The 143,014-nt window shown below is 42.8% G+C and overlaps 2 protein-coding genes and 1 pseudogene across 3 annotated transcripts in view; 1 reads left to right on the top strand and 2 right to left on the bottom strand.

The window, feature by feature from the left end:
• Positions 1-9,469: 9,469 nt before the first annotated feature.
• Positions 9,470-80,304, bottom strand: DPYS (dihydropyrimidinase; the record flags this gene model as incomplete). Its single annotated transcript, XM_079796505.1, has 9 exons — positions 9,470-9,532; positions 14,471-14,678; positions 45,004-45,146; positions 47,128-47,269; positions 48,503-48,659; positions 58,105-58,294; positions 59,787-59,966; positions 63,517-63,675; positions 80,041-80,304. 9 exons carry the CDS (start codon positions 80,302-80,304, stop codon positions 9,470-9,472), a joined length of 1,506 nt encoding a protein of 501 aa, XP_079652631.1.
• Positions 80,305-89,868: 9,564 nt separating this feature from the next.
• The window catches only part of LRP12 (LDL receptor related protein 12), a gene marked incomplete at its 5' end in the record, with an annotated part of 183,804 nt that continues 130,658 nt past the window's right edge, over positions 89,869-143,014 (bottom strand). Inside the window, 6 exons of the mRNA XM_079796305.1 lie at positions 89,869-92,587; positions 94,701-94,833; positions 96,739-97,843; positions 99,313-99,515; positions 103,590-103,725; positions 117,942-118,022. Coding sequence (XP_079652431.1) covers positions 91,721-92,587; positions 94,701-94,833; positions 96,739-97,843; positions 99,313-99,515; positions 103,590-103,725; positions 117,942-118,022 — 2,525 coding nt within the window. The 3' untranslated portion in view covers positions 89,869-91,720. The remainder of the gene's footprint in view (positions 92,588-94,700; positions 94,834-96,738; positions 97,844-99,312; positions 99,516-103,589; positions 103,726-117,941; positions 118,023-143,014) is intronic.
• Positions 115,955-116,541, top strand: LOC307113850 (large ribosomal subunit protein uL23-like; annotated as a pseudogene). Its single transcript has one exon. The product of its transcript is annotated as a large ribosomal subunit protein uL23-like (transcript).

Below are 143,014 nucleotides of genomic sequence, written 5' to 3' on the forward strand. Positions count from 1 at the left end.
GAGGCAGGACAAAGGAGCAGAGATTCAAACCGCTCACCCTTACCTAGCGTTCCAGTCGCGAATGTATTGGTCTCCCAGGACAGCTCTAACAAGTGACCACACCCTGGGTGCCTTCAAGCAACTGGAAGAGATGCTGTCACGGCTGTAAGGGTTAGAAGCGGAATTCAAGGTGTCGGGAGGGCTGGGCTCCTTCCAAAGTCTCTAGGGAAGAATCCTTCCTTGTCTCTTCTCCCTTCTGGTGATTGCCGGCGAGCCTTTGCATTCTGTGGCTTATGGCAACATCACTCCAACTTCTGCCTTCGTCTTCACATGCCAGGCTTCGTTCCTCCGGTGTCAGTATTCTCTCTTCGGGTAAGAACAGCAGTGGTTGGATTAGGCCCACCCCAATCCAGTATGACCTCATCTTTACTTAGTTACACTTGCAAAGACCCTCTTTCCAAATAAGATCACCTTTGCTGGTACTGAGGATTAGGACTTGGGCATATTATTGGAGGGAACACAATTCAACCCAGTATAGTGAACGACCAGCAAGATGAATTTCCCCACACGAATTCCCCCATGTAAAGTATGCAGACTCTTTTTTTTTTTTTTGGTTAATCCTCAGCCAAGAATATTTTTCCATTGATTTTTAGAGAGAGGGGAAGAGAGAGGGAAAGACAGAAAGAAACTTTGATGTGAGAGAAACACATCGATTGGTTGCCTCCTGCATGAGCCCTGACCAAGGCCCGGGCTGGCGAGGAGCCTGCAACCAAGGTATGTGCCCTTGACCGGAATCAAACCCAGGACCCTTTGATCTGCAGGCCGGTGCTCTATCCACTGAGCCAAACCAGCTAGGGCCAGACTAACACTTTAGAAAACATTTTTTAGTCATGGTATAGCTGCACAGATAGGATGAGCTTTCCATATCCTCTAGTGCAGTGGTCAGCAAGCTCGTTAGTCAATAGAGCCAAATATCAACAGTACAACGATTGAAATTTCTTTTGAGAGCCAAATTTTTTAAACTTAAACTTCTTCTAATGTCACTTCTTCAAAATAGACTCGCCCAGGCCGTGGTATTTTGTGGAAGAGCCACACTCCAGGGGCCAAAGAGCCGCATGTGGCTCGCGAGCCGCAGTTTGCCGACCATGGCTCTAGTGCATGTTAGCTCTAAATGCAGGTATGAAAAGGGCAGCAAAATCAAAATTGGATTTTTGATGCACAGTCAGAGGGAAGCCGTTCTAAGGAACTTGGCGTTATACCTCAGCCACAATAAATGGTCGCTATGTAGAAGCTCTCTGAGCACTGAGGGAAGGATCTAGCCAGGACACCTCAGCAGTACACTGAATTGAGCCGTGAGAGGCCTTATAAGTGAGAGATACCAAATGCCTGGACCAACGTGGTGTTTCACTGGAAGGCAAGGGTGGTCGGTGGTGAAGGGCCTCAAGTGATAGACAGGTCTGGTTGCTGGACCAAGGACAAGCCTATCCACAGCTGGCCACAAGGGGCGTGGTAGAGAGTTCTGGGAGCTGATGTGAATGTCCATCTTGAGAAGAAAGACGAGATGACCCTCAACCGGCATTAGCTGGCCCTTTCTGAGTACTTTCCTAAAAGTCTCACAAAGTATTATCGCTGAGGAAGAGACCATGGTCAAGATGCACTCAAGGAGTGGAGCAAGATGAGTCCCAAGGATGGGTCAGATGGGTCCTTCTTCAGTAAAGTGATGAAAACCACGTTGGGAGCCCTAAAAGCACAAATGGACCAGACTAACAAAGCTGACAGTAAAATTGAATGTGTGTCACGACTCTTGTGCCTACAGTTTTTGGAGATGGTTCAGATCTTCAGCATCGAAGGTGAGACTGCCGGCAGTGTGACCGTGACAGTGGCCAGCAGGGGGTGGAGTCCACGGGAGTAGGTGAAAGTTTGAGAGCCAAATTATTTTGGGAGCCAAATGCTTCTCCTAAAGGCTGGCTTTCAATACGTGTGGAGAAAAAAAGTTTTGAAAAGAGTCGATGAAAACAGCTGACAAGGAAACTTGTTTCTTGGCAAGGAAGTGGTGGAGAAATTTTTTACTTCTAGTTGAAAAAAACACTCAACATGCCATAATCTGTTTAATTACATTTTTAAAGTTAATTTCTGAAAAGATGATGTTCCCTTAATGGAAGATGTTCGGCATCAGGACAGGATGTAAGCAAGGCTGGGAACTGAATAAGGTACAGTAGGCAATGCCTGGGAACTAGACGGTAGGAAGGAACAAGTTGTCATGGAAACAAGCCACTAAATGGAGCACAGCCATCTTGAGAACATACACAATATAAAGAGCAGGGACGGAGACCTGAGACGTGGTCAATGACCAGGAGGACGCAGGAGGGACAATCAGGTGCTGTCTACATTAGCTATCTGGCACTAGAAATAAGCCCAAAGTCTGCCAAAAATCACCAAAAAGGGAAATAAAGTTCAAAACATGTTGGTATTTTGAACGTGGCCTTATTCATTTGCCATCCATTTGTTGATTCATTCCAAGGCACACTGACTGAGTACCCTCTGAACATCAGGCTCTGTGCTGGGCAGCAAGGCTACAGAGAGGAATGAGGCATAGCTCCAGGTCACAAGGAGCCTGCTGTCCCTAACTGCTCTCCGGAGGAGCAAGACCAAGACACAATCCAGGTGTCTCACGCCTGGGAATCAGCCCTCCCTTTGCCCTGCAGCTCTGACGCTATGCCAGGGGCCTGGCAGGTTCCCTTCCTGGCTGAGGAGCATCCTCACCGCCCTACCATGGATTTCAGTTCCTTCCAAACTTCTTGCTCTTTCTGGCCTCCAACCCCATCCTTGGGGCGGGTCCTTACCCAGACAGCTGAGTGCTCATTCTGACCTCCTCCATGGCCTCTCGCTGGGCTTTCTCTGAACTTGCCTGGAGTGTCCAACTCATTTCACCATCCTCCTGGGCCAGCGCATCTTCTCCACAGGTTCTTGGACACAGTCCTAGCCTCGGCTGGCATGCTTGTTCCTGGCTCTGGCTTTTGCATGTGACCTTCAATATGGATGGTACAATGACTCACAGAAAACACATCATGGACTGTTCCCCAACCCCATGACTCAGCACATCAGTGAACAAAGCCCCCAGCTTCCTTCAGGGGGGCCTGATGGCTTCCCCCCGCCCCCGTCACTACTTGTTGAGGTCCCAGCTCTTCTCTCTGTTTCTTGGCACCCTCCCCTCAAAAACGCCCTTCTGTTAGTACCATGATCTCATCAATCTATTTTAAAACCTCCTATGGCCTTTATACGTTCTTTCATTCTGAAGTTCCTACTACAAATTAACTTTCCAGAGTAACTAACGTTTTGAGCATGACATTGATATAATCATCTTCTACTCATTACGTGCACATTGTTTTATTGTTCACAAACTTCATTTGGTTCTTTTGACAATGCAGTAAACAGGGTGGGTATTACCGTTTTCATTTCACGGATTAAGAAACGGAGGTTCAGAGAGGCTGCGTGACTTTCCCCAGGCCACACAGCCTGGGAGAAGCGATGGAGCCTCTTTTCACGCCAGGCTCCGGGCTCCCTGCCCGTGTCCTGTGCCCTGTGGTGCAGGAGGCACTGCCTTTTGGGCTTTGACCTTTGCCCACACCACGCCTCACTCCTACTCTGCGGTGCTTCCTTTTTCCGTGTAAAGCCAGTGGCCTTCAAAGAATTCCATTTCCCCCTTTCCCAGTAGATCCAGGGGCATAATGGTAGATTCTAGGATCCTACAGTTAAGATTCAAGAGGCTCCATTTTCCCTTCATTACCTACCAAAAAAAAAAAAAAAAAATTAAAAAAAATTAAAAAAAAAAAAAGGAAGGAAGGAAAAAACCAAACACCCACAACCAGAAAAAGCTTTCATTCAGGACCTCCTGAAATCCCAGCGCTTCCTGCACCCCTCATTCTGCAGCCTGGGGTGCTCAGCTTTGGGGGAAGAGGGGGGCGCAGTCGCTGAGCCTGAGTCTGCGACAGGCCCAGCTGGAATCTTGCTCAACAGGACAGGGACGGGCAGGAACACGGGTGTGTGGGAGGCTGCGCTGACTGGCGTTCCTTCCCGAAGTCCCTTTCCGAGGGCCGGCAGTGACGCAGGGAAATGGAGCTGACTTCAAACCTGTCATTTACCGACCGCTCACTCCTTCCAGCTCGGTGCTGGCTGCTTCCTCTGTGTGTCCCCTCCTCCTCCTCCTCGGAACCTCACCACAAGCTGATGACGGTGCTACGGTCCCCATTTACCCAGGAGGCGCCTGAGGCTTAGAGTGGTTAAGCCTCTGGACTCTGGCCTCCTGGCTGGAGAATCTGAAGCCTAGCCCTTTAATCCGCTCTGGAAGTGAGCTGTCTCTTACCTGTGTCTGGCATCTGACAGGCTTCACCCCAATGTCAGCGACTTATCTCGGGTGTGCCTCACCATAGCTCTGCGAATGATAAGACTGCGTGAATGTTATCACTTCCAGATGGGGAAACTGCAGCTCAGAGAGGTTGAGTGACTTGCCCAAGGTCACACAGCTGGAAAGGAACAGAGGACAGTGGAGAGGACAGGCTCTTGGGCAGGATCTCAGGAGCCTAGTCAACACACAACTCTGCATGTACCATGACCCTGAGCAAACTCACTTCCTGAAGGTTCCCAGGCCCCAGGGTTTCAGTGTGAGGAGTGGGCGGAGTGGGAAAGTGGGTGACTCCAGAGGCAGTAAAGACAGAGCACCTGCCCTAACCGGTTTGGCTCAGTGGATAGAGCGTCGGCCTGCGGACTGAAAGGTCCCAGGTTCGATTCCGGTCAAGGGCATGTACCTTGGTTGCAGGCACATCCCCAGTAGGGAGTGTGCAGGAGGCAGCTGATCAATGTTTCTCTCTCATCGATGTTTCTAACTCTCTATCCCTCTCCCTTCCTCTCTGTAAAAAAATCAATGAAATATATTTTAAAAGACAGAGCACCTGCCCATGTCCTGTGCCCTATGGTGCAGGAGGCATTGCCCTTTGGGCTTTGACCTTTGCCCACACCACGCCTCACTCCTACTCTGCCGTGCTTCCTTTTTCGTGTAAAGCCAGTGGCCTTCAAAGAATTCCATTTCCCCCTTTCCCAGTAGATCCAGGGAAGGGGGTGGGGTGAAGTCTGTTATAACTACTCAGAATAACGAAACTGGTTCCATAACCAGCTAGCACTTTTCCACAGTGACTATTGCTGAGTCATAATCTCTGACCATTTCTCAGTCCGTCTCTGATCATCGGAAGGACTTGGTTTTTAAGCTCGGAGAGGGGAGCGGAGGGGCTGCAGCTGGGCTCCTCAGAGTGTGGCATTGCACTAGGAGATATCTGCTTTTCAGCTCTGCTCTCTCCACCTTTCCTTCAAATTTTCCAACCACCTCAACTCCTGAATCCCTCACATTAGCCAACTTATTTGAAAATGGTTATATGTGCCCATCCTTTTTGTTCTGTTTTGGTTTTTATTGTGGTAAAATACACATAACATTTACCGGTGTAACCATTTTAAAGTGGCTTTTCATAAATTCACAGTGTTGTGCAACTGTCGCCACTCTCTAATTTCCCAACATTCTTATCATCCCCCAAAGCAGTCACCCTCTGTTCTTCCCTTGCTCCCAGCCCCTGGCAACCACTAATCTGCCTTTTGTCTCTATGGATTTACTGACTCTGGATATTTCCTCTAAATGGAAGCACACAATATGTGGTTTTTGTGTCTGGCTGCCTTTACTTAACATTTGGTTTGCTTCCATATTTTTGCTGTTATGAATCATGCTATTCTAAGCATTTGTGAACACCTATTGTCCATTATATGACCTAGGAATAGAATTGGTAAGTCCTAGGATGATTCCATTAACTTATTAAGGACCTGCAAACTGTCTCCCACAGCTGTGCCTGCTCATGGCCTGGCCTCATGTGAGGCGCTGGAGATATAAAGATGAATAAGACATGGTATCTGGGTGGAGGAATTCAGAGCCCAGGTAGGGGGACTGGCACGTGGCAGGGGCAATAATAGGGGTGTGTGACTGATGACTTTATTTGCTCAAACTCAACCCTGTCAGAGGCTCTGTATACCAGAGGCAATCCTGGAAAAGATATTAATAGCTTAAATCATGCTCTCCTTTTGCCTTACATTGTTATTTAGACTACGTTTCTGCAAAATATTTGTGACAAAGCCTAATAAAAGCGCTAAAGGGATCCTCATAATCATTTCAGATGACTCTGTTAGCACAGAATCCTATAGCTACTTCATCCTCCCAAATAGATCTATCAAACTGATAATGAATCTGTATTCTTCATTTAGAGCTTGCTTACACCAAAATGCTCCACAACGTTTGTATCCATTTTTGTCAAGAATGTTTACTAACGTCATCTATACCAATCTAGGAGCTTAGTAGGAACTCCTCCACCTCCTCCTCTATTTAAAAATGAAGTACCCATTGAATGCCAATCAATCGCCAGACCCTCAGCTACCTGCTGGGGGAATAACAGTGAACCAGACAGGCCCTGCCCTGCATGAGCTGTCAGTTCCCAGGAGGAGACAGACAGTAAAGCAGGTCATTGTTATGCAATGAGATGATGGTGCTGTGATGGGGTGTTGGCAGGGCCCTGCTATGGAGAACATAAAAGTGGGACATAGCCGTCCTGTTGGAGCCAGAGAAGCCTCGGAGAGGGGCTGATATTTCAGCTGAATAAAAAAGGATGAGTGAGAAGTGGCTTCTAAATAAGAAAGCAATTGAATTATTTTTTCCTTGAGGATTCAGTCATCTTCTTGCAGTGTTTCTATTGTCAACCAAAGCAGAGAGAAAAGGAATCAAGTATTTTAAGGTATTTCGTCCCCGAGAAAAAAAGAGCCACGGTTCTCCCTTAGGTGTAGTTCAGTGTCCTTTCTCCCGTGTGCTCAGTACAAATTACAAGTGAGTAGCTGGATTCTTACTACCCTATTCCTAGTCCCCTTTGGCCAATGTGCCGATGTACCCTGATCTCAGTGAGTGAGGCAGGGGCAGATGGGCCTGCAATGAGAGCATAATTGCCCTGAGTTTTCCCTGATCCACATTTCTAAAAAATCCCTCTTGCTTGGCCAGTGTGGCTCAGTGGTTGAGCATCAACCTATGAATCAGGAGGTCACAGGTCAATTCCGGGTCAGGGCACATGCCTGGGATGCAGGCTTGCTCCACATTGTGGGGTGTGCAGGAGGCAGCTGATCAATGATCCTCTCTCATCATTGATGTTTCTATTTCTCACTCCCTCTCCCTTCCTCTCTGAAATCAATAGAAATATATATTTAAAAATAAAAATAAATAAATAAAAATAAATAAATATATATAAAAATAATAAATAATAATTATTTATTATTCTCTTGACCAGCTCACTTAGGCCCTAGGAGAAGAAATACAGCTCACCTTCTCTGCACACACAGAAGGGTCCCAGTGCAGACCAGGGAGCAGAGGGGAGACAGGGCATCGTTAGGCCATTCTGATTCCGCCGAATTCTCTCAGATCCTGCCTTCGTCGGTGTGAATGGATCATTTACCTTGGGGTTATCCTCAGGTTGAGTATCCAGTTTGATTACGTGGTGTTTGCTGAGGGACCCGATTTCCAGGCGTTGCTGAAGCAAATGTTACACAGGAAATTATGCCTCTGAATCAAAACCAACCTCCCAGAGTCCCCAGGCTACTAGTTAGGAAAGGACACACATACCGCAGACCACAGGATATAAAATGAAGAGCTAAATGTTTATTAGTGACAACAGAAGGTAAGATCACAGTGTGCTATTTTTAAACAAATGCCTCCATTGAAAAACAACTTGAAACACAAAAAAGGGATCTTTAGAAATTCGCAGTAAGAAATCTGGTACAAGCGAAGATGACATTTTGAAGTATCATCAGTGAATTTTCACACAGACTTTCCATCACAATAATATTCATTTATGTCTTCCGTCTCACACAGCAGCAAAGTCACAGGGAGAGCCACCGTGATTGCTTCTGAAAGGAAACCAAAGAGGCCTAGAGCGATTATTCTTTCAAAAGGCTCTCGGGGAGCTGAGATGAGGCTGGCTTCTCCATGGCCGACAGCGGTTAACTGTGATGGGAACAGCAGCATCCTTTTCTCTGATTTCGCTTTTGAACCGAATAAAAGGAGCTCAGCGTAACGTTCCCTCTCACAAACAGACGCGGAGCTCAGGCCGAACCCTCCAGAAATGCTGTCATAAAAGTAAACACCAACCCTGCTCCTGCCAATGCTGCAAAAGCAGGTCACAGCACTCAATACAATTGCTTCCTCCTGCTAAATCTTCCTCCGAATTTTTGACACCGTCTTCCCGGATTGCCAGGACAATTTCAATAGTTAGGGAATGACAACAAAGCTGAAATGCTTGGCTACATCGCATCGGGAAAGACTCAGGACCCTCAGTAATGCGATGACAGCCCTGAGTGCACAAAGCCGCGTTGCTCCAGTCACGGGTTTGGTGGAAGAAAGCAGAGGTTATCATCATGTGCAAATGTGCAGGCTAACACTACTCCTGACAAAGTGTCCCTAATGAATACAAACATCTATCCATCATGTCAACCTTTTATGTAAGAGTTTTGCAGATTGTGCTGTTCTGAGACATCTGAAAATGTATCACAAGCTTTAACGATTCAGTCTAGTGAAATTGCAAAACTGAGGAAACAATGGAGATTTCATGAAGTCAGTGGAAGATATGTTAGAGAGATGCTTAAGTCATAGCAAAGCCACTGTCAGATAGATACCTGGCTTTGCAAGACCAGGAAACTACTAAAAAGAGAGAGAGAGAGAAAGAAAATGTGCAAGGTACTTTAAAAAAGAAAGTTCTGGATGTCAAACTACTAAGAGAAAAATTGATGAAGCACTAAAATTTTTCCCCCAAAAATGACCATATCTATAATATTATTCCCAAAACTACGTGTGAAATAAAATATATCGAATACTATCAAATAATTTTCCTGAAAAATTATACCCCGCAAAGCCACATGATTCATTTTTCATTCACTTTAAGTTCTAGAATATATTTGCCTTCACAATATGAAGATTTATCTTTCCAGATAAAGTCTTAAATAATAAATTTTGACCATGAAATTGTCCTCCCTGTTTTAAGTGGTGCCAACTTTCCTCAATGACAGGTCTACTGTGTCATGTGTTATTGTGCTTCTTGCTCACGTTTGATTCTCCATGGCTCTGGTGACTACTTCCTAACATCTCGGAGAATAAATCTCTAGCTGGCCCAGGGCCTCCTTCAATCTGGAGGCTTATCTCAGTGTTCTGCGTCAGGAGGTCTGTTATTCTTCCGTTGGCTAAACTGTCCTTGAGTCTCATGTCCCTTTGAAGCCTTTGACCGTGACCATGAACTCTTCAAATGGTTATAAAGAGAGAGATGCTAATTTCATCTGTTGTCATGCTGGAATACTTTCCTTGTTCCTTACCAACAGCACACAGTGAGGGTAGGTTTGTTTGCTGGTCCCAGCGGTGGAGTCTTTTTGTCTATTTCAGTAGGACAACTTCCCCCTTATAGGGTTCACGCTCCACGGGGGTAGGTGTGCAAGTCTGAAAAAAAAAAAAAAACCAAAAACCACATTTCATTTTTCTCTTGTGAGTTGTTTATTGACTTCTTGAATTCAGAGCCAAGTGCAGCTCCCTTAATAAATTGTTAGACCGAAAAGAAATCTCATGAACTTATCGTGTCTCCCAAGCCCTGCCCTTTCACAGAAATGCCCAGCAGCCTCCAGCACCTGTGTCGCCCACTCTTTGCCGGCGTTAGTCTGCGTCAGACAAAGGCCCAGGGAGCACTTTGTAATGATCATTCTTCCCACTGCAGCTTTCCCCGGGGCCTCTGCCGTATCCTCACACCCTTCTGAGTTCTAGTCCCAGCTTGTCCTTTCGGTTGTTCTTGACATCAGAATTCCTCTCCTAAGACTCTCAACATTTCGGTTCAGATTCTAGCAATTTTAATGTTTGTTTTTTTTTCCTCCTCATTTTCCCAATCGCCACCGTGTGTAACAGGCCTCCCACAGAATCTCACATCTCCAGTGACCAACTGTGCAGCAGAACCCTGGCTGGGCCAGCTAGAATTCATTCAGTGCGTGAGGAGAGCTGAAGTATTGGCTTTATATACACAGGAGCTCATGAGAAGCGACCAAACCATACTGTTGATAAACATGCACACAAATTCACTGACAGGTCAAGAAGTAGCAAATCACCGTGATCAAGGGCGTGGGCTCAGAACCAGACAGCCTGGGCACATGACTCAACGCTGCGCTCCAGTGCCATGAGTTGTAAAATGGGGATAACAAGAGCACCTACTCTATAGGGTGGTTGTGAGGATTCCATGTGGAGAGAATTAAATATAAATAGCAGTTAGAATAATGCCTGTATATAGGCTCTTTACAACTAAATACATGTGTTTGTACATGTAAATCATATGGATGTAAACCATAACAAATTCCTATAGGTCTTATTTTGACCACTCAAATTAATATGTTGTAGGGATCAATAATGTGAGCTTTGGATCAGGACAGACCTAAGTTTGAATTCTAGCCTTGCCATTCACTAGCTGTAGGAAACTGGCAGGCTAATAAATCTCCCCTCTTCCCCCCTTCCCTCCTCTCTGCCCTCCCACCCCCGCCCCTAGCCTACTCACTCATCTATGAAATGGAGGGAATAAAACCCCTCTCCCAGATGCATGAGATTTCTCAGATACAAAGCACTTCCCTCACTCATTCAATAGATATTTAATGCACATACACAGCCCCAGGCACAGAGGATAAAGCAAAGAAAAAAACAGAGACTGTCTCTACAGCTGTGGATCTTGACACATAGTGTTGCGTGCACTGCCACCACTCGCACTCTGTGGGAGGACCCCTGCCCTTCCCTCACCAGTCTGAGCCCCGGTCCCCTTTCTGTGCTGCTTAGACGCTTTGTGGGACTTCCATGTTGGCTCACTGCTGACTCAGGGCTTTTCTTCAGCCTGGATCCTGCCATCACCTTGAGGGTATATTGATAAGGGGAAATGAAGGCCAGCCTTCCGTTTCTGCTCCCCAGCGCCTGGACATTGTGGTCACTGGGAGCCCATCCACCCCCGAAACTTGAAATGCATTTAGTGCCCCATTCTCTGTCCACATCCTCCCTTTCAGGTCCTTGGTCTCTGTGTTTTTCTCTCTCCTGGTTAGCTTTTCAAGCCTGACTACATGATGTATCTTTCAACCTAGCATGGACGTATAATTTATCATCCAAACCGGTTAACAATGAGCATTAACTGTTAACTGGTTAACAATGCGGATTAATAGTTAACCGGTTAAAGATGCATATTAACTATTAACTGGTTGATAATGCGAATTAACTTTAACTGGTTACTAATGTGGATTGAGTATTAACCTGTTAGTAGTTCAGATCAAATATTAACTGGTTAATAATGCAGATTAATTATTAACCAGTTAGTAGTGCGGACTAATTATTAACCTGTTGAAAATGCAGATTAACTACTAACCGGTTAATAATACGAATTTTGTAATCCAAAGAAAACACAATAATTTCAAGAGAAACATCAAAAGTGATTTATTGAAAGTAATGTTCATCGCTAGCTACACATTTCCCCCATCTTTTAGGTAATTTGTGGATACCGTCCCAATAGAACTTTTCTTGTTTTGAGGCAAACCATTCAAAGACCCAATTTTCCACTTCTTCGTACGTTTTGAAGTGCTGCTCAGAAGGTGCGTGTGCCATCGATCAGACAAGAGGTCATCTGAAGGAGCAAGGTCTGGTGAATACGGCGGGTGGGTTAATACTTCCCAGGCAAGATCTTTTAACGTGTCTTTAACCGGTTTTGAAGTGTGTGATGGTGCATCATCATGAAACAAAATTACTTTGCCGTGTCTTCTGGCCCATTCTGATAGTGTTACGATCAAAGCGTGGTTCAAATTGATTATTTGTTGTTGGTAGCGATCAGTATTAACGGGTTTCATCTGGTTTTAGAAGCTCATAATACAATACCCCTTCCTGATCCCACCAAACACAGAGCATTGTCTTCTTTCCGAAGCAATTTGGCCTTTCAGTTGATGTTGATGGTTGACCTGGATCAACCCATGATTTTCTGTGTTTGGGATTCTCAAAATAAATTGACTTTTCATAGCCAGTCACAATTCCCTGCAAAAAGGACTTTCTTTTGTGACGTTGAAGCAACATTTTACTGATGACTTTTCGGTTTTCCATTTGTCTCTCATTCAGTTGATATGGCACCCATTTTCCTTCCTTTTAAATCTTTCCCGTTGCTTGTAAATGATCAGAAATTGTTTGTTGAGCTATGTTTAATCTTTCTGCAAGTTGTTTTTGAGTTTGACACGCATCTTCACCCAATAATGGTTGTAATTGTTGGTCTTCAAACTTTTTCGGTTGATCCGGACGTTCTTTGTCTTTCACATCGAAATCATCACTTTTAAAGCGTTTAAACCAGCGTTCACAAGTATCTTGAGATGGAGCATGTTCACCATAAGCTTCCCGAAGTATATGATAACTTTCAGCAGCACTTTTCTTCAAAATAATGAATTAAAACTTCCCGCAAATGCTCTTTTTATTGGCATGAAATTCGACATTTTTAAGCATAAAAATATCTATGATGTTAACACCTTCAGAAAATTTGACATATGCCCTAACTGATTTGGCTCAGTAGATAGACCATAGGCTTGCGGACTGAAGGGTTCCTGGTTCGATTCTGGTCAAGGGCATGTACCTTAGTTGCGGGCACATCCCCAGTAGGGGGTGTGCAATAGGCAGCTGATCGATGTTTCTCTCTCATCGATGTTTCTAACTCTCTATTCCTCTCCCTTCCTCTCTGTAAAAAATCAAATATATATATATATATATATATTTTTTTTTTTTTAAAGAAAATTTGACATATGAAGTTTTGAAGCTTGTTGTCAATACAACAAAATAGCATACATATCCAATGGCATATATATCAACATATGTGTAGCGCCATCTACTGAAAAAAATCCGCATTATTAACTGGTACATCTAGTAAGATGCTGCCCTCAGGGAACTAACACTCTCGCCCAAGACCAGCCAAGTCCTGGAGTGGGAAACACTAGATAGAGTCTGTGCTTGGTAGTCCGGGATGGTAAGTGATGAATATTCTTTAGAAGACAGCAGGTGAACAGGAAAAATGATATGAGCTGTTCTGCTTGCCTTCAAACACGTGTATCCTCATTCACCAGGAAATCTGAATATTTTACATGAAAACCAAAGCAAGGGTTCTAAGACCCTCATGTGAATTTAAAATCAAGAATTTTTAACAACTATTTTTTCTTAATCTTAACATGTTATTTTTCTTCTATATATAATATTATCTTTGCCTAATGAAGAGAAAAATGTCTTCAGACAATACCCAAACCTCATTTCACCCATTTTTTGATACTATTTCCACTCCAACATTTTAAAAAACAATGACTTTCCCCCCTTTTTTTAGTTTCACAATAACTTTCTTCTCTTGCTTTACAGAGACCTCATGATACAGTGGGAATGAGAAAGGCCCTCTCACAAATCCTAGCTCATATGTTTACTTAGTGCTTAGCCCTGGGAATAATATTTTATCTTGCTGAGACTCAGATTTCTATGTAAGATGGGGACATTAATATCTACTCATGGTTTGTTGTACAAAGTAAGTAAAATAATGAATATAAACTACCTAGTACAGTGCCTGGTAGATAGCAAGTGCTCAGAACAAGAGTTAGTAATAATGATGAACTATTATTATTGCAAAACCATTAATGCACTAGCATGCCTAAAATAGTGTAGATCTACCTGACCCCAAACTCCACCATTGCTCTGGTGGTCTGACATTCACCTACAGGGAGCATAATTTTTCAAGGGGCCATTGCTAAACTCTGAACTCCATTCCCTTGTTTGAAGGGAGGCCACGCCTCCCACAGCTTCTCCAAGCCAATGACATCATGCCATGCAGCTGATTGACAGAAGACTTGGTTCAATTGCTGCCTGAAGACCTTGTTCAGTCTGTCTCAGACTGTGTGGCAGTCTAGGATGCTTGTACCCCTTTTACTCTCCTTCGTTCTCTGACTGGATTCAAAATTGAATTGTACTCTGAGGCCCTCCCAGACTTTCCTGGCTTCCTCCTGTGTTCTCTCACAAGTGTCTTCCCTAATAAAAAAAAGTCAGACCTTTATTCATGGGGAGTCTGCTTCTGAGAATACCCTGACTAACCCAATAGACAAAGGCCCCCAGAGGTCCTGAACTTGCCTGGGAAAACCTGACATGGTCCATCAGGAAACCCTGAATAGACATCAATCCATAAGGGAAAATGCAACCATCCCATAATGATTCCTTCTTTGAAAATTGGTATTTGTTTGGAACCTTTCCTATCAGTTCTGATGTCCCAGGGATGTATTAAATTGAGTGTATGTAACAACAACACCAACAACATCCAGGAGCAGGTGAGAGCCCCGCCCCGAGTAACAGTGACTCAGGCACACTCACCTGATCCCGCTGCTTGATCCTTTGGTAAACATATTCAGCAAATGGTTTGCGAGGAATATACTTCCCGTCTCCTGCTGTGACATGGAAAACTCCAGCTTCATACACCACTTTGCCCCTGGAAATGGTCACTAGGGGCACCCCGTGGCAAACCATGCCCTCGAAGATGTTGAAGTTCACAGCCTGATGGTGAGTTTTTGCCGAGATAGTCCTGTTTGTAAAAAACAAAGAAGCCCCAGCTCATCACCAGCTCATCTGGCGAATATAAAATATTAAAAGAATGACTTACAAGAAAATTTAGCAACTCTATTAGGACATAGCTTTGTCACTGGAACAAGTGCCTTTAAGAATAGAACAGAGCATTAACATTTCATTGCAAAGTAATTACATTTTCTGAGTGAAAAACCCAATAACTCATGCTTTATGGTGATTGATGAGGACAGAGTGGGTGGAGGGAAGGCGCTGGCTCTCACATTTAAATTTTAAAATTAGTATTTATGTGTTTAAAGAACAAAGTACTAATTATAAAACATTTCCAACACTGATGAGTCTGATGAATACACTGACCCAATACCCAGATGCCTGTAAGACTGCCTCAATACCTTTCCCCAAATACCATTCCTGCTCCCCCCTTCACAGAGGTACGCGCTAATTGGTAGTTATCAAATGGAATTTGGTATTTATCAAGGCAAAATTATATCTTGAATTTCTTTCCCTTGTCTGAGGCAAAACTGGAAAATTGAGGATGATAAAAAATAACAAAATACAGCCTGACCAGTGTGGCCCAGTGGTTGAGCATCCACTTATGAACCAGGAGGTCACAGTTCGATTCCTGGTCAGGGCACATGCCTGGGCTGTGGGCTAGATATCCGGTAGGGGGTGTTCAGGAGGCAGCCAACCGATAGATGTTTCTCTCTCTCCCTCCTCCTTCCTCTCTCTCTAAAAATCAATAAAAACATATTTTAAAAAAACAGACAGAGAGATGATAATAACCAAAAAGAATCTGCTCCCAGTGAGAAATATCACCATGGGAAAGAAAAAGAGGAGCCACCTGTATGTCAGGTACATGCTTTATAACATCTCATTTCATCTTCATAACACCACTTCAAGACGAAGAGTGCTTTCTACACTTTACAAGTAAATAAATCGAGATTTGGAGAGGTTAAGTAACTTGTCAAAGACACATGACCACATAGTTTGATAAAACTGGGCTATTTTTTATATTTTTAAAATTAACATTAATTTTTAAATCTGTTCTGTATCTCCGTAGCTTTCTCTTTTCAAGAATGTTGTGAAAAACGGAATCATAGTGTAGGAAACCTTTTGACACTGACTTTTTTCATTGAGCATAACTATTTTGAGGTTTACCCAAGTTGTTGTGGTGTGTTAACAGGCCGTTCCTTTTCCATTGCTGCGTAATATTCCATGATGTCAAGCACCACAGAGGACCCATTCACCTACTGAAGGACATGTGGGTGTGTCCCGTTTTTGATGGTTATGATAACGCTCTTATAAACATTCACGTCCATGTTTTGTGCGAGCACTTCTCTAAATACCCTGGACTGAAATCACTGGGCCATATGGCTGGTGTATGCTGAGACTAAAAGAGCTCTCCGTGTCCTTAGGAACCAACTTACTGATATAAAGAAAAGTTTAAAAAATTAGTAATGAATAGGAGATAGATACAAATACAACAATAATTTAAACACTAAGAAGGAAAGGTCTGCTCAAATAGTAAGACATATCACTAAAGTAGGAAAAGTGAATAAAATATATAAGAGATGACTAAGTATAGAATGAGTTATGAGCCGGTGATGACAGATGCAAACTCAAAGAACATCTAGGACATAATATAGAGGAACCTCAGACCCTCAGGTTCAAGTGCCTTTTTCTGACCGTTCCACTCTCTCGGTGACAGTATTTCCATAGTCTGGGCTGTTGCTTTCCTACATGTCACAGTGACAGTCATGGCAGGAACCTTGGGGCTTGAATGGTAGAACGTTACATAAACGTGTCTGGACTGACACATTCATAAGTCTGCTATACAGAGAAAGTAGGATGCATAAAAATTCATGCTAAAGTAGTTATTGCCATGCAAGAATGAGAGGCAAAACCCCTAAAGCATAAAACCCTGTTTTTCCTAATGGGAAGCTGGGTTAGTGGCACTCGTAGGAAAATAATCTAACAGGAGAAATAAGCTCCATACACAAAAATTGTCATCATAACACTGCGTAAAGTACTGAAAAGCCGATGCATGACAATTTCCCAAGGATTATTCAATGGAATGCCGGGCATCTATGAACAGCTAGAATTTAAGAATATGCTAGAGAAGCGAAGAAAGCAACAATTGTGTAACATCAAATAAAAAAGTGATGGAGAGTATGTACACTATATCTACAAGGAGAATACATATACACGTGGACAAATGCCAAAGGAACTATACAATGTCAATTGTTTTTTGTGGACTAGGGAAAAATAAATATGCAAAAAGATATGACAGCGAAGGTCTGTGACAATAAAATGTCCTATCAGATTTCTCTGCCTCGGCCAAATAAAGGTCACTCATTACCTTGGCACTCTCAGCCTCCCAGGAAGCAAGAGGAAGAAGATAATTAGGCAACATCTAAGCGATTCTTTATAATAAGGCATTATGTAAATGAGGTCAAATTAACATAACATGTAAATTCCGGGCATTATCGCCAGCAGCAAAAAAAAAAAAAAAAAGCGGGGGGCGGGGGGGTGGTGGGGGGCTTCTAATTTCACCTTCTTAGGTGTCTGACAGGGTGTCATCGCTCCCCAGCTTTTTCCTCCCAGCCAGAGCTGCAATCCTCCAACTCTTTAGCGTTCACACTTTGATTTTACCCCTGAATACACTTCTCCTTATCAGGTCTGCCCTCTCCCTTTCCTATAACTCTGCTCAAGAAACCTAGTCTCATGTCAATTATGTCTCAGTAAAGTTGGAAAAAGAAAAAGAAAAGGAAAACATCCTTTGATCCAAGAAGCCGACCCTGAAGAAAAAAGTGAGCACCTTTGCTCTGTGGGTCAGCATGAGCTGGATCTTCTGCAATGGTCTCTGGCTAAGTCCCTCTTCTAGTTGCTGTCACTTGGTTACACGCTGCCTTGTAACAGAGGGGAGTGTATCTCCCCTGGCAGAATCCTTGCAATAACTTAGGGTACTGGCCTCCAAAAGACAAATCTAAGCTGGGGGAAAAAATTATTACCTCCAAAAATTTGAACATGTATTTTTGAGAAGGATTGTATTTGCTCCCTATGCTGTATATAGTAAAACTAAAACAAATGGAGAGAAATTACAAAGAAACCAATTTAACTTCAATATATTATAGTCTTCGAAAAAATTAATAATGAATGAACCGCATCTTGAGTGCTTGTTTTACATTTTAGAATAAATAAAACCCACCTATTAAAAAAAGGAGGCCAAGTTATTTTATCCCCAGCACACAGTAGGTGCTTAATAAATATTTATGAAATGAACAAAAGAAGAATCACACTATTTTCCTCCTGTCAGTTTTATTTCTTGCCTCCGCTGTCCTCAGGCTCATAACTGTGTTTTGGAAATAGAGCCCTGAATTAAATGGGATGTAAGCATCCAATTCCAAAGTTCTGCTGTGTACTTAACATTTCTGGTGAGCTGCACAAGTTCATTAGTAATCCTATATAATAAAAGGTTAATATGAAAATTGACCGAACGGCAGAACGACCAGTCGCTATGATGTGCACTGACCACCAGGGGGCAGATGCTCAACGCAGGAGCTGCCCGTTGGTGGTCAGTGCACTCCCATAGGGGGAGCGCCACTCAGCCAGAAGCCAGGCTCTCCTGCCTCCGTGGCAGCGCTAAGGATGAGTGAGTGGCGGGCCTAACCTGTCAGTCAGACATCCCCCGAGGGCTCCCGGACTGCAAGAGGGTGCAGGCCTGGCTGAGGGACCCCCCCCCCCCCCGCCAACCCCTGAGTGCACGAATTTCGTGCACCAGGCCTCTAGTAAATAAATAAGGTAAAATTGTTATTATCATTCTTATTTGTATCTTATCAAATTACAGGAAACACTTGTTCATCAGTATCTAGCCATACTTGGAAACACTAAGATTATCAGCGCTAATAAGTACACAGCTGAGCCTGCCCAAGGATCACGCAGTTTGATATTGAATGAACCTCAGAGAGGTCAGGATCACTTTCACCTTTTGAGAATACTCATATATTTGTAACCCTGACATAAGAAGATGAAAAAACTGCCTAGAATGGATTTCACTTGGGTGTAACTAAGAACCCTGCCTGATATACCTTTTTCTTTTAATACTTGCACTGTATCTCTGAAACTTTTTGAAAAATCTCCTTTTGTGATAACCTCAAAATATAACTTTTGAGGTTTTTCCTCAGCATGAAGCCTGAGCCTAGCTGCCCTCCAAGCCTCACTCCTCTGTCAAGCCCTGGACGAGGTGAGCGTTCAGCACCAGCGTTGGACGAGGGCCACTGTCACAGCTCACGGGAGCAGCCCATCCCTCTTAGAGCCTTATGGGAAAATAACAAAACATCCTCCAGCTTTTCATACGTTGCTCCCAGGGGCTCCCTCTGATGCAGCACAGGTCCATGTGTGAAGGCCAAAGTCAGACTAACGTTCCCTCTTCTCGGAGCTGATGGGCCTCGTGTCATCTGGGGAGCAGGCCGTGCTGTGAACGCTGGGAGACAGGGTTGGGAGGCAGCAAGAGGCTCTCACCAAAAGGGAGGGTCAGTGAATGGACTAACACAATGGTCGGCAAACTCATTAGCCAACAGAGCCAAATATCAACAGTACAATGATTGAGATTTCTTTTGAGAGCCGAATTTTTTAAACTTAAACTTCTTCTAACGCCACTTCTTCAAAATAGACTCGCCCAGGCCGTGGTATTTTGTGGAAGAGCCACACTCAAGGGGCCAAAGAGCCGCATGTGGCTCGCGAGCCGCAGTTTGCCGACCACTGGACTAACACATCATCGCTGGGAGGTTCAGCGGCACCGGGAGGTAAATGGGGGCAGGTGTCATGGATTTTTGCAGTTGTATTCCAGCTTGTAAATGAGCCACATGCAAGATCCCACCCTGCAGGGTAGCGAGTGCTATAGTTTTGTTTTTGTTTTAATTGACTTAAAATTTCTTATTTATTTTTATTTTAAATCATTTTAAATTTTCAATGATAGTTGCCATACAATATTATATTAATTTCAGGTATACAACCAAGTGATTAGACATTATATAGTTTACTAACTGATCATCCTGATAAATCTAGTCAGTACCCATCTGGCACCATAGTTATTACATTATTATTGGCTATATTCCCTATGCTGTACTTTATTTTTTTTTTTAGTATATTTTTATAAGTACTGTAGTTTTGTCCCTTGGCACTCATTCTCCCTTCCTCTGGTGTCACACCCATATTTTGATTTTTAAGAAACTTCTCTCCCCCATTGGAGGTGATCTGGCAAGACTGCTAGGCATGTGCCCTGCTCTTCCCTAACCAAGAGATGGGCAATTGCATTCTGTTTCCCAGGAATTTGAATTTTCGGCAGAGTGACCCCAAAAATTACAAGTGATGGGAGGGCGCATCCCTGAACACAGAGCAGCTCCTGCTGTGGGCGGCCCCGGACTATGCTGGCCTCTGGGGTGCTGACGGCTCTTTTGACCGGTGAGATTCCCAGGGCCTTCATAGAGCCTGTTTCTGCTTAATAACCTTTTGCACTCGGTTGTCGAGTGTGACTCGACACGGTTAGCATTAGAATAAAGGAATCGAGAAAAAAGCAAGCGAGTGCAAAGAGTTAAGTGAGAGCCAGTTGGTTACTATGACTTGTAGTCAAAGTCCCTGACTGACAATGACTTTGCCCTTGGAGAGTAGTAACTCCCATGCATGTCTCTGAGGCAGAGTTCAAAAGGTCTGACTCAAAACACACACACACACACACAAACAAAAAAACCCCAAATCTAAAAGCTATTTTCAACCAAATCTGTCTGCAGAACAGATGCAAATGAGGAGTGATGCTCTGATTTCATTTGTAAGCAAAACCCAAGAGCTGTGAGATTCACTATCCAATAGTTTTCAAAGCTAACACTATGCAAGTCACTTCAGGAGAGTAGCATTTATAAAAAAAAAAAAAAAACAACCTTCTCTCTAATTCTTTTTCTAAATTTACAAATTAGGCCATTGATTTATTTTTCCCTTTTAAATTAAATGTGTTGGGTGGCATTGGTTAATATGATCTTATAGGTTTCAGGTGTGGATTTCTATGTTACAAGATCTGTAGATTGCACCATGTGCCCACCCCTCACAGTCAAATCTTCTCCCATCATCATATATTAGAATCTCTTTCACCTCCCACCCCCTACCCTCTGGCAACCACCACATTGCGGTTTGTGTTCATGAGTTTCAGTTTTATGAGTGAAATCATATGGTTCTGAGCTTTTTCTGACTTTTTCTCTCTTCTTCCCTCCTCTCTGAAATCAATCTATCTATCTATCTATCTATCTATCTATCTATCTATCTATCTATCTATCTTATCTCTCTACATTGTGATTGGATGGCTAGGCCTGTCCTGGTGGTGACAGGAGGGATAGGACTGATTAAAACCTTCTCATCTGTGACTGAGGCTGGAGTCTGGGCCACTGGCTCTCATTAGCACCTTCACAGGAAGGGTGTCCTCAGTGGTCACTCTGCCCCAGGGAGACGCTGCTCTTTGTCGAGCTCTCTGTGAGCCTGTATCGAACGGCACATCTCTCTGCAGAGGGTGTCAAGGCTGTCTCACTGAGTCCCAATTACACACACGTCCAAGGCTCAGGCTGTCAGGGAAGCAGGAGCCCCGAAGAGAACATGAAGCTGTTTTCCAACAGAGTCCATCACTTTGATCCCACTCACATCACAGCTGCAGAAAAACCCATCCCATTCCTTTGCAAATAGCTTCCTGTCAAAGAGCCGCGTGCTCTTACAGATGAGAAAACTCACTGAAGCGAAGCCTGCAAGAGACAGCGTCGCCGCCCATGCGCACTCAGGGAGAACACTGGGCAGGAGGAGAATGTCTGAGAGCAGCGTGGGTCTTCCTGACCCCAGGGAAATGATGTGTTTAAGAATTTGTTACGCTTTCTCCAACTCAGCCAATTTGTCCATGGCACAGCTAGATTCTTATCAGGTTGTCAGGAGAACAACAAAAATAAGTGAGAAGGATTATGTCAGGGCTACTCATGGCATCTTTAGAAATAGAACCTATCTCTCTACATTGCGTTATAAGACACCTTGTGTTCAACGCAAAAGAAAAATAATCATTAAGTCTTCCCAACAACCCTATGGGGTAGGTACTATTATTATTCCCATGATATAGATGAAGATGATGAGACACCAAAAATTACTAACTCACCCCCATGTTTCAGAGCTAATATGTTCATGTTGCTCAGGGGAGACAGAGGTTAGGCTCTTAACCACTAGACAATATTGCCGCTTAAAAGCTCTCGAGGAAGCTATCAGGAAAGCATTCAATCAATGGAAACATTCTTCATCCACCAGAAAACACACAGACGACAGCTCGTTCCATATTTCCTGATGTTTCCTAGGCTGTTTTTCTGTTTGGCAGTAAGGGGTATAGGGTGTTATTAAAAATTCCTTAAACCAAAATTGGTCATTCTCAATGTGATCACAAGAGAAGAGATTTCTTTTGACATGTGCTCCAACTGTCTTATTTCAAACCACCCCTCTTGTCATTTCTTGGACGTGACAAGTTATATAAATGGGGAGCAAAGCAGCCACATCTCTGGAAATGCTAAATGGTGCTACTTCAAGTACACTGTCATTACTAAGCAAAGTTGCTACTCACTGCACCCATCAATCTTCCGCCCTCTGTTCAGACTCTACCCCCACCTCCTCCCACAGAAGAGAAAATGGGAGCGGCTTCAGCCATGTCAGTAAATCTACATCAGACAATAATGTGGGAACTCGACTGGTGCTCAGAGTATGACAAGACACTTAACGCAGGTTCATAAAAAGGCTGCCCAAACATTGACTTCAAGAAATTAACCCATCAGGTAACCCTGCTGTTTTGTCCTTGGAGCTGTGTCATGTAGGTCATGGGTGGTGGTGCAGCTCATGGTTAAACACTAGAAAGTTAACCTTGGAAGTAGGTACCACTGTCTTCATCTCCTGTGCCTCACACAGCACCGAGCAAATAGAAGGCATTTTATATACATACTAGAGGCCCGATGCACGAAATTCGTGCAAGAGTAGGCCTTCCTTCCCCCCCGCTGCCGGTACTGGCTTCCCTCTAGCACTGGGACCCAGGCTTCCCTTGCAGCTCTGGCTTCATCCGCAAGGTTGTCCAGAAGGACGTCCAGTCCAATTAGCATATTATGCTTTTATTATTCTAGACTAGAGGCCCGGTGCATGAAACTTGTGCACAGGTAGGGTCTTTAGGCCTGGCTGACGTTCCAGGGCTAATCAGGTTCCCCACCTCCCCGCCTCCTCCTTCCCTTGCACCCTCAGCACCCCGCCACTGCTGATTGCCCGCCATGTTCTACGCCACCCTGTCATGGTCAGTGCACATCATAGAAAGCAATCAAACTCCCGTTCTCCCAGTCGAACTCCCGAGGGGATACTTTGCGTATTAGCCTTTTATATATATATATAGATTTGTTTCTTTGAAACTAAGTTATTAGCAAGTTTCTGAATTACTACTTCACATAAATATTGCATGTTCTATATACTAGTTTTCAGAAAGTGGGGAACTAAAAATAATTTAGTGTCTTGCAGGAGCAAGAACTGAATATGAATCAGCAAAAGCTAGCATGACACCAGGATGTAGGTCCTATGAATATAAAACACGTATGTGCTTGTAGGTGAGGAAGGATTATTAGCTTTCAGAAGGCGAGCTGTTAGCCTGACATATTAGTAGAATTCACTGTATAGTGAGGATTCACTTTCTGGAGTAGAGTGTGGACTTGGTCTTGTAATAATTATATTGTTACCTTCCCTGGGAAGCTGCCTTGCCCTTGGCAAGATGGCATTGTTTGACAGACTATCTGTGGGTGCAACTTGGGCAGAAAGAGATGTCAGTTTTCTGCCCAGGAATACCGTGGGTAAGTGCCCTGAGAGTTCAGAGAGGCCAGGTACTTATTATTATGTTCAGTTCTGATGCCATATTTAAAGAAGAGAAAGGAATGACTGGAATATGAAGGGAAGACCAAAGGATTCTCAACTAACAGGATGGAAAAAAAGAAAGTTTTGGATATCAGAAATATCTAGGGGACTTTTAACTTGCCTCTTTTTTTTTAAAGAAGATGACCTATTTTCCCTCCATCCCCACTGAGGGGAAGAAAAAGAGGCGGTAAGCAGAAATGCTGGCAGGTGAAATGCAGTTTGACACTGGAAAATAACTTCTTGACAAGCAGGGAGTGGGGTGTGTGAGTGAAGGAGAGAAGCAAAGACTGTGGCCAGGGGAGAGAACTAGGAATGCAGACCGCTGCAGAACTGTGGGCCATCCAGAGATGGGCCGAAACACCCATCAAAAGTCAGAACTCCCAGCTCTGGAATCCTAAGAGTGGAAGCTGGCCTCCAGCTTTCCTGAGGGGGTGACCAGCAAGCCTCGCGCTGCATGATTCTACTCCTGTCACAGTTGAAAGGGTTCTTAGAAAGTCCAAGATTGACAAAAACATTTTCCTATAAAAACCCAGCCCATGTGCTCAGTGGTTAAGCATCGACCTATCCACCAGGAGGTCATGGTTCGATTCCTGGTCAGGGCACATGCGCAGGTTGCCGGCTCAATCCCCAGTAGGGGGTGTGCAGGAGGCAGCCAATCAACAATTGATGTTTCCATCCTTCTCTTCCTCTCCTTTCCTCTCTCTGAAAATCAATAAATCATATTTAAAAAACAGAACCCCTAACAAACACAGGCTGCCTTGCTCTGCAACTGGCATTAAAAGCGTCATCTCATTTAACCCTTTGAATAAGCCTATGAGATCGATATTCTTATTATCCCTGTTTTATGGGTAAGGAAACGGAGGCTGAAAGAGGTTAAATTGCCTAGGACACATCTAACACATGGCAAAGCTAGATCTTGAACTTGGGTCTATGAAGTAAAAAGGCTTTTCCCTTTAACGATGAAAAGCAACTTGTTTTAACCACAGCACAGGGTACAAGCTCTTTCAGAAGAGGGCTGAGACAACCAGTCGGTAACTATGCAAAGAGCACAGTACTGACACCAAGCTGATGATAGTTTTCCACCACGACTGGCAAGCTTTACCGAATGCCGACTGCTCAGACACCACCCAGCAGTTTTGAATGCATGGAGTCATTATGATCCAAGTGTCTAAATAGAATTTCTTTAGGGTCTTCTACACTTGAACGTATTCCATTATGATTCACAAAGCAACCTTCGCCTGTCGTTCTTGACTCGCTGCCTAAAGAGTGAGCGGTGGGAAAATGTGGGACAAGAGCCACTGAGCAACCAAAGGGAAGCTCCCTCAGTGCATGCTGGGAACTAGAGGCCCAGGATGTGCATCAGGGGAGTGGACTTTAGATGTTCAACGAGAAGAGTCTGTAATCCCCAAAACTCTAAATCATTGGAGAACAATGGCTCGCAGGTCAAATCTGGCCCACAGCCTGTCTGGGGCAATAAAGTTTTATTGGAACATAGCCATGTGTATTCATTGATGACTGTCGGTAGCTGCCTTTGTAATACTGAGGCAGAGTTGAATAGTGGCAGTAGGGACCCTATGGCCCATGAAGCCCCCAACATGTACCTGCCCCTTCACAAAACGAGTTTGTTGACCCTGCTCTCCGTGTCCTGGTGTGACAAAAGCAAGGCTCCTGGGAGGACTGGAAGACCTACAACCTTACAAGGAAAGAGCCACAAAAAGAAAAAAACAAAAGACCCGGAGAGACAGAGAGACAGAAAAGGTGGAGGATGCCGTAGCCGGTTTGGCTCAATGGATAGAGCATCAGCCTACGGACTGCAGGGTCCCGAGTTTGATTCTGGTCAAGGGCATGTACCTTGGTTGCAGGCTCAATCCCCAGCCCTGGTTGGAGCACGGGTGGGAGGCAGCTAATCGATGTGTCTCTCTCACATCGATGTTTCTCTCTGTCTCTCCCTCTCCCTTCCACTTTCTCTAAAAAATCAATGGAAAAGTATCCTCGAGTGAGGACTAACAACAACAACAAAAAAAGGTGGCGGTGTAAAGAAAAACGAAGAAACAATAAAAAGAGTGCAAAGGAGGACAAGGACGGTAACGGGAAAGTAACGAGGCAGAGGGACACCCGTGACCATCCCAGCACATTCCAGCGGCGGCCACTGTCCACTCAGCTTCTCCTGTATCCCACTCACGTAATCGCTCAACAATTCATGTTCGCATCTCCGCTTAACCGAGGAGGAAACGGAGACGGAGGGAGATGAGGGAACCTGTCAAGTTGCCCAGCAAGTCAACGGCAGGGTCAGAAATAAAACCCGAGCAGGCTGACGCCCACCCCATTCCCCTTCCACCACCCCCAGCCGTCAGTGACCATCCCTGCTCAAGGGCTGAGCGCGCTGGGTGCTCCGGGCAGTAAAAAGGTTCCCAGACTTGGGATTTTAATAGCAATTATCTTCTTTCCGTCTGGGCGGGCACTCGGTGACAGCCCATCATCTATTTCAGCCGCGGCGCCCTGCACGGACCCTCCTGAAATAGAGCGTTTGGGAGGTTCTGTCAGAGTTAGCAGCACAGCCCCAGAGTCCCAATTAGCGATGAAGTTGTAGCGCCCCAACCAGCCCAGCCCCAAAAGGCACCTGCTCCAGGGAAGCACTGCTGGGTCACAGAGGCCGGTGGTGGCCGGGGCTATCGGAGTCACAGCGACATCACCTCTGTCTGCGGAGCCGGCACGAGGCCTGGGATCCAAGGCGGTGATGCTGAAAAGCTGCAGGAAACCAGGAAACCCACTCAGCTCCCCCACAAGCCCGCCTTAGGGCAGACTCATCCCTGACAGAGGCAGGGAACGGGAGCGGCGCCCAGGGGCGCCCGACAAGCTGACAAGGGATCCGCCACCGCAGAGAGGCGGGCAGGCGGGCGGCAGAAACCTGCTGACCTGAGCAAACTGGGGCGCTGACTGCCAACAGGCGCTCCGTGCCCTGGGCGCGGTGACACAGCACGCACACGTCTCCACAGCCTGACCCTGACCCTACATAGCAACCTTTGACCTTGGGAATTGGAATCCTGCCCGTTTGACAGATGAGGAAATTGAGGCAAACCAAGGTAAATTGCCTGTCCCGGGTGGGTTACACTGTCCGTAAGTGGAGAGGCCAGAGTACAAAGCCAGGAGGTCTGAATCCCCCCACGCCCTTGCCTCCTTCCCTGCCCTTTGGGGAGGCTGTAGCTTTGCAGGGTTTAAGAGATTAGACAATAGAGTCAACCCGGCCTGCTCTGAATCCCAGCTCTGCCCTATCCAGCCGTGGGATTTGGGGGCGAATGACTAACCTCTCTGAACCTCAGTGTTGTCATCCTTAAAATGGATCCCCACATGGTAATGGCATCTACTCCTTGGAGGATGGAAGAAAAATAGCAACTCATTGGCAGCTCAATTGATCTGCAGGCTCATCTCCTGGTGTGAGGCGCCCTAGCCACACCTGCTCTGCCCTCCCCTGACCCTCCTTCGCTGCTCTGACTCCCGGGCCGGGTGTGTGTGTTTGGCCCAATGACCAAGGCAGATACCAAGGGCAGAAGCGACAAGAACCAGCACGGGTTCCCCTCCATCTCTGTGGGGCTCCAGCTCCTGCTTGGGGTTCCACCTGGTCCTTGCTCTCCCCACTTGACCCCCATCTTCACTTCTCGAAGGCCTGCCCGCTGGACTTCAGGCTCCAGCATTAGATGCAGAAGCAGCAAGCCTTGCCGATAACTGCTTAACCAGCTCCTACAACCAGGGAAGGTCGAATCATATGTGTGTATGTGAATGTCTATATGCATGTACATCTATGTGTGCATTCATACACATGCACATGCCATGTATAACACATATAGAAACATGCATGTGCATTATATGAACACAAATTATGTGTGTATATGAATACCTATAGCTATATCTATGTATATCCATATCTGTCTCCAAGTGGTTCCACTTCTCTGTTCATATCCCAGCTGGGTTACTTCCAGGATAGTTTCTTGCAGGGATCTCTCCTCATCGTTTGCTATCCAAAAGTGTTCACCTTTGCCATGTTCACTTGCTTTTCTTACATTTACTAATAGCAGCTCGGTGGCTGAAAGTCATGGTCAGGTCATCTATGATCAACATGATGACAGTAAATAATAATATTCAGTCGCAGCTTGTATTTACTGCATGCTTTTATGTCAAGCTCTAGGCTAAAATCTCTTGTTATTATTTTTATTTAATTCTCCTCACTACTCTACGGAAGCAGGGTTTTTAAAGAATACCTATTTTATAGGTGTTTTAAATGAAGACATTGAGGATTAGGGAAGCTGAGTAACCAACGTAGGATCATAATTAATAGTCTACATGACTCAAATACTAAGTGTTAACCACTATATATTGCCTCCCACTATACGTAATCCACCCAGAACACAATTCTGGAGTGAAACTCACATTTATATGAAATTTTATGTCAACTTTTCCCAGAAATACGAAGGCACCTTAACAGGAAAACATAATGCAAGGTAGGATAATTAGGGACAAAAACCGAACAGAAAAACTTTCAAAAAGAAGATGGTGCCAAGTACCCATTGGTAGTTGAATTTAGGTCTTTACAGGAGATTTTACTTATCAGTATAACGTTCTATGCAAAACCTTTCCCCTAAAAGAGTCAATCAATGAGTCCATTTTAAGGCATATTGTCATGTTTTCTTTTATACTTTGTGTACAATTTATTCTCCTCGGTGCTAGAAAACATCAATGAGGCACGGAGGACCAGGAGGTTTGCCGTGTATCCAGCAGTTAAAATACTGGACTAGTAAAAACAAAACAACAACTTGGGTCTTTCATCATATTGCAGAAAGCCATGCTTGCATCATTAAACTCTTCTTGTCTCCGATTTATCACTTAAATAAATGAGGTAGAATAACTAATTCAGTCTACAGTGTTTCCAGGAAGAAAGTTAGGTTCTGAGAAATGAGATTCCTAAGTTCAGGATATTAAGACCATTATTTCACAGCTCTGGCCTCCCAGCCATATACACCTCTGTTCACTGCTGGCTTGAGGCAGACAGGAACATGAACTGAAGAAGTCACCTTGATGGAATGCTTAGAAAATCCCCACTCACCTATGGGTTTATCAGATACTCATTCACTCATGCACTGTGCTAAACACTGAGGATGCAGCATCAATAAAACAGACAAAAATCCCTTCCCAGATTCAGCTCACACTCCAGTCAGACCTATTCCTGAATCTGCAAGGACCTCTGCATTATAACATGATTAGAACATATGAGCAAAGTCAATGTTTCAATAGTAATCACATGCAAAGCAGTGTCAGATAACTATGGCATTATTCTTCAAAATAACCTTGAGGAGTTTGCAAGAAATATGACAGACCATTTAAATAAAGAGACAAACAATATTATATTACCAAAAGAAAAATGAACAAAGGGAATAATCAGATATCCTATCTAATAAAGACGGAATATGCAAATTGACCATAACTCCGTGACAAAAGGTGGCGGCGCCCACAGCCAATAAGGAGGGAATATGCAAATTGACGGGACAAGGCGAGAGGCGGAAGGCGGCTCTGGCTGGAGTGAAGGCGGTGCCAGCAGCCAGGGGAAGGAAGGCCTGTTTTTGCACGAATCTTCGGGCATCGGGCCTCTAGTTTCTGTATAAGAAAAAACCCCAACGATTAATAAACATGAAAAGGTATTCAACTTCCTTAGCGCTCAAACGTATGAAATTTGTAGCTGAAAGGTAAAAACTGTTACCTGCGAAAGTAACAAAAGTCAAAGGGGGAAAACAGATTGTAGCAGAGCTGGTAAGGAGCCCGGAGGTGGTGACCACACAGGCAGAGAGCCCCGGAATGCACACACCCTTAGATACAGCAATTCCTTTTAGTATCCACCCAATGGAAATCAGCAGAAATTTGGATTTAAAAAGGCAAAAAACAAAAAACAAAAAAAAAAACCCACAAAACTAAACTAAAAACTGTAGAAGTTACTCATTACTATGAAACCTAGATGAAAGGCCTAACACAAAGAAATTATATGGAGAGCCTTCCCTGGAAACTAACTGTCACAGGCTGTCAGACGTCCAACATGTCTGAACAGCCCTGTTCGATGGAATGTCTAAGGGACCTTTTACTTAAATTTCAGTTACAGTTGTGTCCTATGAGCAAGCCAACTACAAGCTAAATGTGCAGAAAAGGACATGTAGGGGGTGGGGCAAAAGTAGGTTTACAGTTGAGAGTAGGTGAAACACAAAGTTTCTTTTTTAAAAAAATACATATATATATATTTATTGTTGATAGTATGACAGATATCTCTCAGTTCCCCCTTTCCCCTTCCCCTATTCCCAAGGTTTATTCTTGTATTATTATTTATTAATTACTCTATTATTTTCCACACGAACAACACTGATTGAACTGTGATTGACAAAAACAAACTGGAATTCTGGGACTTGTTGATTGATCGATCTAAGCTTTCCTCTCTAGGATCCCACAATATTAAAGTCACTTCCTTTGATACCCTCTAGTTTGTAAATCCCTAGAGTCTTACTTTATCTGAGATAATGATAATATTGGTATTCATGTTTCTTAAGGTTTCACTGTATGCCATGCAGCGTGCTGAGCCCTCAGAGGCTGGTACTATTATTAACACATCTCTATTTTTCACTGAGAAGAAACTGAGCCTCAGAGAGGTGAGTAGCTTGCCCAAGGTCACGTAGTAGCTCGTATGTATGGGTGCAGTTGGGGTTTGAATCCAGTGACTCAGTTCTGCCCTAAATCCCATGCTCCTTAACCACTGGACCACACACCCAGATCGTCCACCTCATTTTATAGTTATTTTAACTATTTGGAGTGTTTATCTGTCCAATCAGATCCTAAGCTACTTTAGAGGAAGATATTTCTCACTGAACTTTGAGTACAATGTTCAGTGAGAAATTGCGCTCAGTTGACACTCAATAAATGCTTGGGTCATAAATGAACAAAGCTGCTGTTGTTTTAAAGCTGATCCTGACTCCTCTCCCTCACCAAATGGTCAAGGAGGGGTTTTTCTTGCCAGAAGAGAAAAAAATCTCCTAAATCAAATTTTTTGATGCTATTAACTTGCCAGCGCCCTCATCCCCTTAAGCCTCCTGACCATTCTCCCTGATCCAATCCATCCTGCACACTGATCACCCTACAGTACTATTTAATCAGTTTCCAACTAGATTAGTATTAGATCTCAACTAATGAGCCCATATACGAGATCCAAATACTCAGACCCCAGGGTGACCAGGTGTGGACAGAGCCCGTAGGCTAATCACCGTTAACCAACAGCCTCTTCCCAGGTGACCAGCAGGCCCAGGGTGGGTTTCGAGGGAAGGACGTGTCTGGATAGGGGACTTGCACTGCCGAGACTAAGGAAGTTTCGGGCAAACCAGGACAAGCTGTGTATGCCACATTCCCCTCCCCATCTCCAGATCCCTTCTCTTTACTGCCCTGTTCTCTACGAATAAGACCATTGTGCCACCTGAAGACGGGGGAGCACAGATTTAATCAACTCAGACCCTCACGCAAAGACGTTCACTAGCTCACGCTGTCTAACAGCAGATCCTCTTCGCTTAAACTAACACCCAAAGCTCTTGGTCGTCTGGCCGGGACTTGTGTTATCCCCACTGCCTGGCATCCTGAGCCCCCTGCCTTCCCAGTCTCTTCATTGCCCTTGGATGTATCTTTCCCACTTTCCCAATGTAGCCCCGATCTCTCCATCTGGGGGGCTTTACTGTCCCCTTTCTATTATCCAGAGCCACCCCCAAGGACTCAGTTAGCTCCCGTCCTTTCCCATGTCCCACCCAGTCTTCTGTGAAGTTTGATGACCTCAACTCAGGACAATGGTTTGGGCCACAGCACGCAAGACCCTCCCCACCTCTTGCAGCGATGTGTTCAGCCGTTATTATTCTTTTCTTCCAAGAGTTACCCATCCTTTCCCACGTTTATATCTCATCTGTCCAACCAGAATAAAGTCTCTTTGATGGCAGATATTACCCCTTATGTTTACGTCCCCGGCAACACTCAGCGATGCTATTTCTTTTGCATTTCTTAAACACAGCAAGCATGCAATAAATACGTTTTTTAGATAACTGATTAATACTGTTTCCCTCCCCTCCACCTTGTGAGGAATTCAGCAACTCTTCCGCACAGATAAATGCTCCAGTAATTTTTTCCTTGTGGGTAAATTGCCTTCTCATTATTCTGCCTCTAGCAACGTAGCTTTCCTTCAATGCCTGGTAGGAGAAGAGGACTTGGAGCAAAGTCTCAACATTTCTCTCCCCCTGCGAGAAATAAAGGCAGATCACAGTGAGGGTGGGGTCGAGGCGAGGGTGGAGGGAGACAGGAAGAAAATATTATAATAGAAATGTAAAGAAAGCATCCATAAGAAATTCTGGAGAGGCAGAAAGAATTCCAGATACAAACAAAGCCAAGATATAGAGTAAAGGGCTTCATAGGAAAGAAAAAAATGAAACAAAGTTGTCTCCATTAGACTCAGTATGGACAGGAAAACGCGTGCCAAAGGCCCAGCACGAATGCCAAGCTCAGCTCTGAGCGGGCAGCCGGTGTGACCCCCTCCCAAAGGGCACCCTGGGTGGGCTCTGCAGATGGCACATCTGGGGAGGCTCCTCCGGCCCAGATGGCACGCAGCCCCAGTCTCAGGCCTGAAGGCAGGCCCAGGGAAGCGATGGACAATTTCCTTCAGGCAACATCATGTCGGCATAAAAAATGGTATGGATTCATTTGCCTCCTGGCCAATGAGAAATCAACTTGGACCAAGGACACTAGGCAATAGGTTTCGTGGGACTCCCACTGCAGCTGCAAAATAAACCTCATGGGCCCCGACTTCCCCTCCCAAGGCTCCGGGCTGCCCAGGCCTCTGCTCGGGGAGGGCTGAGAGTCCCGCAGGCACTGACACCTTTTCAAGAAGCTGACATCGCCCTCGTGTCCACAGAGCCCTCCTGCCAGCAGTTTGTGGTGGGAAGTGACTTCCGGGAGCGCGGGCCGATGTGCAGGGACCCACGCCACACTCTGGCCAAGCGCCGCCGGCAGCGCAGCGAGGAAGCACGACCTTGAACTCACAGGAGCTCCCTCAGCCTCTCCAGCTCATCACTCCACATGAATGTAAGGTGGGGCAAATGGAGGTTTGCAGTTGTTCGTATGGAAAATAATACAATCTATAATAATAAAAGCATAATATGCTAATTAGACCAGACAGCCGAACAACCTTCCGGACGTCCTTCTAGACGTCCTTCTGGACGACCTTTCGGACAAAGCTGGGGCTGTGAGGGCCGAGGCAAGCCGCCATGGCTGCGAGGGCCGAGCCCCTTGCACGAATTTTGTGCACCAGGCCTCTAGTAATGAATAAGTAATAAAACAAGAGTAAACTGTGTTTTGTGTATTCACAATGGTAAACCTCCTTTAGCCCCACCCCATGTATATGTTCTATATTCTTTTTTTTTAAATCCTCACCTGAGGATATGTTCACTGATTTTTAGAGAGAGAGAAGTGGGGGGCGGGGGGGGGGGGAGAGAGAGAAATATCTATCGGTTGCCTCTCGTGCATGCCCAACTGGAGATGGAACTTGCACCTGGGTGTGTGCCCTGACCAGGAATCAAACCCACCACCTTTTGGTGTACAGGATGCCAACCAACTGAGCCACACCAGCCAGGGCTCTGTATTCGTTCATCAAGTGGATGGGCTTCACCCCCAGGGTGTCCTAAGCGGCAGTGCCTGAGGATTTGCATTTCCAACAAATTCCCAGAGGCTGCGGAGGTTGGTGGTTCCTGGACCATACTTTGAGAACCACTGCTCTTAAAAAAAAAAGGCTTAAATTCAGTGTTTTGGTGCTTTATGTGGGCCACTGAAAAGACAGCCCTTCCCTGAGTACTCACTGCCTCCAAGTAGACTTCACTGCGATCCTCTTCTGAAGGGAAGGTTGTGTTTTCACTGCCCCCGCCCCCCAAAGGCCGCGTGGGAAGCCACTGCTCTTTGCAGGGCTTTGGGGCTATAAGGACCCTAGGATTCTTTCCAGGTACCGATATTCCATTTCCTTTGATTCATTTTCCTTCCGGCCCACGGCTTTATGATAATTAAGTGTGAGTCTGAGGCAATCAACAGAGTCATCTGACCACGGAAGGATCCCTCCTGGCTTCAACCACACTCATGGCCAGGTCTGCTGACGCTCCTGGCCACGGACTCTGGAATGCATCTTTGTCAGGCACTGCTTGGGGGAAGGAGAAGGCAGAAGTGCCAAGAATTCTTTTCTTTTCTTTTCTTTTTTTCTTTTCTTTTCTTTTCTTTTCTTTTCTTTTCTTTTCTTTTTTTTTTAATTCAAAGGGGGAAAACATGTAAACCTTGGATCTGGAACCAGTTCCAAGAGCAGATAAACAAAGCCTTTTAAATTGCATATTTGTTTATCAGCCTAAGACTGTTAATATCTGGTTTATTCACACACAAAAAAATTATTGAGCTCCTATATGTAGCTGGCACTGTTTTGGAACCTAGGAATACAGCTGTAAATGAGACAGGCAAAGGCCAAAACCAGAAAAACATGTATGTCAGGTAGGGAAAAAATACAGCAGGTGCCTAGGTAGAAAACCCATGCCTTTTGCACAACCACCTCCCCAAATCCTAATGCTTAAAATAGACTGTGCTCTCTGGCAAAGGCACATGCTCAACAATAGGGTTCCTGTGATCTGCTCCTGAGGTGCTTTTCCTTCATGATTTGGAAAAAATTATGCAGTCATGATTAGTGACGTCCCTGGAAACCACATCTAGTTCCCTGAAAAGGTTCCGTTGCATCAGAACATGTTGAAATACACCACCTGGCATACACAGTGGTTACCTTTTTACCCATAGGTAATCAGCCAGGCCAGCTTTTTTTCATGCACAGTCCAAAACTTCTTAAAAGCAAATGATGAAGACTGAAGGGTACAAAAGGAAGGTTAGGTGCTTTGTTGGAACAGTGTCACTGCAAATACATTTCTCAAAGGAGTCAGCGCTGGAGGCACTGAAGAGTTCTAGTTTAATCAGATGATCTGACCCAAAGGAAGCCATCCACGCTTCTCCACTTTAGTCATTCTTGGCGAACATCGGAAGGTGCAAGATACGTAAGGGATGGAGCTTCCTGTATGGGAAATATCCTAGTACCCTTTGGTCATGTCTGAATGAAGTCATTATTGCAAAGACTTTTAAATCACAATGATAACTATAGGTAATATCAGCTCCCACTCATTTGACACGGTGACCACTTACTAGCACTAACTGAGCGCCTACTGCATGCCAAGCACTACTGAACATTAATCATGTCCCAAGCGTTTTAGTTACTGTTTCCATTTCTGTTCTTATACCAAGCATTCTATGTACACCATCTTAAGCATTCACAACAATGCTATGAAATCAATATCACCATCATCATCATCCCGGTTCTACAAATGAGGAAACTGAAATTCAGGAAGAGGAATAACATCCCCAAGGTCACACCCCGTGAGCACGTGGCAGAGTAGGAACTGAACCCCAGAGCCTTTCTCTTTACACCCTGGTTCTGCTCCTGCCCCCAGGAGCTAAGATAGCAGGCTGGGTTCAGGGTGGATTAGCAAAAGGCATGCATTCTTCAAAATACTTAGCTACCATCTGCCAGCAAATGGTCATAATGCCCCTGTAAATCTATGATGCCCAGCATAGATGATGGGTGCCCCCACGGCTGTGCCAAAGCACAACCCGGAAACGCTAACCTGGTGCAAAGTTGCCTGCATGAATGTACGCAACACCACACAGTGAAAGATCACGGCACAGACGGTCTTCATGCCACCCAGGCACCTGGTAAGAGCCCTGTGCACTGCGATCGTGTGGGCTTGGGGTCTGCAGTGGGGGCGGGAGAGAGTTAGTGAGTGAGTTATCAACACTCTTAGAAACAGGCATTGAAAGTAGAGCCTTACTGCCCGGCTGGTGTGTCTCAGTGGTTGAGCATCGACCCATGTACCAGGAGGTCATGGTTCGATTCCCAGTCAGGGCACATGCCTAGGTTGCGGGCCGGTCCCATGTGGGGTGTGCAGGAGGCAGTCGATCAATGATCGTCTCTCGTCATTGATGTTTCTATCTCTCCCGCTCCCTTCCTCTCTGAAATTGATTAAAAATAATGAGAGAGAGAGAGAGAGAGAGAGAGAGAGAGAGAGAGAGAGAGAGAGCAGTCTTTCAGCTGACCAATTCGTATAAGCTGAGACGGTTGTTGCATTTACGTGCATGTGTGTGTGTGTGTGCTGGCATGTGTGTGCAGATGCTTCTTTGGAGGAGGAGGAAGATGATGTGTGCCAATTAGGCAAATGAAGCACAATGTGCAACTTCGAGGGAAAATGCCTCGTAGCACTGATACTGTCCCTATAATAGCAAGCCACAGTCATCACTATTTATCACAGGGCACCTTCCTCCTTCTGTGTTTCCCGTGTCCCACGATCCCCACGACCCACGGATGGAAGAGCCATGCTTCCCCTGCTTTCTTGCACACACAGGGCCCCTTCTGTAACCCAGAGGGGCATTTCAAATATACAGTTCAACTCGTGTATTTCTATCTGCTGTGAGAAAAGCAAGGGCATTAAGCAGGAGAGACAGCACAGGGCCTTCAAGAAGGGTGTGTGCACAGCCAAAGCCGGCTATAATTGAGTTGGAAAAAATAAACGAAAAAGAACAGTGAGCAAAACATGCCTGCTCTGCAGAATACCGTGTAGCTAAAAGTCTTCATTAAATGTTCCAGTGCACACAGCGTGTTAGCGGCGTGTTTGTGTGCCTGAGATGCCGTGAGCTCTCCTGGAGCTCATAAATACGGACAAGGGACAGTTGCCATAGAAACCAAGTGCTCTCGAATCAACCCCGAAGAACGGAAGCTCCCAGGATAGTCCGACATGGCCGGCCCAGGAGTTACTGCTGCCGCCACGGGCTTGCACGTAACTCACACGCCATCCTCCCAAGTGACATTTTGACAAGTTGGCCCACCGGACCCAGCCTTGGTCTTGGCCACATGACACCACCAGATTCTGTCTTCACAACTGCCTGGAAATCGTACTCTTGATTTCTTTCCCCTTGACTGTAAGGACCAAGACGTGCTACAAAAATGGGCCAGACGCTTAGATGGGGAACGTGCCCTTAAATGGGAAGCTTTGGCCCAAGTAGCGATGCGCTAGGACACATGCCTCTGTCCCGAGCCGTGGACAGCAGCTCAATGAGCCGTCAGCGCCCAACGCAGCAGACTCTGGGTACTTCTGCAAGGGGTGGGGGCTCCCCGCGCACCCAGCGCCGTTTGCGTTGATTGTGCAATGACACAGAGAGCTGTTGCCGTTGATTTTTTTTTGCAGGAACTTTTCACAGGCTAGGCACGTCGCAGTCATCCTTCCCGGGGAAGGCCAACCCTTCGCGACAGACTCCCACTCCCAGTTCTCTCTGACCGTCCATCACCGCACGTCAGATGGCTCCCCCTGGGATCATCCATCTCTCCACGGGTTTAAAATAAAAAGATCGCGGCTGCACTGCTTTGTTTCCCCCCCTGATCTGCCTCCGTAACTTCAGTGCAGTCCCTTTTTAAGGCTACCGATGGTGTGTAGGCATACATATTTCTGCGTGCCATTAATAAGTAATGAGAGTTTTTTTAAAAATGAAAACATCTATGGACCACAAAGCCAAACACCATGAGCAAGTGCATCCGTTCTCCAGAGGCTGGCTGGTGCTTGCATAACCAGCAGCTCTCACGGCCTGGTTGGGGCCCGAGCTCAGGGTGGGCTGCGGGCGCCCCCTTCAGGACCTTGGGTGAAATGCGTGCTGCTCGCATTTGAGATGCTAACCGGTCAGCTGGGTCATTGTTTTTGCTAAAACCTCGCAGGAAATTTTCAAAGGAAAATTTTAGCCCACCTCTAATGGTGTGGTCAGGCAAAAACCTTTCACGTAACCAGGCTTAAACTAATATTCAAATCAGGCAGGCAAGCCCAGTCGGTGTGGCTCCGGGGTTGAGTGTCAACCTATGAACCAGGAGGTCACAGTTTGGTTCCCCGCCGGGGCACATGCCCGGGTTGTGGGCTTGATTCCCAGTGTGGGGCGTGCAGGAGGCAGCTGATAAATGGTTCTCTCTCGTCACTGATGTTTCAATCTTTCTCTCCCTCTCCCTTCTTCTCTAAAATCAATAAAAATACATTTTTTAAAAATCAGATAGGTAAAATAAATGGGAATATCTTGCAAGAAAAAATACCCCATAAATATTGACATGTCCGTTTATTCATGTGATTAAATAGTGCTTCTCCACTAGATGAGCGCTGTTTAAAATAGTAACGAACACAATTACAACAAGACAGGCAGCCATGTCCTCCTCGCCTTCCCACTTCCTTCCATAGCCTGAACCTGTTCTCTCTCACTTAACCCTTTGCACTCGCTTGCTTTTTTCTCGATTCCTTTATTCTACTCGGGATTTAATTTTTTAAATACCCCAGATTTTACAAAGCGTGGCAGTAGAATAAAAAACTGGAGTTTCTTTTCATACAAACTTATTTATTTGGAGTTTTTTATATTTCAAATTATTGATACATTCAATAACTGTCACACTCGACATCCGAGTGCAAAAGGTTAATCCCCAGCCTGACCTGCTTGCCCCCAGATCTTTCTCTCAGTGCCTGGTTTTCTCTCTCCCACGTGTTTAGTCTTGATTCTCAGGGCCAGACATCTCATTCACTGTTCTCGCCAATGTGGTCCTATGCCCAGGACGGCGCTGATAAAAGCTTTAGGCTTCATAGCTCATCTTCTCTCTCTCTCTCTCTCTAGACGGTCAGCTTGAGACACCCTTGACCCTTGACCCTCTTGCCTGGCTCACAGTGGTGCCCCAGTCCTGAGAGATGGTGTGAATGAAGGAACATGGGAGGCCAACTCTCTTTTCACTTCAGTTTCTTCCTTATTAGAACTGCTTCACAAGGTCATTGTTCCCCGACCTCAAAAGTGAAGGGGGCACAAGGAAAGTAAGTCCAGGGTGGCAGTCTTCCTCCTCTCCTTGGAAAATCCATCCCACCTACATTCCTCTTCATTCATTCATTCTCTCAACATCAGTTATGGATGACTTGCAACAAATTAAGAGCACGAGGTGAGAAAATGCTCGATTTCTTGCTTGTCCTCTCACCATAATTGTTGAATAAAACCTTTCCAGTTTTCCTTTATGCCATCTCTTTATTTTCCTCCAATTTTACTGAGATATGAGTGACACAACATTGTGTGAGTTTAAGGTGCACAACGTGTTGATTCGATACACTGACCTATTGCAAAATAATTACCACTTTCATCACGTCCCATAATTACCATTTCTTTTTTTGTGGTGAGAATAGGAAAGACCTACTCCCTTAGCAACTTTCTAGCATATACTAGAACTTATGCCATTTCTTTACATACACATTTACATATTGATTTCAGAGAGAAAGGGAGAGGGACACACACAGAAAGAGGGATGGAAACATCAATGATGAGAGAGAATCATTGATAGGCTGCCTCTTGCACGCACCCTACTGGGGATTGACCTCGCAACCCAGGCTTGTGCCCTGACCAGGAATTGAACTGAAACCTCCTGCTTCATAGGTCGAAGCTCAACCACGGAACCATGCTGGCCCGGCTGCCATTTCTTTATCACATCCTTCTTCCATGCAGTGTGGAAGGCTATTTATCCTTCTCATTCACCCATTCAACATTTACTGTACTTTTACTCTGGGCTGAACTGGGTCAGACCCTGGGGATATAGAATTAATTAAAACATAAAACTAGAGCATAATTCACCACTCCTTAACTATGGGCTGTGCTCAGTGACTTCCTTCTAAAAAGGACAATATTATGGAAAGGGGAAGAAATGAGCAACTACACAGCGGGGAAGCCTGACGAACCCCACCCCAGCCAGCGGATCTAGGTCTGCATCAACAGAGGAAAGTCCTGTTGATAGCATGGGCCGTCGGAAGGATGTGGTGAAAACAGTACCTTACTTATGTGGTCTTCCTCCTAAAACCCATAGCCCAAGGCTGACAATGAGAAAAAGGAGACATCAGAAAGATCACAACAGAGGAGCATTCTTCAAAATATCTGCCCAGTCCTCCCCAAAACTGCCAGGGTCATCAAAAACAAAGGAAGTCAGAGAAGGTGTCAAAGGCCGTAGGAGCGTAAGGAGATATGAAGACTGCCTGGAGGGGAGACTCAAATGGAAAGGGGATGTTAGGCACAAGCTAAAGAGATTTCAATCCAGTATGGACTCTGGTTAATAATAACATATCAGCGTTGGTTCATTAACTGTACTGCACCCAGTAACGTACGATAATAATGGAAACTGAGTGTGGAGTAGATGGGAGCTCTGTACGATCTTTGCAGCTTTTCTATAAATCAAAAACTGTCCGGAAATAAAACACTTACTTGTTTAAAATGGGATTAGATTTCAAGAATGTCCATGAGAGCGCCAGGCTAGGGTGGCTCCGTGGTTGAGTGTCGACCCATGAACCAAGAGGTGCCCGGTTCGATTCCTGGTTAGGGCACATGCCTGGGCTGCAGGCTTGATCCCCAGTAGGAGGTGTGCAGAAGGCAGCCAACAGATGTGTCTCTCTCATTTATGTTTCCATCTCTCTATCCCTCTCCTTTCCTCTTCTTTAAAATCACTAAAAACATATTTTAGCCGACCAGCGTGGCTCAGTGGTTAAGCATTGACCGATGAAAGGAAGTCACGGTTTGATTCCTGGTCAGGGCCACATGCCCGGGTTGTGGTCTCCATCCCCAGTGTGGCAGCCGATCAATGATTCTCTCTCATCATTGATATTTCTCTCTCCCTCTCCCTTCCTCTCTGAAATCAATTAAAAAATATTTTTAAAATACGTATTTTTACAAAAAGAATGTTCATGAGAGAGAAAAGCAGTGAGTAAAGCGCATTGTGAGGGAGCAGCAGTCACTAGAACTCAGTCTGCAGGCTGAGAGGAGGCGGGCTGTGACACAGCGAGAGCAGGCTAAAAATACTGCTGCACATCAGGAAGGCCTCGCTGAGGTCAGCAGCACGCATTTGGGCAGGAACAGCCAGCCCAGATGAGCAGCTTTCTCACAACAACCAAGAACAGCGAAAGCTGGCGCTATGATTGACCCAGATAAGGAATTAGCCGTTCCTGCGAAATTCTCTCTTTTAATACGAACCACGATAAACACGCTTTCTCCTTGTTCAAAATATTCTGCCAGATTCATTAATCTGTGAAGCCTCCTCTTCAACTGGCCCTGGCCTCCTGCTTCCCGATTCCTGCAATGTTCACACTGAAAAAGATGAGTAACGATAGTGGGGGAAATTCTGACGCTAGCGCAGGGAACATCCTTAAATTAAAGGGTTGGAGAAGCAAGAAATGGGATAATTCAAAGAAATCCAGGTAAATATTTCCTGCCAAGTAAAAATACTATTTTCTTTGTTTTCCAAAAAAGAAAAAGTTAAAAAAAAAAAAAAAACAATGAAAAAGTTTCCAGTTTTTTTAAAAAGAGCCCGAGGGTCAGAGAAATACAGCCCTATGGTTCACCTGCCTCCCCGGTCACCGCAGGCAAAAAGCAGCCGAGAACTCCGAGAAATGAAAATGTGCGGCGAGAATGACACCAGTCACACTGGCTACAGAGAAAGGAGCCGCCGTCCACCATAGCCTGCCTTGGTGTAACCCTTTCTTAGTTTCACATGGATTATCTCACGGCTTCTAAGAGAAACACAACGTAGGCACAACCGTGATTCGTAATCTCATTTCACTGATGAGACTGTGGCTATTCAGAGACCTTATGAGGTCTGAGTGGGCCTGCCCCCGTCCTGGGCATCGATGGGGCTGGGACCCCAACCACACGCTGTGCCGGTTTTCACTGTGCACCCCGGTGAGCACGACAAGCAGACGTAGATGGAGAAGACTCAGGCGAATAATAAAAGCCAATATGCATCTTTCCTCCAAAAGACACATCTATGCACATGTCAATATGCATTATGTAAGAAATATCAAAGAACTGATGAAAGAGATAGAAAGAAACTGAAAAGCACAAACGTTTTGTCGTTTGACCTTAAGTTAGTTATTCTTAGACTAGAAGAGGGGAAATAAAGCAGGTAATATGTAGATCTTTAAAAGAAACAAAACATCTGGATCATTCCGTGCTGCTCAGAAACAACCCAACAGGAAAGGAGGGACAGACGATGTTATGGAAACGGGTGGCTCGCGCCTGTGAGAACGTGGTCTAAATTTACATCCTCGAAAAACATGACTCAGGGAGACAGAATCACGGCCTATAAATATCCTCCGGGCAACAGTATAGGTGGTAAATAAAGGAGGCGAATGATGCCTAACCTTAGGTCCAGGACGATTCTCTTTGTCCCGCTGTCTAAGGAAGACAGTGCTTCACTCCTGAGCAGGTGGTGTCCTCAGAAATGAAAACTTGGAGGAGAGCTTCCTTCCCCTGCGGATAGCGCGCTTGCAAACCTGGGGAACGTTCCTCAAACCCCACAAAGTCACACAGCGCAAGCATCAACCCCACCAAGTCACACAGCGCAAGACGGGCCAGGAGGCTCTGTGTGCTCAGGGAAATCGGCGTTGTGACAGGAATCAGAGTGGCCATGGCGGGCAGACTAAGCCAATTTTCCAAAAAAAAGGCTAAAGCTACAAAGAAGGTGGTGCTGAGGCTGGAATGTTGAGCCCAACTGCAGATCTAAGAGAACGCTGGCTGTGGAGAGATGCGAGCCTTTGGAATTGGGAGGCGATAAGAAGAGAAAGGGTCACGTGATCCAGTCCTAAGCTTCATGTTTTGTTTTATTATATGACAATAAAATCTTGATGTGTTCACTTCAAAAAAAAATTCAAGGAGAGTAAGGCTAGGAGCTGCTGGAGATACCAGGGGCGGGAATAAAAGAACCACAGGGAGTGGCCTCCGGTGGAGCTCCATTAAAAATAAAAAAAAGAATTAGACTGGAGCCCAACGGTCGTGGCTCAGTGGTTGAGTGTCGACCTGTGAAGGTCACGGTTCAATTCCCCATCAGGGCACATGCCCAGGTTGTGGGCTTGGTCCCCAATATAGGGAGTGCAGGAGGCAGCCGGGCAATGATTCTCTCTCATCATTGATGTTTCTATCTCCCTCTCCCTTTCTCTCTGAAGTCAATAAAAGTATATATATATATATAAATATATTTTTTAAAAAAGAATTAGACTGCAGTGTCACATCACGCAACAGGATATTTTTATTTCTCCCTTACCTTTGAAAAGGAATAATAAAGAATAGAATCAAACCCAAAAGAGCTTTTGGTTACTGGGCTACTTGACAGAGAGAACACATGGACGGTGAACAATCAAGTTTGCTATAAAGTGCTCTGCGTTGATGTCAGGAGATAGCAGGGCACCAGATCTCATGACAAGCATACAAGTTTGCAAAGTTGAAGACACTGGGTCAGGCTTCTTATCTCAAACTTGTCCCAGACCCCGCTGTGCTACAGTTTTCTCATGCCCGTAAGGTGATCATGTTGTAAATCACATTCTATACCGGCAAAGCATTTTAAGATCACTGAAATAGTCACACAAGCAAATTATTACTAACTAGAGGCCCGGTGCACAAATTCGTGCACGGGTGGGGTCCGGGCGGCCCACCCCAATTGGGGCCCATCGGGTCTGGCTGGCGGGGGGCGGGGAGAGGGGCCGAGGGCAGTTGGCTGGCCAGCCCTGCCCCCTGGTCGAACTCCTGGTCAAGGGGACAATTTTCATATTAGCCTTTTATTATATAGGATTATTATCATTATTATGACTCTCCCAGATGCTATGCTTCAAAAACATCATTTTCCCCAACTCCCTCTTAAAATTCTCTAGGTTTCCTGATTAAGTCTCATGAACTCCTCAAAGCCACAAGTTATTTCAAAAGACTTACCTGGTCCCAGCACTTGGAGCAACCTAAATTGTTTGAATTGCAGCAGAAATGACCCTGGGCAGGCCCCTGCCATGTGCAATAGCTCTGGCAGAGTGACATTTAAAACATCAGGAGCTTTCGAAACACAGCAGGCTCAGTTCATCACCCACAGCCCGACCCAAATCCCAGCACCATTCTTCCACTGTCTCCCCAAGGCCGATACTTCTAGCTTTGTAGAGAAGCTTCCTGCATTTTGTTTGACTTGCCATTTATTTTGCAGGGAGAGGGGCCTAGATCCTTTGACAACCGGATATTTCGTCCTCAAATGGGCAATGGCTCCCTTGTTAACATAATAACAAAGACCCTGGTGGTGCCTCGTTGGTATCCTACGTAAATCAACCACCATTTACTGCACTCGCTAAAGGCAACTTGCAATGATCCACTATGAACTGGTCCCTGAGTTGAGAAAAGTGCTCAAAGGAGAGTGTCAAGTTCAAAAATACAAGTATTAGCATTTCCTAAGGGTATCTTTGGGGTTTGTTTTTAAGTTCATAGCAGTGGTTGCCCAATAGTGGTAGCTTCTCCAATGGTCTTCTTTTCCCCAGAGGGTAGCCCAGGAGCACAATTGAAATTGGGTCTTTGTGATAATGGCACCCCCAAGAAACTGTAGACTTTTCCGTATTACAATGAAAATGCCTAATACACTTTGAACATTAGAAAGAGCCTATACAATAAGGTAGAAGGCCCTATCATATCCGTGTTTATACAGGCACGCATGCATGGACACACACACACAATATGTGACAGCATTTGGAGTTTTCTCCATTACAACCGTAAAGTTTATAAAAAACACAAGTCAGGATGCAGGTGTTGTCTGTGCTCACATTCTATAAAGAGAAGTTAGCAGAGCTTCGGCTGCTACTGAGTGCTTTCCTGAGCAGGAATTTGCCAGACCTGCAATATTAACATAGAATTATGGAAATTGGAAACAAAAAGCTGGAGTCTACTGGGAATGATAGGCTCAAGATGAACTCAGCTGGAAAACGTGGCTAACGAAAAGTGACATCCTTTGTGCTGGAACTTTTCTATCTGAAAGCTTTAGAAAGGCTGTAATTATTTTTGAGTTTTCAATTCATCCCTTCCAAACCAAGCCTTTTATGTTCTTCCTTGCTCTGTACCTTTCCTTTGTGTGAATTCGGGCGTTTGCCAAGCACTGAAGTGGTAAACTCATATTGGTTTTATACATCTATACATTCCCAGGGAATAGCAAGCAACACAACTTTTGTGTCCTCTCTGCCAAGAAAAACAAAGGAATATTTGTACATCAAAACCTCTATCTTGCGCACAGGCTCAAAATACCTGAGCATGGCTAAATAAATCACCCGAGGAGAAATGGCTGATGAAGGCCAATGAAGAATTTCTCTGCAAGTTAGTGCTTTGACTGCATTGTGAATCCAAGGAATGCAAGAACTTCGACTTACCTTGTGGCTTTTGGGTCCCAGATCACAATGTCAGCATCTGATCCCACAGCTATTCTCCCTTTCCTTGGATAGAGATTGAAGATTTTAGCTGCATTTGTGCTGGTCACTGCCACGAATCGGTTTTCATCCATCTTACCACTGTGCTGTAAAACCATTCAAGGAAAAAAAAATAAAGCATTTGTTCTAATGATCAAGATTTAAGAATCTCCTGACAATCAAACTTGTATCTCTTGGAACCAAATAGAATTGCATCTAACTTCTTATATTGTGTAGCCAAACACACCTCATAATGATACATGATGGGAATGATGGGGTAGCATATGGAAGCCCAAAGATAACTGTTCAAAAATACATCAGCTTAAAAAAAACACAACCACTGTTTTTTCACCATTCTCAGAATCACATAGACAATAGCTAAATGTTAGGAATGGTATTTCTAATTCTCGTTTGAAGTTCACCACCACCACCTACTACATTTATTTATTGCAGACCCAAGATGTATGAGTCATCATGAAGACATTAGATGGAATGTTATACAGTTAAGGTAAGACAGACTTCTAAATCAGGTGACAACACTTTTTGGAAGAGAAAGAATCAGCTCAAGAATTTCAATTTTGTGCAATCAACTTTACATAAACCAAACATTATAGACAGTCTATTACAAAAGATTTTTTAAGTGGACAGACATTAGAAGGCTGTGACCCCATTAAAATTACTTTTTTAATGTTGAGAGTTTAGCCCTACATACATTCATATGGTAAAAGCATCTTTAGATTTATTTCATTATCAAAGGGTCCCTGTCTTAAAAATAATTACTATGTCCTGAAAGTAATATTACCATAAGTAAATCGTCTTAATGTTTCACAAAATAACATTGAGTATTGCATCACACTAAGAAACATCCAGTCACTTTAAAACCATTTATATACTTGGGAAATGTAATTGATTATGAAAATCTGCTGTAATAAAGATACTCATTGTAGTAACACAAGTTTGAAGAGAAAGGTTGGACTGTTATCAAGAAAATCTAAGAAAGGAAAAAGAGAAGTCATCTGGGATGGTTAGAGTCAGGGTAGAGAGCAAGGAGGGCAAAGAGGATGATTGCTAGAAGATAGGGCTATTGAGATGCTTTAAAGATCCTTGCATGTATGCTAATTGTTCAACTATCATCCTAAAAGTAATGAAGAAAATTAAAGGGTGTTAGAGAGAAAAGTAGCATGAACAGACCTTCATTTCTGAAGGGTGACTCCCGCACTGGAGTACAGAATAGACTGTAGCAAGCAAGACTGGAGGCAAGGACACCCGCTGTGGAGACCACTGCAATGGGCCTCAAACTAGAGTGGCAGACATGAAGATGGAAGTGAGAAGGCGTTTTGGAAACAAAACTGACAGTACCTGTTAATTAGAGTTAGAAGTGAGTGGTGTTTGTAGGGGATTCTGACGCCTGAGACATGATTAACGTGTCATCTAAGGGAGGGCCTCCAGGCGGTGGGCAAGAACGGCACAATAATGGGGACCTCGGGTCTAACCAGCCAGGTGTCCCCTGCTGATCTTTGCAACTACACATGTCAACTGGCTAGACAGGTTAACATGTGGACCGTTAGCTATTTGGTTCTTCTCCATCCTCAGGGAGAAATTTTTAAGTGACGGGAATTTAAAAGATCTTTGTTTAGACTTGCAATTATTATTTATGTGCCCTCATACAGCTGTTTTCAAAATATTACATCCAAGGGTTTTTAGGGATAGCTACCAAGATTTCATGAAAAGGAGGTATAAACAGAATACAAAGTATTCATGTATTTTCAGTCATTCCAAGAATTTATGTCGGTGACACATGAGCTGGGATTCAAGAAATCAAGTAGAAAGGCTACACCATTTCAAAGACTTCAAGAATCTACATTGGCACCTGATCTAAATGTATCTTCTAATGTGTGCAAAAGAAAATTACGTCATTATTATCGTGGGGCATGGGGTCGTGTGGTGCTGGGGTAGCAGGCCCAGTCTCCACCATAGTAAAAATCAATAGGAAAACTTCTCTGTGAAGGTTATGGCTCACTAGTCCTGAAGCAAAGTGGATCCGGGTCGAAGCATTAAGCAAAACAGGCAGGATCTTGCGAAACTCACCACGCCTTTTTCCCATATGACTGACATCCGGTCCTCAACACCGTTCACCCCGTTGGGAATCTTAGTAAAATCATCCTTCCCGAGAGCTTTCTGGCAGGTGTTGAACGTGCAGTTGTCAGTCCCTGTGGTTGTCAGATCACCACTGCAACAGAAAACCCACCGGAGGATGGGGGTGAGTGGACAGAACGGGTCAGGAGGAAACCACCATAGCCTTCCCTAGTCTCCTGACTTCCTTCTCAACTGAGGGTCAGAAAACGGCAGTGGAAAAAGAGTAGCTTTTTCAAGGACCCATTTCACCCACTCCCATCCCTGCTGTAGGAGGCACTTTTGGAGAATACTCTTACGAGACACGCGAGGATATGTTCTAAGCTCAGTTCAATCACTTACGGGTATTGTGATTACAAGTTTGCCTGGTGCTCAGTTCCTCATCTAGAAATTGATAATTATATGTGCTTGATGACAATTACTTCAGGATCGTTGGCAATAATGAAAGTAAAAGTTCCTGGTGAGGAGAGGGCTACACAAGATGTACCAGGGGATCCACAGGCACAGAGGCAGGTCCTCTGGGGCAGCCCCTGGCCAAATGGGAACGTTGCGGTGAGTGGAGACGTGACATTGGCGGAGGATGTTGATGTCAGCAGTGACAGGAATCCTGCTTTGACTTCCGAATCACCTTGGGGATGCAGAAGTGTGAAGGAGGAAGGAGGCTGAAAGGAAAGGGCAAGTGAACTCTTGTGTCGTCTGCTGTGACAGGTTCTCTGTGAACTTGGATAGGAGGATCTGTGAATGAGGGGTGTCAGGATATCCATGAACGGTGCCATTCTCACAAAAACATCATCATGTCCCAGAAAGTAGTGTCTCTGAAAACAGTTTCGATGGCCTTTCATGGGGATAACCTACTCACAGGTAGGATTTTGCTTTTCTACCCCCTAGAGTGGTTCAGCCCTTGATTGTAACCTATTATACTTGTACACCAGGTATAACATCTGGTTCCCAGGTTATATCACCATAGGGAACAAATCAAGACTATTCTGTAGGATAAAAACAAAGCATAATGAAGAGACCTGGCTCTAGGCAACAAGAGACGGAAAAGAGGAGGAAAAAAATCAGAAGAGAATAAAATGTCAGTAAAAAGGATCTGATTTCTCTGTGTCCAGGAGAGAGATCTTGACACTATTTCATCACATAACTAAGCCAATGCTCTTTGGTCTCCAGATGAAGGACAGTCACAGAGCCTGTCAGGTCAAGTAGAACAGAATACTGGGAAGTCAACGGAAGGTCCAGATGGTAAGAAAAGATTTCTGCTCGAACCCGAAACTCGTCAAACACCTTATTTTGGCAAAAAACACTTCACAGTCATCTGCTCAATGATTACTTAGCCAATAGATTCATGAGGTAGTCAGGAGTTGAAGGGTCTGGTCTCAAGGGGGGCCCCATAACGTAGTGGGCTGCGTGGTGCCATTCTTTATTCCAGTAGTGAGTGCCATCTGTGCCCAGACTTGCTGCTATGGGTTCTCCATACACCACCTTCCCTGGAAAGTTAAAAGAAAGCATTCAGCACCTTAATGTGTTCTTAAAAGAAACCAACTGACAAACACATAAATATTAGTCTCTCCCATCTTTGTAAAGCAGGCGTCCTCAAACTACGGCCCGCGGGCCACATGCGGGTGTTTTTGCCGTTTTGGTTTTTTTACTTCAAAATAAGATATGTGCAGTGTGCATAGGAATTTGTTCATAGTTCTTTTTAAACTATAGTCCGGCCCTCCAACGGTCTGAGGGACAGTGAACTGGCCCCCTGTTTAAAAAGTTTGAGGACCCCTGTAAGGATATGAATCCTAAACCTTTAGTGAGCAGGATTTAAAAATAAAATTTTACTTTTTTAAAATTTCTTTATTGATTAAGGTATTACATATGTGTCCTTATTCCTCCATTACCCCCCTATCTCCCATTCATGCCCCAACCCCTGTTGTCTGTGTCCATTGATCAGGCTTATATGCATGCATATAAGTCCTTTGGTTGATCTCTCCCCCTTACCCCCACCGTCCCCTACCTTCCCTGAGGTTTGATGTTCTGATTGATGTTTCTCTGTCTCTGGATCTGTTTTTGTTCATCAGTTTATGTTGTTCATTATATTCCACAAATGAGTGAGATCATGTGATATTTCTCTTTCTCTGCCAGGCTTATTTCACTTAGCATAATGCTCTCCAGTTCTATCCATGTAGTTGCAAATGGTAAGAACTCCTTTTTTACCGCAGCGTAGTATTTCATTGTGTAGATGTACCACATTTTTTTAATCCACTCATCTGCTGATGGGCACTTAGGCTTTTTTATGGAGCATTTACCATGTCCAGCCAATGTGCATTGTATATTATGGTAATGGTTGTACCCACTCACTGATATCAGACTTGGCCACATGGATTACTTTGGCCAATTATATAGGAATGGCAGCCATATGTGCTGCTTCCAAGCAGAAGCTGTTAAAACCACAGTTTGGGGGAATACCATCCCCGTTCCCTGTGTCGTGAGACCAGCAGAGGTTGCTCCTTGAGTTGTGTCTCAGATCGCAGAGAACATGGAGCAGAGGTGGAGCCAGCCCATGATGGACAGGAGTATGAATGAGAAATGAAATTGCTGTCGTTGTAAGCCAAAAATATTTTAGGTTCATTTGTTACTGCAGTGTAACCTAGCAAAAGCTGGCTGATACATGTGCCATTTTAATGGAGTCATCTCAAAATCCTACATAGGAAATACTATTAGCACTATTAAAAGATGAGGATAGAGTTTACGGGGTTAAATGGTTTCTCCATAGTTACATTACATGCACTTGATATCGATGGCGTGCAGGAGGTAGAATTTGGGTCCAGGCATTTTGACTTTAGTGGTCCTAACTTCTATGCTATACTACCTCGATGACAGTTATCATATGGGCATATGGAGTTCAACCCCAGTGTATCTCTGCTGCAAATAAATCGCTAACCTTTTCACACCCTTAAGAAAAAAAAGCTCCCTCTAAAAACATAGTAAGTAAAAGAACACAGATAAAATTGTAGCCAGAAATGCATATTTTAAAAATCATGCAAATGAGGCCATCAAAAGCACCCAATGTTAGAAAAGTTAATAGTGCAAGGGAATTTGAATTTAAAATCAGAATCCTTATCTCTGATTAGCATTTGTCAGAAGAATAGATTCCCTGGCATCCACCTGATCAGATCCAGGCAGTCATAAAGGAGAGTGCATAGTAAAGAGATGTTGGCCTACCAAATTAGCTCACTCCAGTTCGTCAGAGGCCAGAGTTCAGTTAAAACCCTGATGCACACGGGAAATTAACTGGTTTCCTCAGGGAGCACTGACAGTGGATGCCCAGCAGCTGCCTGAGTCATATTAAATTGGAAAGTAGCACCCTATTATCTCACAGATCATTTCTCCCTCAAACTAGCCACTGTCCTCTAGCTAACCTAGGAATAATGAAAAGCCAGGAAAGCAAGGCCTATTGAAGCCTAACGAACTTTGCTTCTTACGTAACCGAGTATCAGACCTTGGTCAATAAAAGTTACCCCCCAGGGACTTAGCTGCTGCTAATACACACACACTACGCCAGTGGTCGGCAAACTCATTAGTCAACAGAGCCAAATATCAACAGTACAACGATTGAAATTTCTTTGGAGAGTCAAATTTTTTAAACTTAAACTTCTTCTAATGCCACTTCTTCAAAATAGACTCGCCCAGGCCGTGGTATTTTGTGGAAGAGCCACACTCAAGGGGCCAAAGAGCCGCATGTGGCTTGCGAGCCGCAGTTTGCTGACCCCTGCACTAGGCGATCCCACCCTCCTCTTGTTTTTCACTGTCCTAGTCCCAGGAAAGGGGAAATAATGTGAATATCTCTTTCTGGTGTCTGAAACAAGCAATCGTTTTTAATATAAACTAAGAGCTAACGTGCTATTTGATAACAGGATGGACACACTATTTTGTTTGCAGGCACGAAGAGACCTTTCTATTCCAAGAGGACTTCCTACAGGTGCATGGACAATGAGAAACTCGGAGACTTGATCAGCAATCACTTTGCAAGTTGCCAACTCGGGCGTTCCCATGGAGCTTCCTCATAGAGGAAAGGTCCTGATCACTTGTTCTGTTCAATCATTTGGGCCATCAAGGTGATAGGGGAACGCTGTTCCAAAAAGTTCTACAGTCGTAGTAGCGCTCGGGAAATATTCAAAGTGTCAGCATCTACCAGGAGTCTGCCAGGACGGTTTTGAAACCAGAGAACAGCTAATTTCCTCGGAAGGGCTTAGCTCCTTTAAAAGGTGACCGCCGCTCTTTTCATACCCAACAAGCTCTTTGTTGGCTGGGCTATTTTCAACAGTCCCTCCGTTAAGCATTTGGAAATACCAAAAAACTGAAAAATGAAACATTCCCAACTGCTCCTCCCCTATTTCACAATGGTCCTAGACATTTTCAAAGGACTGAACAGCATGCAAGCAATAAAAAGGGGGGAGCAAACCAGGGGCCTGGACAAGCCATAAATTGGAAAATCAAACGGGGCAATTCAGCATGATTGTGGGTTCTGTTAGATTTGGGCTAGAAATAAAGTCATAGCAAAGATAGCTAACATATGTATTGCCCTCTCTAGTTTGCAAATATAGCTTGGAGGTCATGTATCTCATTTGACCTTCATGGCAACCCTCATGCTGGGTTGACAATAAACTGATGCTCAATAAGACTAACTAAAGTGCCCGAGACGCTAGGGTAGTAAGTGGTTCACCAGAATTAGAACCCTAGCATTCTGCTCGCATATCATGCATATCACTATGTTACTAGGAAATGTGCCATTTTTCATTTCTTGATAAAGAGCATGTATTTTTATTTTTTATATATATTTATTGATTTTTTTACAGAGAGGAAGGAAGAGGGAGAGTTAGAAACATCGATGAGAGAGAAACATCCGTCAGCTGCCTCCTGCACACCCCCTTCTGGGGATGTGCCCACAACCAAGGTACATGCCCTTGCCCGGAATCGAACGTGGGACCCTTGAGTCTGCAGGCCGACGCTCTATCCACTGAGCCAAACCAGTTAGGGCTATTTTTACTTTTTTAATGTTCTCTTTTTCATTGTTGTTCTTTTTTAATTGAATTTGTTGGGGTGGCGTTGGTTAATAAAACCATACAGGTTTCAACTGTACAACTCTATAACACACCATCTATCTGCACACTGCATCGTGCACTCACCACCCAAAGTCAAGTCTCCTTTCACCACCATTTATCCCCCTTTGCCCTCTCCATCTCCCCCGACTCCCACCTCCCTTTCCCTCTGGTAATCACCAAGTAGGTACTGTTGTCTGTGTCTGCTTGTTTATATTTTTTGCTTAATCCCTTCACCCTTTTCACCCAGCCCCCCAACCCTTCTACCCTCTGACAACTGTCAGTCTGTTCTATGTGTCTATGAGTCTGCTTCTATTTTGTTAGTTTATTGTGTTCATTAGATTCCACATATAAGTGAAATCACCTGGTATTTTTTTTTCTTTCTCTGATTGGCTTATTTCACTTAGCATGATACGTAGGTCCATCCATTTTGTTGCAAAGGGTAATATTTCCTTCTTTTTTATGGCTGAGTAGTATTCCCTTGTGTAAATGTACCATAGCTTTTTTTATCCACTCATTTGCTGATGGGCACTTGGGCTGCTTCCATTCTTGGCTATTGTGTATAACACTAAGAGTATGTATTTTTAAATGTTTAAGTCAACCACACGCTATTTGTGGATGTGGCCGAGCAATTTTCCAATTTCACTTCCTGGTTTCACTTACTACTACTCTTAGCAGGTTAGTAAGGAAAAGTGCCGTATCTGTCTTGTCTGGTTCCTCCGGATTACATCCGAGACCAGGTGGTTCCAACAACTCTTGGGAGATAGTACATCTTCACCCTATCCCGGCAAGTTTCCCATTATGTTGTAGCCTGTCTACCCATACATGCTCTCTCCTTCTTTGCTCATCTTTTGGCTCAAAACCAAAAAGGACTCTGCCCTTAGGATGCAATCTCACGCTTATAGGAGTTTTTCCCTCTGAGAGATTCCAAAGGTTTTCAAACAATGAAACGTGTCAAAACAATCTAAACTCCCTCCTGGCCAGACAACCCATTAATGAGGTGAAAGCGATGGAGCAGATGTTTACCCCTTGTCTGGATGTGGAAGCAGCACTGAACGCGCAGAGACACCGGCGCAGGTGCCAGGAGTGGAAGCATTGGCTACCAAACAGAAATCCACACACAGTTCTAAAAATAGTTGCTCCCAGCGAGAAGGGTTTGCTTTGATTTAAAATACTACTTGTACAAAGGAAGACAATACCCGAGAAGGCAAATACACAGAAGGTCACACAGCTTTAGGTTCAAATCCCGATGTGGCTACTTTTTAGTTGGTGACCTTGTGCAAGATGAGTCCTTGCTCTTCGTCTCAGTTTTCTCATCTATGAAATGGGATCCCAGTGCCCCCCTGGTGTGGCGATTTTGTGAGGATCAAATTCATGTATATGAAAGTATCTGGCATCTTCCTGGGACCCTGGAGTCACTTCATGACTTGAACTGAACTGTGTCCCTTGCCAAAATTCAAATGTTAAAGGCCTACCCCCTAGTTTCTCAGAATGTGACTGTATTTGGAGATAGGGCCCTTTACAGAGTAATTATATTAAAATGAGGTCATGAGTGTGAGTCTTAATCCAGTATGACTGGGGTTCTTATAAGACAAGGAAATTTGGACATAGACACTACGTGAAGACACAGGAAGGGAGGGGAGAGACAGAGAGAGAAACATCGATGTGAGAGACACACATCGATTGGTTACCTCCCACATGTGCCCCAACCAGGGGCCGAGGATCAAGTCTGCAACCAAGGTATGTGCCCTTGACCAGAATCAAACCTGTAACCCTTCGGTATGCGGGCCGATGCTCTAACCACTGACCCAAGCCGGCCAGGGCTGATTTGGTGTTCTTTATGTCCAACCCTCCCCTACTCCCTTTCAGTTCCTGTTGGATCACATGCCTTGATCCCATGCCAGGGGTGTGAAATCCTTCACGATAATTTACTCTGAGAGATCTGCTACCTCTTGGACAACTGTGCCTTCTCACCAATACTGTTGCAATAAGTCTGACTCAACTAGAACATTTGTGGTGACATTTTAAATATTCCATATTTATAATCCCTTTGGAAAGGAATCTAGCAACATCCAAAATGCACATATGCATTTACTTTTACAACCTGCTGTCCCACGTCTAGGACTCTACCCGAGGACAGAATTTTGTGGGAGGCAGAAAAATGGCACCTCAGAGATGTCCATGTCCTAATCCCCACAACCTGTGACTACGTTACCCTCCATGCAAAGGGGACTTCACAGTGGTGATTTGATTATGCACCTTGAGACAGAGAAATAATCTTGGACTGATCAGGTGTGCGCAAGGCCACCCAGGGATCCTTAAAGTAGGGGAGAGAGGCAGAAGAGGCGACCAGAACAATGCAGTGTTCTCCACCCACCTTGCTGGCTTTGAAGACTGAGAAAGGGGACATGGAGCGAGGAATCCGTTTTGTCTCTACAAGCTAAAAAGGCAGGAAAGGGATTCCCCCTAGGGCCCCAGGGGGAACACAGCCCCGCTGACACCTTGGTTTTAGCCCAGCGAGACGAGACTCCTGGCCTCTAGAAGTATCTATAATAATAAAAGCATTAATATGCTAATTAGACCTTCTGGACACAGCCGCAGCAGGCAGGGGCCGCAGCAGAGGCGGCAGAGGCCGGGGCCAAGGCCCTTGCACGAATTTCATGCATCAGGCCTCTAGTCCTATATCATAAAAGGCTAATATGCAAATCGACCGAACGGCAGAATGACCAGTCGCTATGATGTGCACTGACCACCAGGGGGCAGACGCTCAATGCAGGAGCTGCCCCTGGTGGTCATTGTACTTCCACAGGGGGAGCGCCGCTCAGCCAGAAGCCAGGCTCACGGCTGGCAAGCGCAGCGGTGGTGGCAGGAGCCTCTCCCGCCTCCGCGGCAGCACTCAGGATGTCCAAATGCTGATGGGCCTAAACCGTCAGTCAGACATCCCCCGAGGGCTCCCAGACTGCGAGAAGGCGCAGGCTGAGCTGAGGGACCTTCCCCGCACCTCCCCGAGTGCATGAATAATAAGATTGTGATGCTTTAAGCCACTAAGTTTGTGGTAGTTAGTGCAGCAATAGGAAACCAATTCACCTTCCACAAATGTGAAATAGCATATGCATAAGGCCATCACTGTGGTCTTATTTGTAACAACTTAAAGACTGGACACAACCCAAAGAGCCATCATTAGGGACTAGCTGAACAAATACAATGGCATACTCTGCCCCTATAAATTAGAATAAGCAGTCTCTCTACCTAACATTAGCTAACTTTTAGGACATATTTTTAGTAGGAAAAAAGTATGGTACAGAACACTGTGTATAGTATTTTATCTTTTATGTAGGAAAGAAAGAGAAGTAATAATATACGTATATTCTTTTTTTCATCAAGAGAAAAATTATAAAGATAGGCTAGAAATAAATTAATAAAAACAATCACTTTGATGAGAATATATTTTAACATATAATTTTGCATCTTACATATTAAAAAGTAAAATTTAAAATAATTTAAAATAAAATTAAATGTTCATACTTGCATTTTCTATCCAGAATTTACATTCTAAAACCTTCCCTAGACTTTTACTCTGCTCCTGATGGAATTCTATCCCAGAGCAAATTAAATACCCAAGATCAAGAAACTGTTTCCTGACAGATATGTCAAAATTGCAGCTTGCTGGAGGGTTAAGATTGCACATTTCTGCTGAATTTACTGTTTTTTTGAATCATATTCTGACATTATGGATCTGACTGACAGGCTGGAATGGTACAGGACTTAAGGCAAATAATTATACAACCCATTTCATAAGGTTAGCAATAGTGCCATCTGGTGGCTATAACTTTAAAACTGCAGTATTTTCTTTTTGAAGTGTGCTCTCTTAACTGAAGAGGGGAGAAGGGGAGCAACCAGAAATGGTTGGTAGTAAGACCTTATTAACTTCTGTGTGATATCAAATTAATTCATAACACAAAATATTGATGGGTTACATTTTTTAAAATCCTCACCCAAGGGTATGTTTTTATTGCTTTTTAGAGAAAGGGGTAGGAAGAGAGAGAGAGAGAGAGAGAGAGAGAGAGAGAGAGAGAGAGAAGCATTGATCCCTTGCTTCCCATACACACCCTGACTGGGGGTCAAACCCACAAGCCCTGATGGGTAATCGAACCCGCAACCTTTTGGTGTACAGGATGAGGCTCCAAACAACCGAGCCACCCAGCCAGGATGATAGAGTACATTTTAAGAATGCATTTCAGTGGCACAAAATCCTTACTGAACCTTCATGCAACAAGATGCAATTTTGAAAAATGGATAGGGTGTCCCCCAAATGTTTACACACACTGAATAATTATAAAGGCAGTGTTTATTAAAATACATGTCCTTTTCAAAATCGACCTATCAGCTATTAAAGTGTGTTTACATTTGGGGGGGGGGGACACCCTGTATTTTAGTGTCTATTTTCATAGTTTGTATAATCCATATTATAAAAATGCAGCCAGCTTCAGTTTAAACAAAGAAAAACAAACAAACAAACAAACAAACAAACAAACAGCCAGGATGATTTATAAGACTATACCTGATTATTTGGGTTTCTAAAAGTAAAATGATAGAAACAACTAGCATGTCTCAGGAGGGTCTAAAGCCATTGAATAAAATGCACCTAATTTGGTTTCATCCTTCCTGAACTAGTACTGGCAAATGAATGAGATTATTTATCTACCCAATTCTTATAAAAAATACGAGATTCTCTCTCTCTCTCTCTTTTTTAAGTGATGACTACTTACATATTAAATTGAACTACAGAACTGATACTGCCCTGGCCAGTGTTGCTAAGTGGTTAGAGTGCTGGCCAGTGCACCAAAGGGTTATGGGTTCAATTTCCAGTCAAGAGCACATACCTGGGTTACAGGTTCATCCCTGGCCCTGGTCAGGGAGCGTGTGGGAGGTGCAACCAATCTATGTGTCTCTCTCACATAGATATTTCTCTCTCTCCCCCGCCTTCCCTCCCTTCTACTCTCGTTTTAAAAATAAATGGGAAAAATATTCTCAGGTGAGGATTAACAAAACAAAACAAAACAAAACAAAACAAAACAAAACAAAACAAAAAGAACTGAGACAATTTGGGGCAAAAATAACTTTGGTTAATTGTCATAAAAATACTATTTGGAGAAGTGTTTCCATTGCACCAACACCCAACTTGTTATGAGACAAATTAATTCAATTCAAAAAGTAGTTGTTGAGACCTACTACGTGCCCTGACTACGCTGATTCGGGCACTGGGAGGAAAAGTGGAGGTGGATGCCGAAGATACAGAGAAGCTTCCCGAAGTTAACTGGAGAGTTTGCATTTAGCCATCAGATTAGAAAATGGGCTAATAGTGGTGTTAAGGGTGGGACCTGTGGCTAAAGGAAATGTCTAGAGGTCCCAAGGATGACGAAGAAATAACCTGAAGGAAGAGAAGCAGTCATGAAGGTGAGCAAAAGGGAGAACAAAAATAGACATGCAGGCCCTAACTGGTTTGGCTCAGTGGATAGAGCGTCGGCCTGTGGACTCAAGGGTCCCAGGTTCGATTCTGGTCAAGGGCATGTACCTTGGTTGCGGGCACATCCCCAGTAGGGAGTGCAGGAGGCAGCTGATCAATGTTTCTCTCATTGATGTTTCTAATTCTCTATCCCTCTCCCTTCTTCCTTGTAAAAAAATCAATAAAATGTATTTTTAAAAAAACAGGCATGCAGGAAGAATGGTTAGGGAGGAGGAACAGTTGTGGACACTCACGCGCAACTTTCTCATAAGCAAAAGAGAGCTTGCAGGTGTTTTACCTCACTCTTTCGCGAATGCAGAGTCATAAGGGCATTACCATCTCTCCTGGCATCCGCGATCACCTTGGCCGCAGACCTGCTCATCACGTGCACGATGTACAGGGGGCAGTTGACGGCGCTGGCGATGGTGATGGCTCTCAGCGTGGCCTCCGCCTCCACGGCCTCTGGGCGGCACAGCTCGTGGCCCTCGGGGCCTGTGATCCCCAAAGCCAACATCTTCTTTGCTCCCTAAAAAGGCAGCAGGAACATACGCATGTGCAAGGAAGGTTTACTGATAACAAACGCCGTTGTTGTGTTGGGAGAGAAACACACCAGCAGGCTTTTAGGTCTGTTAGGGAGGGGTGTGTGTGCGACGTATGCGCGTGCATTTGGTAAAAATAAATTTAATGCTCTGATATGCTACTTTTCATATGCATATTTCACAATCAAATTATTTTGCTAGAAAAAGTGAAAAAGATATGAGATTAGTTCTAATCATTCTTTGAAAAGCAGTGTTTATATTTAAGACTTATTGGTTCAGAACAAACAAAAATATGCTAATCCCCAACATTAGATCCTTGTTGAAATAACTCATGGTATTATATTATGTAGTTAATTATACTTTTAAAAAATATATTTTTATTGATTTCAGAGAGTCAGGGAGAGCAAGAGCGAGAGCAAGAGAAAGAGAGAGAGAGGGAGAGAAACATCAATGATGAGAGAGAATCATTGACCGGCTGCTTCTTGCATGCCCCCTACTGGGAATCAATCCCAAAACCCAGGCATATGCCCTGACCGGGAATCAAACCGTGACCTCTGGGTTCAAAGGTCCACACTCAACCACTGAGCCACACTGGCTGGGCTGATTCTACTTGTTACTGAAGCAGTCTTCACTGCCCTCTCCCCGCTGCCCTCTCTCCCCACACAAACTGGATGATATAGGATCAGGTATTTCCCTCTCCAAACTGCTACCTCTTCCTTACCAAAAAGGCAGGAGGTCAAGACCGTGTGTGGGGAAATGGCTTGCCCTGTGCCCCACAGCTAGGAAGTGGGAGAGTCAGGTGTAAACCTCGGTCTGTGTGAGTTTACAGCTCACGCTTTCCTCCCATTACCCTGCGCGGCCGCCTGGCCACCGGGCCTGCATCTCACTGACTTTCATGAGAACTGAGCCTGGGGTAGAGAGAAAAATCAGCTAATATGAAGGGTAGAAGACAGCTCTTTAAATCTTGCAGGAGGTGCACCCTGCAGGCAATAATAATGAACCAAGGTGAGAAATAAATACCATCTATATTTCCTCCAGAGCACTTTTTAATACCAGTTTCTGAAAAGAGTGAAACTTTAAACAGCTACCTCATACCCTGCTTACGTCATCAGATTAAGCTCGTGTCCACACCTTGGCATTCTGAAGCAGCAGCCTGAGCTACTGAAAAGAATAAACAAACAAACAAACAAATGAAAAGGCTGGGCTACACAGAGAAAAATATTGGTGCTTTTATAGTAACACATGTTTGAGATCTAATATAATAGCTCGTTTGAGAAAGGAAAATCCTTACTCAAATGCATATAATACCTGAGTAAAATTCAGAGCAGAGACTCAAGTAAACAACATCGAGTGTTTCTAAACCTCAGAAAATTAGTTTCTTCCAATGCACTGCATGCGTTTCCCTCCTTGGGGCCAATGTCTTCGCCTGGCATTGCGGCCGGTGTCATCACTGTGGAAGCTTCGGGATGCAGTTCTTACCTCGGCGATCAGGTCTCCGTTTTCCGCGTGGACCTGAGCAATCGCTCCGATTTCCTTGCACCGAGAGAAGGCCGCGTACAGCTCCGCGTCCCTTACCATGTACACGTCTTTATAGGCCATAAACATCTTGAAGGAGTTCACACCTTTATCTTGGGTAAGGATTTTCATTTCTTCTTTCACCTAAAAGGAAACAACAAGAAAACGTCACTGTTTAATTTTTTTAAAAATATATTTTTATTGACTTCAGAGAGGAAGGGAGAAGGAGAGATAGAAAAATCAATAATGAGGAAGAATCATTGATCGGCTGCCTCCTGCTCGCCTCCTACTGGGGATCAAGCCCACAACCCAGGCATGGGCCCTGACTGGGAATCCAACCATGACCTCCTGGTTCATGGGCCGAGGCTCAACCACTGAGCCACATCAGCTGGGTGTCACTGTTTAATTTAAAGATAATTTCAATACTTTCCAGAACATTGCATCTGGAGAAGAAGTAAGTAAAATAACAGTTTAATTACAGAAAAAAAACAAAAAACGGCAATTAAGGCCTTGATCTTTCCCCCACATTAGACTCCCTTTCATGTGCTGTGATGATACTTTTAAGTCATGGAAGCGTTTATAGTTTTCTCCAAAGTGCTTCATTTGTAACTTGGAAATAAATTTGCAGCATCCATCTCCCAATATGAGGACACCAACCCTGCCAAGACCTTGATCTCAGACTTCTAGTCTCCAGAACTATCCTATATAATAAAAGGCTAATATGCAAATAGACCGAGTGGCAGAACAACCAAACAACCGAACCACCGGTCGCTATGATGTGCACTGACCACCACGGGGCGCGTGTGGAATATAGTGGGCGTTGGCCACGGTGGGATGGTGGAGCAGGTGAGCGGGGGCGCCAGACCGAGGCGGGGTGCCGGTCGCTGTCATCAGGGCGAGCCTCTGGTAGTTACTGAAATTCTTTGCTCCTGTGTGCCGTGGTCCTGCCTGGCGCTCACACCTGCTGCTGGCACCAGCCCTAGAGCCACCGCTTGCACCTGTTGCTGGCACCTGGCACTGGCCCCGATCACTCAGTGCCGTCAGCGGGTGTGAGCAGTGGCTGCGGGCCCCGATTTCCCCTGAGGGCTTCTCCACCTCCCCCTGCTCCTGAGGGGCGATCAGGGCAGCAGCCGCCACTCACACCCACTGACAGCACTGGCCCCGCTCGCACCAGCTGCTGGCACCAGCCCCAATCGCTTTGCACTGTCAGCAGGTGAGAGCGGGGCCGGCACTGTCAGCACATTGAAGCAACAGCAGCGAGAGTGGGGTTGAAGACAGACAGGGGACCAGGGCTGCGGCGCCGAGGATGGGCCAAGACCCACCCTTATGCCCACCGCAGCCTCGCGGCCCAAAGTTCGAGGTGCATGAATTCATGCACTGGGCCCCTAGTCTATAATAATAAAAGCATAATATGCAAATTGACCAAATGACTGAACAGCAGAACAACTATCCAGATGACCTTCCTGATGACCATGCTATGACACGCACTGGCACCAGGCCAGCCAAGGCAGGTGCGATGTGATTGGTTGGGGGCCCCTGCCATTGCCCCACAATCACCCTGCAGAGGGAGGCCCAGGCCACCTGGCTGGCAGCGTTGTGGTGGGTGGGCAGGGCCTCCCTCTAGGGGCCCCATAATCAATCGCCCCACAGAGGGAGGCCCAGGCCAGCCAAATGATCGCACCCCATGCCTGTCACCTGCAGAGGGAGGCAACCGGTGGTGGGTTCCACCACTCGGTCTATTTGCATATTAGCCTTTTATTATATAGGATAGTTCTGGAGACTAGAAGTCTGAGATCAACGTCTTGGCAGGGTTGGCGTCCTCATATTGGGAGATGGATGCTGCAAATTCATTTCCAAGTTACAAATGAAGTACTTTGGAGAAAACTATAAACGCTTCCATGACTTAAAAGTACTGTCACAGTATCCTGATCGCCCCTCAGGAGCAGGGGAAGGTGGAGAAGCCCTCAGGGGCAATCACAGCGCCGCACAGATGGCAAGCAGTGTCAGCGGCGGTGGTGGGGTCAGCTGCCGGCAGACGGGGGAAGGAAAGCTCCGTAAGGCCCTGATCGCCGGCCAGACCTAGGGAACCTACCCGAGGGGTCCCAGATTGTGAGAAGGTGCAGAACGGTCTGAGGGACACCCCCACCCCTGTGCATGAATTTCGTGCACCGGGCCTCTCGTAAGAAAATAAATATCTGTTGTGTAAAACCCCCTTTGTTTGTGGTACTTTGTTACAGCCACATAGCAAACTGACACATGTACGGAACAAAATCTGTGTTTTAACAATATTCACCAGGTAACCATTGGCATATGAAGGGGTGAGAAGCACTGGTAAGGGTGAACATCATCACTTTTGCTCCAATAACGTAAGAGGAGAGGAAAGGGGGAAGGGAGAGAGGGCAGGAGAACCTAAAAGCGAAAGAGATCAGATGCATCGCTTAGAATGGCATTTTTGGAGAAAAATTAACTTTAGCTGTGAACTATGAACCTTGCTATTACATTTGCTGATCTACCTGTTAAAAACGGATTGCTTGTTTTATATTAACTTGGTGTCTAAAGCCCAATTTTTAGGGGGAGGTGGGGGCCAAGTTACCTGGTAACGTCAAATAACGTCAGCCCTGTGACCCCTTTCTGGCAAAAAGATTCCTGAATTAAGTCCAACGTGGAAAAAACGTGTTGTTGATTTAAATCACAAGTAAACATTTCTTCTCAGGTACACACACAAGTTTATATGGGGAGAAATGGACACATTTTAACATCCCTCAAAACTGGTTTCCTAATCCGAACCAGGTTGTCGTTTCTGCCACAGCCTTAGAAGATGTGGAAGGCTGGTTTAAGCTCCGTCATGATACGATCTGACCAGCTGGTGAGATTAGCACAGCTTTGCAGAAAGGGCACCGGTTAGGGGACAGCTGGGAGGAGGCCCGGAAAACATTCCCGTCTGCTCTCCTTTCTCTTTCCAGTGCACAAGAGTGGTGGTGGCTGGGGGTGGGGCGGGGGGGGGAGGTTAATGTGGGAATGGAGGCATCCCGTTTTAAATGGGAATTTCCTTGGTTTATTTCCATAAATTAACCAGTTCTGATTAAAGTTCAGGTCTGTGGAAAAATACTATTTAAAGGAGTCTGGAAACGCTGAATTGGAGGAAAAGAGAGACCAGTACTTTTTGTTGGATATTTTTTCCATTAATTTTTAGAGAGAGTGGAAGAGAGAGGTAGAGAGAGAGAGAGAGAGAGAGAGAGAGAGAGAGATCAATTACTTGCCCTCTGCATGTTCCCTGACCGGGCTGGGGGTCAAACCCAAACCTGCACAGCCAGGTACATCCCTGGGCCCTTTACCGGGAATTGAACCTTGAGACCCTTCACTGTGCAGGCTGACGCTCTAACCACTGAACTACCGGGCAGGGTGGGAGACCAGTCCTTTTTAAAATTACATGTCATGAACTAAACATTAGGAAAGGCTATTGTGAATTATTATGAAGGATTTTTGCTATCATCTCTATACGATTTTTTTAAATTTTAGTTTTGGAGATTGACAATAACTTCACAGGAATCAAACTTCAAAAGGCGCAAAAGAGCAGGCAATGAAACGTCTTCCCTCCGATTCTTCCCTCCGCCAGCCATCCACCAGTTTCTCGATCTTGCGCAGAGCCAGGACTAGGGAGCTGACAAGAAGCTGGCCCCCCTGGGCGGCTCACCTGGTCGCTCCACCAGGTCACGGCCACGTGCAGGCTGTAGTCGCAGCAGACCGTGGGATCCGCCCAGCTTCGCCAGGTCTCGAAGGCTTTGACGAGGGAGCTGCCTTTCTGAGGAATGGCAAAATCGATGATCATGGTGGTGCCTCCCGCCAGGGCCGCCTGCAAGCACAAGAGGGTTCCAACAGGTGAGACATCCATTTTCTGCCCAAGTCATTTATCTCCCTGAACAACGTGCATTTGCAAGCACTTGGGCAAACTTGACGGGTCCGGGAAATGGCACAAGAGTGCTCCCTTTAAAAGGCACAGAGGGACAGAGACAGACTTCCCATAAATTCAAGTCTGAAGTATTAAAACTGCTGGAGTGGAACCTTGGCGCTCTTGCTTCCAGGCATTGTCCTCGGTTTGGCTCAAATAAGCGCTTACAAAAATTAAATAAATAGATAGGACTGCTGGAGTTGCTCCTGTCAAAAGCATGGCAGGTCTGATGAAATGAAAATGGCTTTGATCCAAAGAAAACAGGAAGACTATAAAGATAAACCAAAATGGAGAAGTGGAGAAGATTCATTTTTTTTTCCCCTCTAGAAAACTGTCTTCATCGTGGCAAAATCCCGTTTTATTAGAGTCAATCTTGGTGAATTGTATCTCCACCTACCCTGGGATCCATGCAGAATCCTTGGAGACTCAACATGGTTCCCACCCCACCTTCATTCATCACCTCCTGGTGACCCCTCCATCTTTCCTTTATTCCTGTCTCTCCCCTCTAATCCTTCCCCTGCCTCTGGTCTTAGTTCAGACGCTTCTCATCCCCTTCCTATCTTTATGTCTCCAGGTTAGCTCCCACTCACTCCAATACGAACCCTTCATTGCAACTGGAGGGATGTTCCAAAGTACAGATATCACCACGTGGCTCTGAAGCTTAAAACTGAATACTTCTCACTGACTCTGGAATAAAGTTTAATCTTCTGAGCATGGTCCACAGGGCCCTGCAAGATCTGCCTCAACGCTCATATTCTCCTTGGCATATACATTACATTACATTACATTACATTACATTACATTACATTACATTACACAAATATTCAGAACAGCATTATCCATAGTAGGAAGAAGTGAAAAACACCCAAATGTCCATAAGCTGATGAATGGGTGAACAAAATGTGGTATATTAATACATTGGAATATTATTTGGCCATAAAAAATGAATTTCTGATACACACCTCAACATGAATGAACCTTGAAGACATTAAGCTACGTGAAAGAAGCCAGTCACAAAAGATCACATATTATATGATTCCATTTATATGAAATATCCTTAAGAGGCAAATCCCCAGTGATAGGAAGTGGAATGGTGGTTGCTTGGGGCTGGAGGAGTTGGGGAGAATCAGGTGATAGCAAAAGTGTTTCTTTTGGGGATGATAAAAATGTTTACAATCGTGGTGCACAGTCTGTGAATATATTTAAAAACATTAAAACATACACTTTAAATGGCTGAATTGTATTGTCTATTAATTACATCTTAATAAAACTGTTACCAAAACAACAAAAACCACCTACCACATGGGATCCATTAATTACACAGAGTGAGGAGGTGGCAGGATACACAACTAATCAAAGGTTCTGCCCTCAGGGTGGTTATAGTCTTGGTGGGGAGATGGGATATGAAGAAATAATTATAATAAAATATTCAGATTGTGATTACAGGTAGCACATGTACTCCTATAATAAACAGCAGTACAGAAATGGTTAAAGGGAGCTAAGCTCCCTAGGAGAGGCCGGGGAAAAGACAGTGGTACGAATACATGTACGCACTATAGGAATTAGTCCAGACTGTGGGTGGTCTTCTTAGAAGACTGAACATGTGACGGTCAAAGGCCCGTTTTACTAAAACTACAGCAGACAGCTTCCTGGGGCTACAACTGGAAGGCTCCTGAATAGAGATGTGTCGCACATGCCCCACCTCCCTAACTAACTAGGAGCAGGACAGGGAGGGTGGGAGCGGCCAGCTGCCTTGTTTTGGTTTCTTCTCGTTCTGTGTCTCCTCTCCACTCTTCCTTCCTCTCTCACTCTCACACAGGAACGAATATAGAGAAACTGTCAGGGCCAGTGTGGATGAGTGGATGAACCCGCCTTTTTCCAAACCACTGGGACATTAGCCACCGGCCACAGGGATCTCGGCTGCTCCCCGGGGTCTCGGTGAACAGCTGTCAGGCCCCGTCTGGCCCCAACCTCCTCTGGGACCTCTTTCTTCCTCTTCTGGTCCTTCTGGTCACCCAGGGTCCTTTGGTTGCCCAAAGGTACCCCAAATCCCTGAATCTTATTTCAAGATCTGAAATGTCCCCTTCTTTACACAGGGCAGAGGAGCCACGTGGCAGAGCTGCAGGTCTGTAATCCCAAGTAGAGTGGACCCCCCAGGGGCGGGGGGAAGGAGACCTTCTCCTCTCAAGACTCACTTGCCTCTCAAAGAGCCACTTGTTTACGTAAATACCCGGTTCTGGGTTAAGCATCTCAGACTCATCAGCTCATTTAAGTGAGCCTCACTACAGCCCCAGAGGTAGGGATTGCTTTCCGATTTGACAGTTGAGGATACGGAGGCTCAGAGATGTCAAGTGACTCTCCAAGGTCACCCAGCTGGTAAATTCTCATTGGCGACATGGAAGAAGATACAATTTAGAGCAGGAGGGCGTACGTTCAGCCTGCTCCTGGCCTCAGCCGCATGCTGATCATGCCCCCTTCTCCGGCCTTCCAGCCAGCGGGACCTGCTTTCCAGCCTGTCGCCCCGGGTCATTAAGTGAATCATCGCTTGGAGAGAAGCAGGGGTTGGCAAAATCAATCAGGCATTTAGGAAACCAAAAGCCAAACAAAACAAATCCCGTCAAACTGTGAATTATAAATTCACAAATGAAATGCAGTTTTGTTGTTGTTGTTACTCCTCACCTTAGGATATTTTCCCATTAATTTTTAGAGAGAGTGGAAAGGGGGTAAGGTGGGGGAGAAAGACAGAGAGAGAGAGAGAGCGCGCAAAAGGTCAATGTGAGAGAGACACATCGATTAGTTGCCTCCTGCAGGCCTGACCAGGGCCAGGGATCAAACCCGCAACCTAGGTACATGCCCTTGACTGGGAATAAAACCTGATGCGCTAACCACTGAACCACACCAACCAGGGCTGAAATGCAATTTTATTAAGCTTATGTGATGCTCATCAGTGTGACAATCACTAATGAAATAACGTTCCCCTAAAAGACTTATAAGGAAGGACCCATAGTAGAGCTTTTTTGCCTTCACACAACTATTACTCATGGGGTAATCAGCTTTATCCAGCAAACCAGTTGGTTAGAACACTGCAGTCCCTGTCCTGGCTGGTGTTGCTCAGCGGTTAGAGTGTTGGCCCAATCACCAAAGGGTTGCAGGTTCAATTCCTGGCCCTGGTCAGGGCACATGCAAGAGGCAACCAATTCAAGTGTCTCTCTCACATCAATGTTGATCTCGCTCTCTCTCTCTCTCTCTCTCTCTCTCTCTCTCTCTCTCCCTCCCTCCCTCCTTCCCTTTTCTTCCACTTCCTCCTCCCTCCTTCCCTTCCACTCTCTCTAAAAATCAATGGAAAAAGTATCCTTGGGTGAGGATTAACAACAAAAATAAAAGAACACCACAGTTCCAGCCCACCTTAGATATTTTCATTATTTGTTTAGTTTCTTTCAACATCAGCTGCTTCTAGAGTCACTTCACAAAATGTCCCTTCAACTTTACCGAACATTGAAGAATGAGGAGCGCTTAGAGGAGGGAGAAGCAGTAAAGGCTGAAATTTTATTTCATATTTCTATGTAAAACCTAATTGTTTCCTTTGTTTTCACTGCGGATCGACTCCACTCCCCTTTTATTTGTAGTTAGCCAAACAAAATGCATTTACCTTTTCTAATCTGGGCTCATAAATCAATCCTTTCAGCTCCTAATTACCTTGGCTGTTCTCCCTTGAAAACCTTCCCGTTTATCTAAGAAGCTTCTTTTGCTAGGAAGACAGCTTGTGCCGTCTCAGGTGCAAATGTGATAGAACATAAATTGAGATAAACTCTAAGCAACAGTGGGGTCATAATTTTACATAACACAAGATTTTACTTAAGAATGTATTTGGTTGTAAATCATTATTGAAAGCATCCCAAGCATTTCCTTCCTCGCTGCCCCCCCCCCGCCCCCCCCCCCCCCCCCCCGTCTCCTTTTCATTTCTAAGCTCATCCTGAAACAAGTGATTTTGTTTCACTAAAATCAATCACAGGACTTGCTCAATCCAAGTAAAACAAAAAGAAGTTCCAGCAGTGCCTCTGGGCTGTAGGGAGAAGAACGCTGGCTGGATTAGCAGCTTTCTCGGCGTCACTGAGACGTACGGAAACAAGCCCCCATTTGTGTTTCAAATCCAGAAGCACATTGGGCTTTGCGCAGCTGTCCTCCGCATTGCCTCTCCATGCTCGCCTCCTGGTCTCCCAGCTGTGAAATATTAATCCGTCCCACTGTGCAAACCAGACTTAGGAGTCACCCTTGAACTTTACCTTTCTTCTTCCTTCCACCCCCAAATCCAATCCATCAGCAATACCCCCTCCCTCAGGCTGCCTCCTGCGTATTCCACGAGTCTCTTTACTCCTTGCATGGCCACCTCCACTGCCCAGTGCCGTCTTTGCCTTCCGACTGGACTAGTGGCCTCTGCAATGTCCCCTTGTCCCCAGCCATGCTGGCCACTTCCAATCTTGCATTGGCTTTTCTTTGCTCTTGGGATGAAGACAATTATTAGACATCCCATAGGGTCCCTGCGTGACCTGAACTTGAGCTAGCTCCTCAGCTTTGTATGGAGTCACTCCCCTCCCAGCTCCTTCACCCCACTCCAGGGACACTGCCTCTCCTTCTCTTGGGAGAGCTCTGAGCTCCTCTCTGTCTCAGAGAGAGATGTCACGCAGCCCCTGCTCTACTATTAGTCCAGTGAAGCTTAACCCTAGCATCTTCTAGGGAACTTTCATACCAGCCCCCTGAGATTCTGACTCAACGGATGTCGCTTCATCTCTGTATGCCGTGTGCCCATCACATTAATATTCTTTAGATCTCTAAGGGAGAAAGGGAGGAAGGGACCAAGGAATTTCCCACCAAAGCTATGAGTAGGAGTAATTATGATGATTCACCTTTACAACAGCAAAGTGGAAAGGTGGTGTAATTGCATGTGAATCTGAGAGTTCACGTCTCAAAAACAGTGCTGTCCCTGGCCGTGTAGTTGCCTGGATCCTTCTATGAAAATGTTAACATGGAATGGAGACTCTGAGCACATCTGAAAGCTGAATGCTCAGCTTGTCCAACGCCCGTTGCCTGATCAGTGTTAGCTAAGACTTTTAAAACAGCAGAACTATAGTCTATCCTACCTAATAATAGACAAATATGCAAATTGACCACACCTTCGCTACGCCCAAGCCACGCCTACCAGCCAAGCCCACCAACCAATCAGGATGAGTATGCAAATTACCCCAACAAAGATGGCAGCTAATTTGCATATCAAGACAGCGTAGAAAGAAGCCAAGAGCTGCAGAAGGGAGCAAAGCTGCGGAGAAGCAAGCAAGCCAGGGGAAGGAGAAGGGAGGAGCGGAGGCGGGGCCAGGGGCGAAGGAAGGAGAGCGGGGCGGGCTGGCGGAGAAGGCGGGCCGGGGGACAAGGGAGGAGCGGAGGCGGGGCCGGGGGACAAGGGAGGAGAGCGGGGCGGAGAAGGCAGGCCGGGGGACAAGGGAGGAGAGCAGGCGGGGCGGGGTAGAGTGCAGCAGGAAACCCTATTGCAGGATTTTTCCTGCAACGGGAACGCTAGTTTCTACATAATTTCGAATAATTTCTTCTTTCAAAGAAGATTACCTTTTATTTCATGTTAAGCTATTTTTTAAGGTCTTTGCTTTTTAGCTGAGAACAGACCCATAGTGTTCAGGAACTCGGGACTGCCACTAGAACAGGCACCTTCTCTATTGGACAAATGGAACATAACTGACACGTTGCAGTGTCCTCCTGGATTAGCTACTTCACATATGAAAAGAAAAGTCCGAAGGGGCGAGGCGTCGGCTCTGGGTAATTACTGAAGCTCACTTAGAAAATAACCTGCTAAAAATACAATTTGGTGCCCGGCTGGTGTGGCTCAGTGGTTGGGCATCAACCTATGAACCAGGAGGTCGTGGTTCGATTCCCAGTCAAGGTACATACCTGGGTTGTGGGCTCGATCCTCAATAGGGGGCATGCAGGAGGCAGCCGATCAATGATGCTCTATCATCATTGGTGTTTCTGTTTCTCTCTCTCTCCCTCTCCTTTCCTCTCTGAAATCAATAAAAACATATTAAACACACACACACACACACACACACACACACACACACACAATTTGGTGATGCCAGCCACTGTGACTGGCACCTCCACAAAAGGGAAAATGCTAGACCTCAAGTATTGACTCAAAAATAGTCAATCACCAAAGTTAAGTCTGCAAGACCAAGATACTGCATATACTTTACTAGTGGCCCGATGCAGGAATGAAGATTCGTGCAAGAATGGGCCGCTTTGCTCTGGCCGGAGCAGCCTTTCTGCCTTCCCACGCTTCCCAGAGGCCCGGAGCGGCTGGGGTGGTATGGAGCACCTGTGTCATCGCCACGACGCAAGTGTCCTGCCCCATCCCGGCCACTCAGCGCCTATGTATGCAAATTAACCTGCCGTCTTTGTTGGGTTAATTTGCATACTCACTCCTGATTGGCTGGTGGACGTTGCAAAGGTACAGTCAATTAGCATGTTACTCTTTTATTAGGTAGATTATTAAGGCCAGGTAAAACTGCAGCTCCATATGCTCTAGCTGCCTGTCACTGAGAACAAAGACCATGGTTTTCACCTCAATCACCCCAACCACAGTGCCTAACACTTAGAGGCACTGTTCCCCAGAAACATTTGTCGACTGAATTAACGGGACCTAACCATCCACTTGGAAAATCCTTAGTTTAGGGCCACTCTGTATTAGAGGGCAGTGACAGGGCCCGGAAGTGTCACCAATGGGGAGGATTGACTCCTCAGCGGAGACTAGAAGGTTGGCCACACCTAAACAGCCCTTGTTTCAAAAGGTGATATCTCCCATCGATTCTCCTAAAGGCCCATTTGACTTTCCTAAAAGTCATTTGTTTCCTATAAGGTCTTTCTCCCCCAACCCTTTCCCCTCTAAGGATTGTATGTAAAGCCTCAAATTCTCACTGCCTCCTTGAGTCACATTTTTCTATAAACTTCATGGACCCGAATTTTAAAAGTCAGTCTTCTCTCTTGCTAATTTCTTTTGTCAGTTTAATTTGCAACCTTAATAACGAAACCTAAGAGGTTATAGAAAAAGTTTCTCCTCCCTGACAGCAGCATCGTGAAAACCTTAATCTCTGCACTACTTCTGGGTGACATTGGAAACCTGCCTTCCAGACAAATGAAGGAGGAAACGGTGGAATTGAAAACGGTAGAGACCTCAAGCATGGAAGCTGAAAGAAGGCAAGTCCTAGATTCTGTCAAGTTCAATTCATATCACATCCTCAGTAGGGCCAAAGCCCTACTCAACACTGAGCAGTTTCAAATTAATATTTGAGGTATTTTTTTCTTCTTCTAATTCATAGTGTAAAGATTAACTTTGTAATCAATAAAGAACCACCCAAGGAAATCGTACAATTATAAACTCAGAGCTGGAGTATACAAGTAGCACAATAAGAATGTTCAAAGCTCAGCCTCACCAGCAATCAAAGAAATGTTCACTTAAAAACATTAAGAAATTCTGTTTTTCCTGTTACATTGACATGGATTTTTTTTTTTTAAAGTTAGTATTCACAGGTAGCTAGGATGCAGTGAGAAGTATAATGTACCATTCATGGGAGCAGAAATTAAAAGCAATCTGGATATATGTATTCAATTCTTTCAGATGTTATCTAATACTCACTGGCCCAGTCATTTCTCTCTGAGGGGTGATTTCTACGTCCATCATTAAGAATCTGAGTAATGATTCACATCACAGTACGCACAAGCAAAAACAAAAACAAAAAACAAAAACTGGAAACCACCAAAATGTCCAGCCCTGAAAAGAAGAGAATGAAGCTGCTAACAGTTTGGGAAACAGGATAAAACGTGGGGGTGAGGGACTTGGAGGGAAGGATAAATTTGGTTTGGAACATGCTGAGTTTGAGGTGCTTATGGGACACCAGGTTGTGGCATCTTCAGAAAGGCAGGAATGAAGGCCTGGTGCATGGGCGATATGGAGACCAGACTCGACTTGGAGAGGATAACCAGGTCACGAAAACCATGTTCTTCAGTGAGAGTTAAGGTCACTGAAGAACGTGATTTATGGACGAGGCTGACTCCAAAGAGTATGTACCAGTAGAGGGGAAATTGTTTATATCCCCCACTCCCCCCACAAGAAAACAACCTGAAAGGACAGAAAACGAAATGTTAAAATTAGAGGTGATTTAAATATTTGTACTCTTTGTACTCTTTTCCTTTAAAAAACACACACAACACAGCAGTTTATACACTCAATCTATATATGTTGAGCAACTATAATGCTCCAGACTTTTCCTAAGGGCTGAATGATGAGTATATATTGTTTTTTGGTAGTTTTAAAAAAGTGTTTTTTAATCTTTATTGTTGCAAGTATTATATATATCCCCCTTTCGCCCCCATTGACCCCTTCTAGTCTGCACCTGCCCTTAAAAATATATTTTTTTTAATTGAAGTTGTTCTTCTAACGGTTAGAATCTAACCAATCGTTTTACAGATAAGGAAATGTTGACAGCCCTGAGAGAGGAAGTGACTTGCTCAAGGTCACACAGTCAGCCCACCGAGCCTCGAAGCCCAGCCTGGAGCGCCAGCAAGCACCAGAAAAGGAGATCTGGTTTGCAACCAAGTTTCTTGAGCACAGCTCTCCCACAAGGTGAGGAAGTGCTATAAATACCACCATCAGTGTGTGCTTAATCATATACCTTCCCCTGCCTTATTGTAGCTAATCTTCTTGATGGCATTTTACCAAAAAGTTTCAGAGCAAAGTATAATTTTCTTTCTTGATAATTTTGAGGACTTTTTGTCCTTTACAAAAAAAAAAAAAAAAAAGTGTTCTGGGTGTTTTCCCAATTAAAAAAAAAATTCTTCCTCCAACTATGGATGCTGCCAGGTTTTTAATACAAGTCCGCCCACTCCAAGCTGCATCCATATCTGAATATAAGTATATATATCTGAAAACTGGCTGAGCTCTTATCACAGGATATAGTAAAAAATAAAGTCATAATTCCTTCAAGATTATCCAATTCACAATATTCATTGGAACAAAAATCCCATTGTCTTTCCTCACAGATATTAAATTATTAAAAGACCACCAGATATCGAGTATAGACCCAACAAAAATGAAATATGATTTCTTTAAAATGGAACATTATTTCCATTAGTTATATCAGCTAGAAAGCTTTTACATTTAATTAAATAAATTAATTATAGCCTTTAAACCAACCTCTCACATGAATTAGATTTACAAAATATGTAGCCTCTGGTTGACCTATATTTCATTTTTTAAATTGGGCCCACTCACAATCCAGTAATCAATAAATAGAATACCACAAATAGTATCCCTATTGGTCTGATATTATAAATGATCAGCTTGGTGGATGCAAAAAGCAAATAGTTATTGATCTATTGGTCTAGTCTTTTGCAACCCATCTCCTGAAGGCATTGTGGATAAAAGGCCTTTTTGTATTTATCTTTATTGTTGACAGTATTACAGATACTTTCAAAAATAAAAATAAAAAATAAGCCTGGCCAGTATGGCTCAGTGGTTGAGCATCGACCTATGAGCCAGGAGGTCAAAGTTCAATTCCCAGTCAGGCCACATGCCCGGGTTTCGGGCTAGATCCCCAGTGTGGGGCATGCAAGAGGCAGCCAATCAATGATTCTCTCTCATCATTGATGTTCTATCTCTCTCTCCCTCTCTCTTCCTCTCTGAAATCAATAAAAATATATTTATAAACAATAAAAGGGGAAAGATCATTTGGAACTTGACTTGTCAAGGACAAATTGTGTCTCCAAGACAAAATTTGAATCCAACTGTTCTTTTATAAACTAGTGAATTTTTCTTATGAATAAAAGGTCTCTGTTTGTGTCTGTGTATGTTATACATTAAGTTGTAAATGTAAGATAATTTACTACCTCTTATTAGTATTGTTAAAATTAATTTTAAGGCAAAAGTTTTATAAGATTTGGTATTCTAAAATTCTCAGAAATATAGAAACTAACTCAAATTCTTTTCAAGTTCATGTGATCTAAGATTAATCTTTAGTAAATAAAAGTTACTTTGTTGGTTTATATAAAACAGACATGTCTTGTCTGGCTGGTGTGGCTCAGTGGTTGAGCATCGACCTATGAACCAGGAGGTTACAGTTCGATTCCTGGTCAGGGCACATGCCCAGCTTGTGGGTTTCATCCCCCCGGTGTGGGGCATGCAGGAGGCCGCTGACAATGATTCTCTCTCATCATTGATGTTTCTGTCTCTCTCTCCCTCTCCCTTCTCCTCTGAAATCAATAAAAATATGTTAAAAAACAAACCAGACATGTCTTTATTTTACCTGGGCCTACAAAAAATAATCATTAATCACTGAACATAGGTTTACCTGCTTTGGGCTTATGTGATGTATTTGCTAATAAAATCTGTGTTTCTGGAGGTTATAAAATATCTTCATAAATCTGCCAATTTAAAGAGTACTAATTGCATACTTCTTATTTTCATTAGAAACAGGTTTCAAGGGTTTAAGTCTCAGTATATGCAGGAATTACTTTATGGTGTTCCAGAAGGGCTCCTGTAATACCTAAAAAGATTTGTCGCCCTGGCTGGTTTGGCTCAGTGGATAGAGCATCGGCCTACGGACTGAAGGATCCATGTTTGATTCTGGTCAAGGACACATGCCCGGGTTGTGGGCTTGATCCCCAATGGGGGGCGTGTAGGAGGCAGCGGATCAATGATTCTCTCTCATCATTGATGTTTCTATCTCTCTCCCTCTCTCCCTTCCTCTCTGAAACCAACAAAAATATATTAAAAAAAAAGATTTGTCTTTTATGTTAACTTGCATGGGGGGCATTGTAAAATAAGTGATGAAAAACGTCTGGGGTGTACTGTATGGGTAAACCAGGGTTGTGAATTAAATGAATAGTTGGGGCTATGGGAAACCCAAGAGGTCAGCCTGGTTCTTCCCTACTCCCTGACAACCCCCCCTTTTTGGGTTTTTGCACTCCTTCATCCATCATAATGAGTTTAAGTTTGGACTTACATTAAATGAAGGAAGTATGGGCTGACATTACAGAAAGAAGACATCTTACACCATTGCCAAGATTTGATAAAGTCACTTCAAGAAAATGCCCATTGGTAACTGCTTCCTTTCACAGCTGGCTCCCAGGAGGCAAAGACTTTAAAGATCACTGACTGTGTCACCTGGAGATTTTGTTCATTCAAAAGACACTCTCCAACCTCCATGAAAGGAACCTCATCAGGCACCTAACCAGGAATGAACATCTACCCCTCTCTCTGACACTCACCTCCACCTACAACGGACATCAAAGACTCCTCTCAGAGGAGAAGTGCTGAAATATGAGGTGGACAGCTATTCCAAGACTTGGACAAAGACCGTACACCTTTGAACTGATAATTTTTTTCTTTTTTCTTTTTTTTTTTTTTTTGAGAGAGAGAGAGAGAGGGGAAGGGAGAGGGAGAAAGAGAGAGAAGCATCAATGTTAGAGCGAAACATTGATTGGCTGCCTCCTGCACACCCCCCACAGGGGATTGAGCCTGCAACCCAGGCACGTGCCCTGACTGGGAATCTAACCATGACTTCCTTGTTCATAGGTCAATGCTCAACCATTGAGCCATGACGGCCGGGCCCCTCCTTAATTTTAAATGCATAAAAGAAACTGCAAAACTGTCATCCTCTGAAGCATTTGAGATCTTGCTTCCTGACAATTGTCACCAGTTTGGCTCAAATAAACTCTTATAAAAATTCTCTAGCCCGGCCAGTGTGACTCAGTGGTTGAGTATTGAGCTATGAACCAGGAGGTCACAGTTCGATTCCTGGTCAGGGCACATACCTGGGTTTCGGCCTTGATCCCCAGCAGGGGGCATGCAGGAGGCAGCAGATCAATGATTCTCATGATTGATGTTTCTCTCTCTCTCTCCTCCCTTCCTCTCTGAAATGCATAAAAATATATTTTTAAAAATTCTCTATAGGTTGAACACTTCTTATATCAACAGCATGAAATATTTTTATCTTATCTCTCTCTGTATTTCAGGTTCCCATTTCTGTACCCTTGGACATGATGTGGCTATTAATGCATATCGAAACGTCTCACAACCCTGATCCCTGTGATGTGCGTTTTGATAACCTTCACTTCCTCCGCACTGGGAAGGTGAAGGCTACTGTGTTTCTTAAGGATGACTTTATTCTATTTTTGAGAAAAACCATCTCACATTAAGCATGCAACTTTATACAGGCTTTTCATTCATTAAATGCCACTCTGATATATCAAAACCGTAGATATTATTTCAGCGAGCATATCAGAAAGGAAGGGAGCCTAGTAGGTAAAATCTCTAGCGATGGCAGGCAGTCCTGACTTTGAAGAGCCACTCGGTCACTTATGAGGTGTGTGACCTTAGGCAAGTGACTTAGGTTTCAATTTCCTCCATTGTGAAAAATTGGAAATGGCGCCGGGGACTGTTGGAAGAGAATGCACAGCTTGCCACGGTGTCTGGCACATAGTTAAGTGCTTCGTAAAATAAATGTCCCTTATCAGTATTAATAAGATGTTTTTCAAGTTTAATATATATAATGCAACCAGCATTTACAAAAGACTTATTCATCCCTATTCCCCAAATCAGAAACCCCCACAATACTGCCTTGGGAATTACCGTGAAGACTAGGAAATAGGACAGAATGGCTCTATACTGCCTTCCTCTCAGAATGAGGGCCAGTATTCTAATGCTCCTGTTTGCATTTACTCTCCTGGTTCCCTCTGATGGCACCTCAGCTGTTCCTGGGGGTGATTACCTCCTGGGATCCAAACAACCACTTTTGAAGTCGACTTCTGTAGCTTAGCCCCTTTGTGAGTCCAGTTTAATATTCAGCAGGAATTCAGTCTTTGCTAAATCTCTGACCTTAACATCACTCACCACGTTGTTTTCCGCTTAAGATCCTAAGCTGGCGAAGAACGTGTTTCTGTTTAATGTTTTGACAACCTTTGAGTGTACAAAGGCCTGGAGAATCACCTGGCCCCTAAGTCCTTTCAGCTGTTGGCAACACACTATAGTCCGTTGCCATGACCTGCCTCCTCACGATGGGGCTGTAAAACTGTTCATGCTTGGAATCCCCGAATGGCCAAGGAACAGAGGGAAACTAAGAATCACCTCCTAGGGCCTGGGGCACTGGCCGGTGCTCTTGGGAAAGGGAAGGAATGTCCCTCCCCCATAGCATTCCAACCCCTCTTCTTGGCTGCCTCCTCTGGAACCCTAATGAGAGAAAGGGAAGCGGCGAGGGGGAGTGATGCTGGTGGGCCTGGCAAACCCATGGTCAGAAACAGCAGCTCCCACCGGGACAATGGGGGTGTCATGGAATGCCCTGCCACCCACAAAGCCCTTCGTTAATGACGAGTCTAGGCCAGTGGTCGGCAAACTCGTTAGTCAACAGAGCCAAAAATCAACAGTACAACGATTGAAATTTCTTTTGAGAGCCAAATTTTTAAACTTAAACTTCTTCTAACGCCACTTCTTCAAAATAGACTCGCCCAGGCCGTGGTATTTTGTGGAAGAGACACACTCAAGGGGCCAAAGAGCCGCATGCGGCTCGTGAGCCGAAGTTTGCCGACCACTGGTCACATGCGAGCCACGTGTGGCTTTTTGGCCCCTTGAGTGTGGCTCTTCCACAAAATACCACGGCCTGGGCGAGTCTATTTTGAAGAAGTGGCGTTAGAAGAAGTTGTTTAAAAAATTTGGCTCTCAAAAGAAATTTCAATCGTTGTACTGTTGATTTTTGGCTCTGTTGACTAATGAGTTTGCCGACCACTGGTCTAGGATAACAAAAAGTATTTGTACGATAACTGAAAACAGGTTACAAAATTGTTGTTGTTAAAACTCACCAGAGGGTATTTTTCCATTTTAGAGAGAGTGGAAGGGAGGGGGAGAGACAGAGAGAGAGAAAAACATCGATGTGAGAGAGACACATTGATGGGTTGCCTCCCGCACATGCCCCAGTTGAGGCCAGGGACTGAGCCTGTAACCAAGATACATGCCCTTGTTTGGAATTGAAACCAAGACCCTTCAGTCCACAGGCCCATGTTCTATCCACTAAGCCAAACTGGCCAGGGCCAGGTTACAAAATTTTAAATACACGTACTTACCCACACACATATAATCTCGGTTATGTTGAGTAAAAAGCATAAAGGCAATACACCAAAACGTTGGTTGTCATGTGGGAGATTCTAGGTAATCTTTGCATTTTTCTATTACTTTTCCAACTTTTTATCTTTTGTATCGCCTATCATTTGGTATCTGAGAATCTTACCTAAAATATAAAAATCAGTTCATGAAAATTTGGCAAAGCCTTGGGCGATGTGGTTAGATCATCAGCCCTCTCACGTAAAGCTTGCAGGTTTGATTTCTAGGCAAGGGCATGTACCTAGATTGCAGGTTTGATCCTCAGCCCTGGGCCCGGGCCTGGTCCGGGCTGCAGAAGACACCAATTGATGTCTCTCTCTCTCTCTCTCTCTCTCTCTCTTTCTCTCTTCCCTCCACTCTTTCTAAAAATCAATGAAAAAAAGATCCTCAGGTGAGAATTAACAACAAAAAATTTGGCAAATTTCATTTTTTAGCAAAAGGGAAATATAAATGTTCAGTTTTCAAAACAAACAATGACCTGTCTTACAAAAGACTTTGTCCATTGCCCACATGATGAAGGCTGACAATTAGTAACTAGGAGGAAGGCTTCCTTCCAAATGTTGATGTGAGCAGCCTGTCCCAGAGCCCTTTCTCTGGGTCAAATCACGCTTTTTTTCTATCAAATGCTCGGCTCAATCATGGATGCTTGGGGCAGGTGAAGAGGGGGAGGTGTAAAGAGAGTAAAACTGTTAGAAATCAGTAGGGTCAACAAACCACTGGTCAGGCTTTGGAAGCCTGAACAGCCTGTACTTGGGACTAAATAGCCCTATTTCTTTCACACTCAAAGCATCGCCCTCGGGAAAACCTCAAGCACATCCTTGAATGAAGAGCTTAGGCCTTAAGGGTATCCATATGGAAGGAGCAATTTCCCTCACCACAGCCCAGAACACAAACCTCAAGTGCTGAGTGGAGTCTGAAATACAGGTTCCAGCACAGCTGCCCTGCTCAGCTCCTGATCTTGCTCGCAGGAGCCTTGGAGAAACCTTGAAAAGTTCTTTTCATTCACCTGAGCCTCTAGGCCTTTGTGCCTGGAGAAACCCAAGCTCTCTCACCTGAGGATCCTGGGGAAGGTGATCTGACCCCTCGCACCAGCCCAGCCGCAGAGCTGCAGGTGCTCAAGCAGCAGGAATCTGAGGCTGGATTTAATGTCCCCCCCCCCCCCCCCCCCCGGCAAGGAGGGAGGAGACATGGGACCAGGCCCCTCGATGCAAGTGGGAGTGCCTGGGAGGTCACACCTGGAATACTTCTTTTGGAATCCCTTGTCAGGCACGTGGTTTTCCTTTTCTTTTTTTGGTTAATCCTCACCTGAGGATATTTTTCCCATTGATTTTTAGAGAGAGCGGAAGGGAGGAGGAGAGACAGAGAGAAAAACATGGACGTGAGAGAGACACATCGATTGGTTGCCTCCCGCATGTGCCCCAACCTGAGACCCAACCAAGTACGTGACCTTGACCTGGAATCGAACCTGCGACCCTTTAGTCCAGAGGACGGCACTCTATCCACTGAGACAAACCCACCAGGGCGGGGCTGTGATTTTTCTCCTGGAGCCGTGGAGGCAAATAGTGTGGACACGCTGGCTTCTAGCCCACCCAGACCTCTCACCAACTCACCACACGCTGCCAACTCAAGAGTCGGGCAGTGACTACCAGGTGAGAGTCTTTTTTCATTTGCTTCTGGCTGGAAATGGAGGGCGGGGGCACCATCTGGGGATGCCAACAACGCAGGAGGGAAGGCTTGAGGGCCATTGAACACCAATGAACACGGGGGTCAGGAGGATATAGGGCGGAGAGAAATGAGGGCAAGAGAATAGATGGCCTTAAACTTGTCAAATCACCCACATGGAGGAGTAGGAGGCCGCTGGGTTAGCCAAGAGGGGAGCGAAGGGGACCCTGGCCGCGGGAGCTCAGCGTGGAGAACCTCATCCCAGCTCTGCACCTGCTCGGCGGCTGCGGCTCACTCAGCCCGCGGGGTGGCTGTGCTCTGCACCCCGGGCGGCCGGAGAGGCGGCCCCGGGGGCCCCGCGGGCATCCAGGGTGGGGGAGCGGCGGCGGGGTGGGTACCTTGGTGCCCTGCAGGAAGTCGTCGACGGACCTGGTGCCCATGAACGGGAACTGCATGTGGGTGTGGGTGTCGATGCCGCCGGGCAGGACCAGCTTGTCCGCGGCGTCCAGGACCCGCAGCCCCGCGGGCGCGCCCCCCGGCGGCAGCAGGTCGCGCCCCAGCGCCCGCACCACGCCGTCCTCCACCAGCACGTCCGCCACCTGCGAGGCGTCGGCGTTGACCACGCGCCCCCCGCGGATCAGGAGCCTGGACGGCGCTGCCATGGCCCGGGGCGCACGGCTGGATGGGCGAGCGGGGGCGGCCTCCTGGCCCCGGTCTCCGGCTCGGGCTGCAGACGAGGGGCGAGTCCGGAGTCCCCGAGACCGGGCGGGCTTATCCACCGGCCTCCGGATGTGGGCTCCACCCCCAGGCCCGCGGGGCTGGCCCCAAAGGCTGGGACCGAACCGGAGATCCACCCAGTTCAATGCAACACCCACCCCCAGCTGGAAAGAACCGCTGGATCTGGGTTTCCTTTTAAATATTCACTAGCAAATCGCCACACAACCCCAGCAATTGGCAGGCTGAACGTTCAGAGGGAAAATATTTACTCTATTTGAAACAAAAACAACTTGGTATCAAGTATTCTCCAAGTTTTAATGACACAATTCATACCGGCAAGTTTTTCTTGGAAAATAACAGGTAATATAACTCCAAAGATCTAGGTGTGGGTTTTTTGTTTGTTTGTTTGTTTTTCTCCCAGCTTTCCACAAAACGATCTTAGAAGCCCTTCAGTTAAATCTTTTTTCCTCTCGGTATAAAACTGGTATCTATCCTCATACATAAAATTGAGATAATTTGTCCTTCCCCTCCAGGTGTGTGTTGAGAAGCAAATATGCTGACCAACGTGAATGCACCTTAATTAAAGGGGACGCACCATACACACCTGTTTAACAAATACCAGTTTTGCAATGGCTGACCCCGAAGGGGGATGGCATAGAGGGGTAAGCGGTAAAGATAAGTCACATTCTGCCGGGCCAGGGTGTCTCAGTGGTTGAGCATCAACCTATGGACCAGGAATTCAGGTTCAATTCCCAGTCAGGGTTGCGGCTCAGCCCCAGGTGGGAGGTATGCAGGAAGGAGCCAATCAATGATTCTCCCTCATCACTGATGTTTCTATCTCTCTCTTCCTCTCCCTTCCTCTCTGAAATAAACAAAAATATATTAAAAAAAAAAGATAAGTCACATTCTGAGCTCAAGGATCTAAGAGCCAGTGTGACATGCATACGTATTTCACTATCTAACAGAGTTATCTAAAGCGGAAAATTCTACCTCTGAGAGAGGATAATAAGAGTTTATTTTATTTTTTTAAAATATATTTTATTGATTTTTTACAGAGAGGAAGGGTGAGGGATAGAGAGTTAGAAACATCGATGAGAGAGAAGCATGGATCAGCTGCCTCCTGCACACCTCCTACTGGGGATGTGCCTGCAACCAAGGTACATGCCCTTGACCGGAATCGAACCTGGGACCCTTCAGTCCCCAGGCCGACGCTCTATCCAGTGAGCCAAACCAGCTAGGGCTGGATAATAAGAGTTTAGATAAAAGGGAAAGTCTATTTCTGCCTTGTAGAAAATTAAATACGGAAGTTTCACAAAGAGCTATTTGAACCAGAATATAAAGGACGTGAACATATGGAAATGAGAATGGGAGAGGAATGGTGTTCTCGGTTGAGGGAACAGAGTAGGTAGAGGCACAGAGGAGGTGGTGATGCGTTGAGTCTGAACTCCATGAGGTTAAGCGAGGGGGATAGGGTTGGACAACTGGGGACCATCCCTTTCCAGCACGCAGGAAGACGGGACAGCACTGCGTAGGGAAGGCAGGGATGCAGGTTTTCAAGGGCACCACGACCAAATTCGGTAGGAAGGTTGGAGTGCGGCGGACATCTGCTGTTCCAGCATCTCTTCTCGTCCTTCCCCTGCCAGCAGTCCCTGCAGTGTCTTTGGTGGGAGGGCCTCCAACTGCATTCTCAGACCACTTGCCTGGCTTGTACCGATGGGAGCGCTGGCTCTGGCACTGACCTGCTCAACTAAACTCTGCCAATCCCCATAGGAAATCCTCACAGCCACACTGATGGGTTCAGGCCGGGTACCTGTCCCCAGCAGACTAATTGTGCCCCATGAGAGCAGACCCTAGGACTGCTGCAAGGCTGAGCAGCTCAGTTTGGTCTTTCCTGCTGGATTGGACTCTGGGAGGGTGCAAACAAGAGGCTCGGGCAGCTGCCTTCCCTCTGAGGTTGGATGGTCTGTTCCATGCTTCTCTGTCTCTGGATCTATTTTAGTTCATCAGTTGATGTTGTTCATTATATTCCACAAATGAGTGAGATCATGTGATATTTATCTTTCTCTGTCTGGCTTATTTCGCTTAGCATAATGCTCTCTAGGTCCACCCATGCTGTTGCAAATGGTAAGAGTTCCTTCCTTTTTTGCCGCAGCGTAGTATTCCATTGTGTAGATGTACCACAGTTTTCTAATCCACTCATCTGCTGATGGGCACTTTATTTCTGGAACTTTCCATTTAATATTTTCAGGCCACAGTTGACTGGGCAACTGAAACCACAGAAAGCAAAACCACAAATAAGGGAGGACTACTGAACTCCCAGAAGACTAACTTTTAAAACATATATATGTTTTTATTGATTTTAGAGAGAAAGGAAGGGAGAGGGAGAAAGAGAGAAGCATCAATGTGAAAGAGAAACATCGATCTGCTGCTTTGGGAACACAGTTAGTCATGTCCTTCAAACCAGGGTTTAGCAACCTCGGTACTTGGGTTCTGGCTAGGAAAGAATTCAGAGCCAAGACCCAAATTGTAAGAGAACATTTATTTGGTAAATCACAGAGGTAGAAGAAGTAATTCCTAGAAGAGATGGGCTTAGGAAACAAGTTATGGAGGTAAAGGAAGGGCCCTCAGAGCTTGGGAGTGAGGAAGTTAATGGTAACTTGCCTGGGGTGGGGTGGGGGCGTGGGAAGGGCAAGGCATGGGTGTGCTCCCTGGAGGAGGAGGGAGAGCAAACTGGGTCCTTGGTCCTAAGGGTTTTAAGGGTGGAGATTTTAGGGGAGGTCCCAGGGGAAGATCTCAATAGAATACTCAGCAGTTTTCTAGGTGTCCTTTCAGGTTGTGATCTCCACTGACTGACTGCATCAGGGCAGGGGGGCATTATTCAATGCAGCTGGTCCTGAGGGCAACCATGGGTTCGATGGTCTGGTTTTCCTGCTTTTTCTGGGCCTGAAGCTGAAATGCAACTGAGGCCTAGATGTTATCTCTAAGGAGGAAAGGCCAGAGGGTCCAAACGTATGCTAGGGGAGGAGAACTGGAAAAGTCACCCTGGGGGCAAGGTCCCACCCTACAATGAATTGTCCGTTGCTAGGCACCTGGGGCTTGCCACCCTGGTGACCTTCTGCACCTGGCCCATGTCCTGCCTCTGCTCCTGTCTGTCCAACTGCCTACCACAGTTAGGGAAGATAAGACCTTGAGATTGATTATCTGACTATAAATTGCTCAGCCATTTAATTATCTGTCTCCGTTTCCCTATTCCACTTGCCAAGGAATTTTCCTAGCTTCTGATGATTGTCCTGCCTCCAGAGCAAATCATTAAAAATATATACTACTTGGGTTTTTGCTACACAGACAACATGAGGTTGGAATTTTGCATTTTACATATTTCTAAATGTTTAAACAGAGTAACATTAATCTTTTTAAAGCATACTGTACTATGAATTTTGACAACGATGTGCCATCATGTAACCACCCCTACCTACAATCAAGATGAAGAATATTTCCATCACCCCCAGAGTTTTCTGGGGTCCCTTTGCAGCTAACCCTTTCCCCACAATCCTGGGCCCCTGGCATCCATTGATCTCCTTTGCATTTGTGACTTTAGACTTGGATGCAAAGTACTAGACTGCAGGGTGTCTGCTGGAGAGTTTAGTTTTCTCTCTAAAAGTAGCATTTTTCCTGTGCCCTGCACTTAAAACAAAACCCTTGAGGCAGTCCAAGTGTGGAGCAAAAGGGACTCAAGGCAGACCTTACTGCGATTTACTCCCACTTTTTTAGAAATCCTGGGAGGTGCTGATCAGACCACAACTGGGGCTGAAGCAATCGCAGCAGATGCTATTCTGGAGCCCTTACAACATTGTTTAAAATGATGTAGTTATGGCCTGGCCGGTTGCTCAGTGGTTGAGCGTCGGCCTATGAACCAGAAGGTCACGGTTTGATTCCTGGTCAGGGCACATACCCAGGTTGTGGGCTTGATCCCCAGTAGGGGGGTACAGGAGGCAGCCGATCAATGATTCTTTCTCATCATTGATGTTTCTATCTCTCTCTCCCTCTCCCTCCCTCTCTGAAATCAATAAAAAATATATTAAAGAAGTATATAGTTATGTAGTCATGAAAATGTTGAGACTCTGATACCCCAGGTGTGGGAGGAATCAGTGTAAAAGCCAAACCGTGGGGCGCAGAGAGACAGCAGTCAGGGTGTGGCCCCTCTTAACTTATTCTTGCCCCACCTAGGTTCACTTCCTCTGACTTAGAACTTCTTTTTATCTCTGCACTCTCTATGCTAATATTATGCTTTTATTTCTCTAACTGGAAAGGAATGGAGTTGCATATATTCCTTCTTTATTAAAAATGTTGTTCATCTGAAACAAATACTTCTTGGAAGAAAATTACTTTTTTTGTTGTAAGAGGTATTTAGTGCCAGACATGGTAAGTGCAGTGAAAATGTCGTAGGCGAAGGATACTGTTAAAGGACTAAAGGGGTCCAGTTGCCTGCGAGCATCAAAGACAGATAAGTGCATGCTATTCATCATTGATGACCTGTCACAGTTAGTAAGAAGCGCTCACTAACTTCATTTTCAGCTTTTCAAATTATAGTTAACTAGAGGCCCAGTGCATGATTGAATCATGCACGTGTAGGGTCCCCTACATGCTTTCCCTTTCGATCACGGGGATCTGGGTGCCTGTCTGCTGGTGCACCAGGCACCGGAGGCTTCTGAAAGGCCTGGTGCCTGAGTAGACAGGCACCCAGCTCCCACGCTTTCCTTAAGATCGCTGGTGCACCAGGCCTTTCAGAAGCCTCCGGCACTGCGGAGGCTTCTGAAAGGCCTGGTGCCTGAGTGGACAGGCACCCAGCTCCCCCGCTTTTGATTGTCCGTGGGGCGGGACCTCAGCTCGCTGCCCCAGAGGCCCCTTCTGTGCCGCAGCACAGCCATGGCACAGACGCTGAGCTCGTGCCGCTGCTGGCGACGCAGCTCAGCGTCCCGCCGGCCCAATCAGCTACCCCGGCCACCCCGAGTCCCGCCCCCCCGTGCCTCCTGGCCAATCATGGGCATAGCGAAGTTACGGTCAATTTGCATATTTGTCTATTATTAGGTAGGATTCTCTCCCCTCGCCACCCCCTCCCCCCCTCCGAGGAATTTTAAGCATTTTGTTCATATTAATAAGAACACAATAATAAGAACAAAGTGAAAAGTTTCTTTTAGATTTCTTTGGAGCTCCAAACTCAGATTCAGCCTCATTTACTGTTTAATTTGCAGTTTTGCTTTCAAAGTTCATTTGAGTGTTACTAAGAAACAAGTATTGTTCTGCAAAATAAATAACTGTGATGCTGAAATAAACCACTAGATGGCTTCTTGAAAAGACCAACTATTCCTTTGGTTTGCTCAGCAATTTGCTGTACAAATGCGGTAACCCACTCCTGGTGACCTTATCTCTATTGATAAATGGCTATTATCCTTTCTTTTTAAAGTTGGAGAGGAAAATAGCTTCTTTGTGTACTTGAATCTGACTAATACATCCTTTTGTGGACATCGTGTAATGTGCACGTACAATTTCATGTAATTATGATTTTCTAGATTTATAAAATACTAGAGGCCCGGTGCACGAAATTCGTGCGGGGGGGGGGGGTGTCCCTCAGCCTGGCCTGCACCCTCTTCAATCAGGGACCCCTCGGGGGATGTCTGACTGCCAGTTTAGGCCCGATCCCTGTGGGACATCCCTCTCACAATCTGGGACTGCTGGCTCCTAACCACTCGCCTGCCTGCCTTGCCTGCCTGATCACTCCCCCAACTGCCCCCCTGCTGGCCTGGTCACCCCCTAACTGCCTCCCTGCCGGCCTGGTCATCCCCTGTCCGGAAGGAAGTTGGACGTCTGGAAGATGTCTGGTCACCAGGTCTAATTAGCATATTACTCTTTTATTAGTATAGATATTATTTACATTAAACAAAGTTTCACATTATGATTTAAAGAACATACGAATTGAGCATAATTATTAAAAATAATAGTAGTCCCTCCATGAATATTTATAGAACAATTAGTTGTTGAATTTGGATACACCTGGCACTGGGTTAAGGCCCTTATATATGTTGTTACATCTGTACAAAAACTCAACGAGGGGAAGTATTACTTCTGTTTTTTGAAATTATGGCCCAGAAAGGGTAATTGCTCAGATAACATAGTCGATCAGATTAGATTATACTGCTAAATAGATGAGGACAGTATTTTCCACATTTAATTTGTTAAGACAACCGCTCTTCTCCTGAACAATAAGCAGGAACAGCTTTAGTCCAAATTTAAAAGCAGAAAAAAGGTGGTGTTACCTGTGTTTTTGTTCTCTAATTTCGAGAGCTTATTGAGATATAACTTGTATATCACAAGTTCCTCTATTTGTACAGTTTAATGGTTTTTAATATACTTACAGTTTTACAATGTTCATCGACCTAAAAAGAAACCGGTACCAATTAACCATCACTCAGCACCACCTTTCCCCGCCCACCTATTTCCTAGCTCCAGGCAACCATTCATTAGCTCTGAGTGTTCAGGACATTCCATATAAATAAAACCATACACTATGTGGTCTTTTGTGAATGGCTTCTTTCATGTAGTATAATGTTCCCAAAGTTCATTTATGTTGTTGTGTGTTTTAGCATGTCATTCCTTTTTATTGCCAAAATAACATTTCATTGTATGGATCTATCACATTCTGTCATTCCATTTATCAAACGTACATTTGGGTTGTTTTTACTTCATGGCTGTTATCAATAATGCTGCTATGAACACTCATGTACACATTTTTTGTGTGGACACGTTTTCATTTCTTTTGGGCATGTACCTAGGAGAGGAATTTTGGGGTCTACGTGGTAACTTTCGAAGCACTGCGATACAGCTCCCACCGTGTGCACTCCCACCAGCAGTGTGAGGGGTCCAGTTTTTTCACATCCTTGACAACACTTATTGTCTCTCTCAGTACAGCCATCCTGGTGAGTATGAAGTGGTTGTTTTCTAATCTTTTTATGCCATTAAAAAATAAAACATACATTATTCCAAAATAAATTAGAAATCCTATGTGGCTGTAAAAAAAAAATCCCTTAAATATAAAGTAAGATCTATTATTCTCCGTGTGAAAATATAATACGGTAAAGATGTAGTTCAAGTTCCAAGAGTTATCCTGCTTCCAGTCTCAGCGACAATGGCACTTAGTGGTCCCTGTGCTGATATTTGAGGGTGACATCTACCACAGAGATTTCTTGTGAGGATCAGAAAGGAAGTACAGACGGCATCTAGTACTATGGTTGGTACTCAGTAACTATTAATAAATGGGTGCTATTTTCATTCCAAATTAAGAAAATGGGACAAAGAATTGTTTTTGCACACCTGACTAATGATTCTAATGGCAACTCATGAGCTAGAGAAATTCCAAATTTAATGATGCAATCTCAATAAAAAAATAGCAAGCATGCAAACAAAATCCAACCAAAGGAAACTAAAAGAATCACAATGAAGTTAAAATTCACATGATGCACATTAACAAATACAAAATCTGTACTTAAGGGAAGGCAGACTATGGGACATTAAACCTAAAAGCCAAATTAGATAAGGAATTTCTATGTTCCTTGAAATCAGAGCTCGGTTGACAAGACAGAAATGTATATAAATATTCAGGTAACACTTGATCCTACTGCATTGAAATTGAGAAAAGTTTTATAGTTTTGTTTTTTAAATCATAATTTCTAAACATAAATTACTTCTCTGCATTTCTGCTATTTGTACTGCTCAATGCACGTCACTAAGTTCATAGCATGCAGCCACATCTGTTCTGTTCTGGGCTCTATAGTAAAGTTCTTCACTTGGGCTTTTTAATAATAAAATAAAGAGGTCTGTGCCAAGATACCGCCCTACCTTTGTTTAGTGAGTCTCCTTTTCATTGAGATACAGCCATAATAGAGAAAGCTCCACAAAGATACAAAAGGATTATTTGGTCCTATCCAAAATGTCCATGAAGACATTTGGCCTATGCGAAATATATCGAAAGCATAATACACATGGCCAAGTAGAGTTTATTTCAGGAATGCAATGGTTCAAAATGACAAAAATATGAATATATTAATAACATATTAAAAGATCAAAGGAGAAAAATCATATTATCAACTCCATAGATAATGAAAAGGCATGTGATAAAATTCAAAATGCATTCTTGGTTAAATTTAAAAAAAGAAAGGGTTTAATGGATGTTCCTTAACATGATTAAATGTATCTATTTCAACCCAATTCATTATAGCCAAAATGTTCAACATTATTTTAGATGTAGACAATGCAATTAAGACAAAGAGGTTTGCAAATGGGAGGACATGATTGTGTAACTGGGAAACACACAAAAATGAACTGAAATACTATTATAAATTACAAGAAAATGGGAGTTTGGTAGCTGGGTAGAAAATTAACATGAATAGTTAGCCTTCATATATACCAAAATCAGACTAAATTGTAAACAGAAAGAACTTCCTTAATAATGGTAACAAAATGATTAAATTCTAAGAATAAACTAAAAAAATGTACAAGATATCTGTAAAGTAAAATGTATAACATATCTGAAGTAAACAAGAAAAGACTTAAACAAATGGGCACCTTTGTAAGATATGGCACCATCATTTAGACAGGTTTAACATAATTATCTCAAATTTCACTAAATTAATCTATTAAAAAAACTGGTAAAAAATAAAAGTACCAATGGATTTGTTTTGTAGAACTCAGCAAGTTGATTCTATCAAGTTAAGATGAAAAATAAGCAAGAATATTTGAAACACATAAAATTACAGTTATTAAAACAGTGTAGGACTGGTACAAAATAGAAAGGCAGATCAACCGAAGGGAATAGAATTTGAATTTAAAAGCATAGTCAAATAATGTGGAAATTTACTGTAAGATAAAAGGGTCATTTCAAATAGTAAAGGATGAATTTATTTGATAAACAGCTTTCGGATAACTAGGATAACTTGTGCGGGGGGGGGGGGGGGAGGAAGTGACTTAAATTCAGGCTGATCAACGATTTAATATGAAAAATAAATCCAATAATAGAAATACCTAACTTTACTTTTAATATTAAAATTTCAATATGACCTGGCCAGTGTGGTTCAGTTGGTTGCCCCATACACTGAAAGGTCTTGGATTCAATTGTGGTCAGGGCACATACCTGGATTGCAGGTACAATCCCTAGTGGGGGCACATATAGGAGGCAACCACTGTCTGTTTCACTCTCAAGTTTCTCTCTCTCTCTCCCTCAATCAATAAAAGCATGTCCTCATAAGGATTTTAAAAAAGGAAACAAAAACCCTCAACTCTAATAGATACATATTTTTGAAAAAAATTTAAAGAAAAAGTATGCATAGTATACAATTTGATATATTATAGATATCACTTATATATGGATATATTCATGTATCTATACGGTATTTTGGAGGGGTATAGAAGAATCTGGTATTGGTATCTCTCTCTCTGAAAGGAAACTAAAAGATGGATGTCAGGGAGGAGAGAGACTTATTTTTTACTGTTTGACCCAGAAAGATTTATTAATTAAGAAAACATTTAAAACACGTGCTAGGAAACAAACCCAAAAAAACCTATGCATGGCAGTATATTCTATAGGGGTCTGAAATGCATCCAAACATAATATAAAAAGAGAACCGATTGGGTTACTGCAACTTTGAAGATACATCAACCAGAGGTAGTTTTTCAAAGGCAAATACCATTCAGGTCCGTAGGGAGTCTTATCCTCCAGTGTCGGTGTAAGCAACTACTTCACTGTGAAGTAGGTAAGGAAGAACACCCCAACCCCCTATGTTGTTTCTTCTTGACAGAATGCTACATATTTTAAGGCCTGAGTTTGTATATGCACCAAAATGGAACAAAAATGAAGAGCAAATCTGATTTAAAAAGTACCCCAAAGCAGTACAAAAAAAAGTCATTTTAATTTTGATACATATTAAAACATTTCAGTCAGTTTCTCCTGACAGCATAACACGACAAATACACAAGACCTCAAACATGCTTTAAAATGACATTCAGCAAAGTATTTAAAACTTAATAAATAGCAATAATCACACACAAATACATATTTCATAATCATTAAGCTACGAAAACAGACAACTAAAGAATAAATAAACAGGAATTGACAATAAAAATAATATGTGAGGTTTGCAAATCACTCTACTTAACATAGGGGCGGATCTAAATGATTTCTTAATCTGTTTTTCAACATGTAGCATGATCCCCCTCAAGAATAACATATATTGAAAAAGTCACTTTCTTATAATAATGCAGTCTTTAAATACAACAAATAAATATAAAACCAGCAAAGAAATTTCAAGTTGTAATAAAAATGCCCCCTTCACCCCACCCAAAGCTATGGAAATATATAGTTATTGTGGTAGCAAATAATAGAATTTAAAGTGATAGTGCTTATGCACTAAACTCATCTGAGATTTTTTTATATGATTTTAGTGCAAATCCCTAGGGTCCAATACAAGCATAACCCTATACCAGGGAAAGACATTACCAGTTGGAACTTATCTTGTACAATTTTTGTACATATTTTATAAAGTTCAAGATTTACTGCATAGTAGAGTATCTTCATCTGCTCAATCCTGTCCCTAAATAGAGATGAAAAAGAAATGACTTGTAATTTTACCATTTGGTTTAATACCATATTAAGAGTATTAAAGTCAAGATTAGAAAACCTATAAAAGAGTTTCATTTTTGCCATTAGTTTACCTAACTCTATCTAAATTTCACATCACTGCATGTTCAACATAAAAGAAAAAAATTTTAGATTAAGTTTTTTTTCCTTTAAACAAGTTCTTATTATGATGAAATCCAATAATATTTAGACAAATGATATATAAATAAAAACACATGTGAGTATAAGAATCCCCACCCTGCATTGGGAGTACATTAACAACCTTGACTTCTAGTATATTAAGTTACAAGATGTATTGGCAAAAGCTGAAAGGGTTCAATTAAAATAATATATTTTGTACAAATAATAGTTTTAACATAGGATAAACTGACATCAAATGAGTTTCAGCAGCCATATTTCTAACATGAACTACAGTACCAGGATAAAAACAATGAGAAACAAATGGAAGAACATCAATGAACAATATGAATACGTAATGCATGTTTCGCTGCTAAAATAGCAAACTCTAAAGTTACAAATCGTTTAATTTAACCATGCAGGCTAACATACAATAATAAGAAATCACCCTGCATCTTTTTTCTTTTTAAATTAATACTAGTTTAATTGTAAAGTTACAAAAACAATGACTGGATATTGCTCCAACTTGTATGTAATTTCCTTTATGCGATTCGTACCTAACAAAGTAACAAAGCCTCATCATCACTCGTTTCGCTTTTCAGTGTTGCTTCTAAGCACGTGTCCGGTATCTGGGCCGTGTGCACAATCCCACAGCGCTCACAGGGGCCGTCTCGACTGCCTGGCCTCACTCCAGGGTTGGGTGCAGTATATGGCTGCCTGAAGCCTGGGCCTTGATCTGAGGCAAGATCAAGAAGAGGTCTAGAGCAGTCGTTCACATCCAAGTCTGAAGCTCCATCAGAAACTGGAATTAGCATTTCAACATCATCATCTTCTTCCCTCCCACTGACCCCGTTGTCAAGTTGTCTTAAAGGACTCTGGTTCTGATTTACGGAGCTTGATCGACCTAATGTAAAACGGACCCAACGTAGCCCCTGAGTCATCCGACTTAGTGCACTTGTGAGCTGCTGACGCGCTGGACTCACACTTGGGGGTTCCACACTGGTCACATCCCTTCCGTTATCCGAGTGACCACCTCGGGTACTCTGAGCGGAGGAACCTCCACCTGCTCCCACTGTGGCCTCCACTGCTGTGGTGGGAGGGACTTTCTGGGGCAAAGGAGCTGCAACCCCACCAGACGCTCCGGCTGTCTCTCTCCTCTCACTTTCCATGTCTGTGTCGTCTGACTCCACGGAAAACAAACTTCTGTGAGTATGATTCCTTTCAGGTTCTCTGCTGGTACCCTGACTAGGGACAACCTCGTCACCATCTGCTGAGACCAAAGCCAATGACCCTGAATGGCGCGATCTTGCAAAATTGAAGATGCGATTCCAGAGGTTGCTGGATCTGCCTGCCATAGGAAGCCTGATGGAAGTAAATCCAAGCTGGGATCGGACGGCGAGCCTCAGGTTTTCCAGGACAGAAGCCTACAAAAAGAAGAGAGCTTTAAGATGGCAAACGCGGAAGTACAAAGATGGAAAACACCCTTCTATGAAGAATGTGCTGTGGCTGGAAATTCTATTACTCACTGCTAGGGTCAATGAAGGAAGAATAAAGTTTTCTTGACTACACAGGCTCAACTCACTATGGAATCTAATTTACAACTTGATCCATTGCTCACTGTGTAAGATTCTCTTAACACTTCATGTTTTATATGTAACTTTAAGGTGATATTTAATATCAACTATAACAGCAACTTATTTAAGAACTTCACATAGCAATCCAATCCTAAAAGTCTACCAAAGTCAAAAGATACAATCTGATACTTCTTTAGCTGGGAAGATGGAAGAATCCCCACCATAATCCACTAAATGAATTATGTAAGGCAGTGTGGAAACTAGGCCCATATCTGCTCTTCGTTTTGTTGTTGTTGTTGTTTGATTTTTAACACAGAACAACTGAGTCTTGCTTTACAAGGTTGAGACTTTCCAAAACGTGAAAATTGTATTTCACAGTTAGTTCTCAAGGATTTGTTGTGTGACTGGACACTGAGGACTTGTAAATAAAGGAACTAATATATTTATTATACAGCACAGGAATAAATAAATAAATAAATATATATTTGTAATATGGCACAGGAAACAAAAAGCTAAAGAAATTGATTTGTTAATAGCACTACCCAAAGGTATCTGAGACATCTGAATTCCTTCTTTATCTTTAAAGATGCAGTTTTATTTTCCAGTTTAGTATTCAGTATTAAATTATGACCTTATTCTTTGCAATTGGTGATTTTTTAATTAGTACATATGGGAGTGATTTAATTAGTACATATTGTCCAACTGAAAAGGAAACTCTACTTTTTTTCTAGATGAAGAGTTTACAGATTATGAAAAAAAACAAAACAAAAAACAAGCCTACCCCATTATATAAGACAGTCTTTAAGCTCCATCTAGTGGTTGTTAAAAAGGAATATTCCAATGTGGGACAAACATGGCTTTATCAATCTGGCATTTAGTACTGGAATTTCGGCATTTCCAGGAAACAACGGTGAACTGGCACACTCCTTCCAAATGATGATCCGGTTTTCCTCTGCCCGTCCCCTCGCAGGTGAAACCAGGAAGAAGTGAGAGCACATGTCCTCTGTCACCCTTTGTGATGGATTAACATGCTAGTAATATATTAGTAACATGCTGGGATAGCTTAATATATTTAGTACTAGAGGCCCGGTGCACAAAATTTGTGCCCAGTGGAGTGTGTGTGTGGGGGGTCCCTCAGCCTGGCCTGCACCCTCTCCAATCCGGGACCCTGTGGGATCGGGCCTAAACCGGCAGTCGGACGTCCCTCTCACAATCTGGGACCGCTGGCTCCTAACTGCTCACGTGCCTGCCTGCCTGCCTGATTGCCCCTAACCGCTCCCTTGCCAGCCTGATCGCCCCCTAACTGCTCCCTTGCCAGCCTGATCGCCCCCTAACTGCTCCCCTGCCAGCCTGATCGCCTCCTACCTGCTCCCCTGCCGGCCTGATCACCCCCTAACTGCTCCCCTGCCAGCCTGATCTCCCCCTAACTCCTCCCCTGCCGGCCTGATCGCCCCCTAACTGCTCTCCTGCCAGCCTGATCACCCCCTAACTGCTCCCCTGCCAGCCTGATTGCCCTTAACCGCCTCTGCCTCCGCCCATCTAATTAGCATATTTCACTTTTATTAGTATAGATTCCAGCATGTTACTAATATATCACTAGCATGTTAATTTTAGTATTCCAGCATGTTACTAATATATTACTAGGATGTTAATTTTAGTATTCATTCTTAAGTTGAAGTAGAAAACGATTTGAGAAATTTTACTTTGGGTTTTAATGTATTAAATTAACCAAAAGAGTAACATGCCTAAGAACCATAGATCCAAGTCAGAAGAATGGAAAGTATACTTTCGTATGTTGTGGTATTTGTTATGATACAATGAAACAATTATGCTTTCAAATTCTCCATATACAATCCTTGCCTTCACTGCAAAAATGTTGAGAGTCACGGGTCCGTCCTCACACTTACAAGTACAGGTTTCATTGTAAGAGGCACGGAAACAGAAGTCATGGGTTGCCATATACCTGGTTAGGTGAACACACAGGAAAATCTTCGACCGGTGGGATTAAGCCCTGAGCAATCAACTGTCCATATGAGGGAGGAGCTTCTCTTCTTAGCAATTCCGCTTCCACTCTTGACAGCTGTGTTTCAAATGACCTTTGAGAAGAATCAAGGGAATTACGAGGGTTAAAGAAAAAGGCAAGGCAAATTTATTTTTAATCGTCAATAATTAAACTATGAATCTTAATATATTTGACTAGAGGCCCGGTGCATGAAATTCGTGCACGGAGGGGGGTTGTCCCTCAGCCCAGCCTGTACCCTCTAAAATCTGGGACCCCTCGAGGGATGTCCGACTGCCCGTTTAGGCCCGATGGGATTGGGCCTAAACGGGCAGTTGGACATCCCTCTCACAATCCAGGACTGCTGGCTCCCAACTGCTTGCCTGCCTGCCTTCCTGATTGCCCCTAACCGCTTCTGCCTGCCAACCTGATCACCCCCTAACCACTCTGCTGCCAGCCTGTTTGCCCCCAACTTCCCTCCTCTGCCGGCCTGGTCACCCCTAACTGCCCTCTCCTGCAGGGTTGATCACCTCCAACTGCCCTCCCTTGCAGGCCTGGTCCCTCTCAACTGCCCTCCCTTGGAGGCCTGGTCCTTCTCAACTGCCCTCCCTTGCAGGCCAGGTGCCTCTCAACTGCCCTCTCCTGCTGGCCATCTTGTGGTGGCCATCTTGTGTCCACATGGGGGCAGGATCTTTGACCACATGGGGGCAGCTATATTGTGTGTTGCAGTGATGATCAATCTGCATATTACTCTTTTATTAGATAGGATAATCTTAAAAGCTTAGTCAACCAACGTTTACTGATACCTATGCTACCCCTACGAACAGAGATGAAGCAGCGCGTCCTCAGGGCTTTATGCTGGCAGCCTGGATCATTGATTTTTTTTTTTTTTAATCCTCACCCAAGGATATTTTTCCACTGATTTTCAGAGAGAGAGTAGAAGAGAGAGGGAAAGACAGAGAGAAATACCGATGTGAGAGAAACACATCCATTGGTTGTCTCCTACACAAGCCTGACCAGGGTCCAGGCTGGGGAGGAGCCTGCAACTGAGGTACGTGCCCTTGATTGGAATGGAACCTGGTACCCTTCAGTCCACAGGCCGATGCTCTATCCACTGAGCCAAACCGGCTAGGGCCATTGAGTTTTCATACATTAAAAATCCCTGTAAAAGGAAAAGGTACTAGATGCCTGCTGCAATACTCAGCCGCTGAGCCACGCCGGCCGACTCCTATTAATTTTTATATGTAGCTTAGCTCCGGACAAATGGAACTATGCGTATTCTCTGAGCACTGCTGGCATTCCTATTTCTATGTGTTTTCCCAGGCTGTTTTTTCAACCATACCTTTCCCTATCTACATTCTAGTCATAGATTTCAAATGGCACTTGTTCAATGAAGGCCTCCCCGATCCTTCTTATCAGACCAGGCATCTTTGCACTTTTGTACCAGTTTGTTTTATAGCTCTTACAACACTTAACATCTTATTCTATCCACTTATTCCTTCCTCCTAATTGTAAACTACCTGTGAGATTGTCTTATTCATTTTTCTATTCTTCTGTATAGCGCTTTGAACATAGCAGGTTCTCAAATATCTGAAATTGTTGAATATTTATAAAAATACAGGTTATAAAACACAACTCTGTATTGCAGCTTTTAAAATTCCTACAAAACAGACTACCGTATTTTCTGGCGTATAAGACGACTGGGCATATAAGATTTTCCTGGGTTAAAAAGTTATCTTATATGCTGGAAAATACGGTACCTGACATAATCTGAAAATAGGAACCAGTAAATACAGATCAACTACTTTCACTTTTTTAAATGTTTAGACTTCTGAGTCTTCAGCTTTTCACACTAATTTCTTAAATCATTAACAATATTTATTTCTAAAATAATATGAAACAAAGACATATTGCTAACCACAGTAAGATACTGGTTATCAATATCTGGGCCACATTTTTATTGTAGAGGGCTTTACCACTCTAGTTTTGTCTTGATACTGACCTCCGCTCAAACATCCTCAGAGAATAGAGCTTACAGGTGCATCCCAACGCAATGACGAGCAGCAGGCCGCAGATGAGGCTGCCGATGACAGCCGCGGTGATGACTCTGGTGGGCACAATCACCGGGCAGTTCTCCTCATCGCTGCCGTCGCCGCAGTCGTCCTGAGAATCACACACCCAGCTTTCAAACACACAGCGGTTGTTTTTACAATGAAAATTCCCAGGCTGGCAAAAAAAGCAGTTCTTTTCGTCCGAGCCATTGGGGCAATGATTCTGGTAGTTGCAGCGGTCCGAACGAGGGTAACAGACACCGTTCCGGGAGCATGGGAACTCCTCCTTCTGGCACATGGTACAGTTGACTTCATCCCTCCCGTTTGGGCAATGCCAATACCCGTCACAGCGCTGCTGCTCAGTGTAGCACCCCCAGTTACCCCCGCAGGGGATCTCCCAGGGCAAACAGAAGCCGTCTACTTGGTAAGTGGCATTAAACCCCCTGGCAGCGTTCACTTTATCCGCACAGAAATGTACCCGTATCTGCCCAGAGGAAGAAACCACTGTCAGGGGAGCGTGAGAATCAAAGGCAGTCAGCACCCGCAAAAGCTTGTGTGGGTTCTCCTCCAGCCCGTCGTATATTTTGACGTAATCACCATAACCAGTACCGTCGAGTTTAAAGTCTGTGAAGCGTAAAATGACTTTGCGATGATCACCCGTGTCTATTAACCAGGTGCAATTGCTGCCCGGAGGATAAAAGTCTGGGTAATTGGGAGAATTGAAAGTACCATAAAAATATTTTAGCCACTGCCCACAAGTGGGCACGTCACAGTCTATCTCATCTCCGAGGTCGAGGCAGTCAATGTTGCCGTCGCATTTCAAAGACTCGGGGAGGCAGGTGTAAACTTTGGTAAACCGAGACAGACACTGGAACTGGTTGTAAGCACAGGGTTGAAAAGCAGCGGGCGTGGGAGCATTAGCTTCCTTAGCGCAGATCTCCTCATCGGAGCCATCTCCACATTCATCCATGTTGTTGCATTTCCAGGCTTCTGGAATGCACTTCCCATTTCCACAGCGGAACTGATCACAAGCGCAGTTTGGCTCCTCAGATCTCCCTGGGAGAACATGGGGAGGGACGGAGGGAGCGGAGAGGTAAGGAGAAAAGAACATACTCTTTGAAATAAAAAATATGTAACAGCGAGTGATATATTTATAATAAATGTTGATTAAGCCCAAGTGAAAGGGTTTCAAAAATCTTGTTTTAAAAAATGGGTTAACCTCTAATGGCAAATTAATATTAGCTCACTAATTACTCAACAATTTATTAAAAACTTAGGATTTGTTCCATGAAGATCTTTGCAGTTTGATCTTAAAGAGAAGAAATGAATTGTTTTTATAGAAAGCTATTTTACTGCAGAACATCCAGTAAAATGATGTAAGACACATAAACCAACAGGATATACTGCCTGAAAATTTTAAATAACCTATTGCATTAACATCAAAATGATAGGCATTTTGAAATAAAGAGAAACTCATTCACAGGAATCACCTTTTCAAATCAATGTTCTCATATTCTTTTTTAGCTGTCTATATAGATAACACAGTGTTTTACTATGTGTATTATATTTTGTAGGCCCATTATTAACTTAAATTTTTGCTAAGATTATACGATCAACTTGATGATGTTTATAGCATTTCATGTAATCATCACACAGCACTTGCATTATATAATTTCTATTGTTTTAACCTAACTGCAAAATACTGCATGAATCTGAGCTAAAGGTATACATTTAATCATCATAATAGGGGGAAGGAGACAGAAAAAAATGGGAATGCTCATGTAATTCTAACCACCTTAGCGTACTGTCCTGAATATAACACAACGAGGTAGAGAAAGAAAACCAAACGTCAGGTCCCTACAGTCCCCAAACCGACAATGCTGGGCCAGTGCTACCATCTCCACTAACAACTTGAGTGTCGGTGAAAGGTGACAGAAAATGTGCTTCAGAACCTGAACAGTACAAAGACAATGTTTTTAAGAAAAAAAAAATGAACACATGTTTGCTAAAAAAGACCATGTGCTTTCAGAAGATGTAAAATTATTTTCAGCAAAACATAGACATTGCTCCAATGCTGAGTTATTCACATTTGTATGATCTGGTCACTCTTTCTGGATACAGTTTAAAAATCGCCAATACACTAGAAACCAAGAGGGTGAACCTGAGTGTGTCTTTATTTGTAAAGACAATGGTAATTCACAAACAAAACTATATTCTGAAGTAACTTTCAGGATATGGGGAAGTACTGGAAAGAGAAAAAGTTCTTTTAAACGAAATGTATTTAAAATATTTAAAAGAAAATTGGCCTTTGTTTATAAAATTATCATTTAATTAGGATGATACAAAACACCTTTCAAAGACCCAGTTCTGGGGCACCTGGACCGTTAGCTGCTAACTCCTCACCCGCAGCCGCCTGGAGAACGGTCTCAAGGACACGAACACTGCCGAGGGACTGGCTCCCGAGTGACTGAGCAGTGACTGCTGTCGAATTCGGTGCAGCAGCTTTCTCCTTATTAAAAACACACCTGAAAAGTATGCCAGTCTGAAACCCTTCCGAGAGACACTGTCATCGGAGTGGAACCGGATCCAGACGTGGTCTTGAGAAGAAATGTAGGGAGGTGGAATTGTGGAGCCACAGGCTCGGTAGCTCTCAATATTCTTGTATGTTTCTATTGTCAACCAGTCCAAACTGCATCTTCTGGACCCCTGAATGTCAAAATCCTGGAAACTACAAAACACACAAAAAAGTCAGAAAAGGCTATTAGACAGGGTAATTATAATACAATGTATAATCACCTTGGTTTTCCAGACATACAATCATATCATCAGCAAATAATAATGCTGTCCACTGTTCCTATATTCATCTCTCTCTCTCAGATTCCGGAATAATACTTCTTTATAAGTAATGTCAGATTCCAAAAACAAGTGATAGCTGGTACCTTTTCCATCTTCTTCTCTCTGTGTGTATGTGTTTAGGAAAGACTACTGCTAATCCAGAATATCCTAAATTGTTCTGTGTTTGAACCCAAAACACCACTCTAATCTAATGCACACAGAGAAAGCCAGCTGTCTCTTAGATTAGACTGGTTCATCTGCTTGCTTAGTGAAAAGTTTATAGTTTACTTTTCAGGAGAGCAAATAGCACATATCTGAGCAAAGTATAAAGAATTAAAAAAAAAAAGTTTCAGTGAAAAGTCCCAGAGTTTGAAAATACCTTTTTTTACGTAAGTTACTGTATAGTTAAATATTATCCTGTAGTTTACAAAATGTGGGCATGAGTAAAGAGCAAAAAGTCAAGTAAATAAAAGCACATACATAATTAGCCACTGCTATGAAAAAAACCAAAATATGATTTTCTAATAACATATCTCACCAAAAGGTGAAGATCTGACTTTATCTCCTTGCCTCTGCCTTCAACTAAGTTATAATAAAGTTATTTATCCAAGATTATTATACCAGGATATTTTCTCTCTACATATTCTGAATAACTATAACGAAGGCTGGCAGACAATTAGATTATTTCCACTTTTCACTATTATGAACAATGTTTTAAAGAATCCTTATATATGCACCTCTCTCTACACACATGAACAAGTATTTCTCTAGGACATACTTTTCTGGAAGTAGAACTACTAAGTCAAAAGCCACAATTCCACTTTCAATGACATATAGACACTGAGAGAAATGTTTATACCAACTCACAATTCCATGGAGTGTGTAGGAAAGTACCTTATACCCCTTAACTCTGGCAAAAGAAGATGTTCTGTTTTTTAAAAAAATGTGTTGCCAATTAGGTGGACAAAAGATTATCACTGTTCTATTTTGCATTTCCTTATTTACTGAGATTGAAACTCTTTTTCTTATGTTCACTGGCTATTTATCTTCCCGTGATTTGCCTTCTTATAGCCATTAAATTTTGCTTATTTTTTAAAGAGTTCTTTATACATGTACTATTTAGGGTATGCCTATAATGGGAGATATATGTACATCCACACACACATTCTCTCTTAACAGTTGGTATTGTCAGTCTTCTTAATTTCCGTCATCAGTGGGTCAGAAAGTGGCGTCTCTCCCTGTAGTTTTATATACACTTCCCTAAAGACTAAATGACGTTGAACATCTTTTCATCTGTTTACTGGCCATTCTCATTCCTCTGCAAAGTGTTCAAGACTTTTGCCCATTTTAAAAAATTGGGTTTTCTTCTTCAATTATAAAAATTGCTTCTTATATTCAGGCATTAAGTACTTTGATAGATTGTGTGCATTGCTAATATTTTCTTCTAGCCTGTATGGATTGCCTTTCCATTTTCTTAATGGTATCTTTTAATGAGTTTTTAATTTCAGTTTTGATCAAGCCTAATTTATTATTTTTTTCCTTTATGTTTAGTGCTTTTACTGTCCCCTTTAAGATACCTTTGCCTACCCCAAGGGCCCAAAGATATTCAACAATGTCCTCTTGTAACATTTTAGAGTTTTAGCTTTCACATTCATACTTAGGACTGACCTTAAATTAATTTTTGTGAGTTCTCAGGGATGGGCTGAGATTCTTATACTATTTTTGTTCTATCATGCAATTAAATCACTGTCTGATCACCCTGAGCTTGTGGAGGTTTGGTTTTACATTTTGTTAACTGAGTTTATTCAACTTTGTCTTTAGTCTTAGGTCAGTGGTCAGCAAACTGTGGCTCGCGAGCCACATGCGGCTCTTTGGCCCCTTGAGTTTTTAGCAAAGGCCAGCTTAGGAGTACCCTAATTAAGTTAATAACAATGTAGGTTATTAAGTTAATAACCTACCTATATAGTTTAAGTTTAAAAAATCTGGCTCTCAAAAGAAATTTCAATCGTTGTACTGTTGATATTTGGCTCTGTTGACTAATGAGTTTGCCGACCACTGTCTTAGGTGAAGTCTTAATTTTAGGACACTTTTTTTACTTATAAAGTATTTACCAAGCCCCTTGAACTCAGCAGGTTTCAAACTCTAATCTTTTGAACAATTTAAGATTTTACTTCACTATTCACAAGTGACACTTGATTATATATATATATGTGCATGGGAAGTTTGGTATTACCATGATAATAATTTCAGTAAGAACTAGGATGAAAATCACTGTCTGATTCATTAGGCTGTGTAAATCCATTCAATAACTCCTTCCAGAATTTAGGAAATCTTCCTTTGGATATGGAGTTCACCTCTAATTTTATTCTGCATTTCAGTATTATGCTTGTTTTTAGGGTAGCTTACTTGTGAAATCTCAAGGATCCAACACATGATCACAACCAGATGGCAGTATTCCATGCAGCCTCCTCCGTGCTGGCAAGAACTTCCAAATTTTACATAACTGATCTGGGAGGCTGCGAATTTCATTTTGGGGCTGGGTTTTTAGGTTAAAAGATAAAAAATCTCTAAAAATTCTAGTTTTATGTTGAAAAAGATCCAACACTTGGAACCCCCATGGTAAAAATGCTCTTTTACATACACATTTATACTTGGTCATATTACAAGTAACAGAAAAATAGGCCTATTGCTCAGATTCCAACCTGGGTATGTTTGCAGAAAGATAACCTCAATGGCACATCCCACCAATGCATGGAGCGAATCACACTGCTCCCAGGCGTGGAAGCTGTGGCCTGGGGCTGAGGGGACCAAAGGGAACAAACCATATGGTCCCTGTTGTATGGCTTCCACAGAACAAAGGGAACAGACCACAGTTGTGTGTCTCAAGAGAGAATGGTTCTCTCACTAATAAAAGGACATAGAAAAGAGGGAAAAAGATACGAAAGGAGGCTACATTTACAATCTCCTTTTAATAAACGTGAAGTGAAGGGGTTTAAGTCTATGATCTGCCAAGTTTCTTCTAATTCTAAAATTCCATGCTTCTTACCTACAGAAATGAGATAATGGAGGAATGTCCACGGCCCTGGGTGCTGCTGCAGACGCTGTCTCTGCTCTGTGGCAGGAATGGCATCCTTCTCTGTGTGTCAGTGCCAGCTACGGTTCTTTGTTTAGGCACACTATTTTTTTTTCTTCTCCTTCAGGCAAGCCCCCCCCGCCCCCCCCCGCCAAAAAAGAGAGCCTTGATATAATTTCCATAAGCAAGCAATATCTAGTTCCACTAAATATTTTCTCCTGAATATCTTATCCCCACAGTGTTTCTCTGCAATTTTAAATGTTTTTAAAACGAACCTTAATTTTTCCTTACTTATATCATATTTATTCTCAGAATCTTAAACTTCCAGCTATTTTCCCTAGGAATATCTTTTCAACCTTGTCCTCTTAACCACTGTTCTTTTGTTTCAAAGTGAAAACAGAGGTTTGTTTTTCTAAACACGACATTTATCCATTATCAGCTTGTTTCAAGTTTCGTACGTGTATATATATATATACACACAGACATCCCTATTATTGTTTTAACTCATTAAGGTAGAGGACTCTACTAATGAGGCTGACGTTATGGGCTAGATCTCCAAGTGGATGAGTGAGTTTTGTGTATTTGTCCCATGGCCAAAAATTATACTCTTGAACCTAATAAGCTATTTTGCAAATGTGTACCTTTTGTTAAAAAGTGGCCTAGAAAAATATGAATGACTCAGTGCAAATCCATTCCCACCAGCAGGAGTTCAAAACACATGTCCTAAAAGTAGGGAAAGGAGGGGCTATTATTCTGACCCTTAAGATGATACTGATAACGATCATTGATTACATTTCCTGAAAATCATCTTTTTGTATGTTGAGTCTTGATACTTGGAAACGGAATTATTTTGTAATAAAAGTGTACAATAATACAGCAAGATGCCAGAACTACCTTATCGTAATAATTTCCCCTGGGTTTGCCCTGATGAGCCAGCTGCAGTTGATCTTGGCGGGATACTCGGAAGGCCAGCCTGGACTGGTGATTATACCGCTCGGGGCTCGAATCTGTTCAGGAGTTTCTCCACAAGCTGGAAGACAGCCAAAGCAATCTTAGCTAATTATCATACTTTAAGACAAAACATTAAGGAAATCAGTGCTCATTTTTAAAACACAAACAACACTTCAGACATAAAATCATATACAGTAAAATATGATATTAACTTTAAAAAGCTTTTATTATTCTAATGAGATACTTTCCTTCCTTTTAGTCAAAGCATCTTATCCTAATTAAGTACACATTTTGAGGGGGCATGGAGGTTTTCAAAGTGGGTCTTTGAATAACAGTTTAATAGTCAGAATTGCTAGCTTTAGTCATGGAGATCAATCAATTGGGTGCTCCACCCACCACCCACCCATCCATCTTTTTTTCAAAACTCACCTTTTACATTTATTTTCTTTATTATTAACTACCTAAAATTCAATGTTTACTAAACTACTGTGCGTAGATCCTTAGGAGTACTACTTTGCTTTTTGGGCACTTTAAATAAAAGACTCTGATATAAATGGTCTTAGGAATAAAATAATTAAGGGAAAGCATATGTAAACATAATAATAAGTTGGATTGTTAAAAAGTTAGTGAATGATTGGATAAAGACAGCCAACATCATTTCAAAATTACTGCAAAGTAGTGAACTTATTCATAATACTTCCAATTGTATTACAGGGTCAAGAATAATTCCTAAATTATTTTTAAAATAAAGGCTTGAAATAGTGATTAAAATATCATTATGTGATTAGATATCTGAATATCATAGAAAAATATAGAATAAGTTCAAACTACTACTAACACTTTCCTGGATCATTCTCCTTGACTATCTTGAGCTTCCACAGTAATACACTTAACATTTTACCTATTCATAACTCAGCTCATAATCTGACAACTTATTCTCTTTCAATTTAAAAAAGAGTCACTGGGCTACAAATATATATAATAAATGTTTAAGCCTTCAGTAAAATTTAATATGCTAGAACCTCTTAGCTGATATAATTTAGACAAATTGCATTATCTGATTTTTAAAGTAACAGATTAGAAGCAGCAAATTAGAAGAGTAGCGGCCAGGGGTACACAGAGTCATCAGAAGTGATGGGTGTAATGCTCAGAAAAATAGAATGTACTGAACTCAAAAACCATGAATGCTCAGAGCCTGTTCAATACCGCCTGTCTTCCCAAAGGTAAGAGAACACTCTCCTTATATCATAACTAGAGGCCCGATGCATGAAATTCATGCATGGGTAGGGTCCCTCGGCCTGGCCGGTGATCAGGACTGATCTGTGGGGTGACCGGTGGGGCGACAGGGGGCCTCCGCTGGCACCCGTCTTGGCCGGCCTGGCGCCACCTGCTTGCTGGCCCTGCCCCCCGCCACTGCTGCCAGAGGGAGGTGACACTTGGGGTGATCAGGGGGCCCCAGGCCTTGGCTGGCCTGGGGCCTGTGGGCTGGGGATAGCTCCTGTGTTGAGCATCTGCCCCTTGGTGGTCAGTGCGCATAATAGCAACCGGTTGTTCCTTCGGTGGTTCCGCTGTTTGGTCAATTTGCATATGAGGCTTTTATTATATAGGATTAGTCATACTTAGCTAAAGGAGTTGAGTAAATAAATGAATCACTGCAAGTAAAGGGCCTGATACAATATGTGGGTTGAAATGTCATGCTTTTTGGGTTCTGCTGCTAGTTTAAAATTTAGATAACCCAATTTGTAGAAAGGCAAGTATCCCTATACAATAATAATTTGAAATAATGACCCTCTTCCCCGCCCACCCCCCCGCCCCTCTCTCTCGTAATAGAGGTTATAATCTGTTCCATTTAGGCTAGAATGCTAGGAAGTATACTATGAAGTTTTTATCCACTATGATCAAAATAAAGAAAGCTATAATGCTCAATTTAGTAATCCTTATTTCTATAGAATAACCCATTCCCTGAAAAACTCACACACACACACACACACACACACACACACACACACACACACACACATGCAATTAAGGTTTTAAAAGGTCATTTTGCTGCAGAAAAAAATGTTCATGCCTAAAATGGGTCTATTCCTGGAGTTAGGGTACATTGCCAAAGGGATCTTGTTTTCAATCACTTTCACAACAGAGAGATTCCTGGCACAGAACAAAAGGACATATCAAGAACCTAGCACAATCTGATTGCCTACCCACAGTCAAAGCTTAGAATGATTTTGTGGTAGTTAGATTTCATTGATGAAAATTTCCCTTATAAAAATTTAATTTTAATATGACCCTTCAGAAAAAGACTAATTTTAAACAAATGTGATTCTATTTTAAGAGCTTAACAACAATGGAATGCTAGAGGTTTGCTTCTAACTATGCTCTAATGCAGCGATTTTCAACTTTTTTCATCTCATGGCACACATTAACTACTTATTAAAATTCTGCGGCACACCAAAAGTACAAAATTTTTCTGACAAAAGAAATAGGTATAATTTTGATTCATTCACACCAGACAGCGATTGTGCTGGCTGTTGTCATTTTTTAATTTGACAGTCTACGGGAAGAGAGGTCAATCTAAGGGATTAAATAGTCAGGAAGTGCATGTTTTAAAAATTCTTGCAGCACCCCGGTTGAAAATTGCTGCTCTAATGAGTGACCATTACAATAATTAATGAAAAGATATCCTAAGTCATTCAGAAGACTTTTTTCTTTATATCTCTTGCCAAAGCATTCTGGAATTATATATTAAAGAATTCTTAAGTTCATGAAGATACAAACAAGCATACAAATAAACAAGAAAAAATAATCATCACTCCTCCCCAAGAATGTAGAAAATTGCTCATATTCATTAAAAGATTCATCTACATTAAAGATAGTAATTCTGGATTCAATTATATTTAACTTAAAATCATAATACGGCACTGAGATATAAGTACATAAATACTTATTTGCTGATTTAACAGCAATGAGATAGATACATCTAAAAACTAGTAGAATAATTTATGACAAAGCAGACAATTGTTAACTTTTAAATAAATGAATAGACTAGTTATAGGGAAAATGAGAAAAAGTTTTATTAGCTTTTTATTTTATTAGGTTTTGTTTAAAAAATTTCCCCCACAAATACCTGAGAAACCCATAGGTGGTGCTCTTATACCAAAAATTAAAGAATTTATGTTCTGATATGAATGCTAAAAAATACTGTTATGAATATTTTCACACAATTGCCCAAGGATAGTAGTAAGAACCATCTCCCATAAATAAGAATGGTTATCTTAAAATGTAGTATTTTACATTTCTAATTCAAAAAGTACTTTAAAAACAAAACTATAATATCATAATGTTTCTCCCATACCTGGTTATTCATATAGATTTTGATATGTTAATTTTGCATATTTGCAACATGACTGAATTTGGCATTTGGTTTCAGATCCAGCCAGTGGCTTTTTATCAACACATTTCTGCATGTACAATGCATTGGGGGCACGTAGATATTCTCTAGTACAATCACAACTTACTCCCTTTTCTACCCAAGAAAGAATAAATTCAAATGTGAAAACAGTAAGATTAACATTAGAAACCATTAAAAATACTTTTTCCTCCTTTTTGGGTTAATAGGTTGCACCAATATACAGGTAGATTTGGAATCAGAAAACCTAAATTTAGTGGCTTTGTCATAATGTAAACTACTAAATCTTTTTGGGTCTTGGTTTCCTCATGTATCAAATTAAGGAATTGCTACTTGCATATCTCTCAGGTCTACTTCAGCCCTAAATCTTGCCCTCATTCCTGATCATACTGATATATTTCTACTATATTTCTGCTAGTTCATCAGGAGGCATTGATACATTTTTCCTTATTTCCTTGCTTTGCATTTTCCCTTTGACCCAATGAAACTGAACTCCAATGATTAACTCCATAAAAGTCTTGCTAGCAGGCAAAGGCCATTGCTGACCTCACTGCCAAATCCATTGGACCCTCAGTCCTCATGGTACTTGATCTCGCTGGAGCACTTGACAGTGATAATTTTTTCTTTGATACTTTGCTACCTTGACTTTGCTCACATCACCTCTGTTGGTTTTTCTCCTAACTCTTGACCGTGTTAGTTCTCTAGCACTAGATCTGCCTTCCTTAGTCAGCTCCTCATACGCTGGTGTTCATGGCTCATTCCCGACTTCTGCTCTTCTTATTTTCTATGGAAGATCTCATTCACTCCTATATTTACTGCTATACTTAAGGTTCATGGGTTTAAAATCTCTAGCCCAGAGATTTTGCATAGTCAAATGCCCGCTGGATATTCCAACCTCAATTCAACATGATCAGAACTGGGTGTTTCTCTAATCCTTCTCTTTATATCCTATATACAGCAGTTCCTCTCTTAACTGAGGTTTCGCTTTCCATTGTTCAGCTATTCATGGTCAACCAGGATCCATAGTTATTAATTGGGAAAATACAGAAATAAACAATTTATAAGTTTTAAATGTTGCGCCATTCTGAATAGCGTGATGAAATCTCATGCCATGCTGCTCCATCCCATGTGGCATATGAATCATCCCTTTGTCCCTGTTTATGCTATCCTCTTGTTAGATATTCAGTAGTTGTTTCTGTTATCAGATCGATTATTAGAGAGACAGAGAGAGAGAGAGAGAGAGAGAGAGAGAGAGAGAGCGCGCAAGTCTCATAACTTTTATGACAGTATCCTATATAATAAAAGCCTAATATGCCAAGTGTCCGTTTGGCCGTTCAGCCGTTCAACCAATCAAAGCATAACATGCTAATGATATGCTAAGGCCATTTAACCGCTTGCTATGATGTGCACTGACCACCAGGGGGCAGACAGTCAACTGGTTGACCAGTTGCCATCACATGCACTCACCACCAGGGGGCAGACACTCTAACCAGTAGGTTGGCTTGCTGCTGGGGTCTGGCCGATCAGGACTGAGTGAGACGGGCTGGACATGCCCTGGAGCCCTCCTGTGGTCCCTCCCCGGATGGCCAACCTCCCCCGTCCTTCCCTGATCCCAATCGTGCACTGGTGTGTGGTCCCTCGGCCTGGCCTGCGCCCTCTCGCAATCCGGGACCCCTTGGGGGATGTCGTAGAGCCAGTTTCAGCCCGATGGCAGAACGACTAGTTGCTATGATGTGCACTGAACACCAGGGGGCAGATGCTCAATGCAGGAGCTGCCCCTTGGTGGTTAGTGCGCTCCCACAGGGGGAGCGCCGCTCAGCCAGAAGACGGGCTCACTACTGGCGAGCACAGCGGTGGTGGCAGGAGCCTCTCCTGCCTCCGCCGCAGTGCTAAGGATGTCAGACTGATGGCGTGGGGAGCGGGCCTAAGCCATCAGTCGGACATCCCCCAAGGGCTCCCGGATTGCAAGAGAGCACAGGCCGGGCTGAGCGCCCCCTCCCGAGAGCACGAATTTCATGCACCAGGCCTCTACTATTGTTATAATTGTCCTATTTTATTATTAGTCATTGTTGTTAATCTCTTACATGCCTAACTTATAAATTAAACTTTATCACAGTTATGTATGTATAGATAAAACAGTATATATAGTGTTTAGTACCATCTACTGTTTCAGGCATTCACCGGGGGTCTTGGAATGTATCACCCACAAATAAGGGGGCCTACTGTATTCTTAATCCTTACTGTCTTAGGCATCATTTAGTTAAATAGTCACTTCATCTAATTCAAATAAAAAGGAAGTCTACTTTAAGAATACCACAGGCAATCTCAAAGATTTTAAGCACAGGAAATAGAGTGAAGCCAGGCCCTACAATGACTAAAACTCAAAATTTCAAAGTTGGAAATTGAGACTGCCTTCACCACTCCTTAGGCCTGTTTTATCTTCTACACATTTGCCCCAATCTTCCAATTGGCTTCCTCTTGAGTCCTCTATTTTTTCATTATTTCAGTTTCTTATAATAATTTTCCATTCCCAATTCATCATAACACTTTAGCTCCAGCACCTACCATCAACTGTAATTTCATTTTTCTTAGTGTATTACATTTAACGTTATTAATTTATATTACACCTTTTCACATAAAAGATTTTTGGTTACATGTTGTAGTCAATTTGCTAATACTTAAGACTCCACTGTCTCACTTGTAAATGGGGATTAAAACACTACCTACTACTGCATAGAGTGCTACAAGGATTAACTAGGGTTATTTTGGTAAAGGACTTAGCACACGGCTTGAATTACGGTAAACTGTCAATGAGTAACACCATCTAATATGCCAAGTCAGATTGGTCGGTTGGCAGTAACAGCAGGAGTGTGGTACTGAGATGGCTACAAAGGCTGTGTGGGAAAGAACGCAGTGACTGTTCATCCAACATGTAACTGGGCACCACTCTGCTCTGGGAAGAATGAGAAAGGATGCCATGATTAACTGGTTATCTGACATGGGGAGAAGCCAGCGTAAGAATGGGGTTGAAACACATACAAAACCTTGCTTTAGAAAATGAATCTCTTCTGTTCTAAACCACAGTGTTGATATGGTTCTGCTAGTTTTGTGAGAGTTTCACTATGGAATAAATCTCACCCTGTTCATAAATAAAGGGTAGCATTTATAGTCAATGGTGGCCCCTATCATTTGGCCATCTTATTTTCCACAATATAGAGTGTTTTAGAAATATTAACTCAATTTTGGCTGATAAATACAAAAACAATTAAAAATGCTGAGAATACGAATAAGGGCTTGATTTGATCCCAATAGAAATAAAGGTACTTTAAAATATCTCCAAAATAAAAAACAGTAAGCAAATGGTAACTATTGAATAGCCATATGAGATGAGAACAAGAATGATCCTGAAGGTTAACAAGTAAATCATGCAGAATACTGAAAGATGAGTGGGCAAAAGTAGGTTTACATAATGCAAATAAATAATACAATAAATAAATAAATAATACAAAAATAAATTTACATACTCACAACTGTAAATTTACTTTTGCCCACAATGTACTGTGCCTATGCAAGCAATGAAAGGCACTTTGACTGAGAAAACCCAGAATATGTAGTTAGGTGATTAGTATCAAAACCGGATACCTACTGTCTGACGGTTAATTTAGGAGAAGGGTAGCAGTTTGAAAACTGGAAGGCCAAGAATGGTGCACAGCATTAAAAACGAGATTTCTGCTGCAGGTCAGAAATTTATGGCTCCGAGGTTCAAGGCCTGTGACTTAATGTGAGGCACGTGTGGTCAGATCTGTGGATCCCAAGCTGCTGCTGCTGTTACAAAGTGTTAGGTGCTTCCTTTTCTCATTTAATTCTTAGTATTATTATCCCTATTTAACAGACGAGGAAAAAAGTGGAGGCACCAAAAATTAGGTAATTTTCCCAAGATCACAAAAAGGTAGTAAGTGTCACAGCTGGGACTGGGACGCAGGCAACAGGCTGCAGAGGCTGTGCTCTTCACCACGAGGACACACAACTGCCTCGAAGGGAGCTCCCTCTGACAGCTGGAACAGTACCGGGGGTGGAAGAACCTTGACTGAAATTCAGGAAAGATAAAAGTGGCCTATTTTAGAAAAAAGATCTATTGTTCCTATACTAACATGAAGAGAAAAGACATAAGCTAAATAAGCCGGTCAGAGAAAGGTAAGTATCACATGATGTCACTCATATGTGGCATCTAACGAACCAAATAAACTGATGATCAAAAACAGACCCAGAGACATAGACGCATGAACAGACTGTTGAACCTCAGAGGGAAGGCAGGGGAGGGTGGGGGAAGAGATCAACCAATGAACTTGTATGCGTATATGCATGACCTGTGGACACAGACAATGGGTGGTGAGAGTCTGGAGGCAGGAGTGGACTAGAAGACGTTAATGGGGGGAAAAGGAGGGCCTATGTAATACTTTCAACAATAAAGATTAAAAAAATAACATAGAGAAAGAGGGTATACTTAGATTTAAAGCTTCTACAGAATGATTCCTATAGCTACAAATCTATGCAGGAATTGTAGGCAGGACTGAAATGCTTCTTAGTCTCTCTGGAATAAAAAAGAAATCTTTATAAACGTCATTCTAGAACCTACCTTTAATAAAACATGTAAATATCCACATTAATTACATGCAAGATAATCAAAGCATTGGGTAGAAGAGTAGCAATAGGGAATATAGTGAAGGCTGAGGGAGATATTTCAAAGGAAAAAGCGAAAAGGGAAAAGAGAAGGCTGAGTGACTGAAAGATGGTTAACGTTGTACAGAAAGAGTTTAGAAAGCAAGCATGTTGGTATGAAGTCTCTGGGCCACTGAGAACACTAGGCAAGTGATCAGTGAGTGTCAGGATCTGCAAGATGAAGATGAAATACAAGAATATTTGTCAGACTGTCACAAACAACATAGCTCAGCCCTGCAACCTCAACAGCAAACACAAGAGGCTCATGCTAGGAAGAAGCCACTTCTGTCTGAAAGTCCTCTTCCTGCGGCTTGGCTGGGTTTGCTGTCCACACCTAGCTAGGGTCTTGATTTCTTTGACCCTCTGCTGTCCAGATTCCTCGAATAGGTTTTCTGATCACCTGGTACCTGAGCTGAGCTTGTCACTGAGGATGGACAGGGTTGGGAGGAGACAGAGATTGAACATGCCTACTTCCCTTAGAATTACTCCAAATTTCATTCTCATTTTCTCAAGAATCTATAAAACGAACTTCTCCAGGAAATAATTACGAGCACTCTAACAGCAATATTTACTACTACTCTAAGATGGGAAAGATTTAAATGATCATTTAAAAGGTATAATTCAGCCTGACAGATGTGGCTCAGTGGTTGAGCGTCAACCTACAAACCAGGAGGTCACGGTTGGATTCCCAACCTGTCAGGACATAAGCCTGGGTTGCAGGCTTGATCCCCAGGAGGGGGCATGCAGGAGGCAGCTGATCAATGATTCTCTCTCATCATTGATGCTTCTGTCTCTCCCTCTTCCTTCCTCTCTGAGATCAATAAATATATATAAAGAATAAAAAATAAAAGGTATGAATCAGTGCAAGTATATAAACTTACATGAATCTATCACTCATAGTTAGGATTCTCTCTCATTACTCTCAGACCTGTTAGCAAAAACCACACATTTCTACTGCAAGCAGGAAATCCTATATCCCGCTGCTTATAATTAAATGCAGATTTAATTATAATAAACTCTACATTAGCACAGTTACTTAAGAATAAATGCAGTAATATTTATTCCTACTTTTATTTCTATTATTCTAAGCAATGTTTTTTTAAGGACCAAAATATTGCACTTGATCATTAGCTCTAATCAAGGCAGATATTTCCTTGGTTTCTTGAAGGTCACTAAGGATCAAGGACTATATGGTAGTAAAATATTTTAAAAAGTCAAAAGAGGCAAAAGTATGGGAAAATATAGAAGGGAAAATAGAAAAAAAACACCAACACCTAGTTTTTCTAGTTCCAACAGGGTCACAGCATAATATGAATAAGATAGAAGAATAGTCTTAATGGAACTATCTAACCAGCTTTATTCTAAATTTCCAAGGAGTAAGGATAAATTTGAATTTTGCTAGCAAAGCTTATGATAAGAAGAATATGAAGATTCAACCTTTTATACCTTTTTTTCAGGGCATAAAAGGACAATGTTTTTCACTGAAAGGGCATAAAAACTATTAATATGATACCTACATTTTCCAATTTTAAGCACTACAAAAGACTAAAATGCTAAACAAGCTACTATTTCTATTTCTGAAATGGTAAAGATTATTAATTTTTGAAGTTTACTGTGATTCTTGCTGGAAACATAGAAGAGGTAAGGCAGAAATCGGCCCCTGAACAAAGACAGATGGCCTCAGGGCGCACAATGTTGTAAGCCACCTCTATCAGCTTTGACATAATTTTTAGTGTATTTACATCTTCTTCCGAAAGTGTTCCAACCTTAGTGTCTGCCGTCAGGAATAAACACTACTCAGAAATAAACACTACTCAGAATATGTTTAAGGGAGGAGTAAAGAAGAACTATCATCTACTTTTCTGAATACTATATTTCTATCACTGCAGTGTAAGATCAAATCACCCCTAACTTCTATGGGGCTATTAGGCAACTAAAATCCAAAGTCCAGTTTGCTCACCTGCTAAATGACTGGTTTTTGCACAACAGTTGTACAGTACATCCAATCCAAATTCATGCCTTAACCAAATTACCAGTAATTAAAATGCTACCACACTCAATAAATATTCTTAAAGTGAGAAAGGATTATTCTCAGAGTTACTGAGTGGAAAAGAAAATGTTAAATGTTTAAATACAACTCGTTTTTTATACCTCCACTGGATCTGGCCCATTCACTCCAGCAGATGGACTTCACTTTGCCAGCTAAGCATCGCATACTCCGTCACATTATGACCTGCTCTGTCTATGGTCCCAGGACTCACACTTACTGTTCTAATGTTGAGTTCATTTACTGTTTATTATAATAATCTATACTAATAAAAGCCTAGGTGGCCCTTGCGTGAGGCCCTAACATCATCACAAGATGGCTGCCCCCACGTTGTCACAAGATGTCCACCACAAGATGGCCACCACAAGATTGCTGGCAGGGGAGGGCAGTTGAGGGCGATCAGGCCAGCAGGAGAGGGCATTTGGGGGCGAACAGGCCAGCAGGAGAGGGCATTTGGGGGTGATCGGGCCAGCAGGAAAGGCAGTTGCGGGTGATTGGGCTGGCAGGGGAGGGTAGTTGGGGGCGACCAGGCCTGCAGGGGAGGGCAATTGGGGGTGACCAGGTCAGCAGGGGAGGGCAGTTAGGGGCGAACAGGCCTGCAGGGGAGGGCAGTTGGGGGCAACCAGGCCGGCAGGGGAGGGCAGTTGGGGGCGACCAGGCTGGCAGGGGAGGGCAGTTGGGGGCCATCGGGCCGGCAGGGGAGGGCAGTTGGGGGCCATCGGGCCGGCAAGGAAGGGAAGTTGGGGGCGATCTGGCTGGCAGGAGAGGGTAGTTGGGGGCCATCGGGCTGGCAAGGAAGGGGAGTTGGGGTCGATCTGGCTGGCAGGAGAGGGCAGTTTGGGGCCATTGGGCTGGCAGGGGAGGGCAGTTGGGGACCATCGGGCCAGCAGGGGAGGGCAGTTGGGGGCCATCAGGCCGGCAGGGGAGCAGTTAGGTGTCAACCAGGCCAGCAGGGGAGTGGTTAAGGGGGCGATCAGGCTGGCAGGCAGAAGCGGTCAGGGGCCAATCAGGCAGGCAGGCAGGTGAGTGGTTAAAGGCCAGGAGTCTCAGATTGTGAGAGGGATGTCCGACTGCTGGTCATTGGACATCCCCCAAGGGGTCCCAGATTGGAGAGGGTAGAGGCTGGGCTGAGGGACACCCCCCTTCCCATGCACGAATTTTGTGCACTGGGCCTCTAGTACAATATAAAATTATAATGCATAATAATTATGCTATAAATATATAATTGTTCAATAAATATTTGATAATACATTAAATATTATCTATAATAATAAAAGCATAATATGCTAATTAGACTGGACAGCCTAATGACCTTCTGGACATCCTTCCGGACGAAGCCGGGGCTGTGAGGGCTGAGACAGCCACCTCAGCTGTTAGGGCCGAGCTCCATGCACGAATTTCGTGCATTGGGCCTCTAGTAATTATATAATACAGAAATATACTACACAAAACATACTGAATAAAACATAAATAAGATGTAATAACATAGCATATAATATTAAAGTATAATATGTAAAACTTACAATACAACCATTACTTTTCTTTCTGAAACTTAAAGGGAGCACTCTACTTTAAAAGCTTAAGTGTCTCATAAATAAACTTTCTGGAGACAGATAATGCCTTTAAAATCAGTAATATCCTAAACTAATGTGTGTGATCTTTTAAAAAATGTACTGTTTATATTCTCTACTCACTTTCTTCATTTAAAGGATAGTTTCTTGAGTTCATATGTTCTACTTCTATATTCTTCTTCTTTTTTTTATTCTTTTTTTATTTTTTTATTTTTTATTGACTTTTTACAGAGAGGAAGGGAGAGAGAGAAAGAGTTAGAAACATCAGTGAGAGGGAGAGAGAAACATTGATCAGCTGCCTCCCGCACATCCCCCACTGGGGATGTGCCCGCAATCAAGGTACATGCCCTCGACCGGAATCGAACCTGGGACTCTTCAGTCCGCAGGCTGAGGCTCTATCCACTGAGCCAAACCGGTCAGGGCTACTTCTATATTCTGATATCCTAAAAACCTTCACGGATTCATTATCACTCAAAATGCAATAAGCTTTCTTTCCCGTCTTCATTGAAACATGGACAAAAGACACTCTGTATGATATTGGTCAAAAGACCCGATGAGGAAGATGGCACCAAAAGCTAAGAAGGAAGCCCCTGCCCCTTCCAAAGCCGAAGCCAAAGCAAAAGCTTTGAAGGCAAAGAAAGTGGTGCTGAAAGGCGTCCACAGCCACACCAAAAACAAGATCCGCACGTCACCCACCTTCCGACCGCCAAAGACACTGAGGCTCCGAAGGCCGCCTAAAATTCCTCGGAAGAGCGCACCAGGAGAAACAAGCTTGACCACTATGCCATCATCAAATGGCCCCTGACTATGGAGTCAGCCATGGAGAAGATAGAAGACAACAACACACTTGTGTTCTTTGTGGATGTCAAGGCCAACAAGCACCAGATCAAACAGGCGGTGAAGAGTCTCTATGACACTGATGTGGCCAAGGTCAGCACCCTGATCAGGCCTGGTGGAGAGAAGGCGGCACATGTTCGACTGGCTCCTGACTATGATGCTTTGTTTTTCTTTTTGTTTTTTAATATATTTTTATTGATTTCAGAGAGGAAGGGAGAGGGAGAGAGAGAGATAGAAACATCAATGATGAGAGAGAGTCACTGATCAGGGTGTTGACCTTGGCCACATCATTGATTGGCTGCCTCATGCACATCCCCGACTGGGAATCAAGCCCACAACCTGGGCATGTGCCCTGACCGGAAATCAAACTGTGACATCCTGGTTCATAGGTTGATACTCAACCACTGAGCCATGCCGGCTGGGCCAGTCTATGGTATTTTGTAATGGAAGCCCAAACGGACTAATATAGTTCTCAATATTTTTAAAAGCATAAAAGGGATCCTGAAGCCAAACATTTTGAAAATCACTGAATTAGACAATAACCATTTAATTGTGTGAATTAAAATGTTGGTAAACAAACTTCTTACTTCACAGGTACAACTTGAAAAAATAATCACAATTCTCATTAGCTATTTGAAATAGGAGAAAAATTGAAGTCATCTTTAAAATAACCTTATTTTTACTTGACGTATATAATTATATACCATTTGATAGCATATGAAAATGGTGAAACAAACTAAAAGAATTAATACAGGCTACTAAGGCACTTGCTTTGCTTTTCATTACCAGAAAACCAAGCTTGTTGATGTGTTTAGCTAGTGCATACTAACTCTTAGAGTATTTGTTAAATCTATTAACTTTCTGAATAAAAAATCAGACATAAGAAACTTTTAGCTTTGCTTCATATGAGAAAAAACAACCAAACAAATAACAAGATGACAGGAAGAAATCAGATTGATAAATACACTAAGTACAATTTTTTAAACTACAAAATTTATAAAAAATATAGGGAAATAATAAAGTAACAGTGAGAAACTATTTTAATATATGCAAAAATAAAAGATTTTGCTCTCTTAGTAATTGCAGTTGATAGAAAAAATGGTAAAACTGTGCAAGTCACTAAGAATGAAAATTTTAATAGTTATGGGCCTTTAAGAATTATTAAGTTATAAAAGCTTAGATGAGTGGGAAGATGTATTTACTCAATGAATTTCTGAATTTCATGGACACAAATATATTGTAGTTGCTTTTTAATGGCATATAAATTGTGCCTTTTTAATGGCATATAAATTGTGCACTCAAATACAACAGTTTTATGTATAGTAGTCTAATCTAAAAATCAAGCCAAGTGCTTAATTTCTAAGGCCTAATGCTACATTCAAAATTACATTTTAATAAATTTCATTTCATATAACTTTGTATGTAAAGAAAATACTAATTCATTTTGAGCTAACTTCTCTTGGCTCAATGTTTTTATGAAAAATAATTATGCAGTCCATTTGGAAAAATATAATCAACCCATGGGCATGCAGATATCAATTTTTATCTTATGAGAATTTCTCCATGTTCCAGTTACTTCATTCCTTATTACATGCTGCAAAAAGCAGTAATAATTTTTATAGTCAAATATCACTTCATAAGATACCAGGTGGCTTTCAATATTTACCATATAAGTCATGCATGAAATTTAAACATTACAAAAAATGACTTACCAGTTGACACTCCTGAAATATGCACATTTTCAGAATGTTCTGCAAGAGCACCATTTCCTAAAATTAAACATAATGGATAAACTAATTTCCAAGATAAAATTTATAACAATTTTCAGGTTCTCCCTTTAAAAGAAACTAACCACACAGAGCTACGTGTAATATTCAGAAACTAAATTAAAGTGTCCTACGTATTCTTCAAAACAACACAAACCCCAACATTTTAATGGTAGTAGGGAAAACACAATATTTTTGAATTCACAAAAACACAGTGTAATATATAAAGGTCAAATATACACAACTGAGTAAAACCAGAAAGAATTTCCTATCAAGTTAATAGTCAAAAGAGAACCTCATATCTCTACTAGAAAAGGGAGAATCATGTACTTTAAAAAACATATATTTTTATTGATTATAGAGAGAACAGGAGAGGGAGAGAGATCGAAACATCAATGATGAGAGAGAATCATTGATTGGCTGCCTCCTGCACACCCGACTGAGCCAGCAATCCAGCATGTGCCCTGACCTGGAATTGAACCTTGACCTTCTGGTTCATAGGTTGACATTCAACCACTGAGCCACGCAGGCTGGGCGAGAGTCACGTACTTTTAAAAATCATATTCCTCTAAGAGCACGCTCAATCCCTCAACAGTGTGGCTATTCCTAGGGTCACACATGTTGGCACATTAAAAAAAATGCCTTCATTGTCTCTTTCAACCTTAAGACCATTAGGGACAAAATTATATCTTATTTTTGGTATCTCCTGATTTTCTATACATCCTATCACAAAGTTTGGGACATGGAACCATTCAAATACACTTCTAATAATATATGTGACCAGAGAACAGGAAATTTTGAAGGGTAACTATTCCATTGCTAGGAAGATTGTTCAAGTTTATTAGAGGTTCTATTATGGGAGCCAAGGACACAGTAGGTCTACAAGCACTCTGGATCCTGGAGTCCTTTATTAGCCCCTCTCTCGGTTCCCTTCAGACCTTCCCTTTCTTCTGGTTCCTTTGTCTCCTCCTGATGACAGAGTCAGGTCTTTCCCTTCCATAAAAGAAAACTTCTTTCTTGCCAGTACACCTACCTGTTTCTGCTTTCCTATCTTGGTCTTTCTCTTCTTAGTTAAACTTTCTGAAAGAATCTATGCTCACTAATGGAGCTTCCTTACATGCCATTGAACCTGCCTCAGATTTTGAACATCACCTTTTCTCAGCCTGCTACAGGGCAGTGCACTGCCACTAGTTACCTGCTTAACTCCTTCAACTCAGCTCAGGGAACAGATCTCCATCCACCTCAGGATGCATTAGGAGTCCTCCTTAATGTTCCCACCGTACATCAAATTACCGTATTTTCCGGCGTATAAGACGACTGGGCATATAAGATTTTCCTGGGTTAAAAAGTCGTCTTATACGCCGGAAAATACAGTAGTCCAATATACCTAATCCATTATATCTAATCCCATCAATAGAGTCCAATATACCGTATTTTTCGGCGTATAAAATGACTTTTTAACCCAGGAAAATCTTATACGTCCAGTCTTCTATGCCGGAAAGTACGGTAATACTGAATCATGAGCACACTACCACCATAGCTCTATCATCCTGTTTTGGGTTATTAATGTACCCATCATCTATACCAAATTTTGAGTGTCTTAAGAGCAAAAAAGTCTCCCTCCCTTTGTTTTTCTCTTCTTTTTCACTCTCTACTTGCCTTCCTATTTCCCAGTTTCTGACCCAGAGTGAGATCTCAGTAAATATTTGTTGATTTAATGAGTCAAAATGACCAGATATTGAAATTAAGCACAAAACATCCTTTGTGTAATTAACAATTCGATTTCAGGTTAGTTTGCTTAGAGGATTAAAAATAAAAAAAGGAAATAAAAGGGTAAAGAAATACAAAGAGGAAGACAGGCATTCTTTCATTAGTGGATTAAGTTAGAAAACTACAAAGGAAAGAGATTTCAGATCCAGTTGTTCACTTAGATTACAGGTTTAGAGAGCTGCTTCTCTGTACTAAGCTTTAAATGTAAAATGTTTGCTAAATGACTATTCAGACCTCTGGAGCAACTTCAATTTTTAGACTGAAAGGGACTCAACTCTGCATTAGCTTCAGCTACTTGTTGGGGGTGGGGGGTAGCATGGGGGGAGAACCAAGCCAAAGGCATGATACTTTTATGCATCATTTTTGATCTTCAGTGACTCCTAGGTTCTTAATGGCTTTAATAAATATATTTAAAGAATTCTTTTTTTTCTATGAGCACCTTTTCTCAGCCTGGTACAAGCCAGTGCGCACTGCCACTAGTTACCTGCTTAACTCCAACTCACTCAGGAAATAGATCTCCATCCACCTCAGGATGAATTAGGAGTCCTTAATGCATCATTTTTTATCTTAAACTCTAATGAAGTTCATCCCATAATTTTCCACTTTCACAGAATCTTTAAAATAGTACCCTGCAGTTTATCCAATCACCTTGACATTTTCCTATTAAAATATCATATATGAGGTTGAGGATTATCCTTTTTCATATAACTTTAAAAAGTACCAATCTATAATAATAAAAGCGTAATATGCTAATTAGACCAGACAGCCGAACGACCTTCCAGACGTCCTTCCAGACAAAGCCGTGGTGGTTGGGGGCAAGGCAGAGGCGGTTAGGGGCAATCAGGCAGGCAGAGTGGTCAGGGGCGATCAGGCAGGCAGGAGAGGTGGTTAGGGGTGATCAGGCCGGTAGTCAAACATCCGGCAAGGAGTCCTGGATTGTGAAAGGGTGCAGGTCAGGCAGAGGGAACCCCTCCCTCATGCACGAATTTTGTGCACCAGGCCTCTAGTGTAAATATATTTAGCCCTACTATACAGGTGTGCTTCCCCAAGTGAATGAAGAGAAATATAGACAGACATTCTTTTACCTAACTACAATGATATTACTTCAGTGAAATTAATTATAATTTTTATATCATTTAATATAGCCAAGCCATAGTCAGATTTCCCTGGGTATCTCATAAATGTCTTTTTACAGTTGGTTTATTTGAAGCAGGACCCAAAGGAAATCTTAATGTTTCATTTGGTTAGTGTGTTTAAGTCTCTCAACCTATAGTAATACTCCCTTATTTTCCATACTACAGACTTGTTATAGAAACCAGATCCATTGTCCTGTAAGAGGCCCATATTTAGTGGTGTCACTAAACTTTGTTCATCTAGCTCTAGAGTCATCCAACTTTTTCTTTAAAAGGCCAGATAGTAAATATTTTAGACTTTGTGGGCCATATGGTCTCTGTTGCAACTACCCAACTCTGCCACTGTTGCATGAAAGCAGCCATAGATAACACTTGAATGCATCAGAGTAGCTGTGCTTCAATAAAACATTATGAAAAGAAAAAACAAACAAACAAAAAAACACACAAAAAACAGGCAGTGGGCTGGATTTGGCTCAAAGGCCATATAGTTTGCCAACCACTGGGTAGAATCTTGTTTGACACGGGTTCAACCTTTTTGGCTGAGAAACTTCAGAGCTGATGCTGTATGTTCCATGTGTATCACAGAAGGAGGCACAAACTTTCTGCCCGCCCTACTTTTCATAAGACTGAGGTTAATCAATAGGTCCAAGTCGGGCAGCCTGATCTCTCCATTGTAAAGTTCCCACATGACCATTTTTATAATAGTTTCATCAGAGGAAACTGATAATCACGGCCTGAATAAATTATTTCATTATGGCAACATTATTTTCTAACCCTGCCAATTTTTATACTTCCACTAACTGAAATTCCGCAAAGAACTTCCCCTCAACAAATGTTACCTGCTTACTCTTAAACACAGTTCATACAGGAGGAGGATAAATGCAATTTGCTAGTATTTTATCTAGGATTTTTGCATCTGTATTCACTGGAGATATTGTCTATAGTTTTCTTTTTGTGTGTGTCATCCTTGCCAGGTTTTGGTATCAAGGTTATGATGGCCTTGTAGAATGTGTTAGGAAGTATTGCCTCTTCTTCAATTTTTTGGAAGAGTTTGAGAAGGATGGGTATCAAGTCTTTTTTGAATGTTTGGTAGAATTCATCAATGAAGCCATCTGGTCCTGGACTTTTATTTTTTGGGAGGTGCTTTCAATTTCCTCACTGTTGATTAGCCTACTGAGATTTTCCAATTCTTCATGATTCAGTCTATAAACGTTAAATATATCTGTAAACTTACCTATTTCTTCTAGGTTATTGAATTTGGTGGCATACAGTCTTTCATAGTATTCTAGTGTGATCCTTTCTAAATCTGTGATGCCTTTGGTAACTTTTCCTCTTTCATTATTGATTTTGTTTATATGAGTCTTTTCTCCTTTTCCTTAGTGAGTCTAGCCAAGGGTCTGTCAATTTTATTCATCTTTTCAAAGAGCCAGCTCTGTATAATCTTTTCACTCTATATTTATATCTGCTCTAATTTTTATTATTCCCTTTCTTCTGCAGACTTTGGGTTGCTTTTGTTCTTCTTTTTCTAGTTCTTTTGGTAAGATGTGAAGTTAGATTGTTTACTTGGAGTTAACTTTTTTTTGAGATAGGCATGCAATGATATAAACTTCCCTCTTATTAGTGCTTTTGCTGCATCCCAGAAGTTTTGATATGTCATATTATTGTTCTCATTTGCCTTTCTATATCTTTTGATCTCACCTTTTATTTCTTATTTGACCCAGTTATTTTTTAGTAGTATGTTGTTTAATCTCCATGTGTTTGTGGGTTTCTTTACTTTCTTTTTGCATTTCATTTCTCATTTCAAAGCACTGTGGTCAGAGAATATGCTTGGTATGATTTCAATCTTCTTGAATTTATTGAGGCTAGTTTTGTAATCAAACATATGGTGTATCCTTGAGAATGTTCCACGTGCACTGGAGAAGAATGTATACTCTGATGTTCTGGGATGAAAGGCTCTGTAAGTATCAAATATATCCATTTGGTCTAATGTGTCATTTCAGGCTGATATTTCTTTCTTTATTTTCTTTTTGGATGATCTATCTAGAGCTGCCAATGGAGTATTAAGGTTCCCAACTACGACCGTTGTTTTTGTCTGTTTCTCCCTTTAGTTCTGTTAGTAGTTGCTCTATATATTTTGGTGCTCTCTGACTGAGTGCATATATATTAAGAAGTGTTATGTCCATCTTTGTCTCTCGTTATCTTTGTTGTCTTGCAATCTATTTTGTCACATATAAGTATAGCTACACCTGCTTTTCTGTGGGTGCCATTTGCTTGGAAAATCATTTTCCACCCTTTTACTTTGAGTCCAACTTCGTCTTTGCAGTTTAGATGTGTCTCCTGAAGGTAGACTATGGTTAGGTTTTGTTTTTTGATCCAATCTGCTACCCTGTGCCTCTTTATTGGCGAATTCAGTCCATATTCATTTAGGGTAATTATTGATGTACGAAGATTTCCTATAGCCATTTCATCTTTTGTTTCTGGTAGTTCTGTGCCTCCACTGGTTATTTTCCTTTGTGTTTTTGTCTGTTGTTTTTGTTTGGTGGTATTCCATACTTCCTTCCTGTTCTGTCTTCTTTTAAACCATGTGTCTCAGTTTTGGTTGTTTTTTTTTTTTGGGTGTGTGTGTGTGTGTGTGTGTGTGGTTACCATTAGGTTTATGAAAAATAAGTTCCATATATACTAGTACAGTAATCCTTTTTCTTTTTAATGTATCTGATCCCCATCCTCCTTTGCAAATTCAGATCTTTATTTCCTCCCCTTTCATGCTTTTTAAAAATATATATATATATATCTTATTGATTTTTTACAGAAAGGAAAGCAGAGGGATAGAGAGTTAGAAACCATCGATGAGAAACAAACATCGATCAGCTGCCTCCTGCACACCCACTACTGGGGATGTGCCCGCAACCAAAGTACATGCCATTGACTGGAATCGAACCTGGAACCCTTCAGTCCACAGGCCGATGCTCTATCCAATGAGCCAAACCAGTCAGGGCCCCTTTCATGCTTTTATTGTCACAAATTATCCCTGTTTATTTGTAAGGTTATTGTGGATCTTGTTCATAATTTTGTGACATTTTGTTTTAGGTAAATAACTCCCTTGAGTATTTCCTGCAGTGGAGACCTTCTGGTGATAAATTCCCTTAACTTCTGTATGTCAGGAAAAATCTTGATTTCTCCTTCATATCTAAAGGACAACTTTGCTGGATATATTATTTCTGGCTGGTAATTTCTCTCTTTCAGTAATTTGAATATTTGGTTCCATTCTCTTCTGGCTTGTAGCATTTCTGCTAGGAAATCTGATGATAACTTAATGGACTCCCCTTTATAAGTTACTTTCTTCTGTTTTTTTGGCTGCCTTGAGATTTTTTTTGTCATTAATTTTTGACAGTTTTAATACAATTTGTCTTGGAAAAGGCCTTTTTGGATTGACGTGATTAGGTGTTCTGTTTTTTGGATCTAATTCTTTCCATAGGTTTGGAAAGATCTCATCAATTATTTGTTTGAATAGCCTCTCCATTCCCTCTCCCTCTTTTCCTCTTCTGGTATGCCTATTATATTTATATTGCTCTTTTTGATGGAATCAGAGAGTACTAGTAGAATTCTTTTTTTTTTTTGTAATGCTCAAATCTCTCTTCTTCCCTCTGTATCATTTCTATCTTTGATATCACTAATTCTGTCCTCCATCTGGTTGGCTCTATTTCCTATACTTTTATTCATCCTTAATTATTTTTATTGAGTTCTATATCTCTGGAATTTGGTTCTTTTTAAAAGTTTCAATCTCTTTGGTAAAGTACTTGTTTTATCTGTTGATATGTTTTCTGAGATGATTAAATTGCCTGGCTGTATTCTCTTGCATCTTGTTGATTTTTTTCATAACTGTAATCTTGAATTCTCTGTCATTTATGTCACATAATTCCATATCTTTAAGTTTGCTCTCTGGAGAGTTTTCATTTTCTATTTGAGCTGCCTCACTATCTTGGTTATTCATGGTTATTTGATGGATTCCTTCTCTGTCTAGGCATCTATGAGTGGTACCTCTCTAGCAGATTACTATGAAGAAGCCTTTCTATTATTTTCCAGTAGGTGGCACTAAATCGTAAGTTTTTAGCTGTCTTGCACTTCCTCTGGCTTTTCAGATCTCTGTGGGGTAGTACTGCCTGGGTGGATGGTTTCCTCTACTGTGCTCTGGGGCTGCCCTGCTGTCTCAGGGAGCCATCCCACAGGGGAATTAGGTGTGCAATCAACTCCAAATCTGTGGAATCCCAGTGCTGTCCTCCACAGCCAGACACTGCTGTCATTATAGCAATGCATGTGGGCGTGGGGAAGCCGGCCAGCTTCTTTGCTGTTTTGCCAGTCAAGTTATGGTGACCTTGGACTTCTGCGGGGTCTTCCCAGTGCTCAGAAATAGTCGCAGAGTGCACCCTTTGCTCAGGGAAAAAATGATTCTGTAGTTCTAGTTCTCGAGTTTGCAGATCATGTGCTACATGTGACACCAAAGGCAAAGCACGCCTCCACGACTTAGTTTCTGAGTCAGGAATGCTGACTGCCAGGCAACCACAGCAGCATCTCTGACCTGTGTCCCTGCCCAGGTCACCAGGCTCACCCACAGCGCATACTGCTCACTCCTGCGGGAATGCCCACGGAATCTCTCTCCTGGCGGAAGTGAGTGCCAGCCACAACCTGATTCCTCCCCTCTCTGGGGTGAGCTCTCCTGTGAACGCCCAGCTGTAGGGCTGCATCTCTGGCTCATCTCAGCTTTTCTCCCTTCTTACCTCCCCAGTTCGCTCCCACTTGCCCGCCTTTAGATGTTTCAATGTGCAGATCTTCCAGGAATATTGTGCATTGAGCAGGGAATTCTTTGCTGAGTTATAAGTGTTCAAAATGTTGAAACTTCAAGGGGAGAGACCAAAGGATCTCCCATGCCACCATTCATCTGACACCTCTACTTTTATTACTTAATCAAAAGGAAAATGATAAAAATTAAGATAAAAATTAATAAAACATGTTAATTACAGTATTTATAAATGTGAACGTAATTAAAAAATCTAATGTTCAATATTAAAGAAACAGTTTATGAAGAGAAAGTGATAGGAAAAAGTGCCAGATATATGTCAAGTAATATCAATAAACCTACCAAAAATTACCATTTCTAGTAGTCAAGTATGAATGCTCACATCATTACCTTCTAAACACATTTTTACTATGTCTTTATTGAAAATTATGAACACTTAATAGAACAGTTTGATTTTTACATATTTACTAAATTAGTATATGGTTTTTATTTGCATTTCTTTAAGTTAATTTTTGTTTCCAATTTTATTAGTCATCCAATTACTGTCCCTATAATTATCTTTTGTCCATCTACTAAGGAAGAAAATTACCATTTTACGTAGAAAGTATTTGCATAAGTTATTTAATAGCCTCACAAAAAAACCCTGAAGGTAGGTAGCGGAAAACCCAATAATCTAGCATCTTGCTATTTAGAAATCTGATAAAGAAAACCAAAATTAATTAAAAAACATCAATGAGCTGGCATCTATGGCTCATCTATCAGTACCACAAGCAGATGTGCTCTAGTTATGAATTTAAAAGAGCAAATGGGCCCTAGCCGGTTGGCTCAGTGGACAGAGTGTCAGCCTGAAGACTGAGGGGTCCCAGGTTTGATTCTGGTCAAGGGCACATGTTTGGGTTGTGGGCTCGATCCCCAGTGGGGGGCATGCAGGAGGCAGCCAATCAATGATTCTCTCTCACCACTGATGTTTCAATCTCTCCCTCTCCCTTCCTCTCTGAAATCAATAAAATATCTTTAAAAAAGAGCAAATGTATCAGGAACTAATCAGTTTGCATATAAACTACACTGAATTTAGGAATATCTGAAAATAAAACTACAAAAAAGCAATATACTGTTATGGTTAAGAGAAGAGACCAGAACCACCCTTTCTGGGTTCAAATCCTAGCTCTTCTGCTTACTAATTATATAGCCTTAGCTAAGCTACTTAACTTCTCTGGTTTCTTATCTGTAAAGTGAAAATACTAACAGTATCTATGCTGCCAGGATTGTTATGAGTGTACATAAACATACAGTGATTAGAACACTGTTTAGCATACAGAAACTACTACTGTGTTTACTGTTGTTACAAATATGTGTTTATATAACAGTCCCTCCTTGCCTCTGCTACTTCATATACATAGCTTGCCATTCAAATACAGTTAAACCTAGTTTCTCGAACATCTCCCATCTTGAACAATTTGATTCTTAACCAAGCTGTTCATAGAAAAAAAACATGTTTTGGTTGTTGTTGAAGCCAACTTCGGTTTAAAGGACAACTCTTTCAAGCTGATACCTCAGCAGGACAAAAATTGTCTCTCAGACCACAAACAAAGGAGAGAATGTTTTTGTTGTTGGGGACGTCACCAATTAGCACAATTTTAACGCATAAAGAGGCCATCAAGAGTGCTAATGTTGCTAAGGGTGTGAGAGAAACAATGATCATAGCAACTGAAAAGGTAGCAAAACTGCTGCTGATGGGTATAAAGGAAAAGCAGTTAGCCCAGGCGGTAATATGTGAAAAATCAAAGATGCTGCATGCTGACCTGAGAGACACCCTGGAAGGAGTGCTGAAAGTGATTCCTTTAAGGCCAGTAGGGGGTGGTTAGATAAACTTAAGAAGTGTTTATTTACAGATTAAACAGTCCATTAGACATGTACTGTATATAAGAAGTTTAACTAGGGAATCATTGTTGGGGGTCTGGAAGGAATTAACTCAATTTACATTATTTCTAATGGGGAAAAATGACTCAATTTTCGAACAAATTGCTTCTTGAACAGCTTTCCGGAACGAATTAAGTTCGAGAACTGAAGTTCCACTGTACTGTACTGTACTGTACTGTACTGTGACTATTTCAAAATATTTGTATTTTAGCCCTAGCCAGGTGGTTCAGTTGGTTGGAGCATCGTCCCATACATTAAAAAAAAAAATGTATTCCTATACTCTAGCAATGAAAAATACAAAAAAATTAAGAAAATAATTACATTTACAATAGCACACACAAAAAAGTAAATTTAACAAAGGAAATACTCTGCAACTACAAAACACTGTTGAAAGAAATTAAAGAAGGTCAACATAACTGGAAAGACATCTCATGTTCATGGATCAGAAGGATTTAAATAGGCAAGATAGCAATTTAACTGATCAACAGACTCAATTTAATACCTAACAAAATCCAAGCTGCCCCCCCTCATCACCCCAAATTGAGAAACTAATCCTAAAATTCACACAGAAATTCAAGGAATCCAGAATAGTAAAACAATCTTCATAAGAAGTAATAAATTTGGAGGATTCACATTCCTGATTTCAAAACTTACTATAAAGCTACAGTAACGAAGGCAGTGTGATAACTGGCATAAGGACAGCCAGAGAGGCATATAGAACTGTCAATCAAGAAATAAGTTACGGTCTACTGATTTTCAATAGGAGTACCAGGATAACTCAATGGGGAAAGAATAATATTTTCATCAAATTGGGATGAGGCAACTGGTTACCCACATGCAAAAAATGATTTTTGATCTCCTACCTCACACTTTATATAACAACTAGAGGCCCAGTGCACGAATTCGTGCACAGGTGGGGTCCAGCTGGCCGACCCCAGTCGGGGTGGATCAGGGCTGGGCCAGTTGGGAAGAGGAGACAGTGGAAGATTGGCTGGCCGGCCCCACCCCCTGCAGTGGGCATCACAACAACCGGTCGTTCTGGTTGTTATGGCATTCCGGTTGCTGGCTTTTTATATATATAGATTACTCAAAATGGACCAGGCATCTAAATATAAATGCTTAAACTATAAAATTCTTAGAAGAAAACATAAGAATTAATCTTCATGACCTTGGATTAGGAAATGGATATTTAGATATAACACCAAAGCACAAGCAACAAAAGTAAAAACAGGTAAATTGAACCGTCTCAAATCAAAGAAACACTTGTGCTTCAAAGGTCACCAGCAAGAAAGTGAAAAGTCAAACCACAGAATGGGAGAAAATATTTGTGAATCACGTATCTGACAAGGGGTTAATATCCACAATACACAAAGAACTCTTACAGCTCAACAACACAAAGACAAATAATCCAACAACTTAGAAATGAGCAAAGACTTTAAATAAACATTTCCAAAAACATAGACAAATGGCCAAAAACACATGAAGAGCATATCATAACTCATTAGGGAAATGAAAATCAAAACTGCAATGTGATACCACTTCACATGTGCTACATGCATGAACCATGATAACACTGTGTTAGGTTAAGGAAGCCAGACACAATAGATCACATATAGTATGATTTCCATTTACATAAAACTAGAAGCCTGGTGCACAAAAATTCGTGCACAGCGGGGGGTTGTCCCTCAGCCCAGCCTGTACCCTCTCCAATCTGGGACTCCTAGAGGGATGTCCGACTGCCCGTTTAGGCTCGATCCTGGTGGGATCGGGCCTAAATGGGCAGTCGGACATCCCTCTCACAATCCAGGACTGCTGGCTCCCAACTGCTTGCCTGCCTGCCTTCCTGATTGCCCCTAACTGCTTCTGACTGCCAGCCTGATCAGCCCCTAACCACTCCGCTGCCAGCCTGGTTGATGCTTAACTGCTCCCCTGCCAGCCTGTTTGCCCCCAACTTCCCTCCTCTGCCAGCCTGGTCACCCCTAACTGCCCTCTCCTGCAAGGTTGATCACCTCCAACTGCCCTCCTTTGCAATCCTGGTCCCTCTCAACTGCCCTCCCTTGCAGGCCTGGTCCCTCACAACTGCCCTCCCTTGCAGGCCGGGTGCCTCCCAACTGCCCTCTCCTGCTGGCCATCTTGTAGTGGCCATCTTGTGTCCACATGGGGGCAGGATCTTTGACCACATGGGGGCAGCTATATTGTGTGTTGCAGTGATGATCAATCTGCATATTACTCTTTTATTAGACAGGATAGAGGCATGGTACAGGGGTGGGGGCCAGCTGGTTTGCCCTGAAGGGTGTCCCGGATCAGGGTGGGGTTCCCTTGGGGCGTGGGCTGGCCTGAGCGAGGGGCCTGTGATGGTTTGCAGGCCAGCCACGCCCCCTGGCAACCCAAGCGGAGGCCCTGTTATCTGGAATTTATTTTCCTTCTACAATTGAAACTTTGTAGCCTGGAGTGGAGCCAAGCCTGCTGCTCCCTCTGGGGCGGCAGCCATTTCTCTGGCAGTTAATTTACCTTCTACAATTGAAACTTTGTAGCCTTAAGTGGGTGAGCCCGGCCAGGGTGTGCGGAAAGCTTTGCTTCCCCTGTTGCCGCCGGCAACCCTGGCCTGCTCTCTCAAGCTCCATTCTGCCGCCATTTGTTTGAATTTGTTTACCTTCTATAATTGAAACTTTGTAGCTTGAGTGGAGGCTTAGGCCTGCAACAGCTATTGGAAAGCTTGGCTTCCTCTGTTACCTGGGAAACCTTGCTCTCTGTGGCTGTAGCCATCTTGGATGGGGTTAATTTGCATACTCGCCCTGATTGGCTGGTGGGTGTGGCTTGGCTGGTGGGCGTGGCTTATGTGGCAGAGTGATGGTTAATTTGCATATTACCATTTTATTAGAGAGGATGTCCAAAATAGACAAATCCATAATGATATAAAGTCCCTCAGTGGTTGCCAGGGAGTAGGGGAAAGGGAAAAGGGACAGTGATTGTTAATAGGTACAGGGTTTCCTTTGGGATTGAAAGAGTCTGTAATTAGATAGTGGTGATATTTGGAAGGCCCTCTGAGCATATTAAAACAACTGAAATGTATACTTAAAAAGATTGAACTTCATTGTATGAAAGTGTTATTTTTTTAAAAAGCATAATAAATACACTATGACCAAGTGGTTTATCCTCCAAATAAAAGGCTAAATATTAAAAAAAATCAATGTAATTCACTATACTAACAATAAAAAGAAAAATCACATAATGACAAAGATAGATGAAGAAAAGCATTTTTCAGAATACATCATCCATTCATGATAAAAACTCTCAGCACATTAGGAATAGAGTGGAAATGTGTTTTAGCCTTACTCACTGACATTAACCCTAGGCAGTGATCCCATTCCAGCAGTGCTAATAGTAGGTTTCCCCTTAATCTCCCACCCTTTGTACCACAGTGAATATTCTTATGTATAAGTAATAATGTTAGTAACAACTCTAAGTCATTGTTTAGATAATACTGGGGCTATATTTTAGTTAATTCTGTGGCTACTACCTTTCCAGCAAATAAGTTTGGTCTTAAAGTGTCATCCCTATCAGACTAAAAATACCCAATTGATAGAATACAAGAGTCCTACCCTTAGACTTGAGCCTTGAGTTCCAATCAATGCTCATTTAGCATCTCCATTTCAAACCCCCATCCGCCCCCCCCACACACACACGCACGCACACGAACTCACACACACACACACACACACACACACACACACACACACACACACACACACACTCCACCTCAGATCCTTCAGATTCCACTTCTCATGGGACCAATCCATCTCCACTAGTTATCTTATTGGCTCATTTTGTTCTAAGGCCCATTCATGAGAAGGGATCTCTTTCTTATGAGCTCATCTCTATTATCTTCCTTAGTGAAAGAGAGTTTAACCACACTAGAACAAAGCTACAGCTGTTAACTTTTGCTTTCCTAACATAGTACCTACACAGTTCATAAACACTCTCCTTCCCTAATCTTAACAGGCAAAATAATCACAACTGGAACACTAAAATCTTTTACACTGTTCCTGACCATTGAAATCAACAACAACAACAACAAAAAGGTTACAAGGGTATCTAAAAGAATGGATTAACAGATAAAGAAAATCAGCAGTAGGAGAGGGGAGGTTAGCTGACATGAGAGGGAGAGAAAGAAAAGCAATAGAGGGAGGAAGAAATCTAGGACTGAGTAACTGATCTTGTAAATATGAACACAAAGTCTAAGAAGTAATTAGTAAATGTATTCCAGCATATTAAAAGATAACATATCATTACCAGTTTGTTATGGCCTATTCCATAAATGTAAAAGTAGTTCAACATTAGGAGTCACATGACTGTAATTTACTCCATTCATGGATAAATGGATTCATTTATTCAACCGGTACTGTCTGGCATTATGTTAGGTATGTTTCCCTTATATAACTCTGGCCCTCATAATGACCTTATGCTTGTCTTGGCAATGAAAAAACGTAATGTGACAATTTAAATACCTATTCTCAAAAACCTATTAATATAGGAATTTAAAAAATATCTCCGATTTGATTAATAATACCATAAAGCCAGAGCAAATGTCACTTAAAACTTTAAAAAAAGAGAGAGGAGGGAGGGGCGGTTAGGAAACCATTAAATTAAAACTTAGATATCAACAATTGCAAAGTATGGATCTTATTTGGATCTTAATAGAAACAATTCTAAAATGTCATGTTTTTATGACAACTAGGCTAATATGTATATGGCTGTATATTTGATGATAATTAGGAATTGTTAATTTTTTAAGTGTGATAATGGTACTGGGGTTAAATTTTTTTAAAAGCCCTCACATTTTAGAGATACATACTGAAATATAAATATATTAGATGTCTGGGATTTGCTTCAAAATCATTTGTGATTAGGGAGGGGACAGAAGTGTAGATAAAAAGGCTGGCATATAATAATCATTTTTTGAAGCTCGATGTTGGGTATATAAGGTTAATTATACTAGTTTCTCTACTTTTGAATGTTTGAAAATTTCCAAAGTACGACATTTTAAAAATGTTTTTAATTATCAAATACAAAGAAAAAAAAATCAAAGGACAAAAAACAAAAAGCGAAACACTAAAGTCTAAATTATTAGAAAGCCTTCTAAGGATATTATTATTGAACACTGCTCTCACTTAAGTTTTTTTTTATTACTTAACTTTTAATTGAAATATAAAAATGCACAAATTGCAAGTTTAAAGTTCTATAAGTTATCCTCAAAAAACCTCTGTATCTGTGTAAACTATCACTTAGATCAAGAAATAGAATATAGCCCTAACCAGTTTGGCTCAGTGGATAGAGCATCAGCCTGTGGACTGAAGGGTCTCAGGTTTGATTCTGGACAAGGGCACGTGCCTAGGTTATAGTCTAGATCCCTGGCTCTGGTGGGGGTGTGCGGAAGGCAACCAATCAACGTGTCTCTTTCATATAGATGTTTCTCTCTCCTGCTCCATTCCACTCTCTCTAAAAATCAATGGAAAAGTATCCTCAGGTGAGGATTAACAACAACAAAAAGAAATAGAATGTAACCTGCACCCCAAAAGCTACCCTGTACCCCTCTCAATTACTACCCCCATAGACAATGATTCTTCTGTATTCTAATTTCTTAGATTGTAATCATACATCACCTATAATTTAGTGACTGACTTCATTTGACCAACATGTGAAATTCACCCACACTACATCAGTGGTTATTTTTTTTTGTTTTGTTTTGTTTTCCCCCTTCCCATTATTGTGTAGCAAGTTATTCTCAAAGCCCGGTCAGTGGTCTCCTGGGAATCCACAAAACCCTTTCAGAGTTTAACAGAATACATTGATACAGTTTCAGATTCCATGTTGTAACTAAACTTTTTAAAAAAAGTATTACTAAAAAAAAAAAAAAAAAAGTATTACTTGTCAAGTTCTGGTATAGCATCAAAGAATACTCATTTATCTGAAAAGGCTACTGGAATACTTTTCCCTTTACAATTACATATCTATTTGAAGCCAGATTTTCTTCCAAAACTTCAACCAAAACATGTCACAACAGACTGACTGCAGAAGCAGGGGTGAGAAATAGCTGTTCTCTGTTAAGCCAGACATTACAGTAATTTACAAAAACATATAGCAATGCCACTCTTCTTGGTAAATTTTTGTTTTGAAAAATTTATCATCATTTGCCATTTTACATAACTTTATTTAATGTATGTTATTTATGGTCACATGTAATGGGTTTCTTGTGTCATTTTAAATGAGTTAAATATTTTCACAATTTTTCAAGTTTAATTTCTATTATTTAAAAACATATACATCTCCCATATAAAAAGAGCATTCTTTGGATTCCTCATAATTGTTGAGTCCTGAGACCCCAAAGTTTGAGAACTACTGCTATACACTTATCTTAGTTAATTCATCTATTCTATTGCTGATGGACATATGGGATGTTTCTAGTCTGGAACTATAACAAGTAAGGATGTTCTGAGTCTTCTTGTGGATGTCTTTTGGTGTACATTATGTTCCCACTTTTAGGAGTAGAATTGCTAGATCACAGGGCCTGTTTATATTCAGCTGAACTAGACACTGTTGCCCAAAGTGGTTATTAAGCATTTGAAATGTGGTTAGTCTAATTAAGATGGGCTATAAGTACATAGAATTCACACTGGATTCTGAAGACTTGGTATGAAACATTATTTTCTACTGATTACATGTCAAAATGATATATTTTAGATATACCGGGTTAAATATATTATTAACATTAATGTCACCTGTTTCTTTTTCTTTTTAATGTGGCTACTAGAAAATGTATACACATAATTTACATTTGAGGCTCACATTACAGTATTCTTTCCAAGACCCCCAGTGGATGCCTAAAACCGAAAATAGTACCAAAACCTCTATATACTATGTTTTTCCCTATACATGCATACCTTTTCACTTAGAGGAAGAACAGTACAGCTTCTCATTAGCATATTCAAATCGCCAGCACCACTACTCTTGTGCTTGGGGCCATTATTAAGTAAAATAAGGATTACTTGAACAGTTACTCTGATAATCGAGATAGCTACTAAGTGACTAATGGGCGACTAGCATACACGGTGTAGATACGCTGGAGTAAGGGATGACTCTCATGTCCTGGGCAGGATGGAGTGGGACAGCACGAGATTTCATTATGCTACTTAGACTGGCGCACAATTTAAAACTCATGAATTGTTTATTTCTGGAATATTTTACTTAATATTTTCACACCATGGCTAACCATGGGTAACTGAAGCTGCAGAAGCAAAAAACTGTGGAAAAGGAGAGGGGAGGCTACTGTCTATATCTATTGGACAGCACTGCTCCAGGGGGGAGCAGAGAAGTAAAACAGGCCAATGCCAATCCTACCTAATAAAAGATTAATATGCAAATTAACCATCACTCTGCTACACCCACAAGCCACGCCTACCAGCCAATCAGAACAAGTATACAAATAAACCCAACCAAGATGGCTACAGCCACAGAGAGCAGGAGGGAGGCTTGGGTTTCCCAGGCAATGGAGGAAGCCAAGCTTTCCGCCTGCCCTTGCCAGCCTAAGCCTCCACTCAAGGCTACAAAGTTTCAATTATAGAAGGTAAACAAATCCAAACAGAAATGGCGGCAGCCACAGAGCTGGAAAGAGCAGGAGGCTAGAGTTTCCTCCAGCAATGGAAGAAGCAAAGCTTTCCGCACACCCTGGCCTGCCCAGGCCTCCGCTTAAGGCTACAAAGTTTCAATTATAGAAGGATAATAAACTCCAACAGAAATGGCTGCTGGCCACAGAGCGAGCAGGAGGCTTGGCTCCGCTCCAGGCTACAAAGTTTCAATTGTAGGAGGTAAATAAATTCCAGATACCAGGGCCTCCGCTTGGGTTGCCAGGGGGCGTGGCTGGCCTGCAAACCACCACAGGCCCCTGGCCCCAGCCACCCCACTCCCCAAGGGAACCCCCACCCTGATCCGGGACACCCTTCAGGGCAAACCAGCTGGCCCCCACCTGTGCACCAGGCCTCTATCCTATCTAATAAAAGAGTAATATGCAGATTGACCATCACTCCAACACACAATATGGCTGCCCCCATGTGGTCAAAGATCCTATCCCCATGTGGGCACAAGATGGCCACCACAAGCTGGCAAGCAGGGGAGGGCAGTTGGGAGGCACCAGGCCTGCAAGGGAGGGCAATTGTAGGCGATCAACCCTGCATGGGAGGGCAGTTAGGGGTGACCAGGCAGGCAGAGGAGGGACGTTGGGGGCAAACAGCCTGGCAAGGGAGCAGTTAGGCATCAATCAGGCTGGCATGGGAGTTGTCAGGGGTGATCAGGCTGGCAGGCAGAAGCGGTTAGGGGCAATCAGGAAGGCAGGCAGGCGAGCAGTTGGGAGCCAGCAGTCCTGGATTGTGAGAGGGATGTGCAACTGCCCGTTTAGAGATGTCTAAATGGGCAGTTGGACATCCCTCGAGGAGTCCCAGATTGGAGAGGGTGCAGGCTGGGCTGAGGGACCACCCCCCGCCTCCGTGCACGAATTTCGTGCACCGGGCCTCTAGTACTGTATATAAGCACAGTTTTACATGTTTATGAGAAGGGTACCTAGTTTTGACGAACCAGGAAGACTTCCCAAAGGAGGTAACATCCAGAGAAAAGCCAAAGAACAGGCAGGACTTAGCCTAGTTTAAGAAAGTGTTGGAGGAAGGAAGATAGGGCCTGGTGAGTTATGCTTGTATTTTAAAAATAGGGAACTACTGTTGGGTTTTAAGCAAGAAAATTACATCATATCTGTACTCAGAAAAGTCACTCTGGCTGCTACTATATGTGGTACGATTGAATCAGGATAAAACTAGAGTCAAAAGTAGGTAGGGGCTGTAACAACAATGCAGAGAAAAAATAACAGACCTTTACAAGAAATAAACAGCAGTGGAGGGATGTGAACCTTGGGCAAAATCACGACTCTCAGCTTCAGCTTCCTATAATAATAGCTACCTCACAGAGTTCCGTCAACGGATGGTCATGGTCATTGGCACCAATTCAACACCAATAGGAATCCCCAATGTGGGTGCGATGAAGAAGGGCACTTTATTCCGTTCAACAGCTCAACTGTGATATAGCAGGGCGAAGAGAGGGTCCTGGGCCAGGCCCCTCTCTGGGTAGACGGCTCTGCTCTGCTCCGTGCTGGTCTGCTTTGCCCTGCACTGGTCTGCTCCCCTCTGCTCCGCTCCAGGGAGACATCTTCCGTGTTTCTGCTCCAGCTGGGAAAATACAGTCTTTGGTGGCTCTCAGAGCCAGAGGGGAGCTGGCTTATATATAGACAGAAGTCCCTGCCTCTGGTCCCGGACTGGTCTGTCTTCATACAAATGAGGACTCCCCATCCTTACAGTTTGATTGATCCAAAAGGGACTGTCATCCTGATCGGTGGGAATGGAGCAGTTCTGACTGGTCGGTGGAGGGGGGATGTAGCTGTGCAGTTCCAACCGGATGGGGAAAGCCTCAGTGCTCTTGGCTGAAACAGGATGCCAGGAACTCCTCTAGAAGGAATGGCTCAGACGGCAGAAACACACTGCACTTGGTGCAGGCGTCTCCCTGAAGGCAGTCTGCATGAGAGGCCCCTGTGCAGAATGGCCGCTAGGCTCTGGTTTGTTGCTGTTTTACCTTGAGCCCAGTCAGCCACCAGGAACCCTTTTTAGTAGGTATATTCCTTCTCAGAACCACAGTTATTTTGAGGATTTAAGTCAGGCATTTCTGTTTGTCTGTTCTGTTAATCCTTACCTGAGGATTCCACCCCCCCCCCCCCAATTATTTTAGAGAGTGGAAGGTGGGGGGAGAGAAACATCGATGTGAGAGAGACACATCGACTGGTTGCCTCCCACACAGTGTGGGGCTGGGGATTGAACCTGTAACCCAGGTAAGTGCCCTTGGCCTAGAATTGAACCCCTGACTCTTCGGTGCTCAAAGCCGATGCTCCAACCACTGAGACACACCAGCCAGGGTAGCCAGGCATTTTTTGTAAAGGAGTTCCGTATTCTAACTCTTGGTAAAGGTTTTAGTGTTACTAGAACAAGCAATTATAATTTCAAGAAATTGAATTCTATTTCATAATATACCAGATACAAAGATACCAGATACAAAGATTCATCTTTTCTCCAATTCACTAATTTAAAACCTAAATGATGCTTTAACAATCAATGAAATTAAGTCAAATAAGAACTTACCTTTTATTTGAAAAGTAAATTCCAACTACTAAATATATTACTATGCTACATTTAATTTCAATATTGAAAGATTAGCACCACTTTCCCTTTTTCTAAAAACTGAAATGCAAGTGAATTAAAGGTAGGTATCAAGTTACTCTCATTCAATGGTCAGAAACTGAGTGTAAAACAGTTTCATTTCTTCACCAAACGAATAGGGCAGTGAATCATCATATACTTTAGAAAACTGTTCTGTTAACTTCATTTATTTTAAAGTTCCAGGACTTTCTAAAGTTATATATTCTATAAATAAACTATACAATTCAAGAGGAAAAGGGAAAAGGTCACTTTTATTTTTCCAAAATTTCTGAAACTCTCCAATCTACCAATGCATTCTTGACTCTTCTAAGACATAAAGCAATCTTTAATTGATCACTTAGAACCAGGCATTTAACTTGGACAAAACGTCCTTACAATCTCTTTTGTCCCACCCTTTATTCCCTGCCTGAAGCACTCTTGAAATACAGTAGAAGTTATGTTCTGTACTTATTTCACTGACAAAAATGACAGTCCTTAGAACTGAGTTCTCCATAGAAAACTTAAGTCTCTCCCTTTGTAACTTAATCCTCACCCTTGTCACATGCTGTACAACTACTCATCACAGTGCCCTTCTCGCACTGAGTGTTCTTATGCTTCTCCTTGTTAGATTAAATAGAAGCTTAACTCCCTAAGGGTCTGAGCTGTTCTCCCGAAATGTGGCAACAGAAATCACCCTCGATCTCTCATGCCTCCTCTTCACTCTTTCCTGATGATCTCATGTCATGTTACTCAGATCTCATGTCATGTCATCTTCCCACCCCAAAATCTACAGACCTAAGTTCACCAATATGAACTCTTTCCCTTTTGTGACAAGAGAGAAAGTATCCCTTTCTTCCCTACCAAAGGGGCATTCCATACTCTTCTATCTCCGCTATTACTACCTTGGTCCAAGCTCCTGTGTCTCTCACCTGGATTACAGCCAAAACCGAATCATCCTATCTCTACTCTTGCCTACTTCAGAATAATCCTCCACACACTGGTGAAAGGGACTGTTTTCAAAACGTAAGTCACATTGTGTCACTTAAACTTCTTTAATAATTAATTGCACTTAAACCCAAACTCTTTACCATGGTTTTTCAAGACCCTACTTCCTGCCTAGGACCCCAACGTTACATGTCCCTCTCCCTATGACCACTGTGCCCCCGCTACAATGACTTTATTCATTTACCTGCAACACGCCAGCTGTTACACATCAACTCTTTCGTGATTCTGGGTCTTTCCCGTGTGCAAAGCTCTCTTATTCCAATCGTAACAGGGTTAGCTATCCTTTAGGTCTTATGTCTCCTTGGCAAATAAGCCTTCCTCTAATTATCCTGTGTCTGTTATTCACTATTGCTGCCCCTTGTTTCTGTTACAGAGCTTATTACAACTTACTCACCAGACTGTGAGTGTATAAGGGCAGAAACCATGCCAATTAGGTTGTGCCTTATGCAATGCCAGACATAATATGTGCTCAACGAGTATTTGCTAAATGAATGAATGAGGGAAGAGACAGACAGGATTAGGTTGCAATTTTGGCTCCACTACTTCCTAGTGATTTGATCTTAGTTAAGTCACAACTTCTCTGAGCCTCAATTTTCTCTTCTATTGAAAAAAACATACAACCCCTTCCCCCAAATATCTTATATAGGATTGCTAAGTGAGACCTAATGAAGAATAACTGACAGTGAATAAAGACCAAGCACCGTATCTGAACTTAATGTTATAAACTTAACACACACACAAATCTATTTTTGGCATCCACATAAAAAGACTGATGACATGCATCTGAATAGTTTGTATTTGTAACTTGTATTTGCAGGATCTAATCCTATACCTTAGAAAACAGGAATAAGTAGTGTACATCTTATTACTCACCCCTCCCAAAAAGAGGCATGGGGCAGGTGGTAAGGAGAAAGAGAGGAGGTACAGGAGGAAAAGGTGACCTTAGAAACTGGAGATGATTAACTCAACTTCAATTCGTAAGTTTCGAACAACCTTCATTTACCTATAAAGATCTGCAGCAAGAATAGAATTAATACTCATTCTAAAATTCTGAAATAAAACATTTTCTAATTGTTTAAATTTATATAAATCTCATCTATATTAAATGTTTACCTCCTTTTTTATCTTTTATTCTTTAAACTGTAATAGCATTGATAAAATGTAAGAAAAAACAAAAAAACCCCAACCACGAAAACACCTCAGATCAAAAACACACAGAGGTCTCAGTGTTCCCTTATTTTCTTGATAAGTTTTAAATATTCTAACCACAAAAGTCAATCTTTTCTTTCCAAACATTTTTTTTAAACTGATGTTCACTTTTCAGCCTGACATCACTTTTATGGTTTCTTCTGAGATTTTACTTTCTAGGTACCTTCTAAATCATTTACCATACATCACTCAAATCTCCTCCATACTCTTCCTGGAACACAGTTATCTCTCTGAAAGTGGCCATTTAATAGTTTCTGCCCCTTAACCACCTAGAATTTCGTGGAATGTGCTGCATACTTTCATATTCTCCCTAGGCCATGGATATAACTTAGATTATAAACCCAAGGCAGAATTTATGCTGAACAATTCAGTTTTATTCAACATATTTTATATAATCAAGCTTGACTTTTTTAGAAGTAATTGGAATCTGGTTTAGGTTTTTCTTTCTCATGTTCCAGTTATTTCTACAATCTTTCTAACTTTGAAACTTTTAGTCTATCCTTAAACTGAAAAATTATAAAATGCTACAGAATGGTCCATAAAATTCACGGGAAAAGATTTATCCATTAGATATAAAACGCAAGAGTAAAAAAAATATTTTATGGTACACGACATCTAGAATAGTACTGTGTACAGCAAAGACTTTTGACGATAATAAGCTGAAATCCAGCTTGAAGACTTGATCACAGGTCAGTCAGTATATGCCAGGAAGAGTTCTTACTGCCACCAAATACTCTGGCAGCAAGTAACCAACACTAACCATCTCCAAGGCTATTGTAAAGGATACACAACAAACATTTTAAATTACGTTTTAAGGCTTCATCTAGGGCAGTGTTTTTCAAATTGCAATTATGTATTGTAATCTATTAGTGGGCCCCAAGTCATTTAGTCAGCCCACACCAGGAAAGGAAGAGTGAGAGAAGGAACAGTAAATAGAATATGAAGTGTCAGGGTGCATCACAACTAGTAAAGGTAAGTGTTACTTCATGAACTTTGTTCCATATACTGGGGGCAATATAATATGTACTCTGGAAAAAAAAGTGAGAATACACTGATGTGGGAGACCAAAGTGGAAAAGGATAAAGCAATGAAACTGTTAACAATTACCAAATGATTGCTCTACTAAAGAAAAGCTTCTATTGACTACAACAGTGGTCAGCAAACTCATTAGTCAACAGAGCCAAATATCAACAGTACAACGACTGAAATTTCCTTTGAGAGCCAAAATTTTTAAACTTAAACTTCTTTTAACGCCACTTCTTCAAAATAGACTCTCCCAGGCCGTGGTATTTTGTGGAAGAGCCACACTCAAGGGGCCAAAGAGCCGCATGTGGCTCGCGAGCCGCAGTTTGCCGACCACGGGACTAGGAGACAGTTCTGAAAACCTCCATACATGTATAAAAGCCAGACTTCCCTCTGTGAATTATGAAGGAGCACATTCTTCTTTTACAGCAGGCCTAGGGCAGGCCTAAAACAATGCCCAGCATAGCTCACGGTTGCCCCCACTGATCTTTCAGCCCTTCAAACTTCCAAATCAACCTTCACTTTCTACTAACTCTCAGGAGCATTCAAAGCAGCAGCTCCTGAGAGATAATTATTGGTCTTTGAACAACTACTTCTAGAGAACATACCACAACCTAGAGTTTCAAACAGACTCTGGTATTCAGAAAAGTAAATTGGAGTATAATGGACACATTATTCCACTAAAATGGTCACATTTAATAGTCACCTAGTCCATTAAAATGGCCATGGGAAGAGACTAAACACCGAAATAAACAAAGATTAAACACACACACACACATACAAACTGTTTCAAAGACTCTAGGTGCAATTTGTAGCCATTTAATATTGTCGTTAACAGATAATCACTCTGAAGAGTTAGTATTGAAATTGCCTAACTACTGACCAGTCAACCTGCTTGTCTTTACTGGGTCTATGTTAAGAGTTACTCTGAACACTTGGTTCTTTTAACAGATCTTTCTAACTATTTTTGAAGCCACTTAAAAAACACACACAACACTCTTTGATGTATAAGGGACCGTTTTATAAATTACAGCTAATATTTATTTTAAGAGGCTCAAGGTGATGGGTATTTCTCAGGATGAATCCACTACTCATTACAGCTAGTGCATATTCAAGTTCAACACCCCCCACCATTGGTATGCAAGCACCCCCAATACTACCGTTACAGCTTTTTTCTCTATATAAACTCACATCTGGTGGAAGAGACAGAAGAGGACAAAAGCTGCAGTTATAAAGAGGATGTCCCCAGTTGCAGGGTAAAAGGTTCCTTTAATCTCTGCTCACACAGTTTTAACACTCTGCCTGGCTCACGACCTCCTTTTTTTTCATTTACTTTGAAACTTGCGGTGGCTTGAGACATCAACCCTTGGCATGACCCCTTGCTGGTTTTATAAAAAAAGGAAGTTTCAATCTTTGCCTCCTAACACTTCCTCACTAAACTCAAATTCCAAAAACATTAAATCTTTGATCAGCACCTACCAGAAAGTTGTGTTGTGCACAAAAGAATGCACCAAGGCAAATTATGGGTTTCACAGCCTCGTATGCCTAGAGGCATAAAGACTTTTAGTTCAAACACTAACGACATAGGTTTTAATGAGAGGAGAGCAAAAGAGCCTGTTTGTTTATCCATTCGAATCAGACATCACTCAATTTCAAGTCTGATGATAGCAGAGGATAAAGCTGGACACTGCTAATCACCGTCGATGAAAGATCCCTCTCACTTTCTTCTCTCTCCTGGGCCACTCCACCAAACCTAGGGCAGAACTATACACAACCTTCAGGCCAGAAGAAACAACACAATAGCTTATTGATCTCTGGTGTAGACCCACACCCACAAGTCATCACGCAAGTAGAGCTCAGAGCCGCTAGTTGCAACCC

The sequence above is a fragment of the Cnephaeus nilssonii genome, assembly GCF_951640355.1.
Source record: "Cnephaeus nilssonii genome assembly, chromosome: 18".
Lineage (NCBI taxonomy): Eukaryota > Metazoa > Chordata > Mammalia > Chiroptera > Vespertilionidae > Cnephaeus > Cnephaeus nilssonii.